The sequence below is a fragment of the Neolamprologus brichardi genome, chromosome 1, assembly GCF_056152115.1.
Source record: "Neolamprologus brichardi isolate AB-2024 chromosome 1, ASM5615211v1, whole genome shotgun sequence".
NCBI classification, from domain to species: domain Eukaryota; kingdom Metazoa; phylum Chordata; class Actinopteri; order Cichliformes; family Cichlidae; genus Neolamprologus; species Neolamprologus brichardi.
In genome coordinates, this window is record NC_142104.1 from 17966241 (window position 1) to 18095000 (window position 128760).

Consider the following 128760-nt stretch of genomic DNA (forward strand, 5'->3'; position numbering starts at 1 on the left):
TAAGCTGCTTAACACTGACCTATGAATCATTCAAATATAAAAACGACATCTAACTCAAGGGATGAAATAGTTTTAGCAAAGAACCCATTTGAAATTATATTTATTGGTAGTTTGTTACCAGCAGCCTGTCACAAACATATTTCTTTCCATTTCTTGATTCTTTAAAAATATCAAAGATAGCACAGTTTGACAGTCATAAAATCATATTTTTGCACCACCAAGGACAGATAAAAACTTGGTGTATGTCAATATGATGTGTAGTGTGTGCAGTGTGGAGAAACTGAGCAAGTGGAGGATAAATACTGAAAATCAGCAACAACAGGTCTTGAGGAGATCAATCCAAATTTCAGTTGTTTTTATACAAATGGTCATCATTATGTATGGAGGAGGTCAGGAATGCATTAGAACAATGGCTGGTAGAGGCTCTGTCATGGTTTGGGACTGTATTTTAGCCAGTGGTGTTGGAGATCTTGTTAAAATTGGTGGAATTATGAATGCAGAAAAGTACCAGCACATTTTGATCCACCATGCAACATCATCTTGAAAGCATCTGATTGGCAGCATCTTCATTTTTCTGCATGATCCCAAACACACTGCAGATGCAGTAAAAGCATACTTGTATAGTAAACACACACAGTGGAACACTATCAGTAATGGACTGGCTTCCACAGAGCCCAGACTTCAACCTTGAAGCAGTGAATTGAAGCAGTGTGGGATCAAACAAAATGGCTTTGAAAGTCCATCAAGAAGCCTGGAGAACTATTCCTGAAGGCTAGTTAAAGAAATGATAATCAGAATCAGAATACTTTAATAATCCCTAAGGAAATTATGTGGGTTACAGTTGCTCCAAGACAATAACAGTAACAGACTAAATGAATTAAATAATACAATATATTACAAAGTTTACAAATTTAAGATATAGCACGAGTATATACAAATCGCTCAATTATAAATATCAAGAATATTACAGAGGTGAAATATATATGATTGACATTTAACTCTAACCCGTGAAACTTTGTCATTTGTTATTTTACTGTAGAACATGTGCAAAAGGGTGTAACTATTGCAGTGTGTACTGTGTATTAGATGGAGGAGTTGTACAGGAATGATTTCCTGTGTTGTAAATAAATGGTGGCTTTTACACAGAACTGCAACTTGTTCTTCTTTTTGGCATCATTAGGGTAAAAAAACCAATAATCTAAAATAACCCTTTTAGCAAGTTCTAAGGAACCAGAGTTCCGATAATCGACACAGTTAATCTAAAAACGTTGTGAAAAGTTTATTTTTAGTCATGTTTTTAAAATGTTTTACTCAAGCAATGCACAGTGCTGGGCAACGAGCTTTCATAAATGTTTTATCTCATTTTTTTGCGTGTGTCAGAAGTCTATTTAAACCCTACCATATTAAAAAGGTAACACACAAAAGTGAACAGCCCCCAAAGATTCTCAGTCAGGAAATTTACAATTTGGATTCTTGTACATTTACTCTAGCCAGTCAGGTGAAGGTAACACTAAATGTTGGATGTCCACTACTTAAAAGGAAGAATAAGATGAATCAGCTCCCGCATGCTTGACAAATATAACAACATGGATACATAAACAGTATAAAAGATTGATAAAGGCACGCTGATGCCATGTGTTGGTTTTGTGAATTCCCATCCTGAAGCCTCAAGATGAGCATTTTCGCAGTCGCCGTCTTGCTATTTTTGAACCATTTTCGAAACAAGCACATGGTGGATTTAACTGTCAAAATGGGGGTTACTGCACAATCACAACTTGTGATTAAGAAGTTGGTATGCTTGTTAATACCCTGCCAGCTAGCATGGTATGCTTGCTGGATTATGCTCCTTTATAACTCTAATAATGACCATAATTCACAAGATGAACTTCATGTTTCATTCTGTATGACCTGAAAATAGCAACTGAGCACATAAAAGCGTTTACTGAGGTCACAGAGTGAGGGGGGGCGAGGGTCTTTTTCTCATAAATGTGAATACAACCTGAAGCCTTCTTGGAAGCAGAGGAGTCGCCCCCTGCTGACCATTAGAAAGAATGCAGGTTTAAGACACAAGTTGGCATTACTTTTCAGACGCGGTAGCGCCATCATAACTACGGCTTTTCTATTTTAAAAAAAAGAGTTTTTGTCAAGTTTTGTTAGGCCTGAATGCAGCCCAGGTGCATACGCTGTGCTGGGGACTGGCTCTGAATATAGCAAGGAGAGCCATTTTCATCCTTTTCCAGATTTCTACAACTTTAACAAATAATATAAGTAACTTTTTTAAGGTGACCCCTATACCATAAGACTATTACAGAGGCCTGGGTTAAAATGTACACCAAGGTAGTTTTGTGCATGTCTTTTTCCCAGCTTTTCTGTCCTCTCTCCACTGTCCTATTGCAATAATGACTAAAAAGCCTAAAAATACATGTTTAAAAAAAGTTTTTTTTCCCCCTTCTTGGAATAACTAAAAAACTGAAGTGTCAGTAACATCGCACAAGTCAAAGTAGCTTTGGTTGGCATTACACAGCATGTTGCCCATCATTGGTGGTTAGATCCAACCAAGACTCCATCCCTATATATTTCCAAGTGAGAGGAGTGAGTGGAGTTCATCTGCCAGTGTAAATGCCCCCCCCACACACACACACTCTTATGTATTTATATACATATTTATTCATAGTAGACAAAAGAAAAGTCATAAAACTCTCTGCAGGTGGAGCTGCCATCAGGCTCAGAGGTGCTTTTATGGTTGACGTGTTTGACAAACTTGAGAGTCTCTTTGTCTCTGTAGACGAGTGCGAGGGAATTGTCCTCTGGGTAGACAGTCAGAAGCTGTGAAGAAAGAAAGCGATGATGATGACTGCCGAAGCAACATCCGCACATGTGCGATTACACGTCACATTAATCAGCACTCACCTCCTCATCCTCTTCATTAGCGACATAACATGTGAAGCCGCCAAACTCTGACTGCCAGCCTATGAGAGAGAATTAAAAGTTCAGTACAGTCACACTCGTGTCCGACAGTTCGTTCTTCTGCTGGGTGTGAACTCACCGGCACAGCCGAAAGGCAAAACGAGATCCAGCGCATATTCTGCCCGCGCTGCCTCTCCATCGTGCAACAGGGTGTAGCCGCCATGAGACCATCGACGTACTTCCCCACAGCACAAAGGGGTGCTCGGCTCTGAAAATACACAGAGGTCAAAACACACGAACAGCAGCAGCGGCGGCGGCTGAATGAAAGCACTCACAGCGATGCACACCTTTCTCTCTGCTCGCATCTGCTGAGGATGGTTCATTTGACGACCCCGTGGCTTCTCCATCATCTTGTTGCTTTTTATCCTTCTCTTCATCGCCATTCTCTTCGTCGTCAGCCGGGCAGAGATAGTGCAATCGAAGGCCAGTGAAGTTGGAGAGGAGCAGGAAGAACGCTTCTGAATGAAGCAGCTCCCAGCATGCACTCACACACTGAGGCAGCGAGTCCAGAGCAGCAGCTTCGTAGCACCTGAAAGCACACAGGTTATTAGCCAATCTTAAATACAGAGTGCTACTTTAAAGAGTCAAACATACTCACTTCTTATTGGGTGGACCTTTCTTCTTCCACTCAATCTGAGAGAGCCGAAGTGCTTCACTCACCTCTTTGAACTTCTCCTCCTGAAGACAAACGCATAATCACTCAGCGGAAACAAATGAACACGGGAAAGACACGACACCAGTGCCAGCTCTGCTCTGATGCCTTTTTGAAAAGCAGTACACACTGGATACTTGGAAATTACCTCATTACTCAGTGTTGTGTAGCTAAAGCTGAGGTACTTTCTGTGTGGAAAAAAAAATCATGCGTACTTCATCTGCAAATCATCTGTGAATAAGAATTTCCAGCTTTGGGAATTGCATTTCTATGGTGCAATGTCCGGAAACCGTTCTGAATAAAAAAGCTGCAGTACTGCGTCGGCGGAAAAGAGTTTTTAGAAGTTACCTTGAGAAATCCTTTGAGCTGAATTTCAGAGCTGTCTTCAAAGTCCTCCTGAATCTGCTCTTGATAAGAAATGTCCAAATAGATGGGATTGATCCACTCCAGCAGCACCGTTTCCTGCCACGAACACAAACAGCAAACACATGAGCTGGCAAGGAGGCTGTCCAAGAGAGGAACAATCTGACATTATAAGAAATCAACTGATGCTCACAACTGATTAAAAAAAGCTTACACTGGAGCCTGGAGATAGCTAGATTTACATACAGAGCTCTCATAACACTATAATGTACACTCACAAGCCACTAGGTGCACCAGCTCAACTGCTCGTTAATGCAAGTCAATGGAGGCATGTAAACATGGCAAAGACAACCTGCTGAATTTCAAACTAAGAATCCGAATAATCGAAAAGTGGTGATTCAAGTGACTTTGAACGTGGCATGATTGTTGGCACCAGATGGGTTGCTCTTAGTCTTTATGCTGAGCTAAGCTAACAAATGCCTCCAGCTGTAAATTGATTGAGAATCATGCAAATTATGTGTTATATTTATCAAACAAAACGTATATAAATTTCTTCTTCCGAAATTTTTTGAGATATTCCCACAAGATAGCACCCACATCTCTCGGTAAGTGTGGATTTCTCTGGACAGGAGCCACTGTGTGGCGAGGAGGACGTTCCAGAGAAGGTCCGTGAAACCAGCCGCTCAGAGACAGCCGACATTTGTCCTGCGACAAAACTTCAGACACCTAAAGAAAAAAAGAAACCCCAAACAGTGTAATTTCCAAACGCAGCCTTTTCAAAGAAATAGTAAAAACAAGAATATTTATCCTTACTTGGTGAAAGGAAACTGGAGAAACTTCAAAGAGCACGAGTGTGTTCCAGGAGGGTACAAGTGACTTCACTATGCTCTGTGGCTGCAAATAACCTGACGACAAAAAGGAAATACACACTTCTGTTGTGTAAGAGAATACACACACGCGCGTGCACACGCAAACACAGTGGGACACTCACTGTCTGTTGTGTAAAGATTGAGGGTTCCCCCGTCGCTGCTCTGCCACGGGGGCACAAGATACAAAATGAACGCAACGCGCCTCCCTTCCAACTCATCATCGTGGCACAAAAGAACATCTAGAAAGAAGACAGACAGACAATAACTAAAACAGAAACTCACAATGTAACAGTTTTCCTACTGAGCTAATCTCACCTGTATATTCATATTTGGCACAAGAAATATCCACAGTGGGCTCCAGCTCAACCCCCAGAACCTCCCCGAGCCAGAACCGGAAACGCCCAAACAGTCCTGCCCTACAGACAGTGGTACAGAAACGGGCACACTGTGAAAACCTGGCCGTGACCTTTAAACGCCGTTTAAAATTTGTAACTCTCACCACACGGACAGATTGTTTAGCTACCTGAAAGCCCTCTGTGACATTTTGTTAAGACATAAATAATAGATGACCACAGAGGGAGGCCGTTACTGTGTAATTACTGTATTTATTCCCCAGTGCTGCACTTCTTCAGCAGGTAAAGCGCATATACTCACAAATATGTATCCAGCACATGCAAGTGATTCACTGTAGACAGCTTGTCATAATTATAAGAAGAAAGCAGCACGTTATTTCTCAAAGAAGAAAGGTTTACACTGGATTGTGCTATTTTGGTAATATATGGAGCCTCTGATTTGACACACAGCTGATTTATACGCTGAGATCCTGATTTTTCTTGGACTTGTCTCACACACCGAACCTCTTGGCAGTCATTTCCAACATCTACTCTGCTCTGATGACTTACAGCCTTGTGTTCACTGCCAGCCTCAGCTCTGTAGTAGAAACTAAAGAATAAACCACCTTCCTGCTTTAACAAACAGTCCAAATATTCGCAAGAAGTTTCAGTCATCATCACTAAATGTAATATACCAATTAGGAGGGCATCTGTAATCTCTGGCTCCACCTGCTGGACCTGAAGAATAAACTTCAGAATGTTTCTCATCCTTCCATCAACATCAAGAGTCCAACAATATCAATATGGAGCTGGATACAAATACAAAAGTACCTCTTTTAGTGTCTTGGTAAATCTGCAAGCTAACATGAACAATGCCAGGACCCTGAAGGTGGCTCACTTAATGAAGTCCTCATTAATTTTCTTGCTTTGAAGCATCAAAACACCAGCTGTGAAAAGGATCTGTGACTTAAATCTACCTGATGAGTCCACATCTGCTTTGTGCCACCAAACACAACTCTGACCTGTCAGAGGCCTTTATTCCACAAGACCTCTGACACGAGGTGAGGCCTCCATCGATGCTCTGTGCGTAAGGATACATTTTTATAGCGAGCAGTATTAAGGTTGAGGGTAGGGCTGGGCCATATCATACCGTTCACGGTAATACCGATATAATGTTGGGCAACGACAAGAAAATGAAATATCGCGATAGAATATGGGTAAAACGTGCATGCGCAGTGCCTTTGTTTTCATACGCACATGACGAAAAAGGCATGGCGGCGGCGGAGAATGACAAGGGCAAAAGCGGATCGTTGAATGAAACGGATGAACCAGAATTGGTTTGTAAAAATGCTGCAACGACAGTGGTGTGGAACTGGTTTAGCTTTCGTCCGTCAGATACACAACAAAGCACTATTTTTGGTAGAGCATGCTAGCGGGCCGTCGTTATTACCGTGTTGTTTGGAAAATACGGCACACTTAAAATCAATCCTTTGATTTTTCTGAAAATCGACAGTGCCCCTTATAATCCCGTGTGCCTTATGTATGAATTCTGGTTGTGTTTACTGACCTCGAAACGATTTTATGTACACGGCGCTCGAAAATCTGTCAGATGTTTCAGTAGGACTTTGCTAAGCTATGAAGCCACACCGCTTGGTGGATTGTCAGAGCATTACGGCTATCGTAGGCAGGCGCCTTGCGGAGTGATATGTACTGTGCTTCAACATAATATTACCGTAATGTGTGTGTATAACCTCCTTTTAAGTTTTGTGGATATTATATATGGTTATGCTGAGGATATGTCGGCCAATTTCCACTGGAAATGCCTTTTGGTTAAACTGTCAGCAAGGATTTTGCATTTGTACTGTTACGTTTTTATACAACTTTAATGTAAAAAAAAAACAGCTGCTTGTTTAAGTGAAAATACATTGATGGGGGTTTTTTTTGCACTAATAAAATTGTGGAGTTGTAAAGTATTTTGTCTAGTGTCAATTATATCGTCAGTTATATCCTTATCGCAAATTTTCAAATCTATATCGTGATAGATATTTTTGGTCATAACGCCCTGCTCTAGTTGAGGGGTCAGAAAGCACTCGAGTCAATAAGCCTTGGGTACCCAAGTCCAGTTCACCCGTTTTCCTTTAGCCACTTTTTTTTTTTCTTCTTTCTTTTTAGGCACCAAAACATTTTATGCGCCACGATGTGATTTGATATCACTTGTGTTTCACCTTTAAGCACGCCCTTTTCCTTTTCATCCACTTCCTTGCCTTCATCCTCTTCTTTTTTCGTCTTCATCTTCTTTGCCTTCTTCTCTGTTTTTATCCTCTTCATTGTCATTCTTTGCTTTTGCCATCCTCCTTTTTGGATTTTTTTTATCTTCATCTGCTTCCATCTCACTTTAACACTCTCTTCTGTCACACCAACCTTCTGCATGTCTTCCTTTGCTACAGTCGTGAACTTCCGCTGTGTTCTACCTCCTTTCCTTTTGCCTGGCGGTTCTTTATTCAACATCCTTCATCCAGTACGTCCACTACCCCTCCTCTTTGCACATGTCCAAAACCATCTCAGCCTTGCCTCTGTAACTTGGTTTCCAATCCTGTTATACTCAGGACCCATCTGGGTCACTCCCAGTGAAAATCTTAACATCTTAAACTCTGCTCCCTCCAACTCAGAGCTGGAAGTTCAGTCGTAGTTTTTAAATAAAATGTAAGTATAACATTTTATTACGAGTATAATAAAATGTGAAAAAAATCAAGGCTTCTGATTTTCATAAATGAAAGCTTTCTGCCCATTTCATAGCTCACACACACATATAACACAAATGAATTCAAACTATTTTGTTACCTCAGCCCTGCGATATGTGGCTCTGTTCTTTTCTTCAGGTCATCTGACTGTGTGGGGACAACAAAAACAAATAATAAAAAACACAAATGATAAGACACTGGAATAAATCAGTGTGAGGATGAATGAAAAAAAAAAACCTGTTTAAATTTATACAGGTCGTTTGATTTTTCATGGAAGTTTAGCTCCAGCAGCTCTTTCTTGAGGTTTTCTGCGAAGGCTTGGCTGCTGATGAAGTTTCTGAAGATGCAGTGAGGGAACGGTTGGCAGTCCAACTCCAGATCGCCTGCACAATAATTACACACACACAAAGGAAACTGTGTAAACAGCAAAGTTAAGAAAAGGGCAAAACAAACGTGGCAATATTTGCTTTAGAAGAGAGACAGAAACTTAAAATACTACACTGACCTCGGCCACTGTGAGAGGGGTGCTGCAGAATAGTCCAAGTGATCGCTGCTTTAATTTCCCGGTCAACTATACATAAATTGCACGTCGACACGATTTTTTAAAGCTGGTGAACTAGACCAGAAATCATTGATAACAAAAGAACTATAAATCTACTTTCTCCGGTACTTTATACCCGCTCAGTTGCAATGCAATTTAACGCTCAACTACAAATCAATGGCTTTTTGATGGTGACCAGCGCAGAATGATGGTCAACTATAAATAGACGTTTTCTCGACGTTGTTTTTGTTACCTGGTCGACTACAAATAGATCAAATATCAATGACAAAAAAACAACGGTAAATCAACATTATTACAACGTCCCTATAGTAAGACCGTCGGTTTACCACAGTATTTCAATGTTGTTACAACATTGGCATTTCAACCCTGATCATAACGACGGATCGGATGAAAAATCAACATCAATTCAATGTCGTCTTGCTATCTGGGGGGTCTTTACAATCTGTCAGGGCAAAGTTTCAGAACAATGATTAAAGTTTAATTTGGGGGGATGTTTTGTGCCTATATTAGTTATTATAGCAAATGTTAGACAGGAAAGCAGGAAGAGAGAGTGGGGCGTACTGTTGTATTACAAGATGATTGACATGGGGAGAGGGCATGCAAGTCCCCGCTCCGGAAAAAAAATGTTACAGTAGGAACTGTTTCTGTTATGTATTGCAGTGTCCACTATCACATAGCTCTCTGTATAAACGTCAGAGAGGGTTTACTCCAAATTTGCTGCTCCTGATTGAAGCAGATCTCCCAACAAATTCCCGTAAAACACCAATAACAGCCGCGTCAAAGCTGCAGGTTTCTGAAGACTGATTAAAGCTGCAGATTAATATCTGAAGCTGAACTTTGGTCCTCTCACTGACCGTGGCTGTAGGTAGTCTTGCGGCTCCATGCCTCCGTGACGGCTCTCTTCACCTGGTCGTCTTCTACGGCTGCGCAGAGCTCCACCGGCTCCTCGCGGCTCTCCTTCTCGCTCTTCTTCTTCTTCTTCTTCTTGTCTGTGCTGCTGCACTCGTCCTGTGGTCGTTTGGTGGCCATTACAGAAACCTGACACGAACTTTCAAAACACGCGTGGACATGGCCTCGCACGACGCGTCGCGGATAAATGACGTTATTAATGCTTGTAGTTTGGCCCTGAGTGCAGACTGTCAGGCAGAACTGAAACATGACTATAATATTCACACCAAAATAGAACTTTTAGGATCTGATTTCAGGGATTTACTTTATTATAATTTTACCTCTTTAGCTTTCGGAGGATTAGGTAATAAATCTCTTACAGCAGCCAGGTAAGAAAGCATATTAAAGATATAGCTCTTCAGCCAGTGGAGGGGATCACGTACAGATGACTTGTCTCTGTTAAAGACCAAAATAAATAAAATCAAAAATATACATATTGGTCGTTTTTCTCCATTAGTCTATGGAGACCAATGAAAACTAAACATTTCAAAGAAATACTCAATTAAATTCAAAATAAGAAGTCAGAACTAAACAAAAACTAGATAAAATATGTCTGTTCTCAAGCACTTGAAAGTAAGGCAACTGAACTTCTATTTGGTTCATGAAGACGTTTTAATTCACTAAAAAAATTGTTCCCTTGAAGGTGGTTGGCACACCAATCCAAAATGTGAACATTTGCACTCTTGGAAGTGTGTCATGTTCACATTTTGGACCAAGATGACAGATGATCTGAAAGAAGAATAAAGGAGGCTCTCCATGTCCATGGTCAATAACCATCATTGAAAAAAATCAGTGGCCTAGGACACCACTGATCCCTTCACAGGCCTCAGCCCTCACTCACACCTTGACCCATGTGAGCTTAATGGCTCACATGAAGGCAGGGTGGGGCCTCACAAAGAATTAAGAGTTGCTGATGGTAATAACCCATGTCTGGATTCATACCTAGGCTCATGTATTGCTGATCGACTTGTATAAAGAAATGGTCAGCCATTTTCAGGACCACCGCCAAGAGGAAACCTGATGAGGTGAAGCAAGTACACAAATCAAAATAAGTCCGGTTCCTGTTATTTCAAGCGCTTAAGACTAGCAGATCTGGTGCAGACTACATAATTTGGTGCTGACCATAACCTCATAATACATGCCACAAGTTTAAAAACCCTAGAAAAAGAAACTGGGTTGTGGGGCTAAACCTTTATTGACTATGACAAGGATATTCTGTTCAATTAAAACCTGTGGGTAGCTGAGATCTGGGCTAATTAGAATAGAACTCAAACTTAATTTTCAAAATATAAACTTGACCAATACTTTCCAGTATTTTTCAAATATAACCCAATGAAGTCTCAAATCAAAAAGTCAGTTTTTCCATGATAAAAATATTATTGAATTAATTGACTACTGTGGGTGGTTCCTGGCTCTTACCATTTACTTAAGCTATGGTGAGAAATTTCCTTAAGTATAAGATGTTTTTGAAGCTTTTTTTAGTGGTTAAGATTTTTCATGCTGTCTAATTCTAGTCGAAAATCCACAGTATTCCCAAAATACATTGTAATGATTTTCCTTTTTTGGTGTTTTTTAAAGTGCATGTGTTATGAACCATGTCTCTATAACCTGCACATCATCTCCTGTCTTTTTATGGCATCCATTTATATTATTATGATTACTAATGTCTGCAGCCACATGAACATCAGAAAGCTGAGGGCAAATAATTAGAAATTATCTGAATAAAGGAACAAACACACTGTTTCTGTCAAGTACAGCCTCACAATTTGCATGATAACACAACCTGAAAATGTGTATCCTGATCACTTTGGTATCAAATAAATACACTATTTAAAAAAAAAAAAAACCCAAGAGAATACTCAATTATCACAGTACAACGCAAAGTTAGTTCAACTTTAGGGAACATCAGTTTTTTCGGACAGGAAGGAGAAACTATGGTACGGGCTGTTATCAGAACTAGACCTCCATGAGGATGGTATGAGGGCCTGATGTCATTTAGTGGGACTGGCTTGATAAATGTAGACCAAAGAACTCCAGAACTGCAGGTCTGCCACTGGGACTCTGATCTCTTCACAGATGAGAGCACATGTGACAGGCATGAAAGAGTCTGGAGATCCACTCTCTCTTCATGCAAACATAGTTGACGGGAAGATGAGCATTTAAGGAGCCAAAGCTTCCCACCTCAATCTTTGAAGCACTACGACAGCTTGTTAGTGGGAGACGTTACTCACTTCACTGCTGGTGGAAGAAACAAGACAGATGTAGATTTCTATACATTGATTTGCATTAAGCCACATTAGAATTCAGGCACTGGAAGGCATTTCATTACTCAGCAGGATCATGATCCTGAAAATAGAGCAGGAAAAGAAAAAAAAAAAAGAAAGAAAAAAAAAAAAGAGCTGAAGGGGAAGAGGTGGAGAAACATCCTCGACTGGCTGAGTCAGTCACCTGATCTGAATCCAAATGAGTGCCCAGAGCTGGATGTGGCTGTGGGGAAGCCTGGGAGAACATCACTGACTGTACAGCATTTTCCCCATACATTAATCACAATGATGCACACATTTCTGTCTGACCTCCTCAAATTAGATCCCAGACTTTAATGGCACCTGCTGTCACTTTACCAGTTTTTGGTTGGTTTTTTTTAATTCGGCCTACATCACAAAAATTACTAACTTCTCCAAAACTTCTTTGGATTTGTATTTCTGAACAGCAACAGATGTAATGTAGCATATTATTGAAACTTCAAAAACAAGTCAGTCAGACACGGCTGCTCTTTGCACTTTATAAAAAACGTACTCAAAAGACTGCTTTATTAAAAGAAAATAAAAAGAAAACACGGCATTGTTACAGGTTAAAACAACAGGAAACTCAATGTTTCAGCTTGTTTAATCAAACACTGGCCTCCTTCGAGAGGACATAAAATCAGATTTTTAACGCACTGGAATACAAACCTGCAGACTACAACAACTCTTAAGGTTAAAAAGAAACAAACAAAAAAAAAAAAAAAGACATTTTCATAGTCTTCTTAAACAGTATAAACACCCCTGCGGTCTGCAGATATACCTGACATGACAAGCATTTGTTTTGTGAAAGATGGTGCTGAGGCGAAGTCTTTTTTTCTCCACACTGCGGGACGCACTCACAGAGACGGCCGCATGTACTTCTGATCATTCGAGTTAGTTGTAGATGAAGTTAAACCTGTAAAAAACAAACAGTGATTATTACAAAATCAATGCCAGTTAGACACTCATGTTAACAAACAGCTACTTTGATGATAAGAGCATCTTTTCCAGGACAAATCTGTACATTGCAGAGAGATTACTACAAAGGAAGTAGCCGTTTTTAACCTGGCTAGAGCTAACGTGCTCAGTTATGCTCACAGTTTGGATTTAAAATCCCATCATCATTTCTTCACAACCCCCCCAATTTGTCACGTGTTTCAGATCAAACTAATTTTAATACTAGACAAAGAGCAAATACAAAATTCAGCTAATAATGTGATGATTTCATGTATTGAGGGAAAAACCTTTTAAGTTCTGTCCCACTTCAGTAGCTGCATCCTTTGAACACCAGCTCGATTACATCACAGCAGGACAGAGGGCCGTTCACTTCCGAAGGCTCCTTCGAAAGTGACCTACAAATGTGTCCTCTTCCCAGGCTTTCAAGGATATGCTGAGTGCATCCCTCATAGGCCACCCTATCCCAAGTTTCATTGTGTGCCACCGGCTGTGGGCTCATCACTACCTGTTAGTGTCATGGTTGCTAGGCAACAGAAGCAGCACATGAGAGGCTAGGCCACCTCATTTAGCAGCAGCTCTGGTCGGCCTTTGAAGGGCGCAGCCGCTGAATTGGGACGTAGCTGCTAATTGGGACGTAGCTATAAGAAACACATACGTTCAACGCACTGAGCCATACCTCATCAACACAAGCTAGTGAAGCTCCTCTGTAAGGTTGCAGCAGCACAAACTGTGTGCATCACTTTGTCACTGGAATTTGTGTCAAGTTAGTGATGCATAAAAGTTTATACTCGTGCCTTTTGCCGAATGGAAATTCCAGCCATTGCGACACAGATTTGAAAATCGATGGGTTACATTTGTAAGCCATTTATCACTGAGAATATTCAGCTATATAAACTATATGCACTTTGAAGCCTTATTTATTATGGTATAGAAGACTATCATAACTAAACACACCAAGCAACATAAAGTCTTACAGATTGAGAGGTCAAATGTGCAGCTGACACATTAAGGGATCATTATGGTCGCCCGATTGGCTGTTTGGTACACAAACAGTGCCGTGCCATTTGTCCTGGCGCTGAGGCCACGGGTGTTTTTGGCTGCAGATGAAACCTTTTCCCAGTTTTCTCCAGAAAGTCTTTTCAAGCTGGTGCAACATCTGAGCTTCTGCACCGATATGCAATTCAAAAGCGGTAAAAACTAACACAAACATGCACTCATCTCTTCAACCACCCCAAAGCAAACATGCAAGGTTACAAAAATTGACATATGCACATCACACTGATGTCACATCTCTTTGTGCACAGCTTGCACAAACAGATGTGACATCACTTGCTCATTGCCTGGAAGACAATATTATATGATGGTATAATGGGCCCTTAAGGAAAAAAAATGCAGCCATTAGAGCGCACGGATTGGTCAAATAAATATATTACCTCAAGAATTCACATACATAATGATCTTCTGCAGCATCAATCTCTTGTCTAATTTGCAGAAATAGTCTTCCATTTTGCTGTTATATGTTTTATCACCTGTTGTGTTGATAATGTCTCTGATCGGAGTGCAAACTTTGTGCATTTGTGCACACTGCCAGCGACCAGAAAGAAACCCTGCTATGTTATTTCACAGCGCATCCCTCTGCTCTGAGGAATCCCTGCATCACTCGAAAACATTGCAGTTCTACTATTTTCTGTCCAAACGCATGCAAAAGTTCTGAACATTACCTGCTCAGCAGCTGTGGTAGACTGGAAATGATCGGTCCATATCCAGGAGCGTTGTCATACAGTTCAAACAACGGTGCAGCCACCAGTTTATAGTTTTTGGGCACAGCAAACAGTGCTGTACAAACATCAAACACAGATTTCAGAAACAACCAAAGAGGCTCATCTAAGTCTTTACTTATTTTAATTAAATGTAAAAGAAATTTTGAGATACACTGACCTTTTTCCTGCAACTGGACCAGGAACAGCTTCTTATGCTCTTTAGGTTTAGTGATGTGAGCTGGAATATAGGGATACTGCAGGGCAAAAACTTCAGATTAGTTCACATCAAGATGTAGATGTGACAATATCCAACATGACTGATATAAAAATGAATCTAATATTAATTTCAGTCATTCTGTTGAACTGTTCTTCTTCCAGGGTGGAATGATTGTAAATCATACATCTGTTGATATGCAGTGAAGTTGAAGAATTTGGAGGTGGTCCTCTTTCTTCATCATTTCATCCACATTGCACAGTGTAGCAGTACCACTGGCTGTAGAGCAATGTTTAAATTGAGCCTAATGTTTATTCCAAGTTTCTTCCTCACAGTAAGAATTACATGGCTCTGTACTCAGTATAGGCTAATACCTGAAGCTAAGGTATCTGTATCGGATCAGATCTGGAAAGGGTTGGCTTGATGCATCCCTAGTTAAAGTATCATAAATATCCTTCTGATCATCTTCTTTGTACTGACCTGTGGAGGCTCAAAGTTGGGGCGCCACCAGTTACCAATGCAATCATCAATCACCCAGTCCTGCTTCACACCATCCTGCCGTCCAAGGATCTAACAACAAATTTGAAGTTAATACACACAGAATCAAAGCAGCCAGCACAATGACACTAAACTCAAAGTTTGGTAGCTACCTCGGTCATCAGGCGCTTCAAACCCTCCACCTCATCTTCCCCAGGGTTCAACTCTCCACCAGGCCTGCAGCAGAGAAGAAAACTGTGAGGCACCCGTGCAGGAAAAACTACCTCAGTTTGTTCACACAGTAGAGCTCTGAAATCAGACACTCACAGTTTAAAGAAAGTTGTGCCCAGCTGCAGGAGCAAAACATGAGGCAGTCTGTGTTCATGGACAATGAGGACACCCTCCACTGTCCTCCGCATCCCCATCTTGTCAAACTCTTCCCGCATTCGCTGGAACCGGGCTGCCACCGAGCTGTCCTTCTCATACAGCGGCTCCTTGGTACCGAATGTGTAGTTGGTGAGGGGGTATCTGACAGGAAAATACACAAGAAGGCATTTCAGCATAAATGGAGATACCCACAGCGGGGTACACACACACACACAGAAAGCTGTGGGAGACATTAAAAAATTCTTCGTATGTTTTATTATTCTAATCTATGGCTATAACAAAGGTTTTTCTCAAGAAAATAACTGGTTTTACTTAATTATTCAGGGCTGTTCAAATTTGTTCATTAAACAGTTAAAACCCAGATTTTATCCATGTTTAAAAAGTAAAAGCACCCCAAAAAATATCATTTCACTGCTTAATTCAGGCTTTCAGCTGCCACAATCAACCTGATTAAGTCCCTAGTTTGTTTGTTTTTTCCTTATTTTTTGTAAAAACATGTAAAAACAAAAGAACGTGATGGAGTATTTATCAAATTCATTTTTTTCTTAGAAATATTTATTTTCTGAAAAAAATCATAATTGGAGAAAAAATGTCAGATTAATTTATTAGAGCTGACTAATTGGTTATTTTCTTGATTGACGGATGATTCGATTTCAAACGTTAATAAACAAAGAGTCCTTTTTTTCCAGAGCCCTTGTGAATTTGAGACATTTCTTTTAACCTTCATAAATTCTTAGAAATTCCTTAATATTATTTGAATGTAATTTTGTAAATATTCTTAATATTCTAAGTGAAGACTTCGTTACATGTCAGGCAACTTCATGGCAATCACATTTAAATCACGTCTCGTCTCCAACACTGATAATGGGAATAATTAGTTACACCTGTAACTAAAAGTCAAAATTTTTCAACTACGTTCAGGTGAAATAAACACCAAAGCTCGGTTATAATGTCAGAGTTACAGCCGATATGTTTTTCCCATGTTTTACTTTCAGAATAACCCTCACAAAGCCTTGATAGGACCACAGACATCGACCCGCTAAGTGGCTTCGTCCTGCAGCGATCACAATTAACCGAACCAAGCAGGTCGCGCTGCATCCTGACTCCTCGGTGTGCGATAATTAACGGCCCCACGACGGTAGTGAGACCAGCTACGTGTGTGGTGCTTTTAGAATGAGCCACACGGACTTACAGATTGATTGTCCTCTCCAGTGTGAGCGGCTTCGCGGGCCCGTATTTGTTCCCAAACTGGACGGGAGCGGAGCGCGGCCAGCCGGTGGACGAGCGGCTGGGAGGCGGGACCGACATCTCTAGCGTATGCTCAGCGACACTAAACCCGCCGGAAAGAAAGCACCTCCGCTGGGAGCTGGTTATTTATTGGATTATATGAATTACTTCAGAAACGCCGCCGACCCTCCACAACAAATGTCTCCGCCGTTGTTAACCTCGCTCCTCTTCCGGGTGAAGTGCGGCTTTGTGGTGGGGGAGACTCTTCGCCAGCGACCCCTGCTGGTCTGGATCTGAGACGTTACTTCGTATTTGATATGTAGCGAACTATAAAAGGGTGTGTCAGTGAAAATTGAAGTGTAAATTAACCAAAAATGACCTGTTTTACATTAAAAAAAATATATATATATATATATATTTTATAAAATATTTGTTTATTTTATTTTTTATTTTGGATTTTTTCTATTGTATATTAAAGGCACGAGTCGGAAGTATGTGTGGGTGGTGCAGGACAAAGACAGATGGGTTTAAGGTGGGGATGAGATTTCATCAGGAGTATACTCTGAGCCCCTCCACCCAAGAATACAGACGAGGCCAGACTATGATGGACTGCGATGTCTTCACATGACACTGTGATCTGTTGTGAGATTAGGGACCAGGCGAAAGAGAGCAGGTGGAGGTATCCTTTAGAGAGAAAATGAATAAAAGTTGGTAGATGCGAGACAGAACAGCTGTGAATGGATGAGAGACAGATTTAACAATGAAGCTGCAAGGAGCAGAGGTAGTGACAGTGGATGAGTCTTAATACCTGGGGTCAACTGACAATGCACGAGGGAGGTGAAAAAGAGATTCAAGCAGGAGGGACAAGGTGGAGATGGGGTTTATTTGTGACAGAAGGATAGCCGCAAAAGTGAAAGGGAATGTTTACAGGATGATAGTGAGACCTGTTTTGATATATGGTGTGGAGACAGTGGCACTAACAAAAAAAGATGTTCAGATTTTCACTTCACATTTTCATTTTTATATTTTCATTCTTATTCTTATATCAAGATTAGAAATTGGTATGTCAGGGGGAGAGGTCAGGTTTGAGAGGCAAGGCTGAAGACAGTTTGGACATGTGCAGAGGAGGGATTGTGGATATACTGGACAGAGGATGTTGAATATTGATCTGCCAAGCAGCAGGATAAGGGGAAGACCACAGGCCCAGCAAACATCCCCCCTTGTTGCTCGAGGGGGTAATATGGACAGAACCCCTTGGGTTACCAGGGATCTGGATCTGATGCAAAAAGAAATCCACAATCAGAAGCTCTGCACAGTCAAGTCAAATGAGAAACGCCTCTAAATTACAACAAATGCATTTCATTTCTACTTTGTATTAACTCTTGTATTAACCCTCCATATTGAACTTGTATATCACGTGCACCTAAAGTAAGACTCTTTGTGTTCAAACTGTTTCCTTTCACCCTCCAGGCCTTTCATCATGCAGTTTCTGCATACCGGCAATCATATGTTTAAAAAAAACGTCCTCAGCCATTGTATACATGTGCAAAATCGGTAGCACAAAACTGAGAGATTAAATTTGTTATGTAAGTTAGCTGACATGCAAACGGTGACACCTTTCCTGATAATACACAACTCGCACAGATGTTCAGTGGTTAAATGTAGTCCGATAAAAAAAAGGAAACTCTTGGAAATGTCTGCCTCATAGAAATGAAAAGGAAAAATACTATTTCATATGTATGACTGAGTCTTCAGATGTATGACAACTCTGTATACCAGAGTTGTTTATTGAAAGATGATAAGTAGAAGACCAGTTTCACTAAGACCCAGCTATGAAATGTGTTTAATTAGGCTTTTATACATTACCATTTATCTTTAATAACAACTCTTTTACGAATAAATTTGCTAAAGTTAAAGGCATTTGACTTTAATAAAAATAACAACATTATCAAACTTTCATCCTCTGCAGATGAAAGTTGCTCTTTTATGATCAAATTAAAATCTGTCAGTGTATGTGGCCATAATCGAGGCTGAGGATTATTGTGAGATGTGGGAAAAACCTCCACAAAAAGCTGAGATGAAGTTGCTCAAAGTAATGATTTCACACAGTCACTTCAATACTCCATTTAATAGTCATAACTATGTCTCTTATCCATCTATTGTAAACATTGTGTATTTTTTTTTACCACAATAATTGTCTTATGGTACATAATCACACGTGCAATGCAAAACCTCAAACATAAGTTAAAAAAGGACAAAGACACTGCTGGATTTGTTGATTACGTCACACCGAGGGGATCTCAGTTCTTTGGTCCAGTGGCCCACCCTTTGTGGTGTGCTGCTGTGATGTGGTGGTCCCTGTAGGAAGTGCCATGGATCATCATTCCCCTCCCTCTGCTTCACCCTTTACTGTGGCCTCTCCTGCCCCCTCCTCCGTCACAGTAGTTGGTCCCATGTTTAGCATTTTCTTTTTTTCCTCACTTATCACTCACTGGTTTAGTTTCCTCTTCCTTTTGACCCACTATCACTGCTTCCTCTGTGCAGCGCTCACCATCCTCCACTGCTGCAGGTTCAGCCGGTATGTCTGCTTCAGCTTTCACACTTTCTTCCCGCTCTTCTTTCGTTGTCGGTTCACTCTGGGCCACGGTTGGTTTCTCACTCTGACTCCGACTGTCAACCACTTCCTTCTTCTCGTCTGCCTCAAGTACTTTGCTCGTTTGTTCCCCATCTGCTGCTAAAAGAAAAACAATAATAATAATAAAACACACCATTCACCATGCACCTACATACAGAGATCACAAGCAGAACTTGTGATCATAGGGGGTCATATGATTGTTGGGTTTTTCTCTGTATCTATGAAGCGCCTTGAGGCGACTTTTGTTGTGATTTGGCGCTATATAAATAAAATTGAATTGAATTGAATTGAACTTAAAACTCACCAGTGCCTTTTTCTGCAGGCCCTACACCGGATCTCTCATCAGATATCTGGATTACGTTATCTTGGCCTGGACTATCGCTAGCGGGTGGTGCAGCAGAACTTGTGTTATCAGTAGTGGGCGGGCTAGAGATAGTTGGTGTGAGCTTAGTGTCAACATTGTTGGGAAAAGGTGGCTCTGACCCAGTCGTGAGTGGGGAGCTAATTGCACCGGAGGTTGACGAACTAGCGGTGGAGGTGGTTTCTGCTCGGTTCAGACTGGTAGCAGTGGAAGTGGTGTCTGTAGGGTTTGTTTCACTAGAAGAGGTGGAGGGAACGGACGTAGTGGCTGGGTGAATGGCGGTAGATGAAGAAGCGGAGTTAATGGAGTCAGTGGATAATTGGGGTTGAGGTTGAGCTGTAGGAGTGGTAGAAGGTGCTGAGGTGGTAGGAGGAAGGGCAGCAGAGACCATGGTGGAGGAAGTGGTAAAGGTGGGGTCATGTGAAATTGTTACTGTAATTACATCACTTGAGTCAGAGGGAGGTGATGTAGTCATAGTGACTAATGTTGAAGAGCTACTGGATGTGACTGAAGCTGGTTCATGACTGACTTCGCTGATGGTGGTGGTAGACAAGCCCGGCGGCACATCTGACACGCTGGTGCAGGGCGCAGAAGCTGTGGTGGTGACAGAAATAGCTGCATCACCACCAGCAGCAGGAGCAACATCAAGTGAGAGAACGCCATTTGGCTCTGGCAAAGTCGATTTGGCTGACAGATTTGTTGGCGCCGTGGAAACAGGGCTTTCGTCACTGGGAGCAGAAACAGTTTCCGAGGTGGTAATGGAAGGCCCGGCAACAGTTGCTGCTGAGGTGGAAGTGACAGCGAGGCTTGGAGTAACAGACTCTGAGGAGGTGGGGGTAACGGATGCGTTGGTGGGGGGCTCTGTGGGTGTGGTCGTAGTTTTGGGGACGGAGATTGCTGCGGGAGAGTCAGTGCATACATCTGCGTGTGAGGGAGTTACAGTACTCGAAGGGGGAGCTTCAAAGTCGGTCGAGTCGGGGACCGCGTTTGAGATTGTCGGTGCAGCGGGAGCGGTGGTGGCCGGAGGTGACGGCGCCGCGGCTGGGCTGAGTTTAGTGGGCGTGTGTGTCTCTGCTTCCTGTATTTGGGCCAGCTCGTTCTCAGGTGTGTTGCGGCCGGATGTTGTGGGGGGTGGCCCCGGTTTGATAACCGGCTTTGGAAGCAGAGCGGGTTTCCCGGCTCCTTCGTGCGCTGACACACTTGCCCGAATCTGATGCCTTGTGTCTAAAAAGCAAGCAAAATAAACGTGAAAATGTTTCACTTACTGTACTCTGTACACATGAGAGCGTAAACCAGCGTTTTACCTGATGATGCAGACATCGTTCGAGGTTTTGAGAAAGTGGGAGGTGGCTCGGGTTTACTGTCAATGATGGTACCTGAAGGGCAAAAATCATTACCACAGGAATTAATGGCCCTATAATAGACTGAAAGAACCACAGACTCCTGCTTGGCTTATCAGCGCAGCCACTCAGATACTAAATCTTTTCATTGGAGAACTGATCCATGTCGAGAAGCCTATCCTTTTGACACAAATCCCTAGACTTCAAAGATTAATTTAGCCTCATTAATACTACGCTGGAGCTGAGAAGACTATTAAACGTCTCACAGATAAAGGCACATACCTTCAGACTCGGCCTTTTTCATCTCTCCTTCTTGATCCTACATAAAAAAAGGAGCATTTAGTACTTTTTAAGGCCTCTAAGATATCGATAACAACATTCAGACATGCAGATGTGCAAACCTGTGTCTCTCCTGGCAGGGGTTTGGAAACTCCAATACGCTGAAGCATGAGATGGAGCTTCTGTTCAAAGCTATTCTGGCCTTCAAATTGTTTCTAAAAGCAGCAGCAAACCAATTTTCAGTTCTTATCCACTAATGAAAAAGACAAAAAAAAAAACAGGCATTAACTCTAGCAACACCCACCTTTGCTGTGTTTCTGGCATTGGTCGACCCCGCTGCTGCTGAGCCAGATAGCAAAATGAGAGACTGGGACTTCCCCTCTCTGAGAGCTCGGCGGGGAGGCACTGCTTCGCCCCTCAGCGGCGGAGCACCAGAAACAGGTGTCTCCCGAACAGCTGGCTCTCCAGAAACAGCAGTGGGAGCCTCTTTTGCTTTCTCCTTTTCATTTTCCTTGTCGTGCTCCTTTACTCGGTCTTTGTCTTTGTCTTTGTCTTTCTCGGATCTCGCAACCTCCCTGAGAGGGCGAATGAGATCAGCAATGGAGGCCTTTTTGGGACGCCCCTCATGGCTCGTCTCTGATTTCAAACCTCGCCTCTTTTTGAGTGTAAAGAAATCACCCAGCTTCCTCCGGAGGGTTTTCGTCGGGGCTGGACAAGGGACAGAGCTGGCAGGAGCCACTTCGTGCACTGTGATAGATTCCTCATCCTGCAGCTTCCTGTACAAAGAGTCGTATGTCTCAGTTTAAGGTCTATTCACTTGTACGGGTGAACATGAAGGGGCTAATTTGTGTGCCGTGATACTCACAGTGTATCAGCAGGCAGTACTCTCTTAGTAAAGAACTCTTCAACTCCTTCATCCACACGCCCCATGAGCTCAAGGACTTCATTTTCACTCTCGATTATTGTCTCCTAATTACCCCCCAGACACACACACACACACACACACACACACAGAAATCAGATATTTTGCGCCACGGATCAAACAAACTAACAAGGAACAACTCGCATCTTACAGCATGTAACTTTACATTATATAACCATCACTTCTGAAAACCCACACACTCCTGGCACTCCTCATGCCTCTATAGGTGTATTTTGGTTTGATTCTCTCATCCATTTATGTTACGATCCGGGCCTCCCTGGACTCAGTTGCTCAGTAACGTACAATGGGTGCTGGGGGGTGGAGTGGGAGGGGGTCGTCATTGGATTTTTTAAACGCTGAATGGAAGCAACATAACTCATTTTTGCCAATATAGGTAACGTGATATCAAAATTGGGAGCCGCATCGTCCTGATCACATTAACATCTGTGCCCACAAGTAGCAACGAAAGTCGGGGGAGGCTCGAGTCCAGAAGGCAAATTTAGCCGAAGTCACCGTTACATGATATCCTGTCAGGGGAATTGCTTGAATTTTGTCTCCCAGGCCATTTGTCTCCAAGGGAGTGACTGAATGTCTGCAGCCTAATAGCTTTGTGACAGCGTGATCAGCTCAGTGGAAAACGGATGAGCTCACACACATATTTTACACGATCACATGAAGAAACTGAATGGCTTCTTTTTTTTCCTTTTTTTTAAAGAGAAAGCAAGAAAACGAGCGCCCACTCACAGAGGCAGATTTCATTGGCTTCCTGAAGCAGCCGGTGACCGGTACAATGGCACTGCCTAATTCAAGCCGGGGACCAGGCATCTTTTACAGCACTCCCCCTCCATCCTTCCCTTCCCCCTGCCTCTCCCCTCTGTACCCTATTCCATCTCTCCTCTCTCCCTCCCTTCCATTTTCCCTCCTCTCTCTCTCAAACACATACACACACCTTTCCCTCACTCTCCATTTTTACAGAAACCTCCCTGATTCTCCTGCACAGTACCTGCGGTCTGCTGGGACGATAGTTCAGTTTCTGTCGGTGAGGTCTCGGTCTGCTCTGGGTGTAGTGCCTGAGCGCCGGTCCGCCCAATGGCAGCTCCATTGGGGAGACACACGGCACGCTGTTGCCGTGGAGCTCTGTTGCCGTGGCTCTGTTGCCGAGGCACCGTTGCTAAGAGCACGAGCAGCAGCGGCAGTATGTAATGCCTCTGCTGAGGTGGGAGGGGCCGGGGTGGCGAGACTGACAGATCTGACAACAGAACCAAGCCTTTCTCTGTCCCCCTCCCCTCTGTGAGAGGAATACCACGGGAAAAAAAGATGGTGATAAAATAAGGAGGCAGGGATAAAGTGACCACCCTAACATTTGCTTCATCCCTGCAGCCTCACCCATGAACCGCACATGCATGGATGCACCGATTTACTCCAGTGTGAAAAGGCTGAGTGCACAAAATGTTTTACTGTGGTTACGTAATAAATTAATAATTAATTTCATATGCGGAAAAGAAGCTATTAATGACAGACTGACCCACTCTGAAAAACTTCATATTGCATGCATTTAGTGTAACGCCTGTGTTTTACTCTACCTCTCCTGCATGTGGTGACAGGATTAAGTTATCTTAAAAGCCCGGTGTTTATGCACTGTGCATATTTATCTCTCTAGTGTATAAAGTGTACTGTCATTATTATATCATACTTATATATATATATATATAGTTATATCGGGTGTGTGGTATACACACACAGACCCTAAAATTGCACAAATTCTAATTATTATTTTCTCCTTTCGTCTAAAACATCTAAAACACGTTTTAAACAGCTTTTCTGTAGTTCTTATCTTTCTTTCCCTTTTTTTTCCCTCTCTCCTTCACAAATGTTTGCTTTTGATCTGAATAGAGTTGTGCACGCCCCCACAACAGTTCCTCACACACACACACAGTCTCTTTTTCACGTATTTCACTGTTTATATCGCTGTGCTCTTCTCTTACTGTTATGTCACTGTTCTCTCCTATGTTTCAAAAATTAAAACTCGTTCCTGAACCATTAAATAAGGCACACGCCCTTAGCAGCAGTTTCCATACATCTTAATTATGCTGCATATCCTCCAAAGGACGCATATGGCAGGTTTCATGGGAATTTGGTTTCCTGGTTGGAATATTTGATAATCAAAACCAGGGCTGGTATTTACATGGAGCTCATGTTTCTTTTCCAAAATAACAACCCACAAACAACTTGTTTTTGCATTTATAAACAAAGGTCAGGTTCTCCACATGAAGTAACATGAGAACAGACCTACAGCAGGTCACTGTAACCTAGAAGTAACTTGGTTATTTAGATCTCTTTATTATGCTGACAGAAATCAAATAAAACTTGCAGTGCTCAGATTACAATTTCATCTAATCAGCAGGTTGTCTGGAGAAACTTCACCAGTCCAGAAATGCTCAGAACAAACAAGGGGATCAAGTGTTCACGTGTAACTGACTTTCACAAATAATGTCGGAGGTATTTGTACTTGCATTTCAAGAAATGTTAAGCTTTTAATGCATTACAGTTCAAAGGCAATTACTGTACTGCGCAGCTTTTGTCTGCCAGCTGAACACAACCAAGTCTGATCTTCAAAACGTGGAATATTTCCCAAACTGTGACAGATTATAAAGAAATGTGAGTCTTAATTATTAGACAAGTAGCTGACAGATGACGACATGCAATCATTTGCATCATTATTCACTACGCACATTTCAGCTCAATGTTTTTAAGGTTTGAATACAAATAAAAATTATGAAAGGAAACCCAGTACCTAGTAATCAAGGCAGTTAAGACTTTTATAGGCCCCAGCAGAGGCAGAGGCAGACATTTGATACACCTGGGGGTTAAGGTAGTATGCATGTGAGATTTGTGGGGGGGGGGGGGTTATCAAGACACGAGGACTAAACCCCAATTCAACCAGACCCCAAACTGATCCGAAATTAAAACAGGACTACAACAGTTTAAAATCAGGACTACTTAGGATGTAACCAAGACAGAACCAGAATCAGAACTAGATGATAGCAGCACTAAAAATCATCATAGACCTGCACTACACTTGTTTTTTAATTCTGCCAAAGTACACTATTTAGATTCAGAAAAGTTTATATCATTATTTAGCCTTGTTGTGCAAACAAGCCTGCATAACTTAATAAATATAGAACTTGAAAAATAACAAACCTAAAAAGAAACACTAGGTACGAGATACATGAGGACCTATGATACGGTGATACTTTTGGTAAACAACCATTTGACTAACATGTCTGTCTCACCTGCTCTTGTTCCATCTCTGTTCTGTCCTCATTCTCCATCTCCCTCTCTGTTCCTCTCTCTCCCTCTTTGTGCTGACAATCAAGCCAAACACCAACATCATCAAATATACAGTTGAAACCAGATATTTACATACTCTTCAGATAAAAACAGATACACTTTTTTAATTGTAACATCAAATCAGGCTAAATGTTTATTTTTTTAGGTTGATAAATATAAAGAGTAAAGAGAGAAACTATCTGTATTTCTTAATTGTAAATGGCACCAAATTGTATTCAAAATTGAGCCACACTTATGGAGCTCCACAATTTTTTTCCTGGTGTTTTGGTTGACATCTCTTGATTTTCCCATTTCAAAGAAACAGGCTCTGTGTTTTGCCTTATATGCATCTGTGCCACAAATTTACTCACATGGACTCTACTAACCTATCAGAAGCTTCTTCAGCTCAGAATGGAATCGTCTGGAGTTTTCTTATTAACTAACAATAAACTTAGTGTATATGTACTCCTAAATTTGATGAAAGTAATAAAAAATAGACAGCTCTGTCTCTCTTCTTTTAAAACAGTGCTGCCTGAGAGCCCCAGAATCACAGGAATCCAGAACTGATTTCCAGCTTTGTCCCTAGCACACAAGAGATTTCTCCAAATTCTCTGAATCTTGTGACGACAATATGTACTGTAGATGATAACATATTCACAGTATTTTTACATTTTACATCAAGGAACAATATTCAGAGATATTTTCAATATTTTTCAATAATCAGGAATTGTTCCACAGTTTGTGGACACAGTTTATTCTAGACTGGTGAACATCTACCCATCTTTACTTCTAAGAAAGTCTGTCTCTCTAAGATGCTGTTTTTATACCCAATCATGGGTCTAATTAACCTAATTGCAAAATGTTCCTCCAGCGGTTTCTCAGCTTAAACATTTACTTTGTATCTGTGTTCTAGTGTGGATAAAATATGAGTTTATGGGATTTGCAAATCACTGAATTCTGTTTTTGTTTACATTTTGCACACTATCTCAGTTGTATGGTAGTTTTTCGTGTTCTAGCTACTTTTATTTTATCTCATGTTTAATTTTTGTTCTTAATTTTGTGTTTAGTTACAGGTCCCAGTTCCAAGTCTTAGTAAACAAAGGCTAAAATAAAAGATTTCCCGTTTAATTTTAGCTGCTTTTTTATTTTATTTCATATGACTTAAATATTTTATACCTATATTGTTTCTAGTTTGGTGTTAGTTAACTAAAAAACCTTTGAACCAAATAATTAATGGTGGGCTATAATTGAAAAGCCCTAAAAGCTAGGGTCCAGGAGCTTACTTTCCCATGGCAACAGTGTAAATAGGTTTTCTTTTCATCTTACATACACTATGCAGCTAATTATCACTCACGATTTCATTTGTGTGTATGTTGTAAACCCCCATTTGACACTTTCATGCCGCCCTCCAGTGGCTAACTGGATGAACTGCTTTAATCCAGCAAACGTTATTCCTAATCTTGACTCGATGCTGTTGAATGTTTAAAGGTCACTCCCGATGGAAAAAAAACTGATAGCAGATCAGAAAACTAATCAATAACCTCTCCCTTTTAATAACCGTCTCCGTGGTTGCCACGCCCACGCCTGAATTCAAATCTGGCGCCCATCACCCACAGCAACATCCCGATCCCTCCTCTTTACTCCCCGGGCACCTAGTTGCGCAGGCGCAGTGGCTCTTATGGGCCGCCATTTTGTATGTTAGGCCCACTCTTCCAAAGCGGGAGAAAATTATTAGCCCGGCGAGGAGCACTTACGGCCGTTCGCTGCGGGACTGAAAGGAGCTACTGTAGGCGCTGAGCTTCCAAGTGAACATAACGAGGAAAGGAAGAAACCAGGAGTAAGTAGAGCTTTTACTTTGCCTCCAAACGCGGAAACGTTTTTGTAGGAGCCGTCGCCGGCCTCTAGGTGTCACGGTAGGGCTTACCGGCCAGGCGGCTGGCGGGGGGTGTTTGTCTCCCTCTATCGTTATCTAAAATGCACTAAATCCGTCTATAAAATGTAACTCCCTGTTTCAGTTGAGCATTTTGTTGGTTTTTGACCGATATTTCGATGTATGTGCACAGGGATGGCTGTATTTATCGGTGTTCCTGTTTTAAGTTTGTTCAGGCCTGACGTCCATCTTATCGTGCCCTTTGTTTCCTGTTTTCAGACGTACTCGCGCCTCCCGAGTTAACCAACTAACACGAGACAGTATTTAAGTAGTTTTATTTCGCTTATTAAACTATACATCATCTTTTGGACGATGTCCCGTGAATTGATAAGAACAGAATGAAGGAGAACGGATTTTTAGACTTAAAAAAATCACACACAAGCGAACAAATGCTTCCTGAAGCATCGGACTAAATGTGATTTCTGTTACTGGCTCACAGTCAAAACCTATCAGCGTTCAGCCAAACCAGATAACCACTGGAAGGCAGGAATGAAAACTCTTTTAAACATTTGCATCACAGTTATTAAAAACGGTTACTGCATCGTCCACCAGAGTTTCACTCTGGCTCAGGTGCTAGTTTACATGACCCGGACTCCTCGAACTCTGGCTTGTGCGGGGTGTCATTGCGTAATGGCTGTACGTGCTTAGTGTAAAGAGTCTAAATATGATAGTTTTTAGTACTCTGGTGAGTCTTAACATCTGTGGTCTCTACTGGGCCCAAGTCCAGGAGATGAGACTTTTATTGGTCCCTTGTATACTTTTACTGACTCACCAAAAGCAAAGCTAAATCCCGGGAGCTTAATCTGTAAAACTATAGCATAATTTATTAAGCGATTTGTTTTACATTATAAATAAAACTGTTAAATAATCTAGTGTATTGTTTAAAGCTTGCACATTTAAACCTGTGGCGAACTTAAAGTTAATCTAAATAGACACAGCTCTTCATTGTGCTGTGTAAAACAACCCATCTGCTCAGTTGAAGAGGAGAGCTTTTCTTAAACTATCTGAACAGGTACTTTATGTGGAACCCTTTAACTAAAAACAAGGTTTCTTGTCATCACACACAACTGCAGCTAGCTGGCCCTCTCCACATATGGTGACCAGTAAATGAAAAACGTTAAAATACTTTGTACAAAATGAGCGCTGTTTGGTATGTATGTTCAGATGAGAAAGCACAAAATAAATGAAAACAGAGAACATGTTGGGTTGAGGCATTAAATCAACTCTAGTTACTAGTTGGTGGCCCTGGTGAAAATGGGGCATCACTCATCCCTAGCAGAGGTGGGTTTTGTTTGTTTGTTTTATTTTGTGTTTTGTTTTAAAAAGTAAAAAAAAACATGCTGCTCCTCTGACATCAACTTAAAGTAAAGGGAAACGGAGTTTGGTGTATAAGCCCCAAAAAACCCCAAAACAAACTGTGGACAGTTTTACACACTAAACTGTTTTTTTCTAAAGTTGCCAGTTTAAATGGGTGTAATTGATATCCTGGAAATGGAAAAGCTTTGTATTCTGCTGGCAGCACTTTTTGTCATACTGCACATTCAGGAAAAGGAAAACCAAACACTGGGAATGTTTTCAGCGCACAGGCAAATATTGATACAAGGGTTTGTTTTTTTTTAATTGTTTGTTCAGTTAATCTAGGTGCTTTCATCATCTGGTCTAAACATGTCTGGATTTACTGAAAGCCATCCCGTTGTTTCAGTTTAGCCAGAGGGCAAAGGAAGGGGGGATCAAATAAAAAAAAATAAACAAAGCACTTTTTGGTTACAAACAATTCTCCATCACATCAGTCTTTTGCTAAAGATATTCACGTTCTTTCTGTTTAGCACATTTGTTGGCTCATTGCCATGGAGGCCGAGGTTGTTTCCATGGAGTCCGCTCAGGTGACGGATGGAAAGGTCCTGCCAGAGGGTGGAGAGGCCTTGACGCAGGGTGAAGTCGCTGGTAACATGGAGATGATGGTGATGGATGCTCTAGATCCAACTCTTCTACAAATGAAGACAGAGGTGTTGGAGGGAGGCGGCACAATGACAGTTTCAGGTGGAGACGAGGGCCAGATCATCACGCTCCAGGTTTGTAAAGAGCACGGTTTAAACTTTTTTGCCCGATTATCTTTGTCAGGTCTTTTATTTTTGCCATCAAACGATAAAGTCTAGTCTCTCTTCACAGGTGGTGAACATGGAGGAGCAAGCAGGTGCAACATTAGGTCTGGGTCAGCTTCAGCTCGTGCAGGTACCTGTCACAACTACAACTGTAGATGGGCTCCAGGCTACTTATGTTGAGACGTCAGCGGCTAACAAGGATGCAGAGCCAGTTATTTGTCACACTCTTCCTTTACCTGAGGGCTTCCAGGTGAGAAATGACTTGAGGCTACCCGGTGCTTTTGATTGTCTTTGATTTTCAGTGAAGTCTTTGTTCCAGTAGGATTCATATGTCATATTCCTACACTAGGTAGTTAAAGTGGGCGCAAATGGTGAAGTGGAAACTGTAGAGCAGGAGGAGCTCCAGGCAGCCCACGAGGAGCTCCAAGGGACAAGGGTGGAGGAGGAAGAGGAAGATGAAGAGCCAGCAGAGGTGGAGACCTCTGTGCCCCCGCAAGATGACCCAGAGTGGACAAAGGACCCTGACTACCAGCCCATTACTGCTGTCCGTAAAGCAAAGAAGGGAAAGAAGAGTCGCCTGCGCTATGCAGAAGGCGATCGTGACATGGATGTTTCTGTGTACGACTTTGAGGAAGAACAGCAGGAGGGACTGCTGTCAGAGGTTAATGCTGAGAAGGTTGTGGGCAACATGAAGCCCCCGAAGCCCACAAAGATCAAGAAAAAAGGTTAGACTTTGATCAGGTTACACGAAAACTTGCAAGAGATTTTTTTTTTCTTCTTTCCCAGTGCTAAATTGAACATCTCTGTGTCCAGGTGTTAAGAAGACTTTCCAGTGTGAGCTGTGCAGCTACACCTGCCCACGGCGCTCTAACCTGGACCGACACATGAAGAGCCACACAGATGAGAGGCCGCATAAATGTCACTTGTGCGGGAGAGCGTTCAGAACAGTCACACTGCTGAGAAACCACCTCAACACACACACAGGTATTTGGAGAAATTACAGAAACGGAAACAAATTGCTGGATGGACTTGGTGAGCGAGGAAGTAAACTTTTAGAGTGTTTACTTATTATTACTGCAAAATTTAGTGGGCATTTATCTCCTCTTCATCCAGTGTTGTATTTCAGATTTCAGCTACACCAGCAGTTAATATACAGTTCTGATTTTCTTCTTCGTTTAAAGGCACTCGGCCACATAAATGCACAGATTGCGACATGGCGTTTGTGACCAGCGGTGAGTTAGTGCGTCATCGTCGCTACAAGCACACACACGAGAAGCCTTTTAAGTGCTCCATGTGCGACTATTCCAGTGTCGAGGTGAGTTATATTAGTTATTTAATTGGGCATCAACCTGGTCTCTATACCATGGGATAAAGGCTAATGTGTCTCTCTTTTCCCAGGTGAGCAAGTTGAAAAGGCACATCCGCTCTCACACAGGGGAGCGACCCTTCCAGTGCAGTCTGTGCAGCTATGCCAGCAGAGACACTTATAAGCTGAAGAGACACATGAGGACACACTCTGGTAAAATCCTCTTAGATTTTCAGTCAAAGTGTGTTTTAGCTCCAGTTTTTTAGGAGAGTAGCTGACTCGTCTTCTTCTGTTGCAGGTGAGAAGCCATACGAGTGTTACATCTGCCATGCTCGTTTCACACAAAGCGGCACCATGAAGATGCACATCCTGCAGAAACACACAGAGAATGTGGCAAAGTTTCACTGCCCACACTGTGATACCGTCATTGCACGTAAAAGTGATCTTGGTGAGTGATTTGAGACTTTTTCTACTTCAAACTGCATGCAGAAGGACAGTTAAAGGAACGTAAGCATGTTGCTCTCAGTTGGTGGATTGCCTTGTGTTGAGAACCAGAATATTTCAGGGGGTCTTTATCTCTATAACAAGGCAATATGACATTTATCTGACTGGATTTTTATGCCTTTGTCTCCATCTTAGGTGTTCACCTGAGAAAACAGCATTCTTTTATTGAGACGGGGAAGAAATGTCGTTACTGCGACGCTGTGTTTCATGAGCGCTATGCTCTCATTCAGCACCAGAAGACTCACAAGAATGAGAAGCGTTTCAGATGTGACCAGTGTGACTACTGCTGCAGACAGGTCCGTGTTGGGCTGGAATACGTTATGCTCCTGCTGTTTATTTTACTGCTAAACAAACGTTAAATGTCTTTTGTTCTGTTACCCAACAGGAACGCCACATGATAATGCACAAGCGCACGCACACAGGGGAGAAGCCATTCGCCTGCAGCCAGTGTGAGAAAACTTTCCGTCAGAAGCAGCTCCTGGACATGCACTTCAAGCGTTACCACGATCCTAACTTCATCCCCACTGCCTTCGTCTGCAACAAATGTAGCAAGACATTCACTCGCAGGGTAGGACTGACCCTTGAGATCCTAGTGCACACATGAGAGGGTTGTTTGTGTGCGTATGTCACAGAGGTGTGACAGTTCTGTGTTTTTGCTCCACAGAACACGATGCTGCGTCATGCTGACAGCTGTACAGGTGACGCTTCTTTAGAAGAAAACGGAACTCCACCACCCAAAAAGGGACGACGTGGCAGGAAGAGGAAGATGCAGTCCAGGAGGGATGATGATGATGACGACGACACAGGTCTCGTACACAAGTGCTTGAAAAGCTGATATGCAAATAATCAAAGTGTCTTAAGTAAATATTTAGGAGCCTGTCAAAGAGGTTTGGGTGCTACATTAAATTGTTGCAGATCTTGATTTTTAAGGCTGTGCAAGAAAATGTGATCAAGTCTAACAAGTTATTGTTTCCCCCCCTTTTTTTAAAAAAAAATATAGAGGGCGATCTTGATGAGGTAGAGGAGGAAGACGATATGCTGACTGAGATGGAGGTGGAGCAGGCCCCGCCTGTTGTCCCTATCCCAGCCCCAGTGGAGCCACCAGTCAAGAGGAAGCGTGGGCGCCCCCCAAAGAGCAAACCAGACAGTAAGCGTTTAATTGGTGACCGTTTTTGATGTCATTTAACTCGTAGTGTGTAGTGTTGCATTTTTCACATATAACAAAGTACCCTTTAAACAAATGTACCAATTTGAAAAGGTGTGTCTTTAGTCTGACCTGAAATTGTCCTAAACAGCGGCTGCTATCATCCGTGTGGAGGACGAGGCCACCGGAGAGGTCGACGACATCATTGTGAAGAAGGAGGTCGGAGCCGACCAAGACGATGATGCCAATGAGGCCGCACAGGAGGTGGTGGTGGGTGGAGGGAAGTCGACCATCCAGATGGAGGAGCTGACCCAGGGAGAGGGTGCCACGCAGGCGGGGCAGCTGTCTGAAGCCCCTCCGAACGGGGACCTGACTCCTGAGATGATCCTCAGCATGATGGACCGGTGATGGGTGTGAGGGTCAACCCTGTTTTTAAAAAGGAAAAACAAAACCCAGCCCTTTTATTAAGTCTGCAATTTAATTCTTGGCATTTAGGATAACAAAAGTCCTCCACAGACAAAAACATCACTGTTGTAATTTAAGATTTGCTTTTTAAATCATGTATTGATACGTGACTCAGATGAGTGAAAAGAGGTTTTTTTTTTTTTTTTTTTTTTTTTTTTCCATGTTTGTTTGTTTTTTGGTTTTTTTAAGTAATGATTTACCAACCAAAAACTCATGGCAGTTAATTTTGGAGTGGCTGTAGTTCACGGGAGTATCTTACCCTTTTTGTTTGCTTGTTTTTGGGGTGGTTTCCCCTCTTGTCAAAAATCACAATTCAGTTCATTTCAAGATTACCCAATTCTATTCTGGATACATTTCCGACCTCAAAATCTGCGAAGGCATCCTAATCGTTCTTTAAGTTTAGTTTTTGTTTTGTACATAGTGCACATGGTGTTAAAATCCAGATCATATTTATCAGTGAAGCGTTGGTAAATAGGAAAGTGCTGTCTAGTAAAACTGCAGAGGAAAATTGTCTTCTGGGGTTTCACTTAAGAGCAGTGTGATGCCAAAAACATGTAAATTAAGCCCAGAGCGGAAAGTCTTTTGAAAAAATTGATTGCGGAAATACATTTTAAATAAAGGGGACTTTTGATACTGCTGCTAGTCACAGCCACTTCAAGATATTTTTTTTTTGAAAAGAGAGTATTTTGAATTGTATTTCTTTTTCTTTCTCTGTGGTTAGTAAATCCCTTTTTAAGCATATTCTAGTTTTTAAAGCTTAATAGACTGCTTCTCTCATGCTCCTTTCTTGCTACTGTTACACTTGTAGATGATGTGTATGTACTAAACATTGATGAGTTGATCAAAAGATGGTTGTTTTCGCTCTCTCGTGTAGCCATTCCACTTTGAGTTGTTGTTTCCCTTTTGTACCATTGGCGATGCAAAGCTACGTAGCAGCTTGAATGACCTTTTAATAACTGTGTGGCAGATGAGAACAGATGTACAACTGCACAACCAATAAATGAGACTAGTAGACACGAGACTTTAGGTTTCTGCAGCTGCAATAACTGTTTTTAAAAGTCTGGTTTGGCTGAGTAATTAACGTTAGTGGTGCACTCATGGCAAAACGTTTGCTTGAATAATTGTTTATTAAAATTGGCTAAGAAACGGAGTGATAAAACAGAAATGTCGGTTTATTTTGCTTGCAAATATATTTTATTAAATGGAAACATTGATATTAATTTTTTTTTTAAATCTTTATTTGTATGTCCTAAAGAATATTTGGGAAAACGGGCTCTGGTGGGCTGGTAGTGGATGTCATTAACATAAACTGTATATAAAAGGTGGTCGTAAGTGAAAGGTAAAACCAGTCCAGATGTGTTAAACCCCCATTCTTTCTCTTGGCCAGCAGAGGGTACAAAACTGGGTACATTTGTTTGAGCTCAGTAAACAGTTTCCTGCTGAGTTTATTATCTCAGTTGCTAGTTTTGAGTCGTAATCAACACAATATGATGATTGTTTTGTAAACTGGTCCCAGTTCAAGTCAAAAAGGATAAACGACATTGAGATTGGTTAGATATACCACTTCGCTTGTGCTTGGACTTGGATGACGCAAATTCACATAGGGATATCATATTCGGGGTTGCCATTTAGCTGTCTTCACTTTCCCTTCCAATCAAGCAAAGTGATCTCATTTGTTTATCACTCTCTCTTTTGGCATATTCATGTGAAGTGGATTACGCTGGAAACATCTGACCAGTCACAAACATACTGGCAGCAGAGTGACATTTTTTTTTGTATTATTATATTTATTTATTCTTTTGGTTTTTAAATATGTTTTTAAAAGAAGAAAGGAAACTCCAGTATTAGGAAAAATTTGAAGTTGCTCACATAATCCAGGCTAAAGGAAACAGTCAGCTGTGTGTGTGTTTGCATTTTAAGTCCTTTGGTCAGTAAAACTAAAGTTAACCCTTTTTGAAGCTAGGAAGGAAAGCAAAAAAAAAACCACCAAACACATCATGCAAGTTAGACTCATCTGTATCACTAGAATGTGATGGGTTATAGTTATTCCATTAAAGTTTTAGTTTTTTATTTCTTTGGCTGCCAGTCCTGGTGCAGTGTAATGACCTGAGAGTAATGTAATATATAAATAAGAACTTAAATGCTGTTTACCTGTAAATTTGTCACACGGTCGACAGAGGTCTGTGGCATTTCCCAGGAATGATGGTACTTTCCAGAGAAGTGAAGTCAGCAGCATAAGTTACCATGGCGATGTACTGCAGTAAGAAGTCTTTGTATTGGTAATAATTAAAACCCAGAGCTAAACTCAAAGTTACCTGGGCATGCCCAAATCTTGCTTCTTAGTTCACCAGTGGAAATGCTCAACATCAGACCTCACAAGGGATCTCCCTGACTGCTGGACGACATCACTGCACTGTGGCTGCATCCATCTTTTACAAAGTCTAAATGTCTCAAAACACAAACACAGCTGTGCCTAAAGATACGACTCACTGCTGCACCTTCCTCTCTGTTCCTTCTACTCACTGTCTTCCTCAGCCGGATACAGGTAATGCAGTCAAAACCTGGCAAAGCTCAGCGTGCTCTCACAGACTAAGGCAGGAACTCGGAACAGCCACATCAAAGCATCTAAAAGCACAGAGACAACATAGATCCATTACATTAAATATTGGGCCTCTGTTTGACACAAGCACCTCTCCCTTAAAGCCAGCTTTCTTCTAACTGGCTGTCCCACACAAACACAAGGTTGGAACAGCAGGTGGGTGGAGCTATTATATACCTGAGATTGCCTATTTGACATACAGAGCTAAGAAATAATGGTTTCAAATAGAGCATTTAGATTATTTGTGCACACATGACCTATTTATTATAAATTTTGCCCATGTTTAATATGAACATTCACCACTATAACAGCACATATAGCTGCCTTTTATATATAAATGTGAGAGATGATACAATTGATAACATTTCACATTCTAAATGAGTCATAATTTGGAGATTATTCTAGCATAACCGATTTACTAAAATACTCTTTTTACAAATAAACTGCTGAAGATTTGTGACCCAGAGTGTATCTCTTAAATTTGAAGCTGTGGATTTTAATCACTATAAAGTCATTAAGATTATATGTCCATGCTCACACACTCACTCATGGTTTTCTTACACTAATTGGGATCTTTGTGGGATCAGTCTGATCAGCCTCCAATAATAAAATTCTCAACTCCGTTTAATCTTTGGCTTCAGTGAACGTGCAACAGCAGCAGGATCCAAAATTAATGACCACTTCCATTGCATGTGACTTGTCCCGTGAATTTTTATCATGTGAGAAAGGCACGCTGGGGCCGATTATAAATGCTTTTCACTGCCACTGCTGCCATTTTAATTTACCACATGCCCGATTTAACTAAAATAATCTCATTTTTGTATGTGCACCAACAAAAGGAGTAAACATCTGCAGGGTATTTTAATGCATTACTTTAAAAAGTCGATTTTTTTTGTCCTGTTAGTCAGCATACTCACAGCCTCACTTAATGCTTTTGGGTGATACTATCCATGGAGTACGGACATTCACACGTGGCACCCATCTTATTCAAACTGGATGTTTAGTGTCTGCTTTTCTTTTTACTATCGAAGCGTTAGCTCACTAAGGCCTTCAGAAAGGGCTGTGGATGTCTAAGTCTCCATCCATCTATTTTCTTCCCCTTATTTGGGGCCAGGTTGCGGGAGCAACAGCCTAAGCAAAGAAGCCAGGACCTTTTGTCTCCCCAGCCACTCCTCCAGCTTATCCGGTGAATACTAAGGCATTCCCAGGCCAGCAGAGAGGCATAATCTCTGCCCAGGGTTCCATGTCCCAACAGTTAGCCTCGATAGCTGGGCATTGGACCATCAGGGCCTCTGCCCTTGACCACCACCCGACAGACATTGCACCTGCAGGAGATGGCCCGACATGAGTCCAGGCCCATGTTTCCTGTTCGAACCCCATGGAATAAGGCCCAGCCACCCTCCCTCTCCAGGCCTGGCTCCAGGGTGAGGCCACGAGAATCCTGTTCAAGGGAGGGTAAACTAAACCTTGATTTCTTCCCCTTCATTTGGGTCTTGTGAATTGCTCTTCATCTGTCCCCTCAACTAGGACAAATCCCCTACCAATGGACAAAAGCCACACACAAACTCCTCCATCATGGTAAGGTAGCCATTCATGTAGGGGTGTTTATGAGTCTGAAAAATGAAACTGTTTGAAATATAGCTCCGTGCTGTGGAGAAGACAGTTTAAACTGGTTCAGGACTGGCCACCCTAGCAATTTTCAAACAGGTGGGTACATATGATGGAGGTATATAAATACAAGGCTATCAGCCAAAATGCGTACGTCAAACAATAAAGTTTGTCCTTAGTCTAAAAGCGAGACGGGAGTTTTAACCGCTCCTCTCTGAACATTTTAGAAGAAGGTGAAGTTGTGCCAGAAACCTCAGCCCCCACACTTCACCAAGGGATCTGCAAGCAGTTGTTGGCGTCAAAGTCTGGCACAGACTGGGCTTCCATGGGAGTCGTGCCATGAAACAAATCTCCAAAAAGAACTTTAGCGCTAAACTAGTTTGTTAAATCTGTAGGCAAACGCTTGATGCCTGATCCAGACCAAAGACAGTTTTCCAGGATAAAAACCTCAGCCATGAAGCGTGGGGACCCTTTGCTGCCCATGAGCACAATGCTAAAGCCATACACCTCATCAAAAGAGTGCTTGAAACAATTTAAGCCAATCTGTTTTAAAGTTAAGGTGGTCACCTCAGTCACCTCACAGCAAGAAGGTCCTAGGTTCAAATCCAGTGGCCTGCTGGAGTCTTGCTGTGCAAAACAGCGCAAAAACACGCACGTTAGGTTGAGTAGTGATTCTAAACTGGCTGCAGGCCCTGCAATCGACCGGGATCTGTCCAGAGGGTGGATGGATCAGCTTACATGTCTGAAATGGTGTAGTGTCACACTTTTCACTCACTCTCATATGAAAAGCGTATCACAAACTATAAATGTCACACCAAATGAGAGACACTTTGTTTTTAACTCTAGCTAATACCCGAGTTAACACAGCATCAATCAGCCAATCAGCAGATGAGCTGTCTTGTTAAATTATCAACGAAGAACACTAACTTGCTGATTAACTTACATTTGACTGTTTTCATGTCAGAAATTAAAAACCATCCTTATCTGCCTAATCATACTCATGTTGTTAGTTATAGTGCTGGCACACTCTGGTCTTCAGGTGCAAGTGTCACTGGCCATACACTGCACCTGAGTCTCTTTCTGGCTGTTGTCTGAGGTTTAAAAAGGTGGTTTGCTGCCAATCTTTGACTTTCTAAGTTATAGACACCCCTTCCCTTAAATCTCTCACTAGGGGTTCTTCATTTCCATCCTTGCTTACAAAAAAGGTTGAAAAACATATCACAGGGCCTCTTTGTGTCTCAACAGCCAGAAGGTGGAAGCTTAGGGGGTTTTGGCTACTAAAATAATATAAAAGCCTTTATTATTTATTCCAAACTGCCTGTGACGTCCTGGACCTGGTTTTTTAATGCCTGTTTTTGGTTGTAATTTTTCCATTTAGCATTTTCCTGTTTTTCTTCCCCTCCTTGAGCACCAGTGGTTTGTTATGGAAGCTTGTTTTTGCCACAGAAAAAAACAACCAACCAAACATTTGTTGTCATCCAAAAGCCACTTTTTTGTGTTTATATATATATATATATATATATATATATATATATATATATATAACACGAAAAAGTTCTGAGAATTAACTTCTCAGAACTTTGAGTTAGTAAGTTGAAAATTTGGGATAATAATTGCAAATTTTGAGTTGTGAATGGCATTTTTTGGGGGGGGTTGGCAAAAACAAGCTTTCATAGTGTGTGCAACACCGAAGGTCCTCCTGTTTTATTGGGTTATTCCATCTCAATTCATAAGAGATGAATAACCCTTCTTCTTCTTCTTCTTCTTGCCTGAAGAAAGGAACAAAAAGAACTGCAGGTAAAAAACAAACAAACAAACAAAAAAAAACAATAATAAAATAAAAAAGTGCATTTCTTAATAAGAATTATACAAAATTGCAGGTCCTTACTGTCATCAGTTTTCTCAAAATAAAATATTTGAAGGGATGAAGGCAGATTTTTTTTTTTAATTAAACTACCGAGACAAACACTTGAGCTCAGTCATTTACCAAAAAAAATCTGGTGTTGTTCCTCATTTTCCCAGCATGACTTAAAAAAATGTCTACAGTATGTTTGGCATCATTTACAACACATACAGTGTGTTTTGTAATGGCACCCAGCACACAGCCTCTCTTCTTGACCAGAAAAAAACTTCCTGCTGGGCTTTGAGGTTACAGTAACTGAATTAAAGCATGCTGCTCTGCCTCTGAAACAATCTTTGCCTGCCCTGTATGAGCATTTTAAAAATTCACATAGGGAAAATTCGAGAGAACATAACAAGAAAGTTAAAATATTTGGTACATAGTGGCATACCTGGGGAATACTGTACGGCAGTTGTATGAAAATGCGCTCTGACGAGCTGTAACTAAAATATCAGGCCCCTGCATGCAAAAATGTGGTTTCTACGGGCCCCCAACTCGGCTGTCAGAGATAAGACATCCAAATATTTGCAAGCATCCATCATTCTGTGTTAACCAGAGCTGACATGTACTCAGTCACATTCATTCCTTCATTTTTTTAAAAATTGTTTTTTTGTTTTATAAAACTATAGACAGTAGGAACCTGAAATTTTGCATAGTTCCCAGTAGGAAGTGCATCTTTCTTTGCAATTTCTTTCATGTAGCTCTGGGATGATCAGGTGGGAAGAATTAGATGAAATAACATGTGATGACTTTCCTTTTTTAAAAAAACAAAAAAACAAAAACATATTGCCGTCTTTTTTTTATGGGGAGGAGGGCATTTTGGACCGTGCGTGATATTATATACATAAAACATTAACTTTATACATATATATTTTTAAGGGGGAACCGTTTTTAAGAGCATTTGGTGTTGCTAAAGGAGAAGCTGTTCCTACATTTTATCACAGGCATGTTAAAACATGAGCCGTGAATGCAGCACATCTGTAAACATCTTACCCAACCATGCTAATCATCCGCGTCCCGCTGCTAAGGCTAAAGGGACACTTTTTTTTTTTAGCTTTTAATAACCTTGTGTTTTCTGTGATGGGAGGACTTAACTAAATTTAACTAATTTAAACTAGCTCTAAACTGTACAATCAGATGTGTCTGCTTGTCTTTTCTTGCGTTTATAATGAACTCCAGTTGTGTTGCGCTGTTTAGCTGCGGCGTTATTTAACGCACGGGGTTCTTCTCGGCGGCTCTCCCGGTTGTCCCAGCTGCAACGTTTTGTTGTGGAAGTCTGGAGGAAAAAGTGCCACATGCTTTCCCCCCACCTCCTCCTCCTCCCACTCCTCCTCGCCTCGGTCAAACTTAGACAAACGGTTCTCGGAGTTCCTGCACCTGATAGATTTAACGGCCCAATGAGAGGCTTCACCGAGCCGCCACCCCCGGCTTACGGCCACGGCTGAAGGAGAAGTCGGTACTACCCTCAGTGCTCTCCTTCCAAAACGTCATATCTGTTTTTTTCCGATGGGTTCACGGTGGCGTCGCCAGCGTAGCACAAGCAGCAACGGAGAAAACAGTGACAGACAGAGGGACATCCTTGTTGCCACAGCAACTAACAGAACCGCGATTCCCGGTCTGGGGAACATTTCAAAATAAAAGCAGGATAAACGCAGGATTTTAACTATTTCTGCGTTTTCATGTGTCCAGTAAGCGACGTTGTTTTGTTTGGTTGTGTGAGTCTTAAAATGCGACAAAGTGCTCAAAATACGTGTTTGTGGAGACTTGTCTATAAATATAAATATACATCTGATATAACAGAAATGGAGGCATCTTCTTGCTATAGCTGGTCATTTTGATAAGAAAATTATTAAAAGAAAAGAAAACAAAAACTTTGGCACAAGTTTTATTATAAGGAGGAAAAAAGTCAGTTGAGAAAGACTTTGATATATACTGTATGGAACAGATTTCTGCTTGTTCGTTTTGAGGATGTTATGAGAAGTCAAATCAGGAAATTGTTGTATTGTCCTGTCTAAAAACAGATTAATGTCTGTTTACCTTTTGAAATGGCAAGTTGCCATAATTTGATAAGTTAAATATGGAGATGAGGCATATTTAAGGAAGGTGGAAATAAACAAGTACTCACAGATTGAAAAAGTGGAGGTGTGGCTAGAGACAGAATGAAGGTTTAAGGACGAATTGATGTCTGTTGTACAATGGGCCATTAGAACAAACTGACTCTTTCAGTCTTTTTTTTCAGCTTTTCTCTTTAGGGGCCACCAGATAATGTCCTCACATGTCCCCCTTTATTACATCCACCAATCTTCTCTGTGGTCTTCCTATTTTCCTCCTGCCTGCGGCTCGATATTCAGGATCCTTTATCCAGTATATCCACTTTCCCTACTCTGAACATGTTCAAACCATCTCAGCCTAACCTTTCTAATCGTATCCATCCTTGTCACTCCCAGTGAATTCTTTAGCTCAGGCTCCTGTCTTTTTGTCAGTGCCACCATCTTCAAACCATACATCATAGTAGGTCTCACTACCATCTTGTAAACCTCCCTTTTTACAATTTCTGCTATCCCTCTTTCACAAATTACCCCTGACACTCTTTTCCACCCACTCCACCCTGCTTGCACTCTTTTCATCTCCATTTAAAGTCATCAACACTCTTAAAGCAAGCATAACCTCTGTAGTGCTCTTTCTAAACATGAAGCCCCACTGCTCCTCACTGATCATCAGCTTCCCCCCATATTGGAAAACACCAATATGTTAGAAATCTGTCAGAAACTCGTTTAAAACTAAATATTTGTATGGTTATTTATTATATAAATAACAAACCAGCCCACATTTTTATACCCACATTTGAGCGGGCACACTGGACAATCTCTGAGACTGAATCAAACACAACATCCAAGCAGTAAAACTATTTTTTCTGTTCAGGAATGCAAGTAAATTACTCTAATTTGGCATCTTAATTATAAAGTAATAAATAAGTTATACAAATAAATAAATTTGTAATGCACTATAGTTCTTAGTATTTTCCACCCCTCTGCTATTTGCTTCAATGCAGTTACTGCAAAATAAATAAAATAAAATACGTAATTGTCGTGTTGTTTTAGGTTAATTAGAGGTTTCCTCCCGCCAAAAATATAAAACTGAATAAAACTGGCTTTATTTGACTTGGGTAACAAGCATTTGTCTGGCATTGCCAGTCTGTGTTTCCTGGACCAAAGCAAGCTTTAAATCTGAAAAATGCGAGCCGGAAGTGGTATGCGGTGCTTGCCGTTGATTTTACTGTGAACACAAAAAACTGCGAAATCAAGGAGAAGGACAGCGCCCCGAATAACTGTAAACCTCTGCAAACTGCGAGCGGCACTGTGCTGGAAATGGGACCGGGGTCGTGTCCTCCGGGTGGTCGGACTTTAAAAGAGAGGTAGGGGGGCTTCTGTTTTTATCCCCAAGGTCACAAGCAGAAGCCTGGTCATTTTCTCTACATGGACATGAGTCCGTCCACCGTGAAGTTGCCTTGCAGTGATGTTGTCGAAATGAAATCCGCTAGCAGGCTCCACTTTGTCCGTTTTTTCCCAGCCGCTTTCGGTGTTGTGATTTAGCGGGATGATACTTTAAGGAATAGAGGGGGTTAGAGGGAGAGAGAAGAAGGCGTCCTGGTGGAGTTTTTGTGGCCTGTGATGAGCTCCGTGGGGGCCCCGGTGGAATATGTGTGTGTGCGGAATACGAAATGTGGCACGACGGGCGGCTTACAAGTTTTGCGGGTGGGACTCCATCCCCCGGACTGATGGTGGAAGTAAAGAGCAGGGCTGGCCGAGGCGTGTTATCCGACTCAGTGGCCTGCTTTCCGCCGGGTGAGGCTAATCCAGTAATCTGTAATAGAGGTGGTGGCGTTTCATTGTAGCACCATCCTCCTCCTCCTCTTCCTCTTCTTCCTCCTCAGAAACCACAGAAACTACGGATGAGCGCTCTGTCTGCACAGTGGGAGCGACATGGCTGGCTGTTTTTGCTCGTTTGCCTCTTAAATGCCTCATAATTGGTCGATTAATTGAAGCCGTTCACTAGCTGCTTTCCTCCTTATGTGCAGTTTTGTGGTAAAATACACACTTCTGAGCAGTTTTGTTCAGTTTAAACCAGTTAAGACACCACCTTTACCTTTACCCGGTACCTCTCCATAACCCGCTTTATTTTCAATTATGGAGCATTATAGCTTTAGTAATAAAGACATTAATCAAAATACTATCGTTATGTTTAGTTTAGTTATGATCGAATCACCATATGTGACAGCTCCAACCTCAACCCTGTGTTTTGGAGAAAAGCTAAAGGACTTTTGATGAGCTTCCATTGTAATATACCTCATGCAGTTGTTTTACTTAGATCTATAGGGCACGTGTTATTATTTATTAAGGCAATTTGCACTACCTCTTACACAATGTCAGCCTTATTTTTAGTGTTAGTTAACTAACTAACTTATTTTGACTTTTGTTTTGTGTGTTGTGTATTACATTTCTTAGTATAAGACCCAAATTAGGCACCTGTAGCACTTTAACTTTGTTGTTTATTTGTCATGTTTATCATGTTGCTGTAACACAACAGTTCCCTTTCCTCATTAAATTATCTAGCTAGCTATCTTATCTCCCTGACTACCAAGAAGCCTTCAATGCCCCTTCTTGTTCTTTATTTATATACTTTTTCTATTTATTTAAGTTATAATCATTATTGTTATTAAGAAATGTGACATATTCTGACCATATAAAAAGCTTGTAGTGACGATAAAAATGCAGATTTGTATCTGTCGTATTAAGCTAGCTATATGTGTTTGAGCATTCAGTGAGTGCATTAAAGTTATTTATTTTATTTTATTTTTTGGTTGTTGTTTTTTTTAAACAAAGCCCTGGTCTTGTGAGGTGTTTGGGAACAGTATCCTCTTTGTTCCCCCCCTGCTGCGTGGAGAGGATTAATCCAGCTAATCATCTCTAATGTATGTAGGGGAAGGGATAAAATCACATCTGATGGAGAGGAAACTGAGCGACTGCGTCTCGTAATTATCAATATAACCAAAGCCCGCTGGTGTATGACATTTATGTGAGCGTGCAAGATGTGGGTTTCCCTCTGTCTCCTCTGTGTGTGTGTTACCATGATGACTTTGCACTTTCATAGCCAAGTCCTGCACATGTTTGGCTAAAGGTGATTGGTGGTGGGGATGTTTTATCCGTGAAAAACTCTTATAGGGCGTTACACCTTTTCTTTGCCATGTTCTAAGCACGATCAGCTCCAGTTAATCCCCCCTCGTGTGCAGCAACTAAGATTAGTGGGTTTAAGTGGACCCCCCCCTAGTCCCTGTGTGAGAGGAGGAATAAATTCAGGGTGTATACGCTCATATCATATCACTGGTATAGATTGTGATTAGGTTTTGATTGTGTAATCTGTGAGAAACTGGTGCCACAATTCACCGTGTCCTGTGCTGACTCATTCACAGACCCCGTGTGTTAATATGGGTTTGGCCCCTGCTTGGCGGATTTACTTTGGTTTTAAGTCTGCAATCTCTTTTGTGACTAGTTTAGCTCGGGCACGACCCTCTCTTCCTAAAGTTTTCCCTGACGGCAGCAGCATCGCTCTAATCTGCACCTTTACTAACTTAGCTTGGAGCGGTGAAGGGGTGAAAAGAGATGGTTTTCGATTCTCGGGCCAAACGTCTGTGTAGAATTTCCTGTGTAGAGTCAGCCGTGAGACTTCCTGTATGTACTGTGGTGTTGGATGTGGAGTGGAGGGTGGGTGGAGTGGCAGGGAAGGAAGGGGAAGAGAAGCACAGGCAGACTGCACTCGCTGCTGTTGTCAGCCATGGCCACTGTGGTTGTTGCTAACGCGAAGCTCGCCGTCTTGCAGACAAAGCAGTATGGACACACTGAGGAAGTGAAAGAGGGGATTGCATCCTCTTTTTTTTCCACCTTTCTGTTTTCTCTGTGCTCTTAGCTGAATCACTGATCGTCTTAAAGGAGCTGCAGTCAGATACAGTGAGGAGCGAAGCTAAGAGGGACATTTTGTTTCTAATATCTGCTTTTTGTGTAACTGCAGGACATGTTCTTCAGTCTGTTAAAGCCACAGTGCTGCACACAACTCTCCAAGCATGTTTCAGCACTGATAATATCTCTTCAATCAGCAGGTGGGCAGCACCCTTTCTGCCCTACTTGCCTGTTTTGAATGTGCTTAAACTGAATGATCCTGGTGGCCTTATCAGAAATCATCCCATCTATCGCTCTCTTTCTTCCTCCCCCTCCTTCAGCACCGTTTGATCCAAGAGAAGCGTGCCTTGTAAGGAAGCAGGATGTTCACAGGCTCCACCAAACTGCCACCCACTAAAACCCCCCAGCCCGAGCGGCTGGATGAAGTGTACGCTGCCTTACGCCGAGGCCTACAGTGAGTAAACACATTTCAGGCTCAGTTTAGGGAAGGCTGCCAGGTGGAATATCTCTGAACACGCAGGAAACAGCTGGGCCTCTCTCTTTAGCATAAAGAAAGGAGAGATAATTTCTTTTTCGCCATCAGGTCGTACCTGCAGGTCCACCAGCTGGAGCTGGACAGCCTGGGTCAGCAGATCAGAGAAAACAAGAGGAATGGTCGCTTGGTGAGTCAAACCAGTCGCACCAGTACTGGCTGTGATCGGTATCATCATCCGCTGCTTTGATTTGTGTTTTTGATCGGTGTGTTTTTTTTTCTCTGCAGGGGTCTTTGTATGAGTTGGATAAGGTGAGATTCAGGCAATGAAACTGAAATAAATCATTTTCTTTACTAGTTTGGCAAGTGTAATAATCATATTCTCCTCTGCAGCACGTGAAAGCCATTGAGAGGTTCATGCGTCGCTTGGAGTTCCACCTCAGCAAGGTGTGTATTTACACATTCAACCCGTAATGAATGGCAGTGAGGGAAAGGACAACAGGCCATTGAAAAGGTGCTGCTCTGTATAATTCAGTAGGGCATTTTAGCATCTTTCAGCACATCACATCAAAACAATACATTATTTTTAATGGCTGCTGTGGATCAGTGTCTTTGTTCACTCACTGCTTGGGAGGCAGCTATTTATAGCAACAAGTCCCTGATAAAGCCAGTTTGTAGAGATGCCAGGATACCAGATACCCAGTACCAGTAGAATTACATGATTCCAGAAACAAAAACCAAATGATTACTCCTTTATTAAAAAATCATTTTTAAATCTCTGACATGGTGACGGCACTCTGTTTATTTGAATTGTTAACATTATATTTTGGAGACACGACACAGGCTGAAATGTTAGGATGGTTGCTCAGTAACCTGCTAACATTACCTTGAGGTATAAAGTTAGTTACATTAGCTTAAGCATTTGTATAATGTTCGCTAGGGATGGGTTATAAAGCCTAAAATCCAAACTTGTTTATGAAGCACATTGAAACATCACATGCACACTTCAATAAATAGAGGGTATCAAAAGGAATCATCTGATTTGAAAGTGGTTTAATTATGCAAACATTCACCAGTAACGGTCGAAGTGCGTACTGTTAGAAAGACGTTGACGAGATTCGGGAGTTTCACGTGGTTGATGATAGGTACCATAGCAACAGCAGTGGCTGCAGTGACTCCAGAAACATAGGGTGAGTTTGACTATCGTATAGATGTGTGTCCCCCCCCTTCTGGATGCACGGCATGAGTTTTGTATCTAAAACGTTGCATTCATCCATGTATTCTAAATTTTACTGCAGGTTTTATTTAAGCCTTTTGAAATAGGATGATTCCTTTTGATACACCCTTTATATCCAAAAAACTCACAAAAATACAAGAGACAATACAACAGCCTAAATACTTAAGCTTCCACCCCTCGTTGAAAGCCACAGAATAAAAATGAGTTTTAAGCTTTACTTTAAAAATGTGCAAGGTGGGTACAGCCTAGCATGAGCCTGCTCATTCCACTGTTTAGGGCCTAAAACATAAAATACATTAATAACAAAAATAAAATTGAAAGAAATATTATATATTTCAAGAAAATCTGTGATATTTCTGATACAAAAGAAAACATTACTGAATAATGTTTTATCAATGCCTGGTACAGGCGGCAGCATTTATAAGTGTTAGTAAATGAATTCCCACATTTCCAGTAAGGTTCTGTCATTGATGATGCACTTCCCAATTTAAAGTGCAACTCTACTAAAACAAGCTGCAGCATTATAGTGTAATAGTGATGACACAGCACAAGTCAAATGTTAGCACAGAAATGGCCTCGGTAGGGTTTTCCCTGGTAACTTTAGGTCAAAGTATAAAATACATGCTTAACTAAAATAGCAGTGCACACTTTACCAAACAAAATGCTAAATATGTATGCCAGAATAACATCATAAAGTACTTCCTTATCTGACTCATAATGCCTTTCTTATCAACAAGTCTGTTTGAGCCTAACCAACACGAGAGCTTTAACACAAAGACAGTTACCGATATGTGTCATGTGTGTTTCTTGCACATGAAACATAAAAATGTTTCCCTAGAATTTGCCATTTATTTGTTCATTTATTGGATCAGCTGACTGTTGTGTTTGTGGCGTTCCAAATGTGCTGCTGACAGAGAAGCTGCAGGCTGATGTGGTATTGATGTCAGCCTGCTGTGCGAGCTGCAATGCAGCATGGACACTAAAGTTTGTGAATGTAATAACTTAAGAATGAAGCGACGTAGGATTTTGAAATTCACGCCACAGGTGCATCTACAAAAACTGTTGGGCAAGTTTGAATGCTTGTGAATTCTAGTGACTCCAACCTCAACATTAAAGATCAACTTTTCTGAAAATCACCTAGGATTTTCAAATTTATGCCATAGGATGCTGAGTGGTTGCACTAGTCACCACCAGTATTTTCTAATTTTCATTTATCGGCCATTATCAGTGCTGCTACTGACAGATTGGTAGATGGCTAATATTAGTCGAAAATATCGACCCTGACGATAGACTAGAAAACTTGTAGACGTAGTTTGCCTCCATTAGTTCTCCAAAAATGGCAGCCTTGCAACACTCTGTACTAAAAAAGAAAAAGTACCATCACATTTTCAGAGTTTTGGTAGTGAGAGGTGTTTTGGATCTTTTGACATCCCTGGTTTGCACTGCCTGATGGCCACACGAAAAAGCAGAGATTAAGATTTGCTGGTGGAACATGTAGAAGTTAAAGAGGAAGCTATTTTCTGTGGAGGTGGTGGAGACCAAAACAGAGCAAAGGGGATGCTGAATATTGGATTTTAATTCAGCAGACGACTCCCAAAGGACGCTAATGTTGCTTTGTCACTCATTATATAACCTGCAACATTTATGAAACAAACATTAATGCTATTTTGTTTGATTAAACCGCAAAGGCACTAAACCTTTGTAATGTTTGCATTTCCAGGTTGAAGAACTGTACGATGCTTATTGTATACAGCGGCGACTGCGTGATGGAGCTAGCAAGATGGTGGCAGCCTTTAACTCTGCCAGTGGCAGCAAGGAGGCCCGAGAGAGTCTGAGTGAAGCCAACAAGGGCTACAGGGAATGTACAGAGGCAAGTAATGGGTGTGGTTCTGTTAGATGTTTCTATCATAACTAGGGCTGGGTATCGTCACTGATTTCTAGAATCGATTCGATTCTGATTCACAAGATCCCGAATCGATTCGATCCACGATTCGATTCAATTCGATTTGATTCGATTCAATTCGATTTGAATCTGGGAAATTTTGACAGTCAGAAATATTATAATTCAGATCAGTAAATTTACATATTTTTGTATCTATAAAAAGGAAGCTGACACACGCAAGACTTTATCAAAGGTGTGAGCGTCACAGCAGATGCCTTTGTGTCAAAGTAGCTGAAGATAAAACACAGAAAAACATGAAGGCGATTTTCCTGGCCTGGGATTTTATAAAAATATTCTGCAGTACATCAGAAACGAAAGAAAACCATTAATGAACATATGAACGTTACCTCTGACGTTACAGCGGTTTTATTAGAGACACAGCTAAGCGTTTTGCATTTTGCATAATTTTAAAAAGTTGAAATTTGTTCAGTATTGAACGGCAGAAATTAGGTTTTCTTTTCAGAAGTATGTAAACGGGGAAAAAAAACAGCGGCCGACAGCGCTGTAAACAATGGTAGACTTGTGCGTAGTAAGCAAGCAAATAATGCAGAAAACAGTACAGAGAGAAAGAGAGAGAGAGCTGTGCATGAAATGTGGTGGAAGCAAAACAGTAAAAGTCAGAGGGAATTCATGACGATGTTTATGTGAAGCGTAGTTTGGATCTTCTTTTGCTGTTGGTTCAGTCAGTTTTATTTTTATTGTTTGGAGAGAGATCAAACTAACAGCTTTAGAATCGGCGCAAAAAGGGCGTAAACACAAAGCGCGGACCCGCCGACAGATCAGAATCAGCGAGCTGTCGGCTTTCAGCCCCGACCGTGTCCGTGCCGTCAGGTGAGAAAGGCGACATCTCACTGATTCTGATCCGCGGGTCCCGCTGTGTGTTTACGTCTTTGTGCAGAATCCGTGTACCTGCTCGCATTTACTGCTTTAGCTGTTTGGTGGTTGTTGAAATTTTGTGAGATTTCACCTGAGATTCTGTCATTTCGGGCAAAATAAATTTATATTAAAAAATCGAGATCGGGATTTTAATGAATCGATTTCACGTTATCCAAGCCAGAATCGATTTTAATCGATAAATCGATTATAAAAACCCACCCCTAATCATAACACGATTGTTTGTGTGACTTGGGCTGAAGTGAATGACTAGTGAATTACCGAATAATCCAAAACCAAAGAAAAAACACATCTAAGAAGCAGAAAACATGAAATATCTGCCAAATTGACTAATAAGTCCCTTTTTTTTTTCGGCTCTTAATTTAATAGGAAGCTGTACAATATTTAAAGCTGTGTCTGCTTTTTCCTCTGTAGCACATGTGCTCACTTGAGAGCGAATTAGAAAGTCATATGGGAGAATTTCATGTGAAGATGAAGGGTGAGTCGCTTTCTTAGCCCATGTGACTTCCCATTTGCTGCACTGTAAATGAGCTCAATTCTCACTTCTCAGTTTCTGATGTTTCAGGACTGGCTGGATTTGCACGTCTGTGCGCTGGTGACCAGTATGAGGTAGCACAAAAACACAGGCGCACATTTCTATTTGCGTATCTGCGTCACCATTATCACACCCGCTATTTTTGGCCCCGGCAGGTTCTGATGCGTTACGGTCGCCAGCGCTGGAGACTACGAGGCCGCGTAGAAGTCAGCAACAAGCAGATGTGGGATAGCGAAGACTATATTTTCCTGCCTCTCATCACAGAACTGCTGTCAATCAAGGTAATGATACCACATTTATGTAAATCTTATGGAAAACCTGCAGTGTGTTAGTTCATCTTTTACTAACTCCTACAGCCATTTTAATATGCAAAACACTACAAACAGTTCGCTAGTAGGAAGTGTTATAATTTTTTGTTTTTAAGCAAATGACAGACGTTATTGATCCCCAAAGGTCAGAAAGTTCCTATAACAGCGACTGATCACATGCTCTGTGTACAGAGGGTGTATCCTCCCACCTGAGTTTGTTTCCAGCCCTGACCATTTACTCCACTCCATTCTCTCCCCACGTTTATTACATCCAGCTGCCTCAAAAAAAAGATCAGCAAATCAAAAAAAAAGCAGCTCAACAAGTAGAAAGACGAAATAATAAAGTAAAGTCATAATAAAGTAAAGTAATAAATAAGTAAAATAACTCAGTAATATTCATGAAAGTCAGTCGAAGCAAGAAAATAAACCCATTTTTGGGTCAGACAAGTACATAGATTACAATATGGTGAGACAGAAGGACCACAAGGAAAAACTTGTGGAGCAAACATGTAAAACATGTATGTCTTAAAATACTACTAATATCTTTAATGACTTTAAACAGCAGGCTGTGCCAGTGAGACATGAGAGATTGTTGAAGCTGTTAAAAAAATAGGCGATGATCAGTGAGTAGCAGTATGGCCTTATACAGATGTGATTGATGGAGACATGTCTAGAGAAGGCATAGGAGAGGAACTGTGGTACTACATGAGAAGGATGTGAGGGTGGTTAAGGTCACGTATGAGGGCAGAGACACAGTGGTGAGGTGTTTGGTAGGAGGGACGGGTATAAGGTAGAGGTAGGATTACATGAGAGATCAGCTTTGAGCACCTCCTTGTTTGCAGTGGTGGTGGACAGGTTGACAGGTGAGGTCACACATGTTTGCAGACAACAATGGGATTAGTAGTGAGAGTAAGGAGCAGGAAGAGCGTCTGGAAAGGTGGAGGTATAAAAGTAAAGGAGATGAAGAGGAATAAAAGTCAGTAGAAGCAAAAAAAAAATGAATGTAGTGGTGTAAATAGCTGGAGTCACCCATCCAAACAACAGGAAGTGCACAATAGAGGTGAAGAAGAGAGTTCAGGCGGGAGCAGGAGGTACAGGATTGGACATCAGTACATCAGAGAGAGCTTAGAGACAAAAGTTAGAGGGGCAAGGCTGAGATGGTTCAGACGTGCAGAGGAGGGATGGTGGATATATCGGACAAACAATGGCAGAATAAAGCAGACAGTGTTTGAAATAAAGATGAGGATAAGGACGGATGTGCTGGGTTATTTCATGAGGTAGTTAGATACTTCCTGCAGCAGTGGAGCTGAACCGTGATCTTTATCATGTTTTGACTACACAAGAAAAAATACTTGTTGGTGGTCAGTTCGGTTTGTCACATACGCCCAGAATAACTCCCTAATATATTCCCTGCTGTTAGAGACGTGATTCATTTTTTTAGACTTTGTCTTTGTTTTCTTTGATTGTTTGTTTTTCCATGTACAGATTAACAACTTCCAGACTGGTAATTCTGTAGTCATAATAAAAGTAATAATAACCTTTACCCTTGCTCTTACACACGTTCATATATGTGCGTTTGTATCCACCTCTCAAAGCTTTAGATGACCACATGGTCTCTGCTCTCACGATGGGGTTTGTATTCTTCTGTTTCTAAGGTGACGGAGCTGAAGAGCCTGGCCAATCACGTGGTGGTGGGCAGCGTGTCCTGCGAAATGCTCGATCTGTTCTGCCCGCTGCCTCAAACACTCGCCGTGGATATCAATGACCTCGGGACAGTAAAACTGAACTTGGAGGTCACCTGGAGGTATTCAGACCTGCTACACACACACACACACACACACCTCAGTTTACATGTGCAGCTTTTTTTTATGATTATTCACACGTCTTTTGTCTCGTTTCTTCTTTCTTCAGTCCGTTTGATAAGGACGACCAGACATCTTCCTCCAGCACAGTTTCTAAACGCCTGCTGTCCAATCAGAGCCCTCCAGACACACCCTCTATGCGAGAGCAGGTGTTTTATGTGAGTGACAACGTGAGAAACATTCACCTCCAGCTTTTTCCACTAACAACTTCTCCTTCACACCTGTTCTCCTAACATCGCTCGGTCCCAAATTCTATAAATCAGCTTCTTGCATTTATGCTAAACTGATGGGTTTCACTGTGGTTTCACTGGCCTGTTCTGTTTCAGCTGCTCCCCGACTGCTTCCTCTGTAGCGGTAGTGCTGATGTGTGTGAGGATGTTCGCAGAGGGTTGTGTGGGTGTGGTCGTGATGTGCCTGAGGCGAGCAGAGTGAACGATAGCCGTAGCGTGTTGTGTGACAGCAGCAGTATGTTGGAGCGGAGCTGTGGTCCTTGTAGCTGTTTAGTAGTGGTTGAGTAGAATTCCAATATGTTCCTCCTCTTCCTCGCCTCGATGAAGAGCATGGCTCGGTGTAGGCACTGGCAGAGCCGCTTGCTGGTCAAGGCCTTCCACGGGGTGGCGGCGGACAGGGCGGCGACCTTCCGCTGTGAACTCAGCCATGCAGCGCCTCAGTTCACCACAGCAGAGTCGGTGTGTTGGGATGTAGTCGTAGCTGTAATTTAGTTTATAGTGACGGAACAATTATTAACTAGTTTGTTAATATCCAATCAGATCCTTACCCCCCCCCCCCCCCCCCCTCAAAAAAAAACCCCAAAAACTGATTGTGTTTAATTTTTAATCCCAACTGATCCAAGTTTTGTTGCGGAGATTTGAGTTTTTCTCATATAATCAAGAAAGTTCAGTGTTTAAAGTAATGACATTTCACAAGTTACCAAGGTCCCAAAATTGTCCATCAACATCGCCTACACACAATCTTGCTATTGCTGGGTTGGACCCTCTTTTACCTTCGTTACCTCCTTAATTCTTCATGGCACAGATTCAACAATGTGCTGGAAATGTTCCTCAGAGGTTTGGTTCATAATAACATGATAGCATCCCAAAGGTGCTCTCTTGGATTGAGATCTGATTGTGGAGGCCGTTGGAGTACAGTGAAGTTATTGTCATATTTAAAAGTTGCAGTTTGAGATGATTTAAGTTTCGTGACACAGTGCGTTATCCTGCTGGAAGCTTTCAGCAGAGAGAGGATGGTGGTCATGAAGGGATGGACATGATCAGCAACAATACTGAGGTAGTCTGTGGTGTTTAAGTATGGTTGGTTGTTGTGAAGGGGCTCAAAGTGTGTAGAAAAAAAACATAGCCTCCACCACCAGAAGCACTCTGAAGCGTTGACACACAGGATGGGTCCATGCTTTCATGCTTACTTCATATTCTGACCCTGCCATCTGAATGTGGCAGCAGGAATTGAGACTGATCAGGCCAGGAAACATTATTCCAGTCTTCTGTTGTCCGATGTTGGGGTTTCCTCAGTTTCCTTTTGATAGCTAAGAGGAGCAGCACCAAGTGTGGTCTTCTGCTGTAGCCCATCTGCTCCAAGGTTTGATGTGCTGCCATTCTTCTCTGATGTCTGGCATCAACAAAGCATTTTCAGCCAGAGAGCTGCTGCTCACTGGATAGTTTGTCCTTTTCAGACGGTTCTTTGTAAATCCCAGAGATGCTTATGTGGGGAAAATTGGTGCCAAGCCCATCTGGCACCAAAACCACACCATATTTGAAATCATTTAAATCCGAGCTCTTCCCCATTCTGATGCTCAGTTTGAACATGTGATTGGATGATTAGAGATTTGCATTAACGCAAAGTTGAACAGGTGTACCTAATGAAGGGGCTGATTAGTACATGTTACACTGTTGAGAATATTAGAAAAAAAACTGAGTGAGAAACCTAGGACACTGCATGCTCGTACAGAAGCATCTCTGCTTTATCACCTGTTTTACTCTAAATAGAACTACATTTACAAAATAAAAATCTTACGTCTAATAGGACCAGAAACAAGTGAGTTCATATGATAAACTCATCAGTAGAGCTTTTTTTCATAGATCACTGTGACATCAGCTTTACTTTTGTCCTGTCTTTCTCCCCTCAGACCCAATATTCATGTTACATGGCCGGCCCTCCCTGAGCCCGGTTCTGCCTGAAGTGTCTTCCTGTTAAAAGGAAGTTTTTCCTTCCCACTGTTGCCAAGTGCTTGCTCACTGTCCGATTGTTGGTATTTTCTCTATATTATTGTAGAGTCTTCCTCTTCCAGTCTAAAGCACCTTGAGGTCACTGTTGTTGTGGTTTGGCCCAATCCAGATAAAACTGAACTTTTCAGGGGATCATGTCCAACTTGAGAAACTGTGGCTTTGTTTTTGTGAAAACCCTGGAAACCGTCAGATTACTTTAGTTGAATGCTTTTATCTTTAATCTTTCCCCATTTAAAGCTTTAAGGATATAATTTAATGATAGGTGTTCAGTTAGCATTGTGCTGCGTGTCACAGTACAGGTGATTTAGTTTCTTGTTCTGATCTCGTTTCCTTTCATCTCTAGTCTCTGCTGAAGCGTCAGGGGGAAATGGAGAATGGGACGGTCTGGTCCAACTCCTCTGAATCCTCCGATGACTCATCCAGTCCAGCACTGGCTCATCACGCTCAGAGACTGACGGCATCCAACTTGCTGCAAACCACTCTCACCACTCAGCTGTCATTCACGCCACACAAGTCCAGTGCATCAACGCCCTCGCTCTCATCCAACCAAGAAGAGGATGAGACCGAAACCGGGGAGGTTTTTCCTCAGACGAATGGCCATCTGCAGGCTTCCTTCTCCCACGGCCTCGCCAGTGAGAGCAGCCCGGATTGTACCGCAACTGACAGAGTGTCTGTCCAATCAGAGGAGCTCTCTGAAACCTCGGCAGACCTGAGCTGCTCCTGCCCCGACATCTCTCTGCCTCCTGTGGCGTTTGTGCCTGCGGAGGTGAACGATGACGCGTCCGTGGACTCGTTAGCCCGGGCTGAACAGACTGAAGCACAGACAGACACTGAAGCAGCAGCAGAGGAACACAAGGTAGACCAAAGTCAACCACATCAGCCCGTCCAGGAGATGAAACATGGCGAGGACGCTCCAGCGGTGAGTTCAGGAATAAATTTAACACATTCGTGTATAAACAGCGACGTATTTAACTCCTCCGTGTGTTTCTCCTCAGCCTCCTTTCCCCACATCTGCGAGTTTTAACCAGGAAGTCGAAACTGCCCTTGAAAGCTTCGACTTTCTCAACTGCTCTGATCTCGATGAAGAAGAGGAAGAAGAACAAGAAGACAGAGGAGAGAAAGAAGAGGAGAGAGGAGAAAAGGAAGAGCGGGATAATAAATGTAAAGAGGACCAAAACAAGAAGGAAGAGGAGGAAATAAAGGAGGAAGAAAAGAATGCAGAGAACCTGTACTGTGGAGGAAGGTCAGTCAGTGTGGGGACAGAAATGTTTGTCGACCGTGTCCACAACTGTTAACCTCGGTTTCTTTATAACAGACTATAAAGCTCCACACCAGCAGATAAGAGCTGGTGTGGAGCTTTATAGTTAAGTATAAACGCAACTTTAAAAACGAATCATTAACCAAACTCAGAGAAACATGGAGCATTTAGGAGCTGATGAAACCGGAGATGAGAGACCCAAAAAGAAGCAAAATGAGAGGGAAAATTTTTGAAGATTAACATCAGGAATCGTTCTTGTGTCTCCATTTCTTCCATTGTCTTGAACATGTTTAGATTTTGATCCTCAGAGGTCATCGTGGCAGTAATTCTAGTTTAATCATCAACAGTCTCCTCAGTACACTACTACAGTGTTTCCAGGTATTTGGCAGACAGATATTTCCAGCCATAATCTGCTGTGCAAATGCTGTTTATTATATTTCTTACTGTGTTATGAAATATCACAGCTTTGTTAACAATACTGTAGATGTTTAAAGTTCCTGATATCTGTGACTCTGAACTAAAAGGTAGAAATGTGAAAGTTTTATTCTGACTCTGTTGCTCGTAATAATTTAATGTGGCCGCTAATGTATACACGTGTACACATACTGTATGTCAAAGATGGACGTGGCTAACCAGAGGGGGTGAGGGGCAACTCCCCCCTCCCCATCTATACTTCTCTCCCTTTTCTTCAGTAGTTTTTGAGCTGTTCAACATGGCAAACAACAATCAAATTAGAAACTGCTGTTAACTTTCAGCACTCACAATCCGCGACAATAGAACTTACCCTGCTTTGGGAGGACGATCCCATTCTTTTTAAAGATTTTTATTACATCACTAAGGTATTTGAGAGTAAAACCTATCATTAAACAATTAAACAAAACAGAAATGCACCGTATTCAGAGTCTCAGGAGACTCAGAAAAATCCTAGAAATATTCCTGCTGTGTGTCAAACACACTGATATCAGATTTCCTTACAAGAGTGAGCTGTGCAGCTTCTTCTTTCTACTTGTTAGCAGCTACACACTGCTGTTGTGATATCCTGCAGTTATTCTACCTTTTTTCTTTTTTTTTGATTTACTAGTGGTTGTGAAGCTGCTGCGACAGGCTGATATAGAGGAGCTTTAAAACTGCTGATCTCAGTAAATCCAAGTTTTCTTCTTGCTTGTGTGGATATTTGCAGACCTGGGCAAAAGTGGACTCCGGGCTTGACATAATCAAAGCGGACTATTTTCCTAGGAGAATCTACTGTAGAGGAACATTTATTAAACTGACAGCATTTTGTGCTGTTGAAATTTGGGATTACTTCATATTTTTAGCTTGTTTGTCCAGTTTCAAAGCACCAAGGTGGTGATGGCCAAAATAGAGTTTCAAAAAGAAACCAAATGGCTGATGTCACAATGCCTGTGCATCTTTTTATACAGTCTGTGTGTACATATGTTTATGTGAGCTTCTTTATGCCCGGTAAAACGTAACCGTGACGTTCTGTCTCAGGAACAGAATTAACTCTAAATCGAGAGATCCAAGCTGCACGTGGTACTCTGTGTCAGTGAGCAGGTGGGCGATAGCATTTATGTCAATGTCACAGCATTTTGTTTTGTCTCACTCAGCAGTGACGAGGAAGAGGAGGCTGATGGTCTTGAGATCCTTATGGAAGCTCCAGAAGGATTTAGGAACTCTGATGAAGATCGTTTCTCTGAATCACAGGTAAACAGACTATAATGTTCTTTAATGCTCTGCGATTGATTAAGGTGTGGCGATGTGAGACGTTACATCTGTGATTGTAGCTCGTTAACAGCAGCATTACTATTTATTGCACAGTTTTCTTATAAAAATGCAGTGTTTTATAGTTGCTGTGGTCCATCCCACTTTAACTCTGGAACTGTGTGTGTGTCATCTGTCATACCAAGTCTGTTTCTAGGTAGTGTGCAGAATGTTGTTTGCACAGTGACAATAAAGGAATTTGACCTTGTAGCGTAAGAGTAGAATTTTGGGACATAATTATTCACACTGTGTGTTCAGCGTAAAGCCTCAATCATACTTTCTGTGTTTGTGAATCTGAGTTGAGTGACATAAATTTTATCATCTCACATGGGGTGTTGCATGTTTGCTTTTTGTGATCATATTGACGTGTCCATGGAGAATACACACTAAAGAGAGGAGCCGAAAGAAGCGTATCAGAGTGCAGGGGGTGTAGCAATCCTTAACGTGTTTTAGTGCACACAGTTCATAATCTAAGAGGGTCGGTGCATATTGTAAATGCATGATGCATATATACATTCATGTTTTATGATCACCATCTGATGTAGGTAAACTGAATCTATAAGGTGCTGCACCGTGCTGCCTTTACAAATGAAGAATTGTGTTTTATTTTTCAGGAGTCGAGCGTGGGTGACGCGCAGGATTTGGGTCATATAGAAATTTCTGAGGGTAAGGAAGAGGAGCACGGCGAGGGAGGCGAGGATGACGGTGAGGAGTCAGTCAGTAAACACAGGTGGTAGTTCTTCAAACTGCAGGTGTGAGAGGTTTAATTTTCCCTCTTTTTAATCTCACAGGAAAGGATCAGGAAGAGGGTTGTTCTAGTCCCAGCCAGGTGGACCTACCTGACTTCGAGTGAGACCACGGATCCACACTTAAACCATTTCTCCCACTCTGGTGCCATCTGTGTCCCTCTTACACTGCAGGATTGGAGGCCTTGAGGATGTTCCACTTACTGCTCAGACAAACAGGCTCCTCCCAATCACGGTGGAGTTTGTGCACATATTCGCCTTGTTCTCACCAGGAATGATAAACCTCGAGGTTTCTGTACCTCAGTCGTGACTGTAAACACACACACACATACACACACACACTTCCTCCTCTTCGTCCTCTGACAGTAATCATACTTTGAACGCAGACTTTATCATGTGCTCTGGGTTAAAGTGGGACCCCACTTAAGTTTACACTTTCATAAACTGCTCCTGTCATGTGGAAAAAAAAACATTTCAGGAACAGCTTAAAAAGCGGCCTTTTTTGTTTTTTTAAGTGATCTAATCATTTTCAGGTGGTTTTATAATTTCAAGTTGATGTTTTTCAAGCTACAGAGACGCAATCAGCTACAATCAGCTACCAAGATGCATTATAGTGACTTCAGAAAAAAAAAGAGTATTTGTGGATATGGAAGAACTACCGAGGTATTGATTTTCAGTGTTAACTCTCTGCACAGCCCGGAGCTCTTTTGCGAGAGGACAGGGCTTCATGAGCATGTGATGTTTGTCTGAAGACATGAAGTCATTTCCAAAGCAGCAATGTACCCTGAAAGTGAGAATTTTAGGCTTTCAGAGACGGTTAATGTTTAGAAACACACTCGGAGTGAATTTAAAGGTCAAAGTCGTACCAGCGCCTAAGCTGTTATTAGAAATGAACACTTGAAGGATAGCAGAAGTGCGAAACTGTATTTAAACCTGCATGTGTAGCTGCCTCACACACATACATACACACACACTGCCAGCATGTCTGCATTACCAAGCTCAGCTGATCAGTTTAGGTGTGTAAGCTATGCTCCGCTCTGAGAAAGCCATCCGGTCTGTGACTGTGTCAAAAAAAAAAAAAGAAGAAAAAAAAAGCCGCCTCACGGGGGCGATATAGTCCGTCATGCTTTACATGTTTCTTTAACAGCCTCGTCATTCAGAAAGTGCCTCAAGCGACGTTTAGGTTTTAAATGCCACGACAGGAGAGATCAGGCAAAGAGAACAGTGTTTATTTTCTGAATTACTTTGAGAGTGTGCACAATAAGAGATATTTACTGTTTCATATAAAGAATTGTATATGTCTTGAAATGTCGAAATGTTTATGTTCAGAAATGTTTAAACTTTATAAAGGTTTCTTTAAAATTAACACGTGCTGCTGTGTTGAATGAATCAACTTTAGTCTTGCATGTCATCAGGAATGTGAAAGTATTTTATGTCCCCAAAATAACAGGAAAATGTACAGATGTCTGTAAAGGTGAGACTTGGTTACCTCTTAACTAGATACCGCTCAGTCATGGTTATATGAGCAGCCTCCCACCAAAGGCTTAAAGTGACCAAAGTGGGATTGTTTATAGATATTTATACTTCCTGTTGTTGCATTTTTACTTTTAAAATTGTTTCTTACTACAAACTCACCAGCTACTTTATAAGTACACCTGTTCAGCTGCTTAACACAAGTATCTAATCAGCCAGTCACATAGCAGCAACTCAAATGTATTTAGGCAGGTACACATGACGTTTAAACTGAGCATCAGAATGGAGAGAAAAGGTGATTTAAGTGATGTTGAACATGCTGGTCTACTGGGATTTTCCCACACAACCATCTCTAGAGTTTACAGAGAGTCGGTCAAAATATAGAAAATAACCAAAGGGTGAAAATTCCTTTTTGAACACCACACTGAACCTTAAAGCAGAAGATCACACAGGCTCACCAAAACTGGACAGTAGAAGGTTGGAAAAACTTTGTCTGGTCTGACGAGTCAACAGTTCAGACTGTTGGTGGTATAAAAGGTGTGGGAGATGTGCTCTTGGCACACTTTGAGCCGTTAATACCCACTGATTTAAACACTGCAGACTGACCAAGTATTATTGCTGACCATCTCCACTTGACACATTTTTCTTACACTCGGGTTTTAATTTGATTGTAAATTATTCCCTGTCTGCTCTCTTCAAACACAGAGCAACATTATTAACTGACACAGAAGTCTCAAGGCAGAAACTCGATGCCCTCAGTGGTGATGAAAACGGCTCATTTGACAGAGACTGGTTATGGTTACTAAAACTGTTGGGTTGTGTGAGGGTTAAGCTTGGCAAAAGTCTCAAATAAAGAGGTCAGTGTGTGTTTGTGTAATTCCTGTGAGCCAACAGCCTCAGCTTTTCTCAGCCTTCTGTTTGTGAGCTACAACCAATCAGAAGCGTGGAGGTAAAGTATAAAGAGGAAAAATGGGTGAGATGTGCACAAAGGTCTGGTAAAAGATAAATAAAGATTATTTTTTTAACTCTGAGTCATGCAAAGCTACTCTCCCAAAATTCAGGGACAAAAATCTGGAGCTTGAAAAAAAAGAACAACAGGTAGCAATAACTAGACGATGTATTCTTATCAGAAACTAAATATCAAAGCTCGCTGAGTCACTGTAAGAAATGTCAATATTTTATTTGTTGAAATGTTCAGCGGGATAAGTCAACAGAAAAAAACATCTGTTATAAAAACCACCGTGTTAAATCTAACTACCTAATAACACTGCAACACACAAAATATAAAAATCAGTGCTTTAGGAATTTAAAATTTGTATTTCTTTGTGAGGCTGAAAACCACAGAAACCTCAACAGGTCCATAAAGATGATAAACCCCCCCCCCCCCACACACACAAACTGTAATAACAATGACTTTCAGTGCAATAAAGCATCAGCTTTTAAACACGACTTTAAAATAAGAAAACTCCAGGATCTTCCAGTGTCGTCTCTTTTGTGCGATCTCTCTGAAAATAAAACAAAGATTAGTCAGACTCAAAGGGTTTGATACATATGCATCATCGCTGTCAGGTTGATGTCAGTTTTAACATTTCAGTTTGGTTTAATTAAATCTCTGATAATCTCATCTGATCACAGTAATAATCCCTGTTTGCATTCAGTTTGCTTGGATTTTGCCTGTTTGGCTACATAGATAAAGGGCCCTTTCATATAAATGGTGGCAGCTGTATCTGAAGATTGTATGTCTTCTTTTGACTGAGGGTCACCACAGCAGATCATCTACCTCCATCTTACCCTATTCCTAACACCCAAAACCAACCCTCCGCTTCACTAACTCAGAGCTGTCCCTGAGCTGATGAAGTCATTTCTAATCCCCAACATCTCAGTCACGTCCAACGAAGCATCTTTACCTCATGTTCATCTGCCACCTCTAGCTTTGCATCCTGTGCTGTAAATAATAAACATAATGTCTCCAAAAGATGTAATTCATAATGATGTCAGTGTATAAATAATACTTTTTAATATCTGATTGCAAAGAACAGTCCTGTACTATGATACAGGCCTTGAGGCTGAGCAAGGGGTCTTTAGCCTTGAGGTCTTTACCCACTGAGGAAAAAAATAAACAACACAAAATTCAAAATCTTTTGGATCTGAACTTGTCATGTAACGTGTATAGACACTGAAAGGGTTTTTACAAAAGGTTTACCCTCAGAAAAACTAAATCTAAAGAGAATGAAGTCGACATGAAGCGATGATGAGCTGGTCCTGATGGAAGAAACTGAGATTCTGGGTTCATCCGATTCTCAGAAGAAGGCAGCAGCAGGGAGAATTTCATGGTTTGATCCAGCACTAGAAGCTGTATCATAGCAGCTTTCGTACATATTTCAGGATGTCAGTGGGCCAGTTTCAGCTCTTGTCAGCAGAGCTGGAGCCACATCTGAGAAGGCTGAGAAATCATTTCAGAGTCCGACTGACCAGAAGCAGCGTCCAGCTGTGTCTGAGGTAAAATAGTGTTATCTTACTATTTCTATATCACTGTTTATTAAGTACTGGCACACATTTTGAGCTATGATTGCACTTGTTGCCAAATGCAGTGACCTGATTGCTCAGATCTATTCATTAAAAAAAAATTTATCCTGTGAGAAACTGAGAATCAATGAACCCAGAATCTCAGTTTCTTCCTTTTCTTATCTGAAAATTTTAGTTTTACAAAGATTTTTCAAGTCTTACTGGGGTATCACCATGGTAACTTATGCTGTTATATCTGTTAAGAGATAAACAAATATGAATCAACCTCCCAGTGACCAATCAGCTGTCTAAAAACAGCACCACCGTCTGTGTGCAGATACAAAGAGGGTCTATGTGATGAGCATCAATGAGAAATATTAAGATCTTGGAGAATATGTTTAAACTTTTTACTTTTAAAGCAACTTTTTTAAAATACGTTCCTAAAACACAATACCTGAGCCTCATTGACCTTTTATTCAGAAGGCAGGTAAATGAGCTGACTGCTGACATCAGGTAAAGAAAAGCTATTCTGGGTATGTTGAACTTGCCTCAGGTGCATGTAAACATCTTTATTTCTGAGTTTCAGTAAAGGCGGGTGTGTCCTCACCTATAAATTGAGGGGCTCCTCCACCGATGCCCCCAGCTGCACTAAAGCGTCGCTGAGTACAGCCTTCAGCGCTGAGTAATCGGGCTGCTCGGAGTACTGCAGAGCCATCACTGCAGTCAGGTACGTTTGAAATGCTCCTGCAGCACAAAAAACAGAAAGATATCACCAAAGAAAATGCGGGAAAATGTGGTATATGATACAGAAGAAACACTGGAACTCACTGGAAACACTCCTCCTCCCAAAGCACTGGCTCAGAAGTGCAGGAACATCCTCCATGTACCTACAGCCATGTGTTATTTGCATTTTGTTTCACACAGAAGGTTAAAATTACACAAAAATGACAGATTATCTCTCTCTTACCTCTGTTTCTCGGTGGCTATCTGCTGTGGTTGAGTGAGCTCGGTCCACGGCAGCAATCCAGTGTGCCAGTGCAGCATGCAGTAACCCAAAGACTGCAGGTCGCTGCGGCGAGATGGAGCTGAAAGAGTGTGATGACAAAAATCAGTTTAAAAAAAAAAAAAAAAAAAACAGACCTCAGGTTTACAAAAACATCTCGTTTTTCCACGAGTGAAATTTGTGCCTTTTAACTTCAAAAACTGTAAAAACTGTAAAAACAAAAAACAGCTTCACATGTGAAAATAAAATCATACTAATGTGAAGCCATGGATGTTGCCAGGCAGAAAGAAAAAAGGAAAGCCACAGAGAAGGATGGATGTAGTGACGCAAATGGTTGGTGTGACGGAGGAGGATGGTAGATGATCCGCTGTGGCACGAGCAGCCGAAAGAAGAAGGAGAAGCAGATGTGAAGCCAGTGTTTGGCCAGATGGAGCGTGATCAGAGCGCTCTGGTTTACAGCAGCTTACACGATGAAGTATGATTTAGTGACACTGACAGACTACAGATGGCTCAGTGGACCACAGGGGCAACACACCTGCTCCTTTATGCGCATCCAGGCTGATGAACTGGACGGTGCCCTCGTGTGGCGTTCGGCTGGCTTCACGGTACTCCACATGCTTTCCTCCTGGACCGTACCTGAAGGCATGGCAGTATCCTACAAGGTACACCTAGACACACAAACACACACACACAGAAGCAGCCTGGTTACACACACTTCAGGACAGAGTAGTGCAGTTTGAAGCTCAGAGCATATCTCACCTGTGACCTCTGTCCTTGTTTTATGTACACGTTCTCGGCACTGATATCTGCATGAACGTATTCGTTTGAATGGATGTAGTGCAGCACATCTAACTGCAAGGGAAAAGAAAAGTTAGTCTCTTAACGCTTTATCGCCCAGGCCTAATGGATTTATTTTGTCATTCTGGCTCTAAAATTAAAATAATAACTCATCTTTCCAAAACCATTAGAGTTTTGTCTCTAGCGCCTGTGAAATGGGAACGATGGGCACACATAAACAGGTCAGCACAAAGAAAAGTAATCACTGTGCTTTCCAGTTCTTCTCAGACACACAACTCCAGCTGTGAGCACAGAAGCCCCACCCACTTGCTGTCCAAGCCTTCCATTTGTGAAGGTCAGCCAATCAGAAACCAGCTGGCTTAAAGAAGTGGGCCTCAGGAGTGGAGCAGGAGCTTTTTTTGTGTGTGTGTTTTGTTTTTTTTTTACTTCAGAGTGACGCTCAGCTATTGATTAAAATGACCAAGTGGGATTATTTATGACCTCATTATATTTTACACAGATTTTTTTTAATGGCTCTGTATGTTTATCATTCGTATACAGTTTCCTTCATCTACCTCACACAATGTGAAAGCTCTTCATCGTTACTTTGTGCATGGAGTTTCTGCAGTTTTAAATGTCGCTGCTCTACCTCTGTTAGTGCAAAACATCACAGTTTAGTGAACAGAAGTGGAAAATTACATAATTGGATACATATTTCTGTTAAATATGAAAAAGCGTGTAGTAGAAATCAACAAATGCAATGCTAGGAAATATCTTTATGGCTAAAAATCATACATAGCGCACGCACGCACACACACGCACGCACGCACACACACACACGCACGCACACACCTCGCTGAGCCTGGTTCTGCCGGAGGTTTCTTCCTGTTAAAAGGGAGTTTTTCCTTCTCACTGTTGCCAAAGTGCTTGGCTCATAGGGAGTCAAATGATTGTTGGGTTTTTCTCTGTATGTATTATTGTAAGTTCTACCTTACAATATAAAGCGCCTTGAGGTGACCGTTGTTGTGATTTGGTGCTTTATAAATAAAATAAAATTGAACTGAACAGAGGAAGGTTAAAGGAAGAGGAGCTAAAGCAGCTCGTTTCAGACTGTGTCTACACAAAAGTCCAGTAAGAGATAAATAAGCATTATTAAGAAGAGGAAAAAGTACAAAAGGTCCACTTCTAGAGTATTTGTGTGACTAGACAATTCGAAAACACCAACTATTCTATAGGCCAGCTGAAGAACAACTTCCTCAGACAGAGGCTGATTTTCTTTCTCAATGATGGACTGGAGCGACTCGCCAATGCTGGGAAAAATTAGAAACCTACAGAAACGAAAATAAAATGAAATTAATGGAAACAGATTTACAGGTCAAAGTAAAATGCTTTCATATGTTTTGTATGTGCAGGTAGAGCTCACACCTGTACGAGTCTGTATGGAGACCAAAGCCAACGCAGGAAGGAATCCCCAGGAAATCCAGCTTGTTTTGCTTGACCCACTTTTCCACTACAGAGAAAACAAGTCTTAGTAGGAAAATCATCACACAGGCAGAAAACACTGTGTATATGTACAGATGCACTGCCTTCAGAGTCTGAAAAGTCAGTTCAGAAAAGTTTTCAATCTACATTCTTTCTCACAGCCAGCAGAGGGCGACTCTTCTGGCTACAAAACAAACATCTATGAGAAAATGACCCTTATCATTGAATACACCTCCCTCAAGAGTTCATCACTAAATCAACAGCTTAAAAGCTTTGAATATCACATGATGGTCAATCTGTAATTCACGGCCCCTGTTAGAGATTGCGGCCCTCGCCGTCTGGTTTAATAAAACTGAGAATGTGATGACAGAAATCGTCAAATCAAGGTTTTAAAACAGGAGTCCACAGGCCAAAGGGTGAAGTTGCTGTGCTGTGATGAGGGTTAAAGACACAACAATGCTCCTCTGATGCCTATCAAGTCAAACAGATGTATTACAGCTTCATGCCTCAGCTGTTAGTGTTTCTTTCTCTGACTCATTTGTCGCCTTTGAGAATTTAGTTTTGAGTCACCTGTTAATTTACATCCTTTGTATCAAAGTGAATGTCCTGTGCACAGACAAAACATCCTAACCCTCCGTAGGTGATAGAAACAGTCACCTTATCCTCTGTCTTTATTGAAATCAGAATAAAGTCAGCTTTGGGAGCTAATTCTGGTAATTATGGGCTTCTAAACGTGACAGACAAGCACAATAAATCCTCACCAGATGCCGGTTTAGCAGCTCTCTGCAGAAAGTTCTGTTCATTGAAGATTCTTCCATCTTTAGCTCCCTAAAAGTGAAAAACAAAATATAACTTTGATTTTTTTTGGCACAGGGAAACTCAGGAGCAGAAGAAGCATTACAACAAAGTAGAGAGCAATTCAACGGATTATTGGTAAATAAATTGAAAAGCAGATACATTTATCTACCGTTTGTACTCACCAGTTTGAGGGTGTGATTCAACTCCTTTGAGCTTGGCCGAGAAACTGAAGAGAGAAAAACCGCTTTATTCATCTGTGATCATAAAATGTTCTATTAATATTTATCTTTTCTAAGTCAATAAATAGTCAACTGGTTTATCCTGCTGGAGTGCAATGCAGTGTTGACCAGCTACACTGGATTAGTCCTCTTTTTGCTTTAATAAAGTTTACTGGACTCAAACAGATATAATATAGACTTGACTTATTGCATTAAATGTGGGCTGCAGTTATTATGTTTCCCTATTTGTGGTGTGCTGTAGTTTATAGTACATCCAGTACTACCACCACCAACCACTTTAAAGGTTAAAAACCTTGATGAGGGGCATGATTTTTGTAAATCACTCCAGCTTTGGTTGTACTCTAATAAAAAAAATCTGCATGTAGAGAATTTGCTGAAATGCAATCTCAAATCCATGGACTATCATCTGCCAGCGATGTTGGGTTACTTAACGTAATCCCTGGTTCTTTGATAAACATGTGAGGGGTTTCACTATGGGACTACAGACCACTCGAGCTGTGCTCAGAGCCGATCAGCCCTTCCCTGCTCATCATCGGTTTCTTCCCATGAGAAACCACACCGAGCTCCTTCAGCACACCCAGGCTGATTTGGATGCCAGAACATCACCGAACACGCTGCACTGAGTGAGTCCTTTTAAAGACGTGTGCTTATAGTTACACTCTGGGGACAGCGGCCATATTCCTTCTCAGTGACGATAACAGCTGGTCGATGCATCACAGAAACTTCTGCTGCAACAACTCAACTAGACTTCCCTCAAACACGTTTTCTGCCAGCTGTTCATATTGAGTTTGCTCAGTGGGACACAGGACGTCAGCGATCACCACGACTATTTCACGTGAGTCAAACTCTTCAATTGTACATTTGTCTTTGTTTTCATTTCTTCCCCTTATGTCTTGTGACCAGTCCTACCTTCGTAGAGCAGCTCGGTTGCGCTCTGACTGAGCTGCCTGATCAGCTTCCACTTCTTGCCGGTCGTGTCGGTCACCTCCTCACCTTCAGGCAGCGGTTCCACAGAGGATGCATGCTTTGCCTTCCTGCCTTTATTTTTTCCAGTTGCTGCAAATTAATGACAACACTTCAAATTAATTAGTGCAGGAATACCCCCCCCCCCCCCCCACACACACACACACACAAAATTACACACCTAAAGTATGCTGTGCTGTGATTGAGTCAACAAAATCTTTTTGCACAAAGAATTTGTAAAAAATTTCTGCACACTAGAAGAAATGAAAGAAAGAAAGACGACTATTTCTTTTTACTGATTTTAATTTAACTTAAGTTTAATTTATTGATAAATTTATTTTACTAAGCTGAAACTAGTCCACGCTGAGAAGCTTCGGGTTTAGTTTTTATTATTACTATCTGCCTCTCGTGTATCAGAAGGTTTATGTGAATTCTGTTTATAACAGTGATTACTAAAGTGTGGGCTGCAAAGGTACAGCAGGTGTGCCACAGAAACACAAATTCAGTTTGAAATTACTCACATGTATGTACGCTCAGAAAGCATTTAAATATTTATATAAAAGTGAATTAGATCCATTAACAGGTGGTTAGTTTGTGACTTTACTCCTTAGTCTTAACTACATGTAATGTTCTTGTATTGAAGTTTGTGTCCGAGTGGCAGGTTTGTCACACGTTCTCCTTAAAAGCTTTCCACATGACTGATGAGCATTAGGAATTTATAAACAACAGCCTGTGTTGTTTATGTTTTTTTAATTACATTTTCAAGGAAAAACATCATCTTCCCTTGTTTTTGATTGGATTTAAGATTGGGGCCCCCCATGAGATTTTCTGGTATATAAGTGAACTATACCACTTCTGTAAAAGAAGTGGTTAAATTTAAAAAGGTAACTCTGAAAAGCCTAAGTAATGTAATTAAATTATTAATTGAATAGATATTCTAAGAGAAATGAATGATTTCTCTTGTTACAGCAATGAAACTGCAGTAAACGTGGTGATTGTAACGACGCCAGAACAACAATAAAGCTCCCGATCATTAAAATTTTTTTGATGTTTATACAAACCTATCAGTGTATCTGTGTTTTCTGGATACACTGTGCTTTTTCAGCATTCAAAGATTGATGACACCATGTCAGAGCACTGGCTATGAATTTCAGAAGGATCAGGCCTTAACTTAACAGAAAAGTTAGCAATAGTTCTTTTCCTATTACAGCTACATCCACTTCTGTCGTGCCTAGGCTGCTCACTAGGGCTGGGTATCATCACTGATTTCTATAATCCATTCGATTCCGGTTTTCAAAGTCCCGATTCGATTCAACTTAGCCTCAGACAGTCAGAAATATTATAATTCTGATCATTTATCAGTACTGAGTTCATCAGAATTGTGAACATCACAGCAGATGCCTTTGTGTGAAAGTAACTGAGAATAAAACACAGAAAAACATGAAGGAGATTTTCCTGGTCTGGCTTTTTATAGCAGATAACCTTAAAAATATTCTACACTGTTCTGCATATAAAGTTTAAATTTCTTCAGTATTGAACAACAGAAAAAAATAGGCTTTCTTGTCCGAGGTCATTTAAGTGAAAAAAAGAAAAAGAAAAGAAAAAGACGACAGCCGACAGCGCTGTAAACAACGGTAGACTGGTGGGTAATAAGTGAATGAATAATACAGAAAACAGAGATTGGAGATGGGAAACTGTTCTTGAAGTACAGAGAGAGATAGAGAGAGAGCTAGCTGTGCATGAAGTGTGATTTTAATAGTCGTGGAAGCAAAACAGCAAAATTCATGACGACATTGATCAAATGTGAAACGCAGTTTGCTGCTTCTTTTGCTGCTGGCTCGGTGAATTTTGGTTGGAGAGAGACAAAACCTGCAGCTCAGAATCAGCGCAAAAAGACGTAATCACAGCGTGGACCGGACGCATCAGAATCGCTAAGCTCCGACAGCGTGTCCGTGTACGGGCCGTCGGGTGAGAAAGCCGAGAAAGACAAAGTTGATTCTGATGCGTTGGGTCCGTTCTGTGTTTACGTCTTTGTGTGGAATCCGTGTACCTGCTCTCATTTGCTGTTTGGTTGTTGTTGAAATGGTTTTGTGAGCTTTAATCTGAGAATCTGGCGTTTCTGGCAAAACACAGTTATATTTAAAAGTTGATTCAGGATTTAATGAATTAATATCGCTTTATTCAAGCTACTCACCTCCCACTTCCACCTGCACTTTCAACTGGACCACGGCCAATCAGAGAGGTCCCGCCCCTTACTATCTCTAATTGGTTTAGTCCACGATAGGGGCATAATGTGTGTCTGTTGTTGACCACAGGGAAGGTTGCAGATTTTTTATTTTTTTTTTTTTTGCTACCCGAACAGTTGGTCGCACAGGTGCAACCAAATATTTTTTTTTAGTCGCACCACTGAAAAATTTGGTCGCATTTGCGACCAAATTGGTCACACTCTAGAGCCCTGATGTGTGTAACATGCTCCTGTTACATCATTCAAGGTGTAGCTCACCTTTTGCAGGAGACTTGGAGTTTGGTGAGGAAACAGGTGAAGCTCCATCTACTGCTGATTTCCCCTCTATCAAGCCTGTTTTTGCAGACGGCTTCTTTTCTTCTTCTTCCTGCTTTTTCAAAGGACTGCAGAGTTTCCCTTTCCTTCGCACTACACAGCAACAGTTAACAAAGCAAAGAGGAGAGGTAATGGAGATTTCATAAAAGAACTGCAGGAACGGGCAGATAAATCAGTGCTTCTGCTCACCAGATCGAGGAGATTTTGCAACAGGAGAATCTACGATTGGCTGCGCCCCAGTGTCGAGTTTAAAGGTGACCGTGTTCTTCTTTGGTGGAGATTCCTGCAACCCAGCGTCATTATCTGTGGAAGCAAAGTACTTCTGGTTCAGGGCTTCAACTGATTGTGATTGATTATGACTAATTTGACTAGTTTGTCCAGACAAAGCAGTCTGGACAAACATAAAAAATATAAGCTACAAGATTATGCATCCAAATAAGCATAATAACATATACTTAGAGGTAATAAATAACTGGGGGACAAATATAATTACAAACATGAACAAAATAAGTGGAGTAATCTATAGGCACAGTGAGTAAAGAGTTAAAGTAATCAATAAAAAATTCCACTTTGGGGGGAAAAAAAGGAATAAAGCTTCCTTTGACTGTGAGAAATGACATCACATCTATGAAGCCACAAGGAACCGGATCGGGGTTTAGCTGACTTCCAGAGGTGTGAGATACGACACGCTGATAACAGAAATGTAAAAGAAAGACTTTTTTTTGTTGCACAGAGGTACAGGGAACAAGTGAACCCTCAAAATATCAATGAAGGGTTCGTATTTATCTCCGTCACTAAAACATCAGACATGGGGATCCGGTTTAGCTCACTGGGGTGAGCAGGCAACAACATGGCGTATAGCTAAGAGCGGCCGGCCAGTGTTTGAATCCGAAATTACTTGCCGCATGTCTTCTTCTCTCTCTCTCCCTCTGCTTTCCTGTCACTCCTCACTGTTCCTATTCAATAAAGCCAGAAAAGGCCAAAAAAACCCAACAGATTTTCAAAATCTTAAAAAAACAAACAAACTCAACAACATACAAAACAGACATTCATGAAGTCATCGATCCAGAATTCAAGTATTTTACAGCATGAATAAAACACATGGTTTAGATCATAAGCCACATGTAAGCCACTGTACTTGAATGTATACTAAGGACAGCTTTCTTGCACCATTGATCTACCAGCCTGATTCCAAACTCCAGGGCCATCCATCAGCCAAGTGATTTTTAATTCACTCTAAAGGCCAGAAGAGCCTCTCATGGCCTTTCAGTGTAATGTAATGTACTCACATTTACAAAGCACTTTAACTATAAGTTTGTTCTATACACTTCGAGGTCTTCAGACCCACCAGTGCACGAATTCCACAAAGAAAGGCCCCAGCTGGAATCACAGTGAGACTACAAAAGGTGGAGTTTTTAGAACTAAACAACTTCAGGGAGCTGAACCCTTTGGTTTGACATCCCTGCTCCAGCTGAATTTACTCATGCTGTTTTCATACCTCATTATAACTGACCTCTTAACAGGATAACCTGTATGATCTCCTTTACCTTCTTTACCTTCTTTGTCCAGGCAAAAGGTGTTGCGAGTCCTTCGCAGTGCAGGACGTGGTGTTAACGAACTTAAAGTGTCAAATCCCTGGGCTGGACACAGAGAGAGATTGTTACATTGTTAAAGCTAAATTACTTGGTATTTTAAGTATTTATTTGAAGACATACTGCCACCTGTATTCACCTGTACTGAGTTCACAGCTCGTGCTTGGAGTGGGGCTTGGATTAACTACAGATGTTGCTGCTGCATTTCTCAGAGGCGAGGAGAAACTTGAGTTCACAGATTCAGATTGAAATGGACTTTCAGGACCGGGAAGTTTCTCCCCACATGAAGGACAGAATCTGAATTCAGGCTGTAACTTCGTCCCACACTGGGGGCAGAAATGGAAAGGCATTCTGCAAGAGTGAGGATAAATCATGATTATACATCAATCGTCTGCTCCAGCCACGTTGTGTGTCTGTCCGAGGTTTATCGTGTGGATCAGGAAACTACACACAAACAATCTGACAGTTGTTGGCTGGTAAATCTGTTAGAAATGAATTCGTAGTACAGTTTTTAGCCACATCAGTGTTCACAAAAGCTTTGCAAGTGTCACAAAAAAGTTTTCAGAAAATAAAGTCAAGTTCACAATTCTATTCCCAAAGTAAACATGAGTTTACTGAGAGGATTCTGGATATTTCTTTTTATCAGTGCAGAGGTAATATTATATAAACCAGGCTATGAATGTTAATATATCCCTCTGCAAAAATGGACAGCTTTAGTGAGTGCAAAGACTACATGAGATTTTAAGCTTTACGTATGAGGGAAAAAAAACAAAAACAAAAAAACATCCATCCACTTTCTTAATGGTAGTTTTTGCAGCATTGTTCCCTCTGCAGCATTTTATCAGCAGGTGTCCTGAGATGATTCATTCTTCTCTCTCCAGGATCGCCTCCACCTTCACTCCTCCCTCCCTATAGAGCTCAATGTTGTCTGCAAACATAGTTCTGTCTATCACCACTGCAAACAAGAAGAGGCTCAGAGCCAATCCTTGAAGTAATCTAACTCCCACCTTGAAACCATCTGTTACTTCTACTTCTGACTGACTTCCTTCATGGATCTGTAGATCCACAAAGAATCTCGCTCTGATCTTCACTATGCACCTCCACCAACTCTCTGGCTCATGGATGGAGCCAGCATATTACTGATTACTTGCATGGTTAAAAAAAACCTTGTGGTGACCCACTATATCACCTGGTGGTACAAACTGGTGTTATATGAAAGTATAGCTTGGCCCAATTTCAACTTCAGTTATCTCACCATACAGTATAGAGATGGTTTGGACGTAAAGCCATAGTAGTTGTCTCCTCACACTCTGTTGACAGCCTTAGTTAAATTTGAAAGATTTAAAACTCATAAAAATTAATTTACAAACAGTACCTAAAAGATTATTTATTGAAAATTCTAGACATATTTTTTTTAAGAGAACAATTAATTTAGAGGTAAAGATCCCAATTTAGACAGCATCTTTTATACTTCAATCATATAAATGCTGTTAGAACTATAGATACTCTTTAACCGAAACAAAGCTACAAATAATGAGGTACAATCACATTCAAGAAATCCCTCTCAGAAAAAAATAAAAACTCGAGATTTAGACTGTGCTAAATGTTGAGTTTCTGACCTTTTTTTTTTTTTTTTTTAACACTGTTGACTTTTTATGGAAGACATGGTCTTTATCAAACAGTCAGCTCATGTACATGTAGCAACACTTATGTTTGGGAGAAGCACCAGAACAAAGTTGAAATGAGAAATTAAATATCTCATTTCAGACAGAAGATAAAGGCAGTGCCTGGACCAGTGCTCGATATAAGATACATAAAGACCAATTTTGACCTGTGAAACATGCAAAAATGATACACTATTGTGCAAGTCTGGAACCACCCCTCATTTCTTTATATTGTGGTTCCAAGGAAGCATACTCTTGATTCTTTCACAGGGGTGTTGAGCAATAGTTCTCCAGGCTTTCCAAAGGTCTTTCTTTGGACATTAGCTGCCTTTTCACTCATTTTAAGTCCATTTAACACTGACATATAAATCGTTCAAACGTCAAAAAGGGCACCTATGTTAAAGCAAATGAATCTATGAATAGTGTCAAAGATAACACAGTTTAACAGACATAAAATAGTATTTTTGCAACAACAAGGTGAACCTCAAAGAGCTATTAGCTGAAAACTTGATATGTCTCAGTGGGATGTACAGTGTGCCCTTAAAAAATGAAGAAACTGGACAAGAAGAAGACTAAAGAACAAGTGTCACAGGACAAGAAGAGAAAGTCGTGTTCTTAAGAAGCAGATAAAAGAAAATCCAGCAAAGACTTGAAAAAGGCCCTGAATGATGAAGTCATTTCACTTGCTAAGTCCACATCCTCATTTTATGTTTGACAGCGTTTTAATAGATAAAGAAGAATGAAGAATGGCTTAAACATTAACTGAGCTGCGATTTGGGGAAGGCCTCAAAGGGTACTGGCAGCAGCTCCCGGGCCTGGCACGAAAACGAACAGCTTGTAGAACTGGGGGACTCGCATATAGATAAGAACCGGAAGGAGCGTGTTTGGAGGCGTGGTCCCGCTCCTGAAATTCACATACTTTATCTCCAAAACATTGATCCAGCTACTGTTCACAAAAGCTTAATCAGAAATGGTTTCATTAGCTGTCAAGAATCAATGCTTAAGGAAAGAGAAACAGGGAGTTTGAGAGTGATCCCAAACACACTGCCAACACAGTAAAAACACCTGCACAGAAAACACACACAGTGCAACACTACCAGTCATGGATTGGCCTCCCCAGAGCCCGGATCTCGACATTATTGAAGCCTGTGGGATCATGTTGACAGAGAACAGACTAAAAAGCAGCTAACATCCAAAGAGCAACTTTGAACGTCCTTTAAGAAGCCTGGAAAGCTATTCCTGAAGACTACTTAAAGAAATTACTAGAAAGCTTGATTAAGAGATTTCAGGCTGTGTTTCAGAATCAAAGGTGGCTCCACATTTAGCAAAGCTCTGCCTGCTGGCTGACTGTGTTGCATAACTTTTTCCAGGGAACCGTTAAGAAGAGGTTTAAACGGGGCGTAAAGGAAACTACAGTCCTTATCGCGACAGGAACTCCTTACTTAGAAAATATAAAATAGATGAAGACCGAGTACCAAACATTCGTGTTAGCTAGCTAAAAGTCAAGCAAAACTTTTAAAAACTTTTCGGGCGGAAGCGCCGCCAAAGCACCGATATTAACTTTTGTTTACAATAAGTCTAAAAATTTTGCACCTGGTTTTGTTCGTATATAATAAAAACCTACAAACAGTTAAAACGTCTGGTACCTTTGTTTTGCTGCTTCTTCTTCACCGCATTGACAATCTCACAGGTGGAGCTACGCAGGCGCAATGCTGCCCTCTGCAGGACTTCAGGACAGTTGCAACCAGCTGTGCTAAAAACCACAAAGCGAGTTTTTAGCGCGGCTCTTTTTCTTCTTCTGTCATTTTTAACGGCAGCTTGCATCCAAAGATGCTGCACTACTGCCATCTCCTGGCTTTTACTCTCACTTCACTTCTAAATCCTTAGAGCCTCTCGATGCACAAAGCAAGATTATAAGAGTTTTGTATTTTAGAATTTGTCTATTTCATTATTATTCATTTTAGTTGTTCCCGTTAGTTCACTTTCCAGAGCGAATTTTTTCGTTTCACTTTAGTTTTTATTGTTTGAAAATGTTTTCATGGTAGCTTTAATTAGATTCATAGCTACAGTGCTATGAAAAACTATTTGCTTCCTTCCTGAGGTTTTTTTTTATTTGTTTAAAATTTGTTTGATCCTCTGAAAAATGTGACTGTGAAAAATAAAATATTGGGGATCATCATAATATCTTTTTGCCAAATGTGAGCTTTTGTATTCTTTTTTGTCAGCAATGATTTTTCCCCTTCTAACTCTCCCATTGATGCCATTTTTGTCCATTCTCTTTCTTTTGTTGAATCATGAACTCTGAACTTAACTGAGGCCAGACAAGCCTACAGTTCTTTAGATGTTGTTCTGGGATCATTCTTGACCTCTAGGATGAGTTGTTGATGCACTCCTGGAGTAATTTTGGTAGGCCGGTCACTCCTCAGAAAGTTCACCGCTGTTCCAAGTTTTGTCAGTTTGTGGTTAATGGCTCTCACTGTGGCTCACTGGAGTCCCAAAGCCTTAAATGTCTCTGTAACCCTTTCCAGACTGATAGATGTCAACTTTTATTCCCTGTAAATCCTGGAGAGGTTTCTGTGAGAAAATTCCAGCACATTAGGAGTCTGGTACAAACTACCATGGCATGATCAAAGTTACTTAGATCACCTTTCTTCGCTTATCTAATGCTTAATTTGACTTCAGCAGGTCATGTTGGCCATCTCTACATGCCTAAATTAGTTGCTGCCATGTGATTGACTACCCCCAAAGTCCTGCTGTTAAAACCTTTATTTCAGAATTATTTTTTGTTTCTAAGAAGTCATAACATACTTTTATATACATATGAGACTTTAGGACGCTATAACTGTAGCGGCCTGTAGGAAAACCGAAGCAGTCTCCTGCTACAGAAACTCACAACAAGCTAAAGAAATGTGTATTAATTTTTCATTAAATGTCTGAAAGGTTTTGTACAAAATCTGTGAATTTAAATCAGAGTGTCAGTGTTGCATGTTTGAATATTGGCACAGGTAACATAACAAGCATCTGGTATTAATTATACTCAGAATCTGAAAATAATTATATAAAACAGTCAGATACATAAATACAAATGTTTATTTCTGGATATAATTTACACATTTTGCATATGAAAGTATGGCACAACTGACAATATGACACATTTCAGTTTTGCCTTTCTTATGTGATCAAATCTCATTTTCGGTGACAAATAATGTGACTCAACTAAAACATCACTCTCAGCCTTTCATAAATAAAATGTAACTTCAGTGTTAAATGTAAATATCAGAGGTATAAAATTGATCTGAAAGATTAAATTTATACCTTGATTGTAAACTAAAGTGCAAGCCCCATTTTTTTGCCCTAAATATAATACAGCATCCGAGCGCATCAGTTTTAAACACATTCAGCAACAGTGTGCAACCAAGAAAGAGCTGAGAATTAAGCAACAGCGACAGGTGCTTTTGTTTTTATATCCACAGGTGCTGATAAATAAACAGTATCCACACACAGTGAAAGGACAAGCCATAGGGGATTACTACAAATTAAGCTCAACATAGCCAGGCTTTTCTTGCGTTAACTAGCTTAACAAAACCTGAACCCGCAGTATCAGCTTTCTTTGTTAACTTTCTGCTTCAGGCTTTGCGTACACTCACATAAAAAGATGCTTTTGATGTATGATTTCCCTCTAATTCTGCATAGAAATGAGTCTCCAGTGTATCACCAACTTTAGACAAAGACTAAGTGATAGAGATCTAAACAGCAAAATGAAAGACCAAGTGTAATGCTGCAGGAAATTGTTAATCTCCAATTATCACAATCACATTCAGCAGTAAAATAAAGTTTGAGTTAGTATATTTAAATTTCCTTCACTTCAGTCTACCACCGGATCAATGTGAACACCAATTTTTTAACATGGTGAATAAAGCCTAAAAATGTAACTGATCGGTTTTCTAATCTGTTATCTAGTAGCTGCAAACCCAGCAGCAGACTAGCAGCAGATTTGGATCAAGCAGCCAACGTGAAATTTCTGCATAACCGCCTGAATTTCAGCAACAGTGTGAGGCACAGTTAGCACTGCTGTAACCTTACAGCTGGGCTTCGCGTTAGTGAGGTAAGGCTCTGCAGCTTTCATGTGTGAAATGTGTTCCTTTAGCACTTGGAGCATACTGTAAATACGAGCAGAAACTTTTGTTTTACCACAGTAATCAAGTCAGGTCGCATTAAAAGCTCTGACCTCTGATTTTGAGGTCAAGTTCACTGAGATTTGAACTCATCTGACATTTTCAGTAGTAGCAGTAGAAACAGTTTGAAAATCCTAGGTAACGTCCTTCTTGAGTTATCGTAGTTATTCTATAATTTATATTCGGTTTAATCTGCCGATAAACTAAAGTGATGGGAAATCATCGGAATTGAACAAACCGAGTAATGTTTGAAAGCTTCAGACATTAAACAAGTTGTCAAAAACGTTGTTTTATGCGAGTGTGCTCAGAGTCTGAAGCAGAAGGCCTGATTTTCCCACCACACCACTGGGTTTTTAAGTTTTTTTCAGCCAGACAACGCCAGGGAAGCCTGGATATGCTGAACCTGCTTCGTAATACGGCCCTCTGGAGTAATAAATATTTATTTGTCAAGGTCTTCGGGACTTTACGAATACTACAAATGATGATAAATCTGAAAATCTGGGTGAAATTCAGGAAATTAGTCAAAGCCTCTCTTCAGACAAGTGTTATCATTGAGATAACAATAGGCTTCTGCATTTATTTAATCAGAAGCCATTTTGATCATTTTTAGTCTCCAAGATATTCCTCAAAAGTAATCTGAAAGTCCACACACACTGATATTTTAGCTTAAAATATAAAACTGAGTATTATGTTTAGCCCAAAAAAGTCAAAATATGCACAAAAGTTTGATGTTTTTAAGCATTTTCTGCAACCGTCTGTTTTCAGCTGCAGGATAGTTAGCCAGAATCATCCCCGTTCCTGAGTTATTGCCCTGTTTTAAATCACTTTATTTAATTCATTCTAACTACTGAATGTACTTTTTTTTTTTTTTTTTTTTAGTAATTATTGGACTTAACTGTACATAATAAAGTTTAGATGATTTAGTGAAACAGAGTTTTGTAATTTTGCAGGCAAACAAGCACAAAGATTTAGGAAGGAAAATAAAGAGTGTTACTTGTCCATCTAGCTAACACCGGATGGTCACTGTGAGCTACATTTCCTCTTGCTGTGGCACCGGTGAGATTACAGCTTAACATTCAGAAGAGCATCCGTAGAACATAACCTAAAACTCCATAAATAGCTAATTTATCTCTAAAGCAAGTATATTCATAAAACCTGTGGCACTGCAGTTCACCTTTGAATATATGATCTGGAAATTTAAGCTATTCATCATAAGAAATAAATATCCCAAAATCACAACCAGCATGAATTAATCATTCAAAAGACTCATTAAATCAATTCAAATTAAATGCCCAAATCCAAAAGGCATTTAACTCAGCACTGACAAACTGGATGGAAATGTGTAACACACTGGTGTGTCGGTTGAATGGCACAAATGATCATCACAGAGCATACAATAATAATGATAATAATAATAATATACAGACTCCCACCTCTTCATCATTTCCCACCCACACTATGAACACAGATGTTTAAAATAAACCTAACATGCACATCTGCTTCTGTCGGAGCCCTCTGAGAGGTCTGGGGTGAAGGGTCCGTTAGCTCGGACAGTCCCGTCGGGGATCCAGGACTTGTCCACACATCGTTCCATCCTCTTCATGATGAGATCCAGCAGGACTTCCACGGCCTGGCTCACGTTATCCCCGTTTGCAGCACTCGTCTCAAAATACGGGATTCTGCACGGAAACATGTTTCAGTTACAAAACAGGGATCAAAGACAGCAGCTATAGTGTAGCTCAAACCTTTTGTTGACGTAGGAGTGCAATTAAAAAGTTGTGACTCTGCTCATAAGAAGCAAAAATAATAATAATAATAATAATAATAATAAAAATAAAAATAAAATAAAAAATTGGTCATTGAAATTAAACACTGGTCCAGAGTCATCCATCGAAACGACCTGAACGTCGCCCCACTCACAGAAGGGCACACCGAAACAATTTTACCCTCCCCACCTGCCCCATTCACCAGATCTGACTCCGCCCCAAAATGAAATTCAAGCTGAAGGGTCGCCGTTTTGACGGAGTGAAGGCGATCCGGCAAGCATCACAGCTTTCAGGACAAGACTTTCATGGAGCTGAAGTTGAGAACATGAGTATTGATTTTGTTAGTTTTTATGTGCAGAGCTTAACTGATATACTTAACCACACTGAGATAAGGGTGTTAGATATTGTTTATATAAATGAACAGATAAATATGGCACAGACTATATTAAAAGTAAAAAAATTCATTTAAAATAAATAAATACAAAAAAAAAAAAAAGGGAGAAATGTCTGTGGGACATCTGCAAAGCTGAGGTCGTCCTTGACTGTATAAATGTCATTTTATAGTCCTTTGTTAGGTGGTTGCCAGGTAGACATGATGCCGTTTGTAGATATAAATGAGAAGTTATTGTCAAGGCCATTGGCTGATTGTCATACAGTGCTTTTCTACTCTACTTGAGGACTCATGTCACATATACATTCACAGCAGATGGGCAGAGATGCCATATACTTGAATGCATCGTTTATATTTTTAGTAAAGGTGTGTCTGATGGGTCCCAAGCAGGATATTTTACACGTGTGCACAAATATTTGTTTTTCAAGGAGGATTAATTTAGTTCAACATTGTCCTGCACGAACTTTGGCAAACAAAGCGGCCACTGCCTCCTTGGCAAATGTTTGAGGGAGAGGTTCATGTACAGATGGATCACAGGCGGGCAGGCAGACAGACGTACCCGTACTTCTCGGCGAGTTCACGAGCCTGGTTTTCACTGATCATTCTCTGGTCCGACAGGTCACATTTGTTCCCACACAGAACAATGTCCGGATTTTCACAGTATGCATGGATCTGTAACTGACCTGAAACGATCAGAGGTTGTTTTTTTAAAAATGCATAAAGTTGTGTTTCCATGGAAATATCTTAAATAGTGGCAAACACATCAAGGTGTCATTCACGTACTAGTTGATACAGCTGGGGTTAGAGTAGGGAAAGAGTAATAAGAGGGAGATTAAAAGTTTAATTACACTTTGGGTCTAAAACCAAACTCCACGAGTCGGACATAATAAGCCTTTGTGCACAGTCAACAAGAAACAGATTATTTCTCTGCCAAGGCAGAGCCGATGTGGATGTTTGTTTGTTTGTCTGTCAGCAAGATTACTGAAAAGCTACAGAGCTGAATTTCATAAAACCTGGTGGAGAGATGAAGGCCAGGCAAGGAAGAAATAAAATCTGGATTACTTTCTTTACAAATCAGTAGAAGGGCATCTACAGGTGCCCTTGTAAATATCCAGTGACTGGTGCACTTTTATTAATTACATCAGCGGTGAACTGATTGTTCATGCTTCCATTTTCATGACTAAAAATGTGCTTTCAGCTCAACACATTAGGACACATACTCATCCAGTGTCTGACGTTGAGGAAACTTTGCTCGTTTGTGAGGTCAAAGAGGAGGAGGAAACCCATCGCATCTCTGAAGAAAGCAGTCGTCAAACTTCGAAACCTGAAATCAGAGGAAGAAAAAACACTTAATGGAGAAACACGAATGTTAGAGATCAAGAAGTTAGAACAGAGTTTACCTCTCCTGTCCTGCAGTGTCCCACAGCTGCATGTGGATCTTCTGTCCTTTGCTTGATGTGCCATCTGGACCAGGTGATTTGTACAGCTTAGAAACAGAAAAATATACATATACTTAATTTAACAGATATTAAACTGGGATGTTGAGGATATAGCCACCCCATTAACTATGTAGGAACAAGAGGGGGGAGAGAAAAAGAAACAAAACAAAGACGATGATAGAAAAGGTCTGAAAGCCAAGTTAGTTGGCAGCCAGTTTGAGGAGTTTAGAAGTGTTTCTGTTTGCTAATGAATCTTATGATAATCCTGATATTTATGACTGTGCAGGGAGTTTTTTACTATTCAAAAGTAAAGTTTAAATTAAGTTATGAACAGGGGATCCGTGTAAATGTAATTATCAGATACCAAATCAGAGCTCTCAAACTAAAAACAGGAGAGAGGAATGAATCATTGAATCATGCCTATGAGTGTTGACAGAGCGGGTTAAATGTTAAATGAGAAAATGTGAGAATAATTAGAGTACTGCCAGTTTGTGCTTTTTATGACTGCATCTTTTTTTTTTTTTTAAACAAAAATTCTGACATTTTCATCATAAATCAGTGCAGAAAAGGCAGAAACTAAAGGGAAAATTATGTTAATGACATTTAAAATTTCCTGGAGAAGCAGGAACCATGAACCAGGAACAGAAGGTTCCTCCTTGGCTAATCACCTATGGCCAACGTTGAGATGATGGATAGTTAACACAATTATTTACAGAGTTTGTCAAAAACTGTAGATTCATCAAACTTTAATAATTAGAAGGTCAGAGACAACTGCCCATAAAACAAATATGACCTTGATAATGAGTTTATATTGTGTGAGCTCTCATTGTGTACACGTTTGATTAAATAATGACCCACACTGTAGGAGGAGTAATGACTCATGTGAGCAGACAGATGGACAACGGACAGTTCCCCGTGGCAGGAGCTCATCGGTCCTGCAGCCGGATGAGCTGAAATGTGACTTAATGCTTGAAGTGGGAACTCGTCTCTCTCTTTGATTCCACTCCTTGTGTCTTGTTACCGCTCACCAGAGATACAAGCAGAGGAGAAGGCAAGTAGAGACACGGGGAGGGAGAAGTTGAGGCAGCAAACATTTAAGAAAATGTTTTCCTGATTTTTCAGCCTCATTTTGAAGTTGCATGAATAGTTTAGTAGTCAAATTACAGCTCAACTTGATACCAGTGTCAATTTATTTAATATATATAGTTTCAATAAAATCCACATCACTCTCAAGATGTTATTGTTCTTTTAAATTCTCACAAATGGTGAAGTGCAAAAACTCTGAAAACAGCTGAAACAACTTATGAATATAATAAGGATAAGTTGTTTCCAGCTGTGTCTCACACTTCTGATGTAAACTGATTGTAACTTTTGCCTGTGTATCCTCCATCACGGCTTCTCCTCCTCAGCCATTCTTAAACACAGTGTACTGAGCAAAACTGCAGCTTGGTGTCAGTGATGGAGAAGTGCAGTTACCCCATGTATTAATTAAAAAAACAAAAAACAGCTGGGGGGAAAAAACAAAACAAAAAAACCAAACAGATTTCTGTTCATCTCCCCAAAATAAAAAAACAAATATTCCCCAGCTGTGCACTCATTTAGATTTAAAAGTAAAGTTTTTATGTTTAACGGAAAAAAAAGGTACATTCAAATCCTTCAGATCAAGCATTAGAGTCACTTCCACTGAAACGATAATGACAGATACATATAACAGGAGCAGGTTTTCTTCTCAGAGCTGAAGGTCAGCAGCATTAAAGTAAATATGAGATGTGCTCAGCTGTTTGCCAATGGTATGAAGTGTTTATTCTTAAGGAGGGTGCTGCCTGCCTCTCAGCAGTATTAGTCATTACTTTCTGTTGCAACATTCACCGGTAGGCTTTTGTAACGTGGAGTGAATGATCTGGGAATCTGTTTAGGCTCCTGATCAGGCTTCCTGTACAGCGTGAGAGTGGAGTGGGTTTTTTTGGGTTGTTTTTTTTTTTTTTAACCCCAATAATATGTTCATTAAGATTTCAAAAACAGTGACAACATTAAAACAGAAAGTCAAAAACAAAAAAGAAAATGAAAAGAAAGCCATTCATCTTAATGCTGTACATGGTTATCCATATGGAAACAGCTCTTATTTATTTAAAAAAAACAAACAAATGCAAACACTGACTCCATTCAAAACATAACAAACCAAACACTTGATGGTTTACATTTACAATTATTCACAATTACTTTCTGTAATATTTAAATCTTTTATGAAGTTCAGAAAGGGTGTTCAAAACTTCAAAATAGTTTTGCTTTGGTTTTCAGGAGATTGCAATTTAAATTCATTTGTTTTATCCAGTGACTAACATCTGGTCTTTCAAGGTTTTTGGTATTTTAAACATTGTTTGTTGATTTTTAATCAAGTGGAAACAGCTTTGGGTCTGCTGGACTTTCTTTAAGGTCACTTCCCTCACACCTGATGTCCTCCTAAACTGCTTTGATGCCAAAAAAGAAGAGCTTAAGGAAAGAGCACCAACTCACCACTCGTTTTTCTCTGAAGTCTATTCCGACTGTAGTGATGAACTTGGAGTTAAACTTGCTATCTGTGTACTGGTACAGGAAGCTTGTTTTTCCCACGCCAGAGTCACCAAGGGCTAAAAATTTGATGAGGTAATCATATTCCCCATCAGACATAGTGAGGCCTTAATTTCTGAAACACATGAACAAAACAACTCAGTCAGCCAACAATCTTATAAATAAATATAAATGGAAAAAGTGAAGTCATAGTCATGTCTGTATTCTTCAGAAATTAAGCAGAGAGTGGAGTGAAAAAGTACAAAACTGGAACTAAACATAACTCTTCTAAAGTTTTAGTACATGTCTTATCCAAAAACCTCAAACACAGAAACTCTACAACACATGACACTTTTAATATTCAAAAGGTACGCTCATCATGAAAAGAGCAAAAGTACCAATGAACTACTGTGTCTCTGTGAAGGTTATTATTATTCAGTACGTGCTGTAGGTTAAACGCAAACATGCACACACCAGGAAAACAAGATGTGTTTATGTACTATAGAAAACAGTTCACTGCTAAAGTATTAATTAGTCCTGCGGTTGTTCATATTTGCTAAAACTATAGTTGCCACATAGACATTTATGTCTTCATCAGTAAGAACCAGAAGTCTAGAAGCGGAGTGCCAAAGACAGGCGCTCTATTACGCAAATCCAGTGGTTGCTAAATGTTGTGCCATAAGGCAGGGCCTAGTGTGCAGTGGAATTTTTTTTTTTTTTTTTTTTTTTTTTTTTTTGGGGGGGGGGAACCACACAATCAATGAAATGCACAACTGTTAAAAGAAAAAGAAAAAAAAAAAAAAAAAAAAAGAATTTAAAAAAAGTTGCATATATAATGTCTGTATGAATTACTTGGTGCTGGTTAAAGCCGACTTCTGTCAGATGTTACTGAATGATGGGAATTACAAGAGCAGGATTTAGCAGTGTGCTGACAGATAATGCCAGAGACAGCTCGTTTCGAACAGTATTTGACCAACTCTCTGTGTACAGCCTTTCAAGTTTCTAAAGATGTAAAGATCTGCATATGTTAGATCAGGGGTGGGGAACTCCAGAGGGTCAACACACCTGAATCAAATGATTAGTTCATTACCAGGCCTCTGGAGAACTACAAGAGATGTGAGGTGGTAATTTAGCCATTTGAATCAGCTGTGTTGAATCAAGGACACATCTAAAACCTGCAGGATCACCAGCCATTAAGGTCTGGAGTTCCCCAACCCTGTCTAAGGCTACGTTCACACTGCAGGCAAAAGCGCATCAAATCCGATTTTTTTGACCCTATGCGACCCATATCCGATCATGGTATGACAGTGTGAACGGCACAAATCCGATATTTTCAAATCCGATCTGGGTCACTTTCGTATGTGGTACTGAATCCGATACATATCTGATGTTTTAGAAAGCAACTGCTGTTTGAACGGTCATGTCGCATTAAATCCGTCTTTTACGTCAGTGACACAAGACAGATGCCAATTATCAGCGCCGGAGAAGACATCGTGAACGCTTCCTGGCAATCCAGTGTAGATGTTAGTGAAACTGTTGGGAAGACAACATTGGAGAAACGTGAACATTTTATTTGTACTGTATAATCTGAAGATTCTGACAGAAATCTAAAACTATCCTTTGAAGCACCGCTCCTCTGTAAAACAGCAATAAGGATAATTATTGGGTTATTTACATTATTATGTAAATAACAAAATAACTTAAAGCAAAAATTAGGAAACGTAAAGTCCGAAGTCTTTATTATTAAGGGCCATCAGTCAAAAAGCACTGTTTGCTCTGGGTCTAAACAGAGCGCGTGTGTGACATCTTCTTTTGCGCATGCGGGCCGCTTTGAGCGTTCACACTAGAGCGCGTTTGCTGTCGCATTTTATTTGTAGTGTGAACAAGCAGCAATTGTATTGATCAACAAAATCGAAATTGAGCATTAAGACCTGCAGTGTGAACGTAGCCTTAGATAAATATTAGAGCTCTGGCTCCACTACAGTGTGAAGATAATGTAAGTTACCGTTCTCCAGTCCAAGCAGCAGATTTTAGTATTTAATTACAATTGCATTTATTTTCTGATGCTTTCACATGAACTCCGTCTTCCCTAAAATAACAATACTGATAAGTCATCTTCACACATGAAGATGACTTATCAGTGACTTATCTGCAGTCTAAAACTTTTCTTGCATGAGGTGCATGTGAGAACAGATCCGGCACAGTTCTCAGACATTAGCTGGTCTTCAACCTGCCAGCTCCCTAACAGAGTCTTTGTGAGAATAGAAGCTAATATTCTGCTGCATTCACCACCAATTATACCTACTACCTCCTGCACGCTCTACCCAGACAAATGCCTCACCTAAACCACACTGTTTCCAGTAGTGCAAAGCATGAGCAAAAAATATTATCCCAACCTGATTTCTCTGAGATCATCTGAAGTAAAAAACAGAAAAATATAAAAAACCTTCTTTTCTTTTTTTTTTTTCTTTTTTTTTAAAAAAAACAGTTGGTAAAACTCGTGATTTAAAAAAAATCTCGTGTGGAACTGTTTACTAGGCCGACACATGCGAAACCAAACATCTTGGAGAGCATGACAACTCCAAACACAAGGGTTCAGACTAGGGCTGCCACAATTAGTTGACTAGTCACGATTAAAATCTATCAATCACTATCAAAATCGTCGACGACTGATTTAATAGTCGACGCGTCGTTTGAAGCTTTGTAAGATCACAAAAGACACAGGAACAAGTAGTAGGATTTAAGAGTGTAATAACGGACTGAAACAGAAGATGGCAGCACTGCATGTACAAGGATGCCAGCTGCCGTTAAACCCCGAAGAAGAAGAAGTAGCTCCGTCCCAGAATTCATAGCGCAGCCCAGCTCAGTTTCCAACAATGGCGGCAGCTAGTTAGTTTTAATATTACTCTTTTTAATTCTTTCTGGGTCACAAAATAAACGTTTAACATATTTTCAGGCGAGAATGTAGCTGTGTAAACCTCAAATATCTGCTCAGTTTATCAAGACACCACATATTTTGAAAAGCGCTCCGACGTCTGTTACCCACTAGCTTGATAGCTAGCCGGGGGCAAAGCTCACTAGAGCCGGTGAGAACACCGGACTCCGGGCAAATCATTTTCAAACCCACCGCCGTCTTTCGCTACTCAGGTTAAACATATATAAGTCACTTAGATAACTTAAAAATGTTATTGTTTCGCTTTTTAGTATTTTATTTGTTCCTTAGTAAATCGGTTTGGCTGAGATTAAAGTTATAGTTTTTACACAGCTGAATAAACCTCAAGCAGACAACTGATTATCAGAAGTGTGAGATGCTCGAGAATATACTCCGGTGTCCTGTTATAATTTAGATAGCAAGGAGTTTATTAAACTTCACTTAAACAATCTGCAAATTTCATTAAAATTTAATAAACTATCATCTTGTCTTTATTTTTAGTTAGCACATAGCTTAAACACTTAAAGCTGTAAGCTAATGATAGTTATATAAGAGCAGATGCATGCTGGTGCAATAAGCTGTACGTTTTACATCCAATGGATGCATGATCTGATTAGTCGACTAATCGCAAAAATAATCGGTGACTAGTCGACTACCAAAATAATCGTTTGTGGCAGCCCTAGTTCAGACTTTCTGCTAGACTTCAAACCTGGGACCCTCTTGCTGTAAAATAAAAGGCTAACCACGGATCTACTGCGCTAAACATGACGGTGTAACCACAAACACCAACCGCAGCATTCAACCTCACCACAACATTACACTCAGAGCACTGTAAAAGGCACATTAAACCTTTAACCTTATGGGGTGGCTGTAGCTCAGGTGGCAGAGCAGGTCAGCCACTAATCAGAAGGTCGGTGGTTCGATCCCAGGCTGCCTCCTGGCTGCATTCCAAATATCCTTGGGCAAGATACTAACCCCATGTTTGCCTACTGGTGGTGGTCAGAGGGCCCGGTGGCGCCAGTGTCCGGCAGCCTCGCCTCTGTCAGTGCGCCCCAGGGCAGCTGTGGCTACAATGTAGCTTGCCATTGCCAGTGTGTGAATGTGTGTGTGAATGGGTGAATGACTGAATGTAGTGTAAAGCGCTTTGGGGTCCTTAGGGACTGAGTAAAGCGCTATACAAATGCAGGCCATTTACCATTTAACCGTGTCACAAAAGAGCTATTTTAGAGCTATTTTTCTCTGCAGTGTAATTGTTTGTTAGTCTGTAAAAGGGCAAAATGCAACCAGTCTTCAAAATTTTGTTTTTTGTAGGAAAATCTTTTTGAACTCCAAAAAGGACCAATGAAATTTATTTTACTGTTAAGTACCCCTTTAGATACTAGAGCAGGGGTGGGGAACTCCAGGCCTCAAGAGCCGGTGTCCTGCAGGTTTTAGATATCACCCTGGGTCAGCACACCTGAATCAAATGATTAGTTCATTACCAGGCCTCTGGGAAAACTTCAACACATGTTGAGGAGGTAATTTAACTATTTAGATCAGCTGTGTTGAATCAAGGACACATTTAAAACCTGCAGGACATATTCAGACTTTATCATATAGTCTGACTAAATAGACTCATGTTCTCTTAAACTTAAACTACAGTGAAAATTGGCAAGATACATGCATTCCTTCTTTTAGAGTTTTAAGTGCCTTCGAGGCTTAGATTTGTACGGTGAACGGCACTGTGGGGCTAATCTGTGTGACGGAAGAGTGGTTTCATCTTGCTGACACGGTGACAGGAAGCATTTTAAATTCCTCTCCGACTAAAGACACGCACTCTGACACAGACAATGTTTTATGTTCCCACAGCTTTAATGTAATTACAAATTTTCTGAGCAAATTATATTATTTTCTACATACTTGAATGTACTGTGTTGTAGCTGCTGGATGTAACATTTTCATTTGTAATGGTCGAATAGGTCCAATCAAAACAGTTAAAAGATGGCGGAGATGTATCATATGACCACTGCACAGAAAAGCATTCAGACAAGTCTTACATTCTTTCACTCTATCGCTCATTGAACTCCATCTAGGACTATAATAAGCAGCTTAAGACTTTAAGTGCAAAATCAGGATCCACGATAAACACCCTGAGATGGAAATGCCTGCTTTAAGCACGGATGTGGCCATAAACTGTGAGCAAAGAGCACCAAGTCAGACGACAGTGACGTCTACATTCCTTCTCGTGTGTCCGTTTTCACTCAGGCGGGTTAAAACTTCTAAACAAGGTTTTAATAATAACTTTAAAAGCCTTGGTGTTTCCATTAGGTCGCCTGGAAGAAACTCTGGTTGGATCAACTGCCATCAGCATTACATAAATCTTGAAAGAAACTACTTTTATTCTACATTTCAAATAAAGGGGATATATCAGTATTATTATCTTTTATCAATACAAATGTAAACTTAGTGACACATTTAATATTCAACCTTGTTTGCATGTTTACACACACACACACACACACACACACAATCTATCTCATAAACATGCAATAACCTAAAAGTCTGAAATTAAAATAACTGACATGTAAAGTTATAGTCTGTTAGAGTAGCCCTATTATACCCATTTCCATCTGCATATTTTTGGGAATAGTGTTGCAAAGTTCAAAATAAGCTCATCTTATACTGGGCCTTGGAGCAGCCCCTCACTTCATCTACTGACTTTAGCGCCTCTCATTTTAAAACCACCCTCTCTTTAAGCCATACTTTATTCTGATTGCGTGCTCCTCCTAAAGCAATGATTAGAACAGTAGGTAAAAGGGGCTTCTGTGAGATTGAGGGGCTATGTCTAATACGGCAAATAAATCATGCAGATCAGAGCACAGTGCTCAGCACTGGGCCATCTGTATATTTTTACTGGTCCACAAAAAAAAGCACAAAAGGTCAGGGTATGCGTATTTAATATGGGAATCCACCATATAAAGATCTCAGACTCCTGCTCTTAAAGCAGCGTTTTCATGTTTGTGCTTTACAAATTTAGATTCTTCACCACAGAGAACAACAAGATCTATCAGACAGGTTCATACTGAGAACCATGTATTAGCTCAAACAATATGACCAGTGTTGGGAATAACGCGTTATTAAGTAACGCGTTACAGTAACTACGTTATTATTGTGGTAACGAGCACGGTAACTAGTTATTATGCCAAAATCAGGAAAGCGTTAATCGTTACTGGGATTTAGATAGGTTCGTTATTCGTTACTTTGTGTGGTGGCTATCTCGGAGCTTCCACAGATTCAGTAACATTAGCAAGTGGTGGAGGCCAGCAGGTGGATGAGAGAAAGGGGAGGCAAGAGGAGAGACCCGAGGCAGCCGCCGGTCCGAGTGTCAGGTGAACTGAACTTCAGGTAAGAAGTTATGACCTGCAGCCTATCTGGGTCAGATATAAACCAAGTTTAGGTGGAGTTTATTTTTTGTTATGCTGACTTTTTTGTACTGCATACTAGCTAGCATGACGGAGTTTCTATACAGCTGGGTGGTGCTATGTTACTGATGTTGAACTTTATTTTGTTCATAAGGTTAATTATTAGAGTTGCCAACCGTCCCCTAAAAGACGGAATCGTCTCGTATTCAGAGAAAATATTACGCGTTTCGTATTGAGCTGAAAAGGAACACAGTTTGTCCAGGACTTCAGCTACAATGAAAAAGACACAAAGCTGGAGTTATTCTGTGTCTTTGCTGCACAGCTGCCTCTTCTTCTCTCATTCTCTTCCCCTCCCTCTCCTGTTGCTACTTTAATCATGAAACTGATCAATGATCAGCTGATTGGCTTTTCTCTCTTGTTTGTTTATCGCCGACTTCGACTGATGTTTGCTGGAGCCACAGCTGTAAAACCTGCTCAGGGCTCACAAAATCGCTAGCCCGACATCCCGGGGCTAGCGATTTTTCCAGTCGGGCTACCAAAATCTATCTCTGCCCTGCCCGTCGGGCTATCATAGGAAGGAAAAATGTATGTCAATGCTTTTGCATTCTTTCGGAAATGTAGCTGGGTAATTATGTCATTGGCATCGGTGAGCCACTGTCAATATGTGACACATTGAAATCGCGTTTGAATTTGCGCTTGTTTTTTGCTTTCACTTTGCAATCGCGCGAACTGTGTATAGAGAGCAACAGCACTGATTGGTGAGTGACGATAATTTGCGCACCAATTCCTCTGACGTCGTCTTATCAATCGTTAGCTTACTATGCAACATGACAAGTGAAATCTCCCGCAGCAAGCTTAAACATGTGAGAGGTTGATCGCGCAGAGAATCGCTGAGCGTTATGTGAGTGCCTGTGTAAAAGCAGCAGGATATATATTTTAGTTCTGCTTAGCCAAATAAGACAGGTAAGGGTGAAGAAGTGACAGCCAAAGAAAAGCTTACCACAAAACGGAAAAGTTATGACAAATCAGGCTATGAGGCAAAAAGAAAGTGCAGCTTTATGGTTTCATGGACAAAAGAATTTCTGTGGCTGCAATATGACGAGCTAAATAACCAGGGGTGCACATAAGTGGTGCGCAGGCGCGCAGGCGCTGTCAAAATAAAAAACGCGCACAAGATAAGAAGTTGCAACGCGTGTTTGCGTACATAAGATTTTCTGGAGGAGGACAGACATTTGTTTAGAACTCTTAAAGATGTCGAAGAAGCAAGCTCCTTTAAGCAATTACTTTGGTGTTCCTCCACCTCCAAAGAAATGCCCGAAGGAGTCCGAACCACAAAAGAAGCACGTATTCTCGGAAAAGTGGTTGCAGGAGGTGAGCTGGCTTCAAACAAATGATGAACGCACAGAGATGTGGTGCAGAATGTGTCGTGAAAATCCCACTCTAGCGGACAAAAACAGTGCCTTTTATATGGACGCAAACGCGCGTTGCAACTTCTTATCTGGTGCGCGTCTTTTATTTTGACAGCGAATGCGCACATGCGGACCACTTATGTGCACCCGTGTAAATAACATAATGTTCTGCCGGGTGTGTTGTTGGTTTTCCCTCGATTTCTGAGTCGACAAGCGCCTTTGTTACTGGGACCAGTAATTTTAAGAAAGGCCCCCCATTAGAACCCATGAGAAATGCATTATTGCTCAGTCTGCAATATCTTTCCCAGAACAAACACCAATTGCAAATAACAAACTAAAAATAAACCTGAAAAATCTGTTTAGAACAGCGTACTATGCTGAGAACTACCACTGGCACAATTTAGCAGTCTTTGCAAACTTCAAAAAGCAAATGGCCTAGATCTTGGTTCCACTTGCGTCTTAAATTTCAAATTCAGGATCTGACACAGACTGATTCATGTTCTACACAGTTCTTACAAGTTCATAGAAATGTCTGTTCAATTAGAACCAAGTATTTGAGTTGATGATTGTAATTTTTATACAATGTTGTAATTTGTGTTTCAATTTTTTGATTAATGTTTTGTTTCCGTTACAATATTATACATTAAAGTATAATATTGTAACGGAAACAAAACATCAATCAAAAAATTGCTCTTTTTTCTCTCTTTTTTTTTTTTTTTTTTTTTTTTTTAAATTCGGGCTACTTAAATTTATTTTGGGCTACCAAAAACTGAAGAGTCCCTGCCCGAAGGGCTACCAGGGATTTTGAAATTTTGCGAGCCCTGCTGCTGGTCATGATATCGGTTTGGATATGTGGTGAGAGCGAAACATGGATTTGAAACCAGGAGATGTCCTTACTGAATCATCAGAGCTGAACAGGTGATGGAGAAACAGGTTTACCTTTTAGGTGACATGAATGAGTTGAAGGGAAGTTATGAACTGTTTCTGAGAGACAAATAACACAAGGATCCTTTTCTACGTAGCTGATAGCTGGTAACTGTCCAGCAAAGTGTTGCCAGGGGCCAGGTAGGGCATTAACAGGGAAAGGGGGGGCACAAAGAAATACTTTTCTTTCTTATTCTCATTTAAAATGTCTAGCTTTTAAAAAATAATTATCTGAGTCTTACAACAAACGATTGATAGATTGATACATATATACCATCAGAACAGTGTACATCACTGTCACAACAGCGTTTGTTTTCATTCAAAGGCTTTATGATTTGGTAAAAAATGGTAAATGGCCTGGATTTGTATAGCTTTTCTAGTCCCTAAGGACCCCAAAGCGCTTCACACTACATTCAGTCATTCACCCATTCACATACTGGCGATGGCAAGCTACATTATAGCCAAAGCAATGCCCTGGGGCACACTGACAGTAGGCAAACATGGGGTTAGTATCTTGCCCAAGAATATTTGCCATTCAGCCAGGAGGCAGCCTGGGATCGAACCACCGACCTTCTGATTAGTGGCCGACCTGCTCTGCCACCTGAGCTACAGCCACCCTATAATGGCGGGCCGGTCTCTAATCAAAATGCCCGGGCCGATTTCTTGTCCCAGTCCAGCCCTGTATGCAGCTCATATGCAGTCTGGTGTTGCCTACATCTTCCTATTCAGAAGGCAGAATTTCCGAGTTCTGAGGACAATCGAAAACACCGCGACTGCAGTTTTTGTGTTGGATGTAAAAAGCGCACATGATGCTGTGAGGTGGGCGAGAATCATGGCGGCGGTCAACGACTGTCCAGGCGTGGGATTTTTCAAAATTTGTCTGGAGAAATCCAGGGAAAGAACTCCAACAAGATTACAGGACTACACTAAGCCTACAGAGAAACATGGAGGAGGGGCTGTTTTCCCCTTTAGAAAACTTTCAGGCCAGAGCCCTAAACCCTGTAGTTGGCCTATGAGATGCCAAGAAAAAAAAAGTTAATGACTGGTGTGAAGGTACCAAAAGCTTAGCAGGTTGAAACATGCAGAAAAGTCTCTGCGTGAGTCCAAGCACAGGCAGTTCTGTGAGGTTTCATGAATTCCCTGTTGGGGTTAACTGCCACTCCATTTCCACATAAACATTTAAACCATATAACTGATTAAAACACCACAACATCACATCAAAGCAAAAACTAGTGTAATCCTTTAACTTTTTTCAGGTCAGAAACAGGTTTGTAAAAAAAAAGTCCAGATAGGGCCAACAAAAAAACACAACGAGAAGAAATAGAGCATCTTGTACAGGATGGATGGAGTTCACTCTGTGAAAAACTGTAAGAAGTAGTTTAGAAATGTTATAGCGTAATACTGGGAAAAAAAAAAAAAAGTGGTATTTCCACACCTTGTTTAAAATACTGAGAAATCTCCTCAGAAGCGCTTCTGAAAGCTACCATCAGCGAGCATGGCTCCTCGTTGTAGCCACCGATACAAAGACAAAACAAATGCAAACAAGACACCAACTTCTCTGGGCTCAGGCTTATTTAAAATGGACTGAGATTGGACTGAATGGAAAACTGTCCCGTAGCCTGACCAATTAAATCCTTTTTTCAGGATCTGTGATGTTATGGAAGGCATTAGAGCACACAAATTGGGTAACTCGCCCACCTGTAAAGGCACCATTAATGCCAAACAATATACTTACAGTGACTTTGGAACAGTATGTGTACAGATGCAATCTTTTCCAGCAAAAGGCAGCAGGCCACATATTTCAACAGCACGATTCTGTGGTAAGAGTCCAGGTACTAAACTGCCTTGCCAGCAGTCCATACTGGCCACCCAATAGTGCATTACATAACAATAAACAAATGACAAAGAGGGCTACAAACTGTTAAGCAACTGCTGAATTAAGCAACAATGTAAAACTGTTTCACTCAACTTCCATATACTTAGTGTTGTTAAAGAGGTGATGCAACACAGTGGGAAAAGTGTTGTTTCTGAAACGTGTTAGCACGCAACTGAAATTATGCATAATTTTTCTTCTTTGTAGTATTTTTACTTGGGTATAAAGTGTAAATATGAATTATTGCACACTGCTTGTTATATATCTTTTAATCAGTGTCCCAAATATTTGGAAATGATGTTGTAAATTTTGAAGTGTGGCTGAACTGCTCACATGCATGTAGATCAACAACTAAAGTGACTACAAAACCATCTAAATAGTTTAATCAAGAAGTAAACACTAGAGCCTTTACCCCAAAAGCTGATTCTGTTCATCTGGGCGGGGCATTTTCAGCATGCGAAACATTTTGTCACTCATCCAAGTGACTTCTTCAGTCTCAGCTGACTGCAGGTTTCTCCAACCTTACAAACAGTACATTTGCACAATGACTGAAACTAGCACCACTGACAAACATGGGCTGTGAGGTCAGTTTCTTGATCATTAATATGCAAATTGTCATGAACATTGATCAACAACTACTGATCAAAGACCATTGATCAGTGACCATGTGTACTATTCACAGAGTTGAGGAATGGCTGCAATCACAGCATTGGTGATGCAGATGATGAAAGATATACGGTACCCTTAGGCCCCTTCCTTGATTCAGAGATCATCTTTCTCTTTTCACGTAAATGGGCTTCTTGACATCCCCCTCAAACCTGTGTTCCTTCCTGTCCAGGATGTTTACATCCTCATCATTGAAAGAGTGTCCACTGATCTGTAGGTGTAAATAGCCTATGGGGTCCTGGCCTGACAAGTTAGCTTTTCTGTGTTGTGCCATCCGCTTAGCCAGAGGTTGTTTGGTTTCCCGGATGTATAAATCAGAGCAATCCTCCAGGCACTTAACAGCGTACACTACATTACTCTGTTTGTGCCAGGGGACCGGATCCTTGGGGTGGAGCAATTTTTGGTGCCGCTTATTTCTGGGTTTGAAAGCCACAGAGATGTGGTGTTTAGAGAAAAATGTGTCTTAGCTGTTCCGATACTTCTGACACATGAGGGATCACTAAGGGTTTTTGCTTAGACAGCAGTTGTTCTTCTTCTCTCCAAGAGAGCCTTTACAGCCTTTAAAGTAGAATTTATTACAGGATTTCTTTTTTGTTTCATCCTCAGCAAAAAGTTGGAAAAGTAATTATATAATTTAACCTAATTATTACATTTGTTAAAATGTTCACTAATAAAAATCATGTTTATCTAAAAGAGTTTAAAGTCCTTGTATTGTATTGTGTCTCACTGGAAAAGAAACTGAAAAATGTGCTTCTTCATTTATGACAAGTCAAAAAGTACTCTGTAATGGAGAAAAAAACCTTTCAGTTTTAAATCAATGGTTTTAATAAAAAGCACTGGATTAACCTTGTAGGACTTGCAGCCAGTTTTACAAATAGACCAGTTACTGTTTTTAGTGCTCAGAAAATGGGCCAATATACTTCATCTACGAAGATACACTAAAGAATTCATTCATTATTAGCATTAGTATTCTTTTTTAATGAAGGTTTTTCCTGCTACCATATAGCAAACTGGCAACTATGTACCTAAAGATAACAGGACCACATGTTACTAAAGAGAAAAAAGAAAAGAAAAGAAAAAAAAAAACAAACCTACCCTGTTTATGTTTTTTTTTTTTTTTTTTTTTTTTTTTTTTTTTTTTAAATTGACGGAAAAGCTTGAGCCAATATACGAAATGTGCTTCGGCTAAAACAGGTCACAGAAGTGACACAGTCGAGCAAAACCACAGTGAAGATTGTGTCAGCACATTTCTGCAGATTATTATCAGCTAATCAGAGACGTTCTTATTGCGTTTCATTTAAATACAAAAAAAATGGCACATCATCATACATCAAGAAAATGCATTACATGGTATGTGTGGCACTGTTCTAAAATGTAAAGTTTGAGGTAAATTGCACAGTCATACAGCACTTCACAAACCTAGTATAGCTGTGAAAAGGAAGCAAGCTCTGATAGCACAGTATGATCTCTTGTGTTAGGCAAGAAAACATCATGAGCTGTGAGCATCAAAAAGAAGAAGCAGCAGCAGTCCTGTCCTTGTTACTGCCTTACAAAATGCGAATCTTTCATAATCAATAACACCAAGGGTCCTCCTCGTTCACTGGATGTACACCACTCTAAAAGAAACATATTACATGCTGGTTTCATGTAGGAGATCTGAACTCTTTACTTGCAGTGTAAGAATCCAAGTGCTGCCGAGACTCAGAGGTCCACCAATAACCATTTTAATAACCTGTGTGTCTTTGGACTGTGGGAGGAAGCCATACTGTCTGGAAAAAACCAACACAGGTACGGGGTAAACGTGTAACCTCCCCACAGAAAGGCCTAAGACAGCCAGTAGAACCATTACCCTTCTTGCTGTGAGGTGACAGTGCTAACCACTGCACAAGCTAAAATAAGAGTAAAGACACATAGTGCAGACACCACATACAAGTTGTAATTCATGTTATACTTGTATAATGGCTCCACCCTCCAACCCTCCCATTTAATCGCCGAGACTGGGATTGGCACTACAAGCTTGTGACTCCTGAGGCTGGAATTGTGCCTCAAACCAGGGAACTTGTAACTGTACTTGTCACATGTAACACAAGTGTGTTAACCACTACACTATGGAGCCGGTATGAAATGCCTCCATAGATGGGAACTAAGTCTGTTGCTGGATTTAAGTACATTTATTTCATTATTAGGGCAAAAGGTGACATGCAGGTTAGGATAATGGGTGGTCCTAAAATTGCCCCTTAATGTAGCAGTCTGGCGACCCATCCACGGTTGGCTGGACGGGCCGATAGATAGATGGTGTCATTACTAACAACTTCATTTTATAAATGAAGGAGGATTACTATGACATTTGTTTTGTTGATGGTGTGCTTAATATTCAAAATTTGGAAGCTTAGAAAGGAGATTTAGAAAAAAAAAAGAAGCATATTTAATTATCTGAATAGTTTTTAAACACTTTACCCTACTGCCTACTGGTGTTGGCCAGAGGGGCCGATGGCGCGATATGGCAGCCTCGCTTCTGTCAGTCTGCCCCAGGGCAGCTGTGGCTACAACTGTAGCTGCCTCCACCAGTGTGTGAATGTGAGAGTGAATGAATAGTGGCATTGTAAAGCGCTTTGGGTGCCTTGAAAAGCGCTATATAAATCCAATCCATTATTATTATTATTATTATTATTATTATTATTAATAAATAATTTTTGGTTGTCTAATTGTTACAGTTCTAGTAAACTTTAAATTGCACAGCAAACCAATGTTGAGACCCCATTCTATAACCCAAATTAAGTGTTAGGCTATATTTATTTTTGTATATTTTATGGTGCAGTGAACTAAAAAAAAAAAATAGATATGTTTAACCAATTTACCCTATTGGAAGCTAAATAAAACCCATCATGCTTTTGCTTTAAAACAACTGCATCTGAACATCTTTATCTGTGGTACACCTGCATTCCTAATCTAACCTGATAGTCCACCTTTCTATCAGCTAGGATGAGCTGTCACCAGCTTCAAAATTACTCTTGTTTGTACATGTGTTATATTGTCTGCATCGACAACACAGTCTAATAGCAAAATGTGAAACAGTCCCTAGAAGTAGTTTGTTTGTCCTCATGGAGGTGAGATGTCACTTTTTCATCAGTCAGCTGGACTTTGAAACTAACATGTACGCATGAATTATATTTTTACTCTGTTTTTATTTCAATTTTCCATGTTTTATTTTTATAGATTTTTGTTTAATATGTGTTTTTGGACTTTATTGCTATCTTTTAATCAGAAGGCACTTCGGTCAATTATATTGTTTTTAAAGCGCTCTATATATGAAGTTGGGTTGGACTGGATGTCTGCAGCATATCTGCTTCTCAGACAAACCAGGGACGTATCATCAAGGTAACCAATAAAAGAGCTTTGAAAAAAAAATGTTTAACCCAATTTTGTTATCCCAAAAAAGTAATTTTTCTGAATCTAATCTGGTACTTTTATCACATAAACCAAATCATTCACAACTAGACTTAACCAAGTCATTTTTAATGATAATAATGTGCCCAAAATAATGCAAATGAACTGCAAACATCTGTCACATGGCTGACTTGAACTACAATGTCTCGAACCACTTTGCACAGAAGGTTGTTTCCACCTCTGAAAAAAAATAACTTTTCTGCCATCCATGAGCCTAAAGTTCAAATTATTATCTAAATCTTTAATTAGTTTCTCAAACATTTGAGTAAGTAAGTTGAAATATTGATATGCCCAACTAGGGCTGGGCGATGTGGCCTAAAATCCATATCGCGGTATAATTTGAAACATGTGCGGTAACGATATATTCTTTTCTTCTGTATAACGTATTTTCCACACTATAATGAATTCTGGTTGTGCTTACTGAACTCGAACAGATTTTGGCATGCAGAAATCTGTTAAAAAATGTTTTAGTACAACTTTGGTAAGCCGCACTGCTTAATGGATTGTCAGAGCATTACGCATGCCGTAGTGAGAAGCTTCGGGGAGTAATCTGGGTCCAAAACTCCGTCCACTTCAGGTCCCAAAGTCAAACAAACACAGAGTTAAAAACTGTCTAAATTATTTCATCTTTAATAAAATCATCAGCGTTGCTGCTTTACCAGTTGTTACAATTAAGTTTAACATCCAGGCATCCATGAAAACAGAATTTTTATTAAATTTAACAAAGTTAGAAGTTAACAGGAAGTTAGTTCGCTAGTTTCCCCCTAAACATGACATACCATGTTCTGACTGAGAGATTTTTTAAACTAATTAAAACGTACAGCTCTGCTATCACTTCCAACATAAATGAAGACAGAAAACTAAACAGCAGTGGCGTTTGCAGGGTTACTAAAGTTGGACTACCTAGTATATAATGTTGTGCTACGTGATTGCTAGCGACACAGCTATGTTAGCATAACATTAGCACAGTGAAGCTGGAGGATGAACGCCAACTTTTTTTCCACTCGATAAAAGTTAACGTGAGGGATTCTGATTGTCAGGGTCAAATGCAATCACATAGCAGGATGCTATACACGGGCCAAACTTCAGTCAGGAGAACAACTGAGATTATTCATCCATAATACAAGGTTAGTTATTAATATACTGCAACAACATGGGAATAGAGCAGCTGCGAGAGAATTCAACATTAATGAATCAATGTTACAGAAGTGGAGGAAGCGCAGTTTCTGGCTTTCCCCATATTTCAAAAGTGCTTTATCTCTTTGCTATGACTGTCGCCCGGCATAATTTGCAGATGATAATGGTTGTAGCCGCTGCGATGCTTTAGACCAAAACAGGAGCAGCTTGATGACATCATCAACATGCGCTATCACAGTAGAGCGGTCTAGTCAGAATCTCTATCGTTGGCCAAATTTATATCGTTTCTATCGTATATTGTTTATATCACCCACCCCATGCCCAACTCAAAAGATTGACGAATAGATGACAAAAAAAATATTGATTTTTTTCAGTGGCATAAACAGGCTTCCATATAGTCAACATAAAAAAGCTATGCAGAGGTTGTTGTTATTACAGCATTACATGCAAGACTGGACAGAGGAAAAATCGTATTTGGGGACACGTTAAGAAGTGTGGGAAAAGTGTTACCAGGAATACAAAAACAGATTAGAGGTTAAGACCATTTCACAAACTGTGATGAGACTTAGCACTGATGGTGGAAAGCTCTTTTATAGGTTTTGAAAATTGTTAAGCGGCAGCTTTAACTAATCTATGTTGTTTCTTTAAAAAAGGTCCTTAAATGACAACATTGAAAACTTTTCTGATAGCTTTCTTATCACATTCGTTATCATACATGTGCCATGTTGTTTGTCCTTAATTTAGTCTTGTTTTTTCACATCTTGTCCAGAGCTGTCTAGAAAGAAATCTTTTTTTAAAAAAGATTACAATATACAATATACCCTAAAAGATCTCAAGGCTGTACCTTGGTATGCGTGGGAATGGATTTAGAGGCCATTCCTGTCAGGCTGCCACCCATGCAAACAAAAAGCAGCTTTAATCATTTGTCAAAGCTAAAGTGGAAGACCCACCCTGGGCAGCTGTCCAAAACAGAAGGAGGCAGCTCCTTGGGAAAATCCGGATGCGCCAGTACCATAAACTTCAAGCAAAATAGGCAAGAAAAAATTAAAAAGACAAAGAAAAGAAAAAGGGTGCTACACAAGTGATGTATTTGACTGGATAAGGAGGTGCTGCATCAACGATCTAGTCAATAAAATACCTTGTGAGGACTTATCAGCAGCAGGCAGTCGGAGGCGCACAAAACCCATTGCCACGCTCCAATCGATTAACCGAAAACAGGCCGATAGAATCTAATAATCATCAGCTGGTCCTCGTGTGTGTGTCACTTCTGATCACGTGACTTGTTAGGCAACAAATAATCACTTAATAAAATTTTAAAAAAAAAAAAAAAAACCTTTAACATAGATCCTGTGAAGAAGGCAGACCTGCATGGCAGCTTCCTCTGTCAAACAAACTGCTGCCACCAGTTTGGTCTAAGCATGGCAGAGAAGAAGTGTGATAAGAGCTGGAGACAGCCAGAATTTCACACGTTTCAACAGTCTGCTCCAATTATCGAGCAAGTGTGGAGCAAGCTACGAGCTCTGGCTATTTGAGGAGAGAATACAGCAGGTGCTAAAACGTTTCCCCACGCCAGCGCTCCTTTACGTTAACCACACACAAACACAAGCAATCCCAAAGCAACATATTCGAGCGAGGTAAAAGTTTTCTTGCTAACTGCAGACAGATGCTACAGACTGGTTTCTTCGACTTACATTTCCTGGAGTATACTCACCCGCCGCGGGGCGTTGCTGCTGGGCGCTTTGTCGCGTCTTAAAAAAAGTGGCTAAAAAAGTGGCCCCTGAAGACTTTAAGGAAAGTTAGGAAATGAAAGTTTTACTTTGTCCGTCGCCGCTGGCCTTTTAGTCGACATGAGAGCAGCCTCAACAGCAGTGAACAGCCGTGGTAACTCGGTCGGTGTGGTCGTGCTGAGAAACAGCTCCTCCTCACGGCTAACGTCAGCTAACTGAAGGAAACGGCAGTTACAACACACAGCCGGACCAGACCGCACTGCTTCAACTGACACACGATACCTCCTCAGGAAACATCACATTTTCTAATAACTACACACGGCGGCGTGATAACCGTGCCAACGCAAACTGTAACTACGCCATGTGCTCGTTTTGAGGCACTTTTTAATTACGCGATATTCAGCGCAGGGGCGTTTCCAAGATTTTTTAAAGTAGCGGGCACAAAGGGGACCCACGAACAGGCAGGGGGGCATGGTACATAAGTATATGTAATGCAGGATATTAAAAAACCAACAGAAAGTCAGACTTTTTACATCAGAATCCTGATTTTTTTAAAAATAATTTTTCTGACATTAATTATGAATTCTGACTTTTCTTTATTATAATTCTGACAATAATCTCAGGATTCTGAGATCTAAATTTTTAGTCAGAATTCTGAGATTAATGTCAGTATTCTGCCTTTTTTTTAATTAGAATTCTGACATTCTGTAAAACAAAAGTAGGAATTCTGTGATTACTGTTAGATATAGATAGATAAATAACTAGCTCAACTACACATTTAAGTCATGGTTCTATCTTATGACCCAAAGTATACAGAAGAGAGCACGATGAGGACCCTACCCAGTCTTTGGATTGGAACAGTGTAGTGCTGTCAGTGACACTCTTGAGTTCAATCCCTGAAAGATGCAGTTCTTAGGGGTGAATAGTTTTTATTTCTGTAAATGGTGGAAACATTGTAACCACTTCTATGTTGGCAATATGTATTCATAATGTAGCTGGTCCCCTGAAAATGATTGCTGAATGAGTAATTCTATACGAAATCACTTGTCTGAAGCTATGAAGCACATGTTAGTTGAGAAAATGGTAAAACCTTTGTATATAGCCTCTGTGTAGGCTATATATTATTACATTTGGGGGAAGTAATTACATAGTTCTGATCACTTAAATGTTTAGATGTTTAAAAAAAAAGTCATATTTTTGTGTTTCTTTGTGGTTTTCTGTTAGAAGCACAGAAAATGGGAAAAGTCTAGAACTGCATCTTTGACACACCTGGTGTAGTTCAAATAGGCACCTGTGTTGAGGTTTTGTTTTGTTTTTTTTAGAAAAAATTGATCTGGGCACACTGCACTGATATCACAACACAATTTTGTGAGTAACACCATGGGGGCCAATCAGATATCAGAGGATATTCCACTCGAGGTCTCCCTTCAACCATGGTTTTGTTTATATAGTGATTATAATTAAATGAATTACAAATGTATAATTTTTTTTCTATATAGTTGCATTGTTAGTTCATTTATTCCATGAAGAGACACAAATGCATTTCATGTGGCAGAACAAAATGTGACCTGTTTTCAGGCTTCTGTGGACCACAAACCTCATTTTCTCTTTGCAGATGTCTACATGTGAATGTGGCACTGTATAACACTTAGCAAGGGCAACTAAGGGGCCATTACAGTGCTTTTAGTAATGTTTGATTAATTTAAGTTATGTCTAAGCTTTATGGGCTCGCAGTCTCATGGGTAACAGCATTTACTCATATGAGAGATACCTCCAACAGACAACTGTTAGAGTGTAAGGCAAAGACTTTTCTTTTTAAGAAACTGATGAGTAATTAATTTTGTTACAAGTCAATCTGAAACAGATATGAGAACATGAAATTATTAAATATTTATTCTGTACATTTATAATCACAAACAGCAGGAATCAGTATGACTTCATCCATGGTGATCTTGTCTTTTTGTTTGGCCTCCAGTCCAGCAGCCTCCTGCCTTCTCAAACTCCTTCAGTCCAGTTCATTCTCTTTCTTTGGCTTGTCCTGGATCTGCTCTCCTGATGTCTTTGGCACAGTCTCGAAATAAGGTCTGTAGATGTAAATTCCACCGGCAACTCCGAGCATTGTGGCAAAGGCTAACTGTGTGAAAGGCAGTCTTCTTCGAAACATGATTTATTATTCTTTTAAAATTTAGGATTTCCCAATAGTGAACCTAAAAGAACAACAAAAGAGTTATAAGACACTTTAAATGCTCAAGCCAGTCCAACACACAGCTTTGAAACATGTGAAAACAGTAGTGAAATCACTCATCTCTTTACCACAAAGGCACAAAAATGTGAGGAAAGTGAAAAGTCTTTTTAGGTGTTAGCAAATTCGTTTGCACCACCGCTCAGTGCCTTTTTTCTCTGGAAAACTATCTATATGTATACTATTATTTTGAAAAATCCATATCGGATAATAGAGGAGGCCGATCGCTAGCTTCACAGCTTGTTCACCTTCTAGCTGGGAACATTTCAAATATAAAAACTTTTTATTTAAAAAATTATTATTTGTAACTTTCATAGCTCACCGAGGAAGCCTTTTGATCGATGTGTTTGTAACTGCGGAGCAGACGCACAAAGATAAAAACCCGAGGAGATAAAAACAGAAGAAAGAACAAGCAGGACAGTCAGTTACAGCAGGATGACATTCTTCTTCTACGCTGAGAAGAAAGCTGCACTGCACCACCTACAGGAGCGTAGAGTTACTTGCTGCTTGCTCACACACACAGAGTTTTAATATAAAGTAAGTTTTAATATTTTAACTTTAGAAATATTGATTCAAACAAAAATTTAATTATATGCATTGCTCTTCGACTTGAATATGCCTGCATATTCTGGCATATAAAATAAAATTTTTTGTGGTTATACTCACTCTTTCAAATAGATGCAAGTAAAACACAGCAAAATAAATACAATCAAAGATTCAGCTGCACTAAGTCCTGTTGCTTTTAAATCCATTTTCACCTCTCTAGCAGGAGTGGAGCCGTCTGAGCTTTGTCCGGTGCCACAGCAGTCATGTCAGTGGGGGGGATCCAGGGGCTTCTCTGTGAATTTCACATTGCCATGTCAATTTGCTAGGTGCTTGCTCAGATTTGAAGTTTAATTTTTACACTGTAGAAACACATTTTCTTCCCACACAGAGTGTACAGTGGACGCTAATGTTTTTGTCACTTTTTATAGAATCAAACTCAAAGTAATGTTAGTACTTCCAAGCTTTAAATGCAGCATTGTCATACTGTCTCCCACACTCTATATTATCGACTGTTGATCTATACACTTCTGTTGTTACCATGGACGTCGCACATTCGTATGTCATTGTCATGAGACACTCTCACAAACAAAATGGTTTAGTAATGCAGTAAAACAGCATACTCATGGGAAGGTAAGAGTAATCCAATTAGTTTTTTGCAATAGTAATCCCTTACTTGAAAAAAAATGTAATTGCATTAATTGTACTTGTAACACATTGCTGCACATCTGTGGTGGTCAGTATCTGAAAGTAGTCCAGGGAAGGAACAGTAGTGAACTAGTGACAAAGGCATGGGCAACCAAGGCTCTCTGACAAGCTACAGAGGTGTCAGAACACCCCTGTGCATTACAGATCAGTCTGATTCCCGTCTACCACCAAAAGCACCAACAACAAACTGGACCATGGGGCAATCACCTGTTTAAATGAATCATGTTTTCTTTTACATCACATGGATGGGCAGGTGTATCCATATTTTATCTGGTGAAAACCAGGCATCAGGATGCACTATGGGGAGAAGGCAAGTTGGTGGTGGCAGTATGATGCTTTAGACAATGTTTTGCTGGAAAACCTTGTTACTTTGACATGTACCACCTACATAAGTATTGTTGCAGACCATGTACACCCTTCCACTGAAACTGCATTCCCTAATGGCTGAAGTCGGCCACAAAGCAAAACAATGAGTGTGTGGTGTTGACTTCGCCTCCAAATTCTCCTAATCTAAATCCAGTTGAGCATCTGTGAATGGACAATATATCCAACCTTAAAACAGCAGGATGACAAAAATAAATAAAGGAGCTTTTATTTTGAAGGCGGGAGAGAACATTTCACCGGAAGTAGACATGATTGCGGAAGCGGTCCATAGTTCATTTAGCTAACTGAAGTTACCTTACATTTATGAAGACTTTTTGGAGATGTAACAGTCTAATAATGCTAGTTAAATAAACCCGAAGCTCGTCCCTGTCGGCAGGCCTGGAGCTCAGTTTGTCTTCACTTTTAAAACTGATTGTATATGTTAACTTTTTGATTGTGTGAGGAGCGAACTTACCTGCTGCAACACATACGCAGGTGAGCTGAGCTGAGCTATGCCCGCAAGAGGTTTATGTGAAGATGGAGAATCTGCGCTCACGTCTGAAGTTTGGGAGTAAAGTGGAGGACGTGAAGCTGAGGAGACGTAAATCCCAGCTGTACTCCAGGCAGGAGGAGAGTCCTCTGAACATCGGTGGGGCTCTGAGATTTATCACAAAGAGAAATAAAACAGGTGTTCTCCGCAGCTGCTCAAATGTGCTCATTTGTCTGACCTCCACAGGTGTGCTGAGCGTGACCGTGTTTTGTGTCGTGTTCAGACTGATTAACTGCCTCCTGGTTCAAACCAGCTTCGTCCCGGATGAGTACTGGCAGTCTCTGGAGGTCTCCCATAGGATGGTCTTCAAATATCCTTTTTGGGAGACACCCCTCACAGAGGGCACAGTGGATACGTGCACTTTTATTCATTCATTTACTTTTATTAAATATTTTAAGCAACTTTGCTGTGTTCAAAGTCACTTAAATCACCTTCCTTCCCCAATGTGATGCTCAGATTGGACTTCAGCAGGTGTCTTGATCATGTCACCATGTCTAATTGCAGTTGAGTTGGTGACCTGTGATTGGCTGATTGCAAATTTGGTTAGACTGTTGAGCTCTACTTTTTTGTGCTTTTCTGAACTTCCTAATTGTTGCCCCTGATACAATTCCACCAATTAAACATTAAGAAAATGAAAAACTAAACTGAAATGTGCAAACCCCCTGTTTATGTTTATGGTTCCCAGCAGAGATACATAAAGTGACTGTTCACTGTTTTAAATCCCAACAGCAGCTTCATGCATTACCGTTGTTATTCTATCCTTAACACAGTAACTTATGGGTATCTGACCTGGGAATGGAAGGCGGGAATAAGAGGATTCTCATATCCACTTCTCTTTGCATTCTTATATAAGATCTTACAGTTCATCAGCTACGACTCGGTTCAGCTGCTGGCAAGTTTCTTTATTATTTTCTCTCAGTAATCTTTTTTTAATGAGCATTTGAACAATTTCCTGTAGTCACAAAGTTTCTATAAACTTGTCTGGCTCTTCAGATTTGGCTTCCGCGAATTCTTCAGTCGCTTCTGGCTTCGTTTGCTGACGTGAAATTCTTCTTCCTGCTTCAAACGCTGGAAAATCAGGATGTTGCAAGATGGACAGTAGGTGGATGTATGCAGATAATGAAAGATTTGAGTGAATATAAGCAGACTGTTTTGCATGGTGACTGTGCTTGGGATTATTTTAAAGATGGAAAATGGAAGCCTGCCTTTTGTTCAATTTACACTGCGGTTTAAGCATAATAATAATAATAATAATGATAATAAAAATGGCTTCAGTGCTCTGCAGTTTTCATACCTAATCCTCACTTGTCTTTCACCTCCAGTTCTTCTGTCACATGTGCTCCTGGTTTACGTGGTTCTGCTGCACCAGGACTCTGACCAACAGCATGGAGGCCACCATCACCACTCTGGCTCTTTCTTACTTTCCTCTTCCCGGGTCCAAAACACACAGCAGGTCTTGATCTTAAATAGAATTTCTTCTAGAATAAAATTAAGAAACATGAAATAAATAAAAAATGAAAAAAAAAAATCTGAAAAAGTTAAAAGTAAAAAAAAAAACTGAATTAAAAAAGTCAATAAAAAATAAAAATACATTAAAAACAAGAGAAAAAAATCTTACACAAAGGATGCATATCAGAAAGTATCCTTGAAGTGAACTTACACTTTTCAGTTCACAGTAGTGTAAACTGTAACCTTAGCTATGCTTTAAATAAACAATAAATTAAAACCAAAACAGGCCGAACCCACCTCCCCATCAATCTGAGCCCTCCCCATCACTCCACATAACCAGAGACCAAAATAAACATCTGAAATGTAGCTTGATCAGAGTTATAAATAATAACCTCCATCTAAACTGATTGCCGGCAGTTTTAAAGCAAAGCGGGGCACCAAAGTCTCTCCTGTTGAATTACACAGAAGCGAAATGTACTTTTTATTTACCCTGATGATCTCTGTGGGGTGTTTTATATACATGCTGCTGTTTTCCAGTAAGAAGTACTTGGCCCTGGTGGCCTTGGCTGTGATTATTCGCCCGACGGCCGTGATCGTCTGGTTTCCTCTGCTGTTGTATCATTTCTGGCAGGAAGACAACAAACTGAGGCTCATCACTCATCACTACATTCCCACAGGGTTTGTACTTTCAGCCTCTTCTCCTCTATAACCGTTAGCTTTACAGTCTTTTGTCTCCGGTGTATGATTGTTCTGTCATCACTAGGACGTTGGCCATTGTCACTTCAACAGCGATTGACTGCTTTTTCTATGAGAAGGTAAAATCTCTCTGTCTCTCTCTCTGTCTCTCTCTCTCTCTCTCTCTCACTCACACACACACACACACACACACACACACACACACACACACACAAAAACAAACACACATATCCAGTAACTCCCTCAGCATGAAGTCGGTCGGCTGTAACGGCTCCTTTCTGTTTTCCAGTGGACACCAGTGCAGTTTAACTTCCTCAAGTTTAACATCTTGCACGGTGTGGCTGATTTCTACGGCTCTCACCCCTGGCACTGGTACCTCACTCAGGGCTTTGCCGTGGTGATCGGCCCTCATCTCCCGCTCTTTCTTTACGGTTGCATGCTCGCCTTCAAGAGATACAAAATCCTGCTGGCAGCTGTCGTCTGGACAATCGCAGTTTACAGGTGAAGCTGCAACCCACACTGCTTACCTGTTCTTGTGATGCTGGCTTATGGTTATTAAACACAAACGCAGAGTTTCCTTTGCCCCTTATTTTTATTCTTTAAAAAAAAAGATTAGTGTGAAATATTTGATGTCTGTTTGGACCCCGATTGGCTGCAGAGTGGAGCCTTCTATGGGTGGAGTTTCTTTCAACGCATGCGTGTGTGGATTTTGGATCTGGGTGAATTGGAGGCTGTGTCTGTGGCTTTAGCTCTTTTCATGTTCTCTGGCATGCAGAGCGTGCATAGTGTGTTTGGCCCATTTAAAACATTTATGTTGGTGGTGCTCGTCAAAGAAACCTCTCCACAAATGTCAGGAGCCAGATATTTTCCAACAGAACATTGTAACTTAAAGGCAAACAGCTTTATTCACTTTACCATTCAGTTTGATTTAGAGTCTGACTCATTTATGATTTATTATACCAATTTTATTTTGGTGATTTAAAAAGTCGATAGATCAGCCAATATTTTTCTTTTCTTTTCTGAAACAAATTTCTCTGACATATATGTGTAGTTATTTGTGAGTCGTTACTAAGATAATACGTCAGTCCAGTTTAACAATAATGTTGTTTTACTGTTTTGACAAGTCATGGATCTAGTTTGTACTCTAAACATTCTGCTTGGATCAGCTGATTTTGCCAACAGGGAAGTTACAGAGTGACCTCTGGTGGACAAACTATACAACATCAACACTCATAAAATCAGAATTAGAATACTTTATTAATCCCTAGGGAAATTAACTTAAGGGTCTTTTGCCAGTCTCTCTTTTAAATTTTTATTTGATGACCAATATGAATATCGATATTTCAGCAAATAGCTAAAATTGGCCGATGTATCATTTAGGTTGTGTTTGATGGATATTATTTTTAGTCCAATTATGTTGTTCAGTCATTCAGAGGCATTTATCTGAAAGCACATGCTCACCTGTTTCTGTTCTAAACATCCAGGAAGTCACATAGTCAAAGAAGAGGAGAAGGGACGGAGTTTAAATTGATGGTTTAAAGATCTCTGAGCAGATTTATTTTTACGCTCAACAAAACCCTTTATTCATTTTGAGTCCTCCTAAGACATTTGCAAACGTTTTTATTTTTTTTAACAGTGTGAAACCTGTTTAAATCCCAGCTACTTGTTATGTTACAGATTCCTATAAAGCTTCCTGTGGGTCCTGGTTGGTAGACAGTCTGACCTGTTTTATTTTTTCCTTCCAGTTTGCTTCCACACAAGGAGTTCAGATTCATTTATCCAGTGCTGCCTTTCTGTATGGTCTTCTGTGGTAAGTCACGTATTCACATCAGAACTGCAGTATGTGGTCATTTCCATCCAGGTGTGTTTATATAATAAACGTTTTCTTTCCACAGGCATTTCTTTGGCTCACCTGAAATCGTGGCGTCGACCTGCAGCAGCCGCCTTGTTATCGGCCAATCTTATTCCTGCTCTGTACACTGGTCTGATTCACCAGCGAGGCACTCTGGACGTCATGAACCACCTACAGCCACTTTGTGACGTAGGCAATGTCTCCACCACCCGTCCACAGCCGGATGTACTCTTTCTCATGCCCTGCCACTCAACACCCTTCTACAGGTATTTGATGTGTTTCAATAGATTTCCAAACCACTGCATTCAGTTGTTTTCATTTCACACAGCATCCCAAGTTTTCAAGATTTGGGATTGTCTTAACCTGATATTTAAGATTTATTCACTTAAAATCAGAGTTTTCAAAATAAAACATTGGAAACATGTTTTAATAATGCATCTGCTGTGGTACGAAAGATTGATTCATATAAACGTGCTTAGCTGTCCTGTCAGTCTTCAGAGCTCATTTCCTCGATCACATTATGATGCTGTGCAGCTGATGGTCCTCTGTCTCCTCACAGCCACATCCACTGCCCGATTAAGATGAGATTTCTCGAGTGTCCTCCAGATCTGGGAGAGGAAGCTTACGTGGATGAAGCTGAGAGATTTTACGAGGAGCCTCTTCTCTGGTTCAGGACCTCGTTCCCATACAAGTCCTCTCTGCCCACCCATCTGATCATGTTTGATGTTTTGGAAAAGGTAAGACACAAATTACATTTCTAATTTTTGCTTGCAGTGTTTTTAAGCACATTTTGTGTGTTTTCTTCACAGGAAATCTCTGTATTTTTGGAAGGGAATAACTTTGTGAGGGCAGCAAAGATATTTCACACTCATTTTCCTGAAGGAAGAGTCGGAGAAAGCATCTTTATTTATGAAAGGCACTGACAAACACTGAAACAATGGGAACTTTCTGTCCTTATGGCAAAACATGTGGGGGGGTTTCTTTTTCAAATGGAAATAAATATTTTACACTTAAATCTTGTCATTCATTTTCATCAATTTAAATTTTCATCAATTTAAAAAATCCTTTTATATACAGTTATATTTCCTCAAATGTTATTTTTTCCAGTTTTTTCCTTTTCCATCACAAGTGAAACTGTCCAGTTAAATTAAGTTAAAGGTGGAATGATAGGAAACAGCATGTGAGCTCTCACATCACACAAAGCTGTTAGTGTAGCAGCAAATTAAAACCATCAAACTGAACACAGAAACATCCAGAAGTGCCCCCCCCCCCCTTTTTTTTTTTTTAGTCTCTGCTATTTTTAAATGAAGGTGTTGGGGCGGAAGAGGGAGGTGCTCATCAGTCTAAAATTTACCAGCCAAAATTTAAAGAATGACTCAGTTTAACATCTTAGATAAACTCAAGCTACATGTAGTTAGGCCACGTCTTCCACTCCAACCAAATGATTTCTTCACCAAACACTAAAGAGCTGAAGGCCGTTCAGTAGCATTCAAAAGTTGTGCAAACTTACAAAAACAAAAAAGATGACTTTGCAACTAAAGTTTGTAGCCATTGTAATAAACTAGCTGAAATCGTTTCAGTATTTGGGGTCAAAGGGCATCGGGCCCAGCTCTATCTTCACGTCAGCCATGTGTCTGTCTGTGTTTCTTCCTGATCGGCTCCACTTGCGTTCGCTGTGGGGTCGAGACCGGGCTCGCTGCTGCTTACGCTGCTCCTGCTTTGTCCTCGATTCCTCCTTTGACTCTGCCTCGGGTCCTTCAAACGGCCCACTGGATGATTCAAACACAACACAGACGAATGACATCACCGTGAGCGTGATGATATGAAAAAATTTATATGAACCGGCTGCAGCGCTGAAGAAAACAGGTTCAGTCCTCACTCAATTAACCTAACCCCAACCTTTGTGGGGGACAAAAGGTGTTTTTGTTTTTTTTGTTTTCAGGTGTAAACCTGTTACCATGGCAATAGTAATTAGTGGTAACGGCAGGTGGTGTGCCTCTAATAATGACCTTCACTCCCTGGCTTAAATGGACCCTGTGTAAATGCTAAAATGTAAGCAGACATCAGAATAATAGAACTGGTAGAAGATGCCACGTACTTATTCCACTATTTAAGCTTAAAGTCAGCCAGAAAAGTCAGAGGTGGACTCCCAGTACACCTCCCAGTAAAGATTGAATCAGCTCATCTAAACACCCGATGGAGGCTTGTACAACCCAATAAATCATTCATAAAACTGTTTATACACTTGTCCCTGTGTTTGAATTGTATGCAGGACTAAAGGAGAAAAAACATTTATGATTTTTATTTTACACCAGATATTTCCAGTAGATAATCAAACTACAGACAAATGAATTTTGATTAAATTACTTCAGTTATTAATTTTTGGAACTACAAACAACATTCAACCAAAAAAAGGAACGACTGAAAACAGTGAAATTACATTATTTACACGTAATTTGAGTTACAGCAATTGATTGCAATTCTTCACCGACCAGTCTCTGATGGACTGCGGTTGTTTGGAGTCCGAGTTCCACCCACCAGGTGACCCGTGCAATCGCCTTGTGCTCAAAAAGTTGCACAAGTAACAATTTGCAGTCAGTTGCAAAAAGAAGAAAAGAAAAAAGTAATGAAAAAACTGAGCTGACCATCATAGTTTTACTTTAGTGTGACTATTGAGCCATTATTTTGCTTCCTTACAGTTATCGAACCACCTTTGATGAGCTCCGCCCCATTTTCCTGTCAGCATGAGGCTGTAAAAGTGAGCTCTCTAGTTTGATTATTACTGTTTATTGAACATTTAGAGGAGCTGGCTTTTTTTTAAAGGTCTATTTTTATTTTAGTTATTTTTCACACATTTTTAGTTTAGATCACTATAACAGCTTCACTTGGACTGTTTCCGAGAAATTTGGTGGTTTTTTTGTAAATTTATGACTTTAATCTAGAATTTATTTTCACCCATCCAGAACCTTTAATTTATTGTTAGGTTGCGTCTGAATAATTTATAAAGGATCTTTCTGGACGCTCACCTCGGGCCGTAACTCTTTGTGTTTGTTTCTCCAAAGAAGTGCCTGTAGATGTAGTCATCAACATCCCCGAAAGCGTCATCATCAAGGCCGTGGTACTTGCGCATGTCTGCGAGAAAGTTTTCGACCCCGCTCACAAAGTCTGTGAACAGCATCTGGTCGTGAATGAACACTCCGTTGCGGAAGAAGTTGTTGATGAACGTCTCCAGCTCCTTCCAATGGTGGAAGTGGTCGACCTCCTGCTGCAAGTAGCTCTGCAGCAGCTTGTGAAACTCGTCAGCTCTGATTGGCTCTGTGGCTTTGTTGAAGAGCCTGGTGGATTCCTGGTAGGCACAGTCGAAAACCCCGGAGCATCCCTTCATGTGGGCTTTGTGAGTGTTTTGCTCCCAGTCCTGGTGAACTTTGTCTCCTGACTTCCGGGTGTTGTGGCCAGTGTCGTGTTTGTGTCGTTGATGAGGCTTGTGGGACCTGTGCTGCCACGACTCCCTTGTATTCTTCTCATTGCTTCTCTGTTTATAAAACCCTCGGGCTTTATTGATGAAGGTCGAGGCAGAATCCTTGAAATGTCTGAAAGTGGATTTGACAGAGTCAGAGAACTTCCTCAGGTTCTCCTTCACGGCCTCTTTGGCTTTTTTAATCTGCTCCTTGTGGTGGTGTACGAACTCTTTGGTGGAGTTCTTCACAGCATCAAACGTCTCCTTCACTTTTCCCGCCATGCCATGCTTTGGTTTTTTCACTTTGGGCTCCGTGTCTCCTTTGGGTCTTTCCTCTTTGGTCTCCACATACAGCCGCTCCCACAGGTCAGAGCGCTGCTGCTCAAAGCTCAGCCTCTTCTCCAGCTCCATCAGACGGGACTGCAGCTCCTCCGCCTCTGAACCCAATTCCTTTCCAGCTCCTGGGAATCGACTTCTCAGTTGACTTAGCTCTCTCCTCAGCTCATCCGTAACCTTCCTCTCTTTGTCAAGCTTCTTTCTCAGCGTCTGTGCTTCGGCCATCATGTTAGTCAGCTGGCCGTGGAAGCTTCTGGTCACCTGCTTCTCTTCCTCCAGCTGCTCTTTCAGGTTCTGGTTTTCTGACAGCAGCAAGTCGGCTCCTTCTTCCATCGACTCCAGATCTCTGATCTTAGAGTGCAGACTCTTCAGCTCCTCCTGTAAGGCTGACAATGACATCTCTTCTCGCTGCAGAGAGCTTTTCAGCAGCTGGTTCTCAGCTGCTAACTTCTGCTGCTGAGACACCATGTTAGTGTTCTCCTCCTCCTTCTCTTTCAGCAACATTTCCAACTTATCTCTCTGGGTCTTGATGGGAAAAAGAGGAACAGACATAAGATAGCATAGCTGTGATTACCTGAAGCAGTGCATTCACTAAAATTATTAAATATTTCAACAATAAAACTAAATATTTAGTATTTCTATTTTTAAATACCAGAAAAACGCAACCAAGTGTGGTGGAGGAATAATTCTTCTTGCATAGAAACACCCTGTTCTTCTACTGGGTTTGCAGAAATCAAGTGAAAAGTGTACGCAGCAACAAAAACATTATGATCCAGATGGGGGATAGATCTGATCAGCTGTTCACAGCACGTCCTATGTTGGAATATATGTTGTCACGTTGTCAGAAAGAATGATCACGTTTTCATGTGCACCATCACAAGAGTAAGTGATGTCATTTTCCTGGGATTTTTTAACGTTAAATTTGTGTAAAATTTTAAGAGATACAGATTTGACATTTGTGTATCTGAAAAAATGTGTGAATTTTTTAATTTATTTATGTAGGTATTATTACATACATATACAAAACCCTGGGATATAAAGTTTGTATTGATGTATATTAAGTTAAAATGCTCAAAATAAAATGTGAAGAGGCTCTGACAGAATATTATAAACCTGGAGTGTCACCATCAGTTACCTGAACATGAGCCTGTTTCAGAATGAGCTCTTGGTTCTCGTTCCTAATACTCTCAAGCTCCATGAGCAATGGAATTTGGTCGTCATGCATTTCTTCTATGCCATACTCGAACAACTCTTCCTAAGTGAGAAAAAGAAGTAAAACAAGCCCATCAAAGTCCTGCTTATGGCTCCTCCATCTTTGATTTTTTTTTTAATCTATCTAAGATGAATATGGTTTGTGGGAGCTGAAGCTCAATATCCAGATGGTTGTTGGTTCTATATTTGTTTCACATCTTATAAGAGCAGAGGTGTCCAACATGAGGCCTGAGGCCAGATTTATAAAGTGGGAAACAGCAGTGAAATCATTAAATACTATTAAATATCTTTCACTTTGACTTCTGGTTCCAGATTTATTAAAATCTCAGCTCTGGTTGAAGTAAAGTTATAAGTAAAGAAATATGCAGCAGTGTTTTGTTTGAATGCCCCACTTCAGGTTAAATTTGGACTGAACTAAAAAGAGTTTGACACCCCTGTATAAGAGGAAGGTAAATATCCACATTTAGTCTTTACGACTGAGTTTCTGTTACACTAGTACCAACTCAGCTCGACTAGGTTTTTAGGGTTTCCATTAGGTGGTAGTGCCTGATATCAGATACTCTTTTAGTACCTACTCAGCCAGGGATCCAAGCAATCTGAGTCTGACTTTTGGTAGATTCTAATGCTTTTTTTTACTGCACAATTGTAGATCAAATTCATACACACCACAGCATTATGAAGGATTTAAGAATAAAAGCAAATAAAGTGATAAATTATCCATGTAAGAAGTTACAAAAATCAAAAGCACGGCACAGAAATTCATGATTACTGTTCTACTAAAAATAATAAAATTACTCCTCGAGTCGGGACCTGTGTAGTCACTGACCTGGGATGTAAGGTCCATCACATAGTCCACATCAAAGAGCTTCTTCTTCATCTCGTATTTCTCTGTAAGTGAAAGTTTTTACACATTACAGTAGACAGGAAACAGGTTGAATCACATGAGCTACAGTACATCCCTAAAGTTGAGGTCCAAGAAAACTTTCTACATTTATCCCAGTAAAGCTGGACTACTCACCATAGAAGTGACCCAAACACAGGAAGGCAGCTATTACGACAGTGATGAGGATCGACGTTTTGAAGATGCTGCTGCTTTGGGCTCTCTCTTCAACATCCCGAGCAGCTCCTCTCACTTCAGTCTCCTCCTCCTCTTGCTGCTGCTTCTGTTCTTTAACCTCCTGCTCCCCTTTATCATCATCATCATCACTCGGGCGAGATTCCAACACAGCCTCCTCCTCGGGGTCGGTCACGGTGTTTGTGGTACTCCTCCTCAACCTTCGTCTCCGTACAACAGTGCTGGCGCTGCGTCCAGCCTCGTCCTCGCTGCTGCTCGAGTTTGTCACCGCTGGCGGCTGCACTGGGAAAACTACGGTTAAAAAATGAGAAGTTTTACATGAAGAGAGGAAAAAAAGCACAAAACAAAAAACAGCACACATGCAAACGGTTTCAAAAAGCAGGCATCGGTGCAGTTAATCATGCAGACAACAAGTACTGGCAGTGAGACCCCTGATCCATTTGTACACTTTGGGCCACATATAGCTCATTTGGCTCTTACATGGGCTGAACCAGTGACACTGCCCTGAAGTTTAACTACACCTTTAATGGACAGTTGCACCTGAGTACTACTTGTTGGCCCCTGTCATATTACCTTAAACCCACAGTGGATGCTCTAGCTCACTGGTTTAGCTTGCTTGAGAACTGGTATATCAGCCAGCACTAACAAAAACAAAGCTTAGAACTATTTGTTTAATCAGAGATTTGCTTTCCTCGGTTGCTGTGTTTGAAAAACACAAGCATACACACTTATCCACCAATTCCTAAAAAGAAAGAAATAATTTAAAGGACACTACTTCTCTGGTGCTACTCCAGAGACTGTTCCTGCATTAATCACATTCAGAAAACTACAGAGTTGAGTCTACAGTACCACTGATTACTGACAGTTTGGCAGCCTGGACCTGGCTATCACTATCTCACGGTTTTGTAACCAAATGGGAGGAACGAGACAGATCTGACTAAGAAACTAAGGAATACTGCAGTCATTTAAAGACAGCCATACCGCAAGACATTTTAACTGTTCTGGTACCATAATTCACAAGATAAACACCCTTGTGTGTTAAAAATGTATACCACACAAACCAGATGAGACTTTAAATGTAGTTTGAAACCCTCTCCACTGTCTATGCTTTACATATAGGCTATAGTTATTATCTCACTTTTCCACACAGAAAAATTAAATAAATAAATCAAAGTATTTGACTCCTCATATTTGCTCAGGCACACAGGCTTTAAACTGTCTGACAGCATCTCATCACCTCACAGTGATTCAGCTGCATCAGGATTAGTTTCGAGCGCTGCTCACCAAGCTAAGCATCAAATCAGAGTCACTGCATTTTCAAATCAGGCCACCTGGAAAAGAGTGGCCACCGGTCAGCTGACTTCTCAGACGGCTGCTTAAGTTCATCAGAGTCTGTGGAAGTTTCCAGTGACTCAACAACAAACCTGCTTTGGCAAACAGGAGAAATGTTTGTGTTGTTGTTTTAATGTTGGTAATAAAATCAGCTGTCTTTAGTGTGTGTGCGCCGTCCTACCGGTCTCTGCAGCACTGAAGGTGTACTGGCTGCTGCAGGAGGTGCCGAGGTAAAGATCTTCACTGACGGCTGCCTCTTCTTCCACTTCGGCATGCTCCCCCTCCTTCAAGTCTGGCAGAGTCACGATGTCGGAGAGGTCGCTGGAGGACAGCACAGGCTCTTTCCCTGCAGCTTCGTCTCCGGCCTGCAGACGATACAATGAAGACAAGTTATACAGCGAGAAGAAGGGACGAGGCTCTGGATTAATTATTCCGGGGACATTTTCATGTCCTCTCACCTCTGAGGCGTTCAGTGTCTCATCTAAAGTTTGTTCTCCCAGAGTGTTGTCCAGTGAATCAGCAGTCCTTTCTTCTGCACACACAGCTGTCAATGTGAACATAAATGTGTGTTGTGTCAAACAAACTCCAATCAAAGTCACATCTGGATAAAAAAAAAAAAAAAGAAGGAGCTTTACCAGCAGATACCGAAGTCTGAACATCCTGCGCCTCTGGTTCTTGCACCAGAGGGCGCTCTAACAGCTGGGCTCCATACTCCACTGCAGTCTCGGATCCCAAAGTCTCAATATCTGAACCCTGCAAACACAAACGTTCAAAAACCAAACACACTGGATGAACTTCATTGAACTTTCTTTATAAATAACTGACCGTAATTAACTATTCAGAAATGGACAATTTAATGATGAATTATAGCTGTAACTGACCAGCTATAGCAAAAAGCTGAAGGTTTTATCAATGAAGAAAAATATTTTAAATTTTTCTTGTTAATGAGGGAAAAAAATTAAGCATAAACAGAATACATTAAGGCTAGTGCTGTCAGTGTCAGCAAACTCTGGTTTGCAGTTAAATTTGTTTATCTTGTAAAACTCTAAAATAAACTTGAAGAAAGAACACAGGAAACTGTAATGTAGCATATCTCTTCAACATGTTCAACAATTCATTGACATTTTATACTTAATGACCCATGCAGACCTGATTAAAATGATAAAAACCATAAGACAACAAGTGGTAAGGATAAAGGATAAACAGAGGAAAGGATTTATACCTCATTACTAATAATAGTCCAGCCACAGGAGGACTCTGCATCGCTGGAGGTCTCTGACATTTCTGTCAGCTGTCAGCAGCACACAGACGTCTGGAGGAGAGAAGAAGAACACCTGAACTTGACTGAGCATCATTTTCAAATTTACAATAAAATTGTTTTCAGAAGCTTTACACAAGTAAAAGTAGAAAACCAGCACTGGAAAAATATTACGTTCAAAGTAAGTCTAGTAATAAAAGTGAAACTAATAAAATATGTATGTAAATTCAGAAAATTTAGATAAAATAAAGGCACTCACTGGAGGAAAATGGCCCCTGAGTTTCTTATATCGTTATGCGTTTAATCAGACATACAGAAATATAAAAGCAGTTTGGTTTTTGTAGATGATGAAAGTCGAGTCCATTTTCTAACATATCAACCTGCAACTAACAATAATGATCTGCTGATTATGTTTCCAATAAATTAATTACTTAGTTCCTAAAACTTCAGAAAATACTTTATATTTCTGTATTAAATCGACACTGTAAGTTAATTTGAGCACAGCAACTCTGACTGACTGCTGCCATTTCTGATATCAACTTGAAGAGAGAAACACTGCCGCCATCTGCAGAGCGACGCAGGTACACCAGACAGATAAGTGCAAATGCTGCCAACGGCATCAGCCTCTTGACTGGGCTATGTGGTAGGCTGAATTACCACTTAAAGTGACACCATCACATTGATATGTTGTCCAAACAACACCTTAAATCTCCCTTAATTTTCAAAATTACTGAAGGTTAAAATGAGCAAAAGTAGCAAATTTTAAAAGCTGGGAGGAAGAAATGTACAAATATTAACCAAGCAACCAATAAACAATTATACAACCAATACCACAATATTGTCCTCTGAAATAACATGTAGGTCTCAAATAAAGTAAATAAATCCTCCAGTTTTTCCACTTCGATGCAGCACTCAAGTTCTTTCTTTATGTTGCACCGTCTTTCCCATCCCACCCATAAACAGAAACCTAAGCTGCTGAGAAAAACACTTCAAGCTTGTTCAGAAGTCACGGAGGGATCAATTAAACGCTTCAGCACCACCATCCACACCCAGCTACAGGCATGAGCAGGGTGTGGGTTTTCACAGGGATAGCAAAATAAATACACGTAACAGTTTAACAGTGCAGGCAGTGACACCAACAGCTGCACAAATCATTGAGTTATTATTTCTATCTGACTTAGACTATGCCTGCTGTTCAGCCTCTTGTAGTGAAAGGCAAAGCGAGATGTGCAGGTGAGAGTGGCACAGCATGCAATTAAACTTCTATCAATCACTGCACATCCTGTTTATACAGCAGGGACTACTTTCACTCCATATAAAGAAAAAAAACAAACCCCCACACATCAGTTAAATAAATTCATCCACCCATCACGCGGCTGACCAGTGGTGTCACTTTACATTCGACTGCCAGACTGCTGCAGCAGTGGAGCTCCCGCTGAGCTCCACCTACACCTGACACAATATGTTGTAGTGAAAAGATGAGAAAGACCTGTATGCCACAAAAAATTCACAGCAGGCCTGTCCAACTCATTTTAGTTTGTAGATCTGACTGTAACACGCGAAAGAGCTTTCTGCTCGTCTCCTCCTGCACCATTAGGAGCTTTGCACACAGATACATCTTAGGCTCCGGAAGGTTCTTATCTAGATGTTAACATGTTGCCTAGAAACCATGTAGCAACAGCTTAAAATTATCTGTTTTTAGTATTTAAGCACTTATCAACACCTTATAAAAGAACTGTAGATTTTTATTTTTTTTTATCAACAAAAATATCTTATCCATATCCACAAAAGTTGAATTATGCACAATATAGTATGTTGCCCTCAAGTTGCCTGGCAACCACCCTGCATTGGGTTAAGTGGCCTGTTTATAGTCTTTAGATCTGGGGTGACCAACTCCAGTCCTCAAGGGCTACCATCCTGCAGCTTTTAGATGCATCCCAACACAGCTGAATCAAATGATTTGATTACCTCTTCAGCATGCCATGACGTTTGGCAAAGGTCTGTTAACAAGCCATTCATTTGGTTCAGGTGTGTCAAAACAAGGATGCATCTAAAAGCTGCATGAAGGTAGCTCTCGAGGACTGGAGTTGGTGACCCCTGCTTTAGATACAGGATTTTTAAGACTGATACCAATACTCAGTGATTTAAAAATCCAATATTTACTCATATCACCCTAATTATTACTGAACATGGTTCTGCGTAGATCAGCTGTGTTTCGTCAGGACACACAAGGAAAGCAGTGGTTGACTTGTCAAATCTAGAAAAACCAGACAAACTAACATGAATCAGTTGTAAAGAATCGTTTCTGCTTGCTTTCATGTGAAAGTCACAATACTCACTTGTTATTTACCGACCATTTACCGGTCTGCAACGTGCCCTCTGATGGGCACACTATTAAACATCAACATCACAATATAGTTGCGAGCAAGGTTATAATAACTAAAACTAAATATGCATAATGGCAAAGAGGCCAGCAGAAAGTACAACAAAAGTTAGTTAATAGTTTTATAAAGATATTTAAAGTGGTCAAATAGGACTGGGTTGATTATAATGCAGAACACTGACACAATAACACAGAGTCATAAAGATACTTGGATAACAGCTAATTTCTTTATTGTATATACATAAATCCTGTAAACTACAGCCTGTATATAAACACAGATATTAGTCATAAAAAAATCACACAGAAACATCAGTAATCACTTTTTGGCACGAAACCTCATTGGAGTCTTGTTGTGGCATCCCTAGATCTACGCGGTACTGTGATAATACCGTTATAACCCCTAACTTTGGCAGTGTCAAACTCCTCACCCCGAATCCGGTTACATGTCCCCCCTGTCGACGTGTTGTAACCGCAGCTAATGCCTTTTTTTCCAGCTGGTCACGAGCTGATACCTGGCAGTGTAAACAAACAGAGGAACCAGCGCCCTCTGGCGGTGAAAGCCAACCAGCGCGCGGCCTCACGCTGAAAAAAAGCCGCTGTTTACGTCTCTAACGGACAAATCTGCGGTTAAGCCTGCAGCAGCTACGGGCAGCGAACACCAGCTTCGTCCGCTGACATCAAATAACCGCATTTGGCGTCAGTTTCGCTGTTACCGAACTAACTTCAGAGGCGTGTTATTACCGTCACCTCTATAAACGTCGTCGGAACGTATAATTGAAACCGTCTCGAGACTATCCGTTATTTTTAACAGTCGTTTAACATCACTGCAACCTAGAGTATGACGATAAGTGACTAAACTCACCAGTGTTTTGTTCCTGGCGGCGATACAGCTATTTGCAAGAAGCTCCACAGTTATTGCAGTATATGCCCGAGCCAGTTTATCCGTTAACGCTGCGTAACCGACCAGTGGGAGGGAAGTGTAGTTTTAAAGGGTTTAGCTGGACACGCGGCGCAATGTCTTCTGCGAACACCCGAAACTACATATCCCATGGGTCAGCGCGGCGGCCAAACAAAAGGGTGGAGCGAAAATCCCCGTGCGGCTGCGAAAAAGAAAAAAATATAAACAAGGAAGCGTGACGAAGCACCGACACAGTAACAATAACGAGGGCGGAGACACGTCGATGAAGAGCTTTTCAAATGAGTGTTTTATATGTTTAGATGTGCAGCCTAAGCAGAACATTAAATAAGCAAAACGCCATACCTGAAAACTTTAACTGAACACACGTGGTAGTTGTTGTTCAAATTCCCTGTCTCTTGCAAAAGACTTAATGAATACATAATAATATGTTGCTCGACTGGTTTGGGAAAACATGGTGTTGCAATCTAACAAATACTAAACAGCTGAAACTGTACTCGAAGAAGAAGAAGATAATAGTTTGTAAGAGGGGAAGAAAAGGTAAAGAAAGAGAATGATTGAACATTTGTTCATGTTCCTGTAAAGCGTCACAGGTCTGTCAGTAACTACCGACACGTGTGTTATTGTGTTATACGTATATATTATGAGCAGGGCAAATAGGCTTACAACACACTATTAAGAACAATAACAACAACAACAATAATACAAATAAAAAACAGAGCTAGAGTAGCAATATGAAACTAGACAATGCCGTTTCTGGAGAAATTGCAGTGACATTTTTGTTACTTGGTCTGTGGCTTGTTACTCAAACCTCTAAGGTAAATAAGTTGTTAACAGCAGCTGCTAGTTGCATCATAAGAAGCTCAATAAGTAAGCAGGTGGCTTATACACTGACACTGATGCAAAGACACATAAACTGGTTAAGATCAAATAAAACATTTATACACTGGGTTATAAGCAAGGAGTTGCTCTACAAATGTGAGGGTTTCTTGTCTTACCAGTTTCAAGAATGCGGTCACGAGATCAAACACAAGAAAGAATCATTGATCGAATTCTAGTGGTTGTCTCACTCAGATGCATACAGATGAATAAAAATGTGTACATCTGCTGATTTTGAGGAAGACATCCTCTGAAAAGAGCCACGCTTCCTACGAATTGGTGGTAAAATGATGCCCATAGAGTGAAAACTGTGAACTTGTAACGTGTAAAAGACAAATATTTCTGAAATCTTTCTGCTTCTTCCACTCTATCAGTTAATCCTTCCACCTTCACTCTGAACATTTTATTTAGGGAAATAAATGAGATTTGGTCAGAGGTACGAGCCATTTAGGTATTTAAATGGTGTTTCTGAGACAAATCTTTGCACTTTCTGATAGTTTCATTTGTTACAATGTTTATTATCTCTTTAAAGATGCAGACAGTGAAAAGAGAAGTGGAAAGCCTCAACCGTCACGGCATATGGCTGCCCTCCCTGGCCATGGTTCTGCCAGAGGTCTTTTCCTGTTAAAAAGGACTTTTTTCTTCCCACTATCACCACGTGCTTGTTCATAGGGGGGCCATCTCATTGTTGGGGTTTTCTCTTTATCATCGTAGTGTCTTTACCTTACAGTATGAAGTGTGAGGCAATTGTTGTTGTGATTTCTTGCTGTACAAATATAAGTGAATTGAATTGATCTTAAAAACTTACTTTTATTTTTTTCATTTTGTACTTGAATAAGAAAAATGTATATTTTAAACTGTTGATACAAAATCTTAGGTAACTCGGTTGTTCATATTATGCAGTCTCCTATAGCCATGCTCTAATTGGTGTACCATAATTTAAAATGGGACATTTTACAGTCCCTATTATTCACTTAAGTTCTGAAGTCCAGTTCTAAGGTGTTATACTTCAGTATGAATGTTTACAGCTCTCTGTGACTCCATCCATCCATCCATCCATCTTCTTCCGCTTTTCCGGGGCCAGGTCGTGGGGGCAGCAGCCTAAGCAGAGAAGCCCAGACCTCCTTCTCCCCAGCCACCTCCTCTAGTTTATCCAGGGGAACACCAAGGCGTTCCCCGGGCAGCCGAGAGACATAGTCTCTCCAGCGTGTCATGAGTCTGCCCCGGGGGGCCATATCCAGAGCACCTCACCCAGGAGGCATCCTTGTCAGATGCCCAAACCACCTCAACTGGCTCCTTTCGATGTGGAGGAGGGTGACTCTACTCTACCCACACAAATTAAAATGAATCAGTTGTGAAGAATCGTTTCTGCTTGCTTTCATGTTAAAGTCACAACACTTACTTGTTATTTACAGACTATTTACCAGGTTGTAGTTTTAAGTAAGACTGTGAGACTGGATGTTTGAGATTTTAGTGATATTGTGCAAATGCAAGAAAAAAAAAAGTCCAACATTGAAGGACATATTCTGGTCAAAAATAAATCCAAGACTCCACAGTGTTCCTGGAGCCCAAGGTAATGCCATCCAGAGTAAGCATCTGGTTAAACACCATGTGTGTAAGATGTTTAGGGCCAAGTACAGTAACCTAAAGTTTTATCAGAATTTACAAGCAGAAAATTGGCTGTCATTCAGGTCTTTGTATCTTTAAGACATTGCTGCAGTTTAACTAATTGGTGTGTGTTATCTAGCTTCACGGACAGATAAAGTTGGGTATCATCTGCATAGCAGGGAAAATTTATGCCATACCTTCTAATGATACTGTCTAAGGCAGCCTTCCCCAATCCGCGGGCCACGGACTGGTACCGGGCCGCAAGAGTTGAAGCTCGGGTGTGAAATTTATGGTTTTCAGGGGTTTTATTGTTAACTTGGTTTCCCTGGGTCTTTCCCGTGTTGTAGTTGTGTGTCTTATTTTGAAAGAAATATTTTACGCGTTATCATAGCGACCAGAGAGCATTAAGGGGCAGAGGAGGATGCTACTCTCAATGTTGTTGGCACATTTCAGGAGGACGCTGCTAATAAAGTTACACAGTGAATTCACGTTTATTATTATATTTACAAAATACCACTGTTGTTCTCGTGGTTGTATCATTTTATTTTGTTGTATTTATCCGCCACACTTTAAAGGCCGGTCCGTGAAAATATTGTCTGCCATTAAACCGGTCCATGAAGCAAAAAAGGCTGGGGACCGCTGGTCTAAGGGACACATGTATAATGTAAACAGAATTGGTCCTAGCACAGATCCCTGTGGTACTCCATAATTAACCTTAATGTGTAAAGAGTACTCTCCATTCACATGACAAATTGGAGTGTATTAGATATCTATGATTAAAACTGCAGCGCAGTACCTTTAATACCTATGGCAACTGCATACTGTATAGAAAAGTAAAAAGAATGCTCAGAGTTTCAGATAGAATCAACAAAGACCGACTACAACAGCAGATATTATAACATTTCTGTATTTTTATTTAAAGTGAGAATCAGACTTTTTATCATTAGCTGTTTGTATAGAAACTTCTATCTAAACATTTTGGAAACTTGCAAGTCATTCAGCTGGCACAGACCAAATATAACAAAACATTAAGAGAAAATATCAGGTAACATAATAATTACATAAAGATACATTCAATTTCAAACACTTGAAACCTGCTGATGGATGAGCAGCTGTGGGTCCCCCTGAGTCTGACTGTAAATGACCCTCAGTGCTCCTCCACACAGGATTAAAACATTACTGCAGAAGACTGTGTGTGTTTAACCCTTTAAATTCACATGTTTTTAACATTTATGAGATGAAAAGCAGCACATCAACTTCCCCAGTCCCACGTTTGATGGCCGTACATCTTGGCCCTTACAGGCATTAAGGACCCCAATCACGTTTAATCTGTACCCATAAAAACAAACACCAGAGGTAGGACTCATGTACCTGCATGAACTACTCAAGGGTCTAATCCAGAACCTGCTCGACCAGAGCGGTGATGTGTGTGTAAACGCACAAAGTTCAGATGTTTTTGGATTCTGGATCGGGCCCTTAAAGCTCAGGCAGTACGTCTGAAAACAAAGACTCAAACTGTTCTTTGCAAAAGCAGGAAAACAGTATTTAGTATTTAAAAAACCACAACAGCAGTTGTTTTTGTTGAAATGATTAAAAAACACACTGTAACGTTTCCATCCTCCTGACATCATGCAGTAATAAAATGAGTACAACAGCAGTGGAAATAACATTTCACACAAAGACAGGATGATTTTAAACTGATCTCTTGCCAACATGCAACGGTGACCTTTTAATAAAAAAATCTTTGGTTTGCTTTTTCTTAAGAAAGAAAGTTAAACTGATTGTGTCACCTAAATATATCAAATGATTGAATCCTCTGCAAAGTCCTCTGATTAAAAATACAGAAATGTGACGACTTGTGCACCCACTGGCATTTTAGCTCATTTATGCCATAAAATTAGTTAAAAATGCACTATTTTTTTCTTGTGAGCACTTAGAATGAAATTAAACTATAGAAATATAATAATAATAATACACTTTAAACATATTATTCCTTCTAATTATTTTTTTACACTCATTTACAGGAGACAAACCAGTGGATGCACGTTGACACACAGCTGCACTGTCGCAACACAGACTGCTAATCCATATAAAATACTGTATTTAACTCTTATAACATTATAACCATGCAGACGTATGTTTGCTTCAGTCTTTGAGGAACTCTGCTGCAGGATAACCTGGCTCGTGTGCATAAAGCTTATTAGTCATTGTCACTCCATTTAGTGCCTGTGAATCCTGCAGGCACAACTTCCACCATTTATTTTCCTTTAAAATCTTCATCGTGGGTCAAGGCCACTAATGTGCAAGGCTTTGTTTGATAATGAACTGATCTCCGAAGCCGGGTTTCATCTTTGGTCTTTGGTTTCAGTTGTTCCAGCCAGAGATCAGTTGAGAAACTAAAATAAACGTGATAGCGTCACAGTCACCGCTGCACATTGGCCTCTAATACAAACTACTTTCCAGACAAGTGCTAACCTTTATCTACTCTAAAGCAAAGCAAAAATACTTGGAACAAAAGTAACTACAAGTACATCATCCTCTAACAAAAATAGACTTTTTATAAGTAAATGTTGTCCATTCGATTCTTCACTTCAGTCTCTGATTGAACACTTCCATTACAACCACTCTTCATGTGTTGCATCCTCATGTGGGGTGTCTCCCTCAGAGAGATTAGGCTTTGGTTTTGGAGTCTGAGGAAACGCTGTCCACATTAAGGCTGATCATAAAGCTTTTCCATACGGACATGCCGTTGCAAGCACTTCTGGTGTGAATTCTTACACAGATACAATGAAGAAGAAGTCAACATACAGACATTAAAGAACCCGCAGATGTGTCCGTCTGTGGTAAGGGCAGCACAAACATCTGAGCTGCTGGCACATAATGTCAGCGATACATTCATAGCGTTTTCTTTGAGGCAATTACACGCGAAAACAGCTTAGTACTGAGAAGTTACCCTGTCAGTCCATCATATAACACTACACGACTTTTCGAACGTACTAAACTTTGTTCCCTGAGTTTAGGAAAACAATAAGACAATAAAATTAAATCTTAAACGAGGTAGTATAAAAACAGGAGTAGCAAGGGCGACTGCACACCGACATAAAGAAGAAAAAAGAAAGATAAAACAGACATTCATTATATCAGTAACTGATAAAAAAAAAAAACTGAACAAAGACCTATTAATACTGGCTCAGTGCCTCAGCAACATCTGAGGTGATAAATAATAAACTGTGAGTGTGTGTTACATCCTTCAGTCCACACCACAGGTGGAGCGAGAGGAGTGAGCTGCAGCGCCCTTACCATCCCGTACATCAGAACAAAGCGAGGAGAGAAGACGAGGAAGTATAAAGTGTAATGTGACGGAAGCAGCCCATCACACAACGCAAGGTTTAAGTAGTTATTAAATATACAGTGGGAGGTTTACCCATGAGGCAAACCGAGGTAGATAATCCGCAAAAAGGACCTCCCTTTCGCTCCAGTGATAAACTCTTAAATAGCATCAGAAATGTCACTTTGACACTCTTTTTTAAACATTCATGGTGGGTGAGAAAAACACACGTACACACACGCACACAGATGCACACACACGCGCACACACACAGGAAATGAAGAGAGAGAGTGAGAGAGAAAGAGAAGAAAGTTAAAAGGATAAAACGAGCTTTCCTGTCAACACTTTATACTGTAGAAGGACTTTGTTAGCTTAGCGTTCATAGTGTGTAGAAACAAAGAAGAAGAAAAAACAAAAAATCAACACAGTCATGCTCACATTCAGGCCAGCGGTTTACCTGCACATAAATAACATTATCAGGTTTGTTGTTTGTGGTTAATTCAATATTTTGGTCATTTTAGGTGCTTATTCTCTCTTGGCCTAGAGATTAGTAAGCGCTCACATCTCATGTTCTTTAATTTGATGCTACAGCTTAGCTCAAAGTCTACAACAGAGATGTTCATGAATATGTGACAAGATGATTAAATGTTGCCGTCCTTACAAGATGGCAACAGAAACAAAGTCAGGTTCCCTAATAATTTATATTTTATTCATATACAATGCAAGTTAAGATGTTATCCTGTGGCAGATGGAAAAAAAACTAGAAAAAAATGGTCTTTTCAGTACTTTCATCATTAAAAGGATTTTAGGTTGGCTATGTCAGAGTAAACTGATTAAACTGACATATAACCAATCCACATTAGTTCTTTAAGGCGCATGTGTGTAACGTAAAGCCCTGTGCTAAAAGCCACATATTTCAGTGACATTTAAAAACACTTTGGTTACTGAAGAATGTGATTAAGTATTTCAAATTATTCTTAAGGCAGTGCTTAACCTCGTCCATGATCACTCGATTGTGATCACTTTTGACCGCTTCTGTTTTCTGACCGTTTTTTTTTACTTTTAGTCTAGTCGACTAGTCTGTTTTGTTTCTTTTCCTGTTTAACATGCTTATATCACTTTTGTTTTACAGGTATGTGTGCCTATTTCTTACCTCTGCGATGCAATTAAAGCAAAAAGAAAAACTCATAACAGCCCAAATAAGAGGCAGCATGGTTCCAGACATTCTTCACTGCACTCACTGACGTGCAGTGTAAATAAACAATAAAGTAAACTCTGGTGAGTGCACACACTTTTATATTATGTGAATGT

General features: G+C 40.6%; 11 protein-coding genes across 33 annotated transcripts in view; 3 read left to right on the top strand and 8 right to left on the bottom strand.

Annotated features, from left to right (window-relative positions):
* Positions 1-2644: 2644 nt before the first annotated feature.
* On the bottom strand, positions 2645-9644 carry ogfod1 (2-oxoglutarate and iron-dependent oxygenase domain containing 1). The gene is made up of 13 exons (XM_006780053.3): positions 9341-9644; positions 8162-8307; positions 8025-8071; positions 5167-5267; positions 4974-5090; positions 4796-4887; positions 4580-4708; positions 3968-4081; positions 3566-3645; positions 3255-3496; positions 3047-3175; positions 2911-2969; positions 2645-2826 (listed from the first exon to the last, which is right to left on the bottom strand). Exons 1-13 carry the CDS (start codon positions 9642-9644, stop codon positions 2665-2667), a joined length of 1722 nt encoding a protein of 573 aa, XP_006780116.3. The 3' UTR covers positions 2645-2664.
* Positions 9645-12207: 2563 nt separating this feature from the next.
* nudt21 (nudix hydrolase 21) lies at positions 12208-16972 on the bottom strand. The gene is made up of 7 exons (XM_087838274.1): positions 16704-16972; positions 15452-15652; positions 15298-15361; positions 15128-15217; positions 14612-14687; positions 14395-14509; positions 12208-12632 (listed from the first exon to the last, which is right to left on the bottom strand). Exons 1-7 carry the CDS (start codon positions 16817-16819, stop codon positions 12611-12613), a joined length of 684 nt encoding a protein of 227 aa, XP_087694400.1. The 5' UTR covers positions 16820-16972; the 3' UTR covers positions 12208-12610.
* A 1875-nt stretch (positions 16973-18847) lies between these two features.
* LOC102781108 (uncharacterized) lies at positions 18848-40774 on the bottom strand. Of its 12 annotated transcripts, none has more exons than XM_087838326.1 (13): positions 40382-40774; positions 35580-35681; positions 35372-35497; positions 35208-35264; positions 32724-33017; positions 25569-25640; positions 22219-22322; positions 21658-22129; positions 21476-21568; positions 21357-21393; positions 21039-21110; positions 19678-20958; positions 18848-19472 (listed from the first exon to the last, which is right to left on the bottom strand). In XM_087838326.1, exons 6-13 carry the CDS (start codon positions 25605-25607, stop codon positions 19216-19218), a joined length of 2355 nt encoding a protein of 784 aa, XP_087694452.1. In that variant the 5' UTR covers positions 25608-25640; positions 32724-33017; positions 35208-35264; positions 35372-35497; positions 35580-35681; positions 40382-40774; the 3' UTR covers positions 18848-19215. The 12 variants fall into 12 exon arrangements, with proteins under 12 accessions (XP_087694452.1, XP_087694436.1, XP_087694460.1 ...); XM_087838310.1 differs by having other exon boundaries at positions 35372-35505; XM_087838334.1 differs by having other exon boundaries at positions 35372-35523.
* On the top strand, positions 27266-34276 carry LOC102780631 (transcriptional repressor CTCF-like). Its single transcript, XM_006780055.3, has 13 exons — positions 27266-27442; positions 29362-29607; positions 29705-29887; positions 29987-30362; positions 30451-30621; positions 30819-30952; positions 31036-31156; positions 31242-31391; positions 31583-31743; positions 31833-32015; positions 32112-32253; positions 32448-32594; positions 32743-34276. The coding sequence occupies exons 2-13, from the start codon at positions 29383-29385 to the stop codon at positions 32997-32999; spliced, it is 2250 nt and encodes a 749-aa protein (XP_006780118.1). The 5' UTR covers positions 27266-27442; positions 29362-29382; the 3' UTR covers positions 33000-34276.
* Positions 40775-42432: 1658 nt separating the features above from the next.
* LOC102781789 (rho family-interacting cell polarization regulator 1-like) lies at positions 42433-59738 on the top strand. 3 transcript variants are annotated; one of them, XM_006780062.3, is made up of 17 exons: positions 42433-42578; positions 45230-45317; positions 45438-45571; positions 45701-45779; positions 45878-45901; positions 45983-46036; positions 48547-48696; positions 50077-50140; positions 50228-50271; positions 50353-50478; positions 52161-52309; positions 52417-52525; positions 54951-55526; positions 55603-55850; positions 57473-57569; positions 58241-58331; positions 58418-59738. In XM_006780062.3, exons 3-17 carry the CDS (start codon positions 45480-45482, stop codon positions 58477-58479), a joined length of 1965 nt encoding a protein of 654 aa, XP_006780125.1. In that variant the 5' UTR covers positions 42433-42578; positions 45230-45317; positions 45438-45479; the 3' UTR covers positions 58480-59738. The 3 variants fall into 3 exon arrangements, with proteins under 3 accessions (XP_006780125.1, XP_006780124.1, XP_035768425.1); XM_006780061.3 differs by lacking the exon at positions 45230-45317; XM_035912532.2 differs by lacking the exon at positions 45230-45317 and having other exon boundaries at positions 57476-57569.
* Positions 59739-61010: 1272 nt separating this feature from the next.
* On the bottom strand, positions 61011-75177 carry vrk3 (VRK serine/threonine kinase 3). 5 transcript variants are annotated; one of them, XM_006780066.3, is made up of 17 exons: positions 75075-75177; positions 71904-72115; positions 71729-71812; positions 71075-71128; positions 70362-70475; positions 70116-70265; positions 67559-67705; positions 66593-66636; positions 66374-66440; positions 65556-65640; positions 65356-65458; positions 64113-64205; positions 63889-64021; positions 63318-63435; positions 63179-63237; positions 62958-63094; positions 61011-61350 (listed from the first exon to the last, which is right to left on the bottom strand). In XM_006780066.3, the coding sequence occupies exons 2-16, from the start codon at positions 72112-72114 to the stop codon at positions 62958-62960; spliced, it is 1599 nt and encodes a 532-aa protein (XP_006780129.2). In that variant the 5' UTR covers position 72115; positions 75075-75177; the 3' UTR covers positions 61011-61350. The 5 variants fall into 5 exon arrangements, with proteins under 5 accessions (XP_006780129.2, XP_006780127.2, XP_087694504.1 ...); XM_006780064.3 differs by having other exon boundaries at positions 71720-71812; XM_087838378.1 differs by lacking the exon at positions 75075-75177 and adding an exon at positions 74526-74648 and having other exon boundaries at positions 71720-71812.
* Positions 75178-78591: 3414 nt separating this feature from the next.
* rab27a (RAB27A, member RAS oncogene family) lies at positions 78592-101643 on the bottom strand. 4 transcript variants are annotated; one of them, XM_006780071.3, is made up of 6 exons: positions 101352-101643; positions 83714-83882; positions 81161-81246; positions 80981-81084; positions 80320-80443; positions 78592-79282 (listed from the first exon to the last, which is right to left on the bottom strand). In XM_006780071.3, exons 2-6 carry the CDS (start codon positions 83864-83866, stop codon positions 79087-79089), a joined length of 663 nt encoding a protein of 220 aa, XP_006780134.1. In that variant the 5' UTR covers positions 83867-83882; positions 101352-101643; the 3' UTR covers positions 78592-79086. The 4 variants fall into 4 exon arrangements, with proteins under 4 accessions (XP_006780134.1, XP_006780132.1, XP_035760828.1 ...); XM_006780069.3 differs by lacking the exon at positions 101352-101643 and adding an exon at positions 101247-101273; XM_035904935.2 differs by lacking the exon at positions 101352-101643 and adding an exon at positions 101227-101253.
* Positions 101644-103129: 1486 nt separating this feature from the next.
* On the bottom strand, positions 103130-103964 carry pigbos1 (PIGB opposite strand 1). Its single transcript, XM_035906008.2, has 2 exons — positions 103827-103964; positions 103130-103469 (listed from the first exon to the last, which is right to left on the bottom strand). The coding sequence occupies exon 2, from the start codon at positions 103424-103426 to the stop codon at positions 103268-103270; it is 159 nt and encodes a 52-aa protein (XP_035761901.1). The 5' UTR covers positions 103427-103469; positions 103827-103964; the 3' UTR covers positions 103130-103267.
* Positions 103965-105382: 1418 nt separating this feature from the next.
* pigb (phosphatidylinositol glycan anchor biosynthesis, class B) lies at positions 105383-110680 on the top strand. The gene is made up of 12 exons (XM_006780072.2): positions 105383-105767; positions 105855-105978; positions 106443-106560; positions 106662-106766; positions 106991-107121; positions 107655-107795; positions 107881-107932; positions 108103-108314; positions 109559-109623; positions 109709-109931; positions 110225-110402; positions 110475-110680. Exons 1-12 carry the CDS (start codon positions 105656-105658, stop codon positions 110586-110588), a joined length of 1575 nt encoding a protein of 524 aa, XP_006780135.2. The 5' UTR covers positions 105383-105655; the 3' UTR covers positions 110589-110680.
* Positions 110554-121691, bottom strand: ccpg1 (cell cycle progression 1). Of its 3 annotated transcripts, none has more exons than XM_006780074.3 (11): positions 121581-121691; positions 118300-118389; positions 117713-117830; positions 117536-117621; positions 117259-117442; positions 117077-117169; positions 115689-116036; positions 115497-115558; positions 114594-114713; positions 112692-113983; positions 110554-111434 (listed from the first exon to the last, which is right to left on the bottom strand). In XM_006780074.3, the coding sequence occupies exons 2-11, from the start codon at positions 118357-118359 to the stop codon at positions 111242-111244; spliced, it is 2556 nt and encodes an 851-aa protein (XP_006780137.2). In that variant the 5' UTR covers positions 118360-118389; positions 121581-121691; the 3' UTR covers positions 110554-111241. The 3 variants fall into 3 exon arrangements, with proteins under 3 accessions (XP_006780137.2, XP_006780136.2, XP_006780138.2); XM_006780073.3 differs by having other exon boundaries at positions 117077-117172; XM_006780075.3 differs by lacking the exon at positions 117077-117169.
* Positions 121692-125014: 3323 nt separating this feature from the next.
* Positions 125015-128760, bottom strand: part of prtga (protogenin homolog a (Gallus gallus)) — a 28440-nt gene continuing 24694 nt past the window's right edge. The window contains exon 19 of the mRNA XM_006780076.2: positions 125015-128760. This exon is cut by the window's right edge and continues 497 nt beyond it. The gene's annotated coding sequence lies outside the window, so the exon portion shown is untranslated.

What these genes read in the sequence shown, in the direction of transcription:
- ogfod1 (XM_006780053.3), bottom strand. Translation starts at nt 9,644, where the DNA reads ATGTTTCAGTTCTGCCTGACAGTCTGCACTCAGGGCCAAACTACAAGC. An exon ending in ACCTGTATAAATTTAAACAG is followed by an intron (nt 8,072 to 8,161) that starts GTTTTTTTTTTT and finishes GTCCCCACACAG; the next exon opens with TCAGATGACCTGAAGAAAAG. An exon ending in CTAATGAAGAGGATGAGGAG is followed by an intron (nt 2,827 to 2,910) that starts GTGAGTGCTGAT and finishes CTTTCTTCACAG; the next exon opens with CTTCTGACTGTCTACCCAGA.
- nudt21 (XM_087838274.1), bottom strand. Translation starts at nt 16,819, where the DNA reads ATGTCGGTCCCGCCTCCCAGCCGCTCGTCCACCGGCTGGCCGCGCTCC. An exon ending in CTGGAGAGGACAATCAATCT is followed by an intron (nt 15,653 to 16,703) that starts GTAAGTCCGTGT and finishes TTTTCCTGTCAG; the next exon opens with ATACCCCCTCACCAACTACA. An exon ending in GGTCCAGTTGCAGGAAAAAG is followed by an intron (nt 14,510 to 14,611) that starts GTCAGTGTATCT and finishes ATGTTTGTACAG; the next exon opens with CACTGTTTGCTGTGCCCAAA.
- LOC102781108 (XM_087838284.1), bottom strand. Translation starts at nt 26,992, where the DNA reads ATGGGGGTTTACAACATACACACAAATGAAATC. An exon ending in GTACTGCCTGCTGATACACT is followed by an intron (nt 22,130 to 22,218) that starts GTGAGTATCACG and finishes CTCTTTGTACAG; the next exon opens with GAAGCTGCAGGATGAGGAAT. An exon ending in ATGCCAGAAACACAGCAAAG is followed by an intron (nt 21,569 to 21,657) that starts GTGGGTGTTGCT and finishes TGCTGCTTTTAG; the next exon opens with AAACAATTTGAAGGCCAGAA.
- LOC102780631 (XM_006780055.3), top strand. Translation starts at nt 29,383, where the DNA reads ATGGAGGCCGAGGTTGTTTCCATGGAGTCCGCTCAGGTGACGGATGGA. An exon ending in CTTTACCTGAGGGCTTCCAG is followed by an intron (nt 29,888 to 29,986) that starts GTGAGAAATGAC and finishes TTCCTACACTAG; the next exon opens with GTAGTTAAAGTGGGCGCAAA. An exon ending in GCGACTATTCCAGTGTCGAG is followed by an intron (nt 30,953 to 31,035) that starts GTGAGTTATATT and finishes CTCTTTTCCCAG; the next exon opens with GTGAGCAAGTTGAAAAGGCA.
- LOC102781789 (XM_006780062.3), top strand. Translation starts at nt 45,480, where the DNA reads ATGTTCACAGGCTCCACCAAACTGCCACCCACTAAAACCCCCCAGCCC. An exon ending in AACTTGGAGGTCACCTGGAG is followed by an intron (nt 52,310 to 52,416) that starts GTATTCAGACCT and finishes TTCTTTCTTCAG; the next exon opens with TCCGTTTGATAAGGACGACC. An exon ending in ATCGTTTCTCTGAATCACAG is followed by an intron (nt 57,570 to 58,240) that starts GTAAACAGACTA and finishes TTTATTTTTCAG; the next exon opens with GAGTCGAGCGTGGGTGACGC.
- vrk3 (XM_006780064.3), bottom strand. Translation starts at nt 72,114, where the DNA reads ATGCCTTTCCATTTCTGCCCCCAGTGTGGGACGAAGTTACAGCCTGAA. An exon ending in GAGCTGTGAACTCAGTACAG is followed by an intron (nt 71,813 to 71,903) that starts GTGAATACAGGT and finishes CTCTGTGTCCAG; the next exon opens with CCCAGGGATTTGACACTTTA. An exon ending in AACCGAGCTGCTCTACGAAG is followed by an intron (nt 66,637 to 67,558) that starts GTAGGACTGGTC and finishes TTCTCTCTTCAG; the next exon opens with TTTCTCGGCCAAGCTCAAAG.
- rab27a (XM_006780071.3), bottom strand. Translation starts at nt 83,866, where the DNA reads ATGTCTGATGGGGAATATGATTACCTCATCAAATTTTTAGCCCTTGGT. An exon ending in GACACTGCAGGACAGGAGAG is followed by an intron (nt 81,085 to 81,160) that starts GTAAACTCTGTT and finishes CTCTGATTTCAG; the next exon opens with GTTTCGAAGTTTGACGACTG. An exon ending in GAACTCGCCGAGAAGTACGG is followed by an intron (nt 79,283 to 80,319) that starts GTACGTCTGTCT and finishes GTTTCCGTGCAG; the next exon opens with AATCCCGTATTTTGAGACGA.
- pigbos1 (XM_035906008.2), bottom strand. Translation starts at nt 103,426, where the DNA reads ATGTTTCGAAGAAGACTGCCTTTCACACAGTTAGCCTTTGCCACAATG.
- pigb (XM_006780072.2), top strand. Translation starts at nt 105,656, where the DNA reads ATGGAGAATCTGCGCTCACGTCTGAAGTTTGGGAGTAAAGTGGAGGAC. An exon ending in AGGATGTTGCAAGATGGACA is followed by an intron (nt 106,767 to 106,990) that starts GTAGGTGGATGT and finishes TTTCACCTCCAG; the next exon opens with TTCTTCTGTCACATGTGCTC. An exon ending in TTTCTGTATGGTCTTCTGTG is followed by an intron (nt 109,624 to 109,708) that starts GTAAGTCACGTA and finishes TTCTTTCCACAG; the next exon opens with GCATTTCTTTGGCTCACCTG.
- ccpg1 (XM_006780073.3), bottom strand. Translation starts at nt 118,359, where the DNA reads ATGTCAGAGACCTCCAGCGATGCAGAGTCCTCCTGTGGCTGGACTATT. An exon ending in GGACTATTATTAGTAATGAG is followed by an intron (nt 117,831 to 118,299) that starts GTATAAATCCTT and finishes TTGTGTTTGCAG; the next exon opens with GGTTCAGATATTGAGACTTT. An exon ending in TGATGGACCTTACATCCCAG is followed by an intron (nt 114,714 to 115,496) that starts GTCAGTGACTAC and finishes TTTCTCACTTAG; the next exon opens with GAAGAGTTGTTCGAGTATGG.